Source organism: Ixodes scapularis, unplaced genomic scaffold (assembly GCF_016920785.2).
Source record: "Ixodes scapularis isolate PalLabHiFi unplaced genomic scaffold, ASM1692078v2 PGA_scaffold9__187_contigs__length_104089568, whole genome shotgun sequence".
NCBI classification, from domain to species: domain Eukaryota; kingdom Metazoa; phylum Arthropoda; class Arachnida; order Ixodida; family Ixodidae; genus Ixodes; species Ixodes scapularis.
The window spans coordinates 10,853,245-10,997,423 of NW_024609884.1; the positions used below are offsets into that span (position 1 = coordinate 10,853,245).

The following is a 144,179-nucleotide window of genomic DNA, read 5'->3' on the forward strand; positions in this document are numbered from 1 at the left end:
AAAAAAAAAAATGTTTTCAAGGTGACCCAATTTCTAAGCCAGTTCGTGCCGAACACACCAAGGCACAAAATTATATATTACCAGGCCTAGAAGGGAACCCAACAAAAACAGTTAACACACACACACGCACACACACATACGTACATACATACATATATATATAAGAGCACTGTAAGATCGCCGGGTTGAAAAAAACTATTTTTAGATTTCAAACAGACAAACCACCGAAACAACAGTAACAATGTTTTTTCGGTGGTTTCATGTTCATGAAAAATATGAAACACGAACTCATCATACAATTTCAGTTACAATTTCAAAAACATTTTACACTGGTTTCCTACGCGTTTCATGTCATTAGACACACTGCAAATCATTTCTGTTCCTGACCAGCCAACTGAACAATTGTTACATTCCTTAATCTGCGGCAGAAGTGGGCGGCGGAGAAAAGCTCACCGGAGAAACGCTCACCGCAGATAAGCTCACCGGAGAAAACCTCACCGCAAAACAAGCAGATGCGGAGAAAAGCTCACCGGCCTTTGAGCAAATACGGAGAAAAGCTCACCATTTTTTTTTTTTTAACTTAGCGGATTTTGCGTTAAACGTGGCAATTTAACACAATTCGCATCCGTCACTTCAAAAATGTGTACTCTTTTTTTTTTTTTGTAATATTCTTGAAGTTTTATGGGCAGATTTACTAATTCCTCAGAAATCAGTAATCACCCATTCTGTATATCAATGAAGCCGCAAGGTATAAAATGAGAACATCGTACACCGGTAAAAAAAGACATTTTATTGACAACTGACAGTGAGCCGTCGAGAGCTCTGTCAAATAAAGATGTTTGTTCTTTGCGAGCTAATATGAATAGCGATGTGTGAACCGTTTCAGCTCCAAATATTGTGTAGTACCTGATCGATAAGTAGTTGTTTCTTGATGTAAATAGTGTCAACTAGGCTGTTTTTTTTTGTTTTTTTTTTTCTGCTAATTTCACTAACAACACTTTAGTTGCGAGAACAGCTTCGTCCTGTCATGTTTGTTGTCTTCACTCCGTCGTCGTCATTTGAGCGCTTTTCATCATGTATAACCTTTACCAACTCGCCCTATTCGCTACCTTACAGAAGACTACTACTTATGGTCACGAGTAACAACGGTGCCAGCGTTAAGCTCTGAAGGTCGTGGGTGGCTCACCGCGTAGAAGGGCACTATCACACAAAGGGAACGAGAGGAAACACCAGCACGAACGGCTAGAAAACGTGCATGTCCGTAGAAGAAAGAAGCCTAAATATCCTATACTGACCGTTTTATCCTGTTTTCAAAGGTAACAAAAGCTTCAAAGAGAATTTCAGGCACCGCGTTGTTGCGCATGCACTTTCGGATTTTCGGCATTTACAGTTTTGCTTTTTAGGTTTTAGGCGGACATTACTAAGTTTTCAAACTTTTTCCTGTTCTTCAAGTTCATAAAGATTTCAGTTAGGCTTTCGTTACCTAGAAAACACTGGCCCGCAATTATTAATTTGGGAGCAATATATCCAACAAGCTTAACAAATAATACAAAAAAGGACATTTTTTTACAAAGATAACAAAGTTTAACGACAATAAATTGATATATTTTACGCATGATCCATCAGCCTCCATATGAAAAGAAGACAAAAAGAATCGGTGAGCTCTCCGCATACGCTCAATGGCCGGTGAGCTTTTCTCCGCGTCCGCCGGTTTTGCGGTGAGCTTTTCTCCGGTGAGCTTATCTCCGGTGAGCTTTTCTCCGGTGAGCTTTTCTCCGGGATTCAGCAGAAGTTGGGAGTAGTGCCTCTAGAAAATTTTCTTAAGAAACTCGGAAGAACTGATTGGCATCTTGACCGATAGTCATAGAAGGCATTGTTCGGTGATGTCCTTGGGCATCAAGGATTTGCAGGGTCGTCGAGATCAATCCGGAAAATTCACCATATTCAGGAAAACACACACACGCAAAGATAAAATGAATATTTACCGTTTTCTGCGCTTTGTTCGGCCTGCCGTAACGTCTTCCCGGCTGACATATCATCTGAACGTCTTGGCATTGCTGTAAACTTGCATCTTTTAGCCATACCACGCAATAATTTGCTTAGGTGACTTTCCGGCGCGAAGCGATTCAAGTATTGCTGCCCTTCGGTCGTATTCCCTGCTTATTTTTGAGCAAGTCGCGAATGGTTTAGCTTGCGATGGTCCGGCCGTCGAATCACGTAGCCGCAGAAGCGCAATACGACCGCTTAGCTTCACTCTATTGATGACGGACCAAATCTAGAAAAAGTCCGGATTTATCTCCGACGACCCTGTATACTATTCCCTCGAGAAGAAGAGGTTGATGAACGCGGTAAGGGAGGTTCTGGATGGAGTTCAATTGAGTTGAGTTTCAATCTGGATCGGGGGTGTCGGTGGATGGTTTTCTCACGTTAGTGGATCTGTATTCACAATGGGCGGTGGAGAAAAGCTCACCGGAGAAAAGCTCACCGCAAAACCGGCAGATGCGGTGAAAAGCTCACCGGCCTTTGAGCGGATGCGGAGAAAGGCTCACCGATCTTTTCAACTTAGCAGATTCTGCAATTGGCAATTGAACACAATTCGGATTCGGCACTTCATCAAAAATATGTCCTCTTTTTTGTAATATTACGTAATGTAATAATAAAATTTACAATCGACGGTTTTACAGTTGGAAGGTCAACAATATGTACAAAAAAAGGGGGTGCATTGGTTCTTCTGTCGCGCCAATTTTAGCTGAGATTTATCTTAAAGGGACACTGGCAGGGTATTTATGATCGCCAAGGTTTTTATTTGCACGTGACATATGAGAGCCCAACTACCCAAACAGAATTTGCGGCTCGAAATTCGTTTTCTTTCCGCTTGAAAACCGCCGATCGAGAACTGGCCGGTTTGAGCCGTGCTCACTCTCTTCTCCGTGGTCACGCGCCGTTTTCTGTGGTTTAGACACCACCACCAAAGATAATCAAAGACGTGGGTCATCAAAAGCACACACTCAATATTATAAATAAATAAAAAAAATATGATACCCATTTTTTCTGGCTTATAAAAAGCTGCAAATTACGTAGATTAAAGAAAGAAAAAAAAAGTTTCACAGAGAACCGGAAGCACTCTGTGCATTCTCTGCGTAATTCTCAACATGGGCGTCGTATCGCGGGAGTCGGGAGCTGGACGGCTGAACGAGGCGGACTAGGCGACGGCGGCGGACGACGGGCGTGGGGCCTCCACTTCTGAACTCTTCTCCGCGGTACCGGCGAATCTGTCTAGCTTCGAAAGAGAAATCTTGTACCGATCAAAACAATTCGGATAATGGAGTTAATGCACAGGTGCGAGCGAGCTGGACAAGAATGATGATGATAATCCTTGGAGAAGGGGAACAAGGGGGGACAAGGGACAAACACAAATCACCAAACACAGCTAGGTGACTGGTGCGACGCGGCCGAAAAGATCCGCCTGGTCCTGGCATCGGACCTGGAACTCTTGGTTAGCTCAGTTGATAGAGCGCTCCACTAAAAATGGAGAGCTCTCCATTTTTAGTGGAGCGCTCTACCAACTGAGCTAACCAAGAGTTTGGCGTCAGTAAAGCAAACAATGAAACGGCAAAGTCAAGCACTTCGTGTTTGACTTTGCCGTTTTCCATGCGATGTGCGTCGTGCGAATTTTTCATCTGCCTCGCACAACCGGCAAAACAAAAAAAAACCAGACAAAATAAGTTATAACCCGGTCGGGTGTAGCCACGTGACTTCCGCAACTCTCTCTTTCTCTACATTTCTTCCTCCACAGTCCAATTTCAATTTCAAGCAGTTGCACTTTTTTTATTTTAGAGCGCAGCTCTTAGGGGCCCGTTCCCGGCTTGAGCGCCGTCGCCGTCGCCGTCGCCGTCGGCGTAACCAAGGTCATCCCAAGGTCACGTGACCCCCAAGGTCACGTGACCCCTTCCAAGGTCATCTCAAGGTCACGTGACCCCACGTGACTCCCAAGGTCACGTGACCCCTCGAGGTCACGTGACTCCTCCCAAGGTCATCTCAAGGTCACGTGACCCCAAGACCCCTCGTGACCCTTTGAAGGTCACGTGACCCCCAAGTCACGTGACCCCTCTGAGGTCACGTGACCCCCGAGGTCACGTGGTCTCCTCCCCAAGGTCACGTGACCCCCAAGGTCACGTGACCCCTCCCAAGGTCATCTCAAGGTCACGTGACCCCAAGGTGACCCCCACGTGACCCCCAGGTCACGTGACCCCTCTGAGGTCACGTGACCCCCCGAGGTCACGTGACCCCCCTCCCCGAAGTCACGTGACACCCCCCCCCCCCCCCGAGGTCACGTGACCGCCCCCCCGGAGCATATTAAAGAATGAGGGGAGGAGGAGGGGTCTACCCTCCCCTCAGTACCCTTCACTCCTCCTCCTCAAGAGCTGCGCTCCCATTCGGCGTTACAGGGATTTGTAAACGGTTTTCACTTTTTTTTTCCTTCATTAAAAATATACGCGATGTTTTAACAAAATCTTGATTAAGTAGTCTTCTAACACCAAAATAAATCGCCTGGTAAAAAAAAAAAAAGAAATTGAGGGTGTCAGTGTCTTATTAACACCTTAGACAAAATAGTGACAAGTTGGATGTAATGTCGCCAAGTGTCGGGTTTGTAATAATGAGATATACACGTTTGATGATGGCTTATCGCAATCCCATGAAAAGTTGGTGAGATCGGCGGCCCCGGAATTGGGCAGTTCACTGAAAAAAAACAGGAGTGCTACAGTTCTGCGAGGTATGTATACGCTTACAGGCATAGGCGGAGAATTTTCGATTTCCCTCTCCCATCCCGTGCGGAGATGCTGCTTCCTAACAGCTTCACAAACGCGCAGGCGCTCAGGCATCGTCAGTTACTTTTTTTTTTTTTTCTTCACGTGAAAACAGGCAACACGTCATCATTGCTCTCAATTCATATATGACATTTTTGTCCAGAGACTATTTACAGGCAAACACGTCATCATTGCTCTCAATTCATATACGACATTTTTGTCCAGAGACTATTTATTTTCTATTAAATACAGCAAAGTAGCTCCAAATGCCATATTCAGAAAATGCAAGAGCAAACGAAACGTCACTGCAGGTCACCTTCGTGCAGATAATCAGTTCGCGAATTAACATTACGCAAGCATGACTCAATTAATTAAACACAATTTGATTTTATTAGCAGAATCAAGGGAAAATGTGCAAGTACACACAATTTCAGCATAAAACATGTGGCCACAGAAGTGTATTTTACGTGAAGGGGAGGGGGGGGAGTAAGAAAATGTAAAAAAAGAAAAAAAATTTAACAAGATTTTACTGTTTCTAGAAGGTTTATTATCGCTACCTAAACCGTGTGTCCATGCATTCATCTAAAACTCCTGTCACGAAGCAATGACATGTTGACCTAATCTGATCCAATAGTCGTAGATATTCGCGTCTCCAGCTCGTTGGTCGCCCTCTCGCGGCGGAAACGGGAAGCGCTCTATAGTGAGGGTCCCCCGATTTTCCTGTTCAGCGGGTACGGCGGAACTGCGCGCGATTATGGCTCGCGAAATGTCATTACCGAACGCAAACAACACTCTTCACTGTCCCAACGTAGTGCTGCAGCCGGTGTGGGATTGTACCTTACTAAAGAGTTTTAGTATTGCGTATAGAAGCAAACGAAAGCGCTGTGCGTTTGCGTTAGAGTTGCGTGCCCCACGTTGTGCGTGCGCCACGTCGTTATGCGCCAATCCAAGACCGCAATTTTCGGCTCCGCGCACGCACTAACGCAAACACAGAGCGCTCGCGTTCGCTCTGCTAAAACTCACAACTGTGTCACCTGCTTCCAACGCCCACGCAACGTGCTGCAGTGAGCAGACGTGCAAGCAGGTAGGCGTTCCTTCGAACTGGAAAGGCTGAGATTGGCAAAACGACGGCGCGTCAAAATGAAAGTAGCTAAATTCTATTAAAAAATAAATAAATAAATCAATAAAACTTTTTTTTTCTTTTTTTTTTGGGGGGGGGGGGGGGGGCATTTGGTCTGGAAGGATTTTTTGGCGGCGAGTTTGTAACACTTGCCGATTGTCAAAAGTCGCAACTTTGATAGCAAAATATTCCTTACCCACAATTAATGTAATTTTACATGGATTTTTCGCATTAGCCAGGATGTTTTGATTGATTTTACACTATTTTTATTTTATAACTTGGCAATTAAAAATGCTGCATTTGGCACCAGTGATTATAATCAGCACTCTTTTGATTGTCATACTTGTGCCAGCGTTTGAAATTAGATCATAAGCGACAAATTATATTAGAGTTTGAAAAATTGCTTATTAAAATATCTGAATTTTAATATTATTATGCCCCCAATTAACGCCACCATCACAAAAATACGCCGTTTAACCATGATAGTCTTTACAGAAAGGTATCATTTTTTTGTTTTTCTTTTTAGCATATGAAAACCTCTGACATCGTTATCAAGATAGACCAACAGTCAAACACTGGATGTAATATAAAGTCCTATGCGTCACGCGTTGCTATAAAAAACACACACTTCAGCTGTCTGACTCGGATTCCGCCTTTGGGTTGTTGTAGTGAGAACAGCGTTTATTAATTTATACGTTTTCTGGACATAATGTAAAAAAATGATTTATTCTGTTATTCATGTGCTGGGAATAATGTTATAGCAATTAATCACCTAAATACCCAAAACCCATTAAAAGGCCCGCAGTTCATTAAGTCACATGCCAATTATCTGAGCGAGAAAAGGTAGCGCACATTAATGATCAAATTAGCAATTGCCCCCCAAAAACTCTAATTGTATAAACAATTGTTCCAAGTTACCAAATGTGTAAGCGAAACACAACCACTGAACACCAATAAGTGCATATATATATATATATATATATATATATATATATATATATATATTGTGGATTAAATTGACTGACCCCGGGATTAAATTGTGTGGCGCTTGGATTAAATTGTATGGCGCTTGGATTGAACTGAGTGACCCCGGGATTAAATTGGTCGTCGCTTGGATTAAAATGAGCGGGAAAACCCGTAGTTGGCCAGGCAGGAGAGCGGCATGGTTTCGGTTTCGGTTGACACGTGGACGAGAGATTATACACAGAGCGTATCTCATGTTTTCTGGTCCAGAAAGCGCCATTTTTAGTCTCTAAACTAACCTAAATGGCCAGACCTCGAAGCTTTCGCACAAGCACGAGACGTATAGCTTGTCTTAACGCATGCTTGTTGTATTTTTGTACTCGAACCTTTTTGTTAGCGTTTCGAGGTATGTCAACGAGCCAGTGCTGGGAATCTCGACGCTGCGAAGCTCGGGGATCTTGCTTGTGTACGAGTCAACAAGCTGTAACAACCAATAAGTATGCATACATCGAGCTCGCACCTTTACATTAGTGTTGCTGGTCAGGTAAGATTGTTTGTTTTGTGCGTCCATAGACAAAAGTTAACTTTTTTGCAATTACTGGTTTTCTTTATACGGCTAAGTATGCGAGGTAAAACTCGGAGGTGCCATTGAAAAGCTCAAATCGAACATACTTCTCGTCTCTTATCTGTACTGACCCGCAGCACTCCACGAAGCGAAGTCCCCACCCGCTTGCATTCCACTAATATTCAACATCGCGTATGGTCATAAAGTTATCCTGCCCAATCATATAGGCACATTCTCACATACAAACCGTTTTAAGAAATTAAAAGTCGAGCACTTGTGTGAAGAATGTCGCACCGTTCGTTCCAAGAAGTCCGCCGGACGGGCGTGAACGTTCTCTATGCGGTGCACCAAACGACCGAAATTATTCAAAGCGCATTTGACGGTTGCTAATGGCCATAATATTTGTTATGTGTTTGCTTTCTTCCTGCCTGAGTATGCCGAGATAATTTCAGGCACATCGTTCAGACCCAGATCTTGGGCCTCAGTAAAAGCTCGTCCAAAAAAGCTTAGCGAGGAATAGGGGACGCTTGTTAGGTCCTCCGTCATAGCTAGCCGATCTCAGTGTTTGCAAAAACATAATCTCCTATCAGCATAAAATTTGAGTGGGGGATATATGATTACACGAGGAAGACATGAGAGTAACTTTTGTGCAGTATTGAGGACGAATTTTTTGCGTTTTCTTAAAAATTAATGCGTCAACGCTGGGCTCAATTTTGATACTCCTGTGAGGATGCGGCTTGCTTCTCGCCCAATGAAGTAACAAGAAGCGGAAGTTTGGCAAACAGAATACGTATAAGGCTCAAGGTGACCAAACTTCAGTTGTAGTTCACTGGTACTAGACGGAATTATTTGAATTAAGCTCAAATGATGCACTCGTGTGGTGAGGTGGCTAAGCCACGTCTAATTACTACGTTTGCATACGCACGCACAATATCCGGTGTTTCGGGAACCAAGGGAAGTGCCCCGGTCTTCCTTTTTGTATCGCTCGAGAATTAGTGTATTGTACATTCGTGAGAAGTCAGATAATCGAAAACGCAAGCAGCGCATTCTGTCACGGCGTGATGGCATCAAAAAACACAATGGACGCAGTTTAGATGGATATATGCGCTTAAACAACAGCTGCTTACCCGAAAAATTCACCAGAAAAAAGTGAAAGCCGTTTACAACTCCCTGTAACACCGAATTAGAGCGCAGCTCTTGAGGAGGAGGAGGGAAGGGTACTGGGGGGTGAAGTGACCTGGGGGGGGGGGGTCACGTGACCTTGGGGGGGGTCACGTGTCCTTGGGGGGCCACGTGACGATGACGATGATGTCATCAGTGACGTCACTGGATGACGATGCGGACTCCGATCACGTCATCAGCGATGATGACGATGACGATGCGGATGTCGGTGACATCATCAGTGACGTCACTGATGACGTCATCCGTGATGATGAGGATGCGGATGCCGGTGACGTCATCAGTGACGTCACTGATGACGTCATCAGTTATGATGACGATGTGGATGCCGCTGAAGTCATCAGTGACGTCACTGATGACGTCATCAGTGATGATGACGATGCGGATGCCGGTGACGTCATCGGGGAGGTCACGTGACCTCAGCGTGGGGTCACGTGACCCTGGGGTGGGGTCACGTGACCCTGGGGGTGGTCACGTGATCTCGGGGGGTGTCACGTGACCTCGGGAATCACGTGACTTTGGGTGTCACGTGACCCTGGGGGAGGGGTCACGTGACCTTGGGGGTCACGTGACCTTGGGGGGGCCGCGTGACCTTGGGGGGCCGCGTGACCTTGAGGTGACCTTGGTTACGCCGACGCCGACGGCGACGCCGACGCCGCTCAAGCCGGGAACGGGCCCCTAAGAGCTGCGCTCTAATAAAGCTGCTCAATGGAAACCGAAACTGAGTGGCCAACTAGTTCCCAGAGTGCACTCCGTGGTATTTCGCCGCAATGGGGCACTTGGATTTTGGAATAAGCCTGAATCACCTAAGACGCGGCAGTTATGAGTTTTCAAAGGGCAGTTATGTGGGTGCTGCGCCAGTTGCGCCAAACTGTGCCAAGTGGCTAACCCTGCTACATCTTGCTACATTTTTACAAAATATGGGAAATCTGCGCCAAGCCTGCTCCAAAAAACCAATTTCGGTCGCCTTTCAAAACCGCAACTAAACTGAGTACCGTAATTCAACATGCGTGTGTTATGTGGCGCAAGCAGCCGCCCGACACAAAGTACCCTGCATAAATCATTCATCCGGTCTTGCATGGTTTTCCCGCCGTCTCTCGTTTCGCGCTCTTTTGTCTTGTGGGTCTCGTCTCGCGTCTTTTTTTTTTTAAATATTTTCAAGTATAGACGCGGGTGTGTGCGGACGGTTCGATGCTAGCATGCCAGGTACCAGCCATGCCGTCATGCTGTGTAACAAAACCACGTTTTTGTGTGGCGGGAGTTATATTGTGAGCTGAAGGCACTCGCTCCTGAAAGCAATGGCCATGGGAAAACTAATTGGCTCCTGCCTTCCAGTCACTGTCTTGGCTGCTCCAAAAGCCACTTTTGCTGCTCCAAAACACTGTTTTGGTTGCTCCAAAGGCCACATTGGCTGCTCCAAAACACTGTTTTGGCTGCCCCGAAAGGTGCTCCAAAATGGTTCAGCCCATTCACATCACTGAAAGGGTTATCGCAAACAGAGGGCCCTCATACTGTCTGACTTGCAGCTTTTTTGCGTACAGATCTGGTAGATGTGGTGTACTCCCCGAACCTTACACTGCCATGAGATGGCACAGTTTTGGCGTTTTTTTTGTGCTATTCCTGCAGCTACTAACCGAACTCCCGGTCGACATTTTGAATCCTCTATCACTACCCTGCCTGAGGAAGGTATCCCAGCCGCTTTGGTTACTGACTAAATTTTATTTGAGTGACCGGGAATAGATCACTGTTTGGGCAACCGAGTGGCCAGCATTGTCTTGGTTGCACGGTACCTCGCATGCCATTATAAGCGTGAAGACAACATCGACGCGTTTTCACATGTTACTCCAAAAGGGCATTGGCTGGCCATACATTTTACTGCTTAGGTTAGTCACCTAAATTATCACTTTCCACCACACTGTATACGATGAGGAACTGAGGAAGAGATGAGAGTGCTCGAGCTCTGATTGTAAGGATTAGTGGGTAAACGTAAAGGCTAGCTGCCTTTGCCTCTCTGTCTCCTTCTCATCAGAGCGAACACCGTTTTGTGACGGAGCTTTATTCAAGTAAGTTTAGAAATATTCCTGTTCTCCCAAAACGTTTTGGTTGTACTGACCAAGGGCCCTAATCTGGACATTTGGCAAAAAAGTCGGCGAGAAATCGCCAAGGTCAAGTGCGGCGTTGGCCAATCACGGCCGCCAGATTTCTCGCCGTCTTTTTTGCCAGATGTTCAGATTAGGGCTCCAGGAATAGGTGGCAAATCATTGACAACTTGGAGCATGGGCAAAAAAAAACAAAAAAACACTAGGTTTTTGCCTTTACAATTTTTTCACCGCAGTGGTCAGTGTTTCCTCGAGGTGAGCAGCTCACAGAATTCTAATTCTCTGATCTTCGAACGCACTGGTTCAGAGTGAAAAAAAGAAAGACCGACGAACACAAGTGTCAAATTCTTGCAAGGAATCGTCACTCGTGTAGTCTTTGTCTGTTCTAGCCTCGAGAGGTTAGTCACGCGAAAGACGACAAAACAGAAGTCGAAAAGCGGGTCAAAGTTTTTGGCTCAGAATGTCGCAAAATAAAAGAAAGAGTGCAATCGACGCACCACAGTCGCATGGGAGTTCGCTTCTAGAGAGCAGTACGCTCGTGTTATGGTTTACCAATTAAAGCGGTTCAGTGGCTGTAACTATAGCCAGCCGGCGCAACAACCAGGCGGCGCCAGCAGTGTGAGAGCCCACGGTTATACCATAGAGTAATATAGTAAACGTAAAGCGAGGACACAGGAGCCGATTCGCGGCCCAGATAGTGCGTTTAATACCCTCCGCTACGTGGCGCTTTTCTGCAATTTGGTTAAAATTAATTAAAACTCTTTCTGTGAAAAGTATTTATCCTTTAAATGGCAATGCTTTAAAATTGTTTAAAGTACCTGAAATGACTAAATAGTTTAGATTGAATACGTCACAAAACCACGTGATGAATGGCGCCTGCCGTGGCCTGCCTGCTTGCACGCCGTCGCCTCTGCTCGTTCCTGCGTCGTTCGTCTGTGCCGTGCGTGCCGTCCATCTGTGCTTTCTGCTGCATCATGTTCGGTCGACTTTGCATCAATCAAGGTGACGCATGACCGCCCGCGTGCTCGCATGCTCGGCGTGAATTCGTGGAGCCGATCGGTTCGAGCTTCTCGCGCTGTTGTTTCTGCCAGGCTGTCTGGCTGCACTTGAACGTGTGTGCATGTTGATTTCGATGAGATTGTTTTAAAAAAGAATATAACTTACGACCCGGCACACGACATTGTCCATGGGTTCACAGATGACGGTGTTGAACGACCCTCTAACATTGCAGATAGAGCCTTGGTTGTTATGCTGTCTGAAATTTCCAGGAGGTGCGTTTAGCCCCTTGCATACACTGTTGTGCACACTTCAACAACGTCTTCTGCTTAACGCAGTCTCCTCATTTCTCTCATTCAGGAGCTTAAAGGGGCGGTGCATCGATATTCAATTGGAATGTTTTTCACTTTACACGAGCTTGCTGGCACTAGTGGGACTCAAGGATACTCGCACGCAACGCCACTGACCAACAAACTCCTTTGTTGCGCTGTAACTCCGAGGACAAAACCGAGTGTTTTCATTCAATCTCTCCTTCGAAAACCCTGATGACGTAGCTGGGCGGTAGCAGTACCGCCCAGTGACGATATTTGAATACGGCTCATAGATTGGACCCGAGAATGGCGTGGACACTCGATTTGGGCTCGTGATAATCAATAGCTCGAGAAACATTCGGGTAGTGTCCTGTGTCCAATCGCTGCAATGACAACAGCCGAACCATAACAATGTCTGGAACTCAGCGCGTGTCCTGTGCCATGCCAATTCCAGCGCATGGCTATGATCAACATTGGCGGCATATAATCGGCTCCAGATCACGGGGCCGCTTGTTCTGGCTGCGAGTTGAGGGAGTAAACTCTGCTCGTTTTTCTTTATTTTTTTTCTGAAACTTCGATTGCGTGTGGTGAAAACGAACGGGTATTTCACAGATCATTAATGTCAGGGATTCGTCCTAAGCGGTATTTTAGTAAAAGACAAATATCAGTGCATCGCCTTTTTAGGACTGTTGGCTTCACAGTAAAGGCTGTGGTCTGTGGTTAGGGAGCTTCAAACGTAAGCTTGGTGTGTGTGATGATAAGCCATTTTTTGAAGTTGACAACGAACACGCTTACTTTGTCTTTAATGTTCCGCACCTTCCCAAAACAACCAAGAGCAATCTCCGAGCCTACAAACTTTGCATTGGAAATGAGGTCATTGAGTGGGTCTTCTATTGTTGAACTTTATTGTTCTATCCATGAGATGAGCTTGCAATTGGCTCCGAAACTGACTGAGAGACACATTTTTTCAAGAACCTTTTAGAGCGCAGCTCTTAGGGGCCCGTTTCCGGCTTGAGCGGCGTCGTCGTCGCCGTCGGCGTAACCGCGCGGTGCATCATGGGAAATGTCCCATAATGCACCGCGCGAGCCCCCCACCGGGGTCACGTGACCCCCCGAGGTCACGTGACCCCGGTGGGGGGCTCGCGCGGTGCATTATGGGACATTTCCCATGATGCACCGGGGTCACGTGACCCCCCGATGTCACGTGACTCCCCTGAGGTCACGTGACCCCCGAGGTCACGTGACCCCCTCCTCGAGGTCACGTGACCCCCGCCGATGTCGCGTGACCCCCCGATTACGTCATCGTCACTGATGACGTCACCGGCATCCACATCGTCATCATCACTGATGACGTCATCATCAATGATGACGTCACCGGCATCCACATCGTCATCGTCATCATCACTGATGACGTCACCGGCATCCCCATCGTCATCATCACTGATGACGTCACCGGCATCCGCATCGTCATCATCACTGATGACGTTACCGACATCCGCATCGTCATCATCACTGATGACGTCATCAGCGACGTCACTGATGACGTCACCGACATTCGCATCGTCATCATCACTGGTGAAGTCATCAGTGACGTCACTAATGACGTCATCGGTACCCGCATCGCCATCGTCACTGATGACGTCATCAGTGACGTCAGTGATGACATCATTGGCATTGGGGGTCACGTGACCCCCCCTGGTTAGTTTAACCCCCCCCCCCCGGTGCCCTTCCCTCCTCCTCCTCAAGAGCTGCGCTCTAATTCGGCGTTACAGGGAGTTGTAAGCGGCTTTCACTTTTTTTGTAACATGGAAGAAAATTGTGTCGCACAGGTACTGAGTGCCTCACTCTTTCTTGCAATCATATCCGTTGTTTATGCCAAGGATCTTCCTGAGGCGGTCATGGCTACAGCCTATTTCTGTGATAGGATGTGCTTACTTTTTGATTGTCTAAATAATAAAAAAATTCAAGAAGACAGAGCAGAAGTTGCGTCATGCTATTGTGAAGGGAGAATCTGAAATACTTGATTTTCTCCACCAGTAACTCGGATGGATTTCAGCATGGCAGTTCCAAAGTAGGAGACAGCCATAAGCCATCATTGGGTGGCAAGTTACTATAAAAAGTGTCCTCAAGCTCTCGGATGAGCTTTCAAGCAGCCATGACTTTAAGTTCTTACTTACACGACGCCTGCCGCAAGGCACACTTGAGAACGTTTTTGGAGCTATATACGGCAAATGCTGGGCTGCTACACAAACCCAAATGTGTATCAGTTCACCTAAGGACTAAAACACCTCCGGATAAAGAAACTGTTCAAACTGTCGGACAATGAAAACGTAGAGGACGACAAGGCTGGGACCTTATAAAGGAGTTGCAAATATCTTCGCACCATGAAAGTTTAATTTCAGACATTGTGGAATGTCTTCCAATTAATAACTTCCCGCCACTAGAGGATATTTCTGAGCTGGCATCAGACATCAGGTCTAACATAATTGATGACTCGTCCACTTTTTTATTACGTTTGGGGCTATTTGATCAAGCTTTTGCTCTAACAGACAACCTACAGCTGTGGCTGTTTACAGCTGCTATCGGATGAGTCTAATAACTTGACCAGGCCTCACCAGTACTGTCTTGTTCCTAAAGCATACCACGTGCCTGAAAAATTCTTCGGGAACTTAGTAGTACCATCGCAAGCTGCCTTTCATTTCATTCAGCAACTAGAAAATCACTTTCTTCCCATTATAGAGAGTGTGACACATGTTCGAGGAGTGTGTGCCGCCTTGTATAGAACACTTTGAGGTCTGGGTGGTTTTAGCCTTCGCCCAGAGGAGTACCACAAAAAGTTTTAAAAATTGTTTTGCAGAATACGCTTGTGTTGACATGTTTGATTTCTTAACCGGAATTTGGACAAAGTTCGGTTGCACTCTTCAGTGGCTAGTAAGCAACGAGACAGGTTTAACTGTTAATAGTGTATTAACAGAGGCGGTTGCCAAACCAAAAACAAAAAGTGCTTATTAAGTGGGCGGTGCAGCCTGCTCTCCAAACATTTGTTTCCCCTTTTTCCAGCGAATGTGTATCACGGCTCCCTAACAAAAATATTTGTCCACTTTCTACAAAATTTCGATAGAAAATAGTGTATAGAGGCTAAAAATATTTGAAAGAAAATGTATCCACTTTTGTATCCACTGTCCATAGTTTTTTAGCCGCTTTTTTCTGGAGCCATATTTCTTTTCTGAACAAATTCGGGGAATGTTTAGGGACGTTGAATCTTGTCAGATTTCGAATAGAGTTCTCATTGTTTGGTAATGGCTCGCCCGCAGTGAGTTTGAGGCTATGCAAATTGGTGTTTTTTTTATATTTGCCGGAAATCGGGAATTTGTACTATCCGGTGTGTGCTTCGCACTGTTATTATACTCTTATCACTGGTAATGATAGCGATGTCTTATTTATTTTTGCACTAACTTCCCGTACCCGAGTCGGCGTGAAAGTGAATGTATCATACAGCATGTTGTCCGTGGAAAGGTTTTGTTAACTTGGTTCCGCTAAGAATCTATTACGAAGTGTACGATATGCCGAAGTCCTTCATATTCATTTATTTTTGTGAGTATCGATCTCTTTTGTATAAAACATACAGAGTTTCTGAAGTAAATGATGTATACATGAATGTGGTCCAATAAAATGTGTTCGAACCACTTACTGTTGTTGACCCCCAAATGCTCCACCAGCCAGGAGTCAATGCGGCGATTGTGTAACTTCAATGCTTTACAATGGAAAAAGAACAAGAAATATATATACTTCTGCTTTGTGAAGTAAGTTGAAATATTGTTTGACAGATTTTGCATGGAAACTATCGTAATAAATAAACCAAAGGTGCGTCAGTATAAAAAAAAAAAAAAAAAAGAACAACAGCGGCTTCGGGAGTCAAGGAGCTCCCGAGAGCCGAGCGAGGCGAGGAGGAGAGAGAAGGGTACCGGAGAACCGGAGCAGAAACGCCCAAACCGAAACCGAAACTAACTTGACCGGAAACGGAATCAGATTATACTTAATACCGCGCGCTAGGAGCACTACCTGTCACTAGTCTATCTGGGCCGCTGGGGCCAATGGCAGCGTCCGCTCTTTACCTTGTGTATATTACTCTATGGTTATACCCTGTCCCGTTGTAACTTGGCAAAGGGGGAACGATAACCGCCACATTGCGTGCCGACGGCTTCGAGCGTATACGAGCCCAACGCACGCATATTGGAGCATGACACAGCGAAAAGCCAGATACTCGTTCGGAGTAAAAACGCACTCCGGTGATACGTAATAATAGTCACGCTCCGACTGGCTCAACAGGGCGTATAGCTTCCGCCGTACTGGCACGTTACGCGATCGCGGCTTCCTGGCCTTCCCAGCATTTCTTGCTTCAGACACTAGGCGAAGCGGCACCACCAGAGCTCACGTTTGAACGATGCAGCCGCCACTGCCCGGCTTACCCAATGTTTCTCGCTTCAGTTGCTAGATGGCACCAAACCAAACAGCATTGCAGGTTGCCCTATACCCCGTTTCGCACGCAGCACGAGCGCAGCTGACACTGTGAACCGATCAGGCCAATCGAGAAGCACCAAAAATGCACCGTCGTGGTATTTTTTTTAGGTACGCTATTATCGCAGGATCACGGCGCATTCACTGTGCATAAATTGTTCGGTCAAACGCACAAAGACGACGAGTCGTGATGACGCTCTTTCGGCATCGCTTCCCCGTCGCTGTCGGATTGCGTAGCGTCGGCTGCACTCGGACTTGGGTCTCTAAACTCGTCAAACGCAGAGTTGGTTCCGAAGTTGACGGAGCGCACCAATCGGAATATCACGACGATGACTTCGCACTTTTTTCGCCGACGCCCAATCGGCGCACTCCGCAAACTTTCGGCTGCAACTTTGTGTTTGCCGAGTTTAGGGCCCTTGGTGGTAAAACGGCCAGTAGGGACCATACAGGAATCGAATGGAGACTGCAGAAATAAAAGGGCCCGATCGTTCAGAAGGAAATCAGACCGCCGATTGGGTGGTTTGATTATCCAGTGGTTGGCAGTGATTCGTCGTTACACCTCAACGCCTTTCCAGCGAGCGCCGCTTGTCTCTTGTCGAAGATTTTACTTTGAGAGGGGTGTATCCGTCGGATGGGCCAGAAGCAGCGACCCCGAGTAAATACTGGACTTGTGCCCGTTACTTGAAAAAATGTAATGGATTACAATTACCGAGCCTCAAATGTAATGGATTACCATTACAAATGACTTTCGCTGGAAAGTGACGGATTACTTTACTCGTTACGCTACAAATTACTTTCGCGTTACTTTTATCGTGCACTTATCGAGAAAACAATAAAAACAATTTTTGTACCTCCACAAATGTTCGGAACATTACTTACCTTTGCTTTTTCGCCAGCATTATGGTAGTTCTCGTAAAAATAAAATATAGCATTTAAGATAAAGAATGTGGGTGCACCCAGTGTTGGACAAAATACTCAATAAAAGTATTTAAGTTATTAAATACCTGCTTCATAAAGTATTTAAAGTACTACTCAAGTTACTTTCACTGTAAAGTATCTTGAGTAGAGTCCAAATACTTAGACATGTAATTCAATTACTTTTGAAGATACTTCCGCACTGCGTAACTTGTATCGACGTCAGTGACAAAGACAATTATACAGCTGCGCAAATCTGGATTACCGGAATGGTTTATTAGCACGCAACGTAAAAAGAGCATCATTGTCACGAATGACAAATGATGAGGCGGCGAATATCTGAAGAAACTAAACGTTGAATGGGGCAAACTTCTGCCCAAAAACAAAATAACGAAAGGCTAGCGTGGCAGGCATCGATGTCGGCGAAACAGCAGGATCGATTTGTTAGAATCATCTAAGAATCACCCAGACTAAATCATTTCAAAGCACACAAAAGATTAGGTGACCTCAGACAATCAATAATTGGCTGGTATGACATTGCAGCTTTTAATGTAGGAATTTAACTTAGCCAATTCATAGAAACTGGTCCGTTAGGAAGCGCAGCCCTCAATTGCACTGTGCAGTGGTTTAATTTATACGACATATATTTTAAATCAATAAATCAACATTGAAAAATTAAATAAAGAAACCATTAATAAAAAATAAACCCATAATCAAATAAAAATATCTTTAATAATATAAATGATTACTAAATTTAATAAACAAGTCATAACTTAACAAACACTTCCTTAAATAAATAAATAAATATTTTGACTTGCTACTTTTATTTAAACAAATGACATTTAACATAAATAAATATATGAACAAAAAATATTGGTTCCACAGGCTGGTGAACTGGTTCGTACAAACTGTTATGGATCAAAACAGTTTGAAGTAAGCAATTAACTGGTCCCAGTTGAACCCTACTTGATCCCCAACTGGGAATGGTGAGACCATTGATCCCCACCAGTTGGCACCTCAGCTGGTCCCAGTTAGCTCAGTTTTGTTCCCCAACTGGGAATAGCCAGACCAGTTGACTCCCAACTGGGAGTGGTTACAACCAGTTGCCAGTTGGCCCCTTAGCTGGTTCTGGCGCGCTTTCTGAGTCAGAACCGGTCAGAACCATGCGGTTTGGTTTGGACGGTGCCAGCTTCAGGCGAGCGCGTCTTCATTCCTTTGCTTTCGTGATGCCGTTTCGTGTGGAAGCTGGGATTGCTGAGCTAATGAACCTTTGGTAAGGTAGTATGCCAGCAATGAAAGAACCGTCAACATGACTCGGCTGACTGCTTTCGCGGCTGCGTGTGAGCAGTACTTGAGTATTAAGATGAAGCGAAGGGCCATCCGTACGCTGTTGAGGTCTAGAAAGACGCTCGGCAAGTACGCCACCACTGTGCGACAGATGTACGCTCCGACGGCCGGGACTTCTTCGAGTCCTTCTGTATGTCAAGAACCAGGTAAGTTATGCTAGCTTTTATTTGGTATGTTTAGTATATTTTTCATCATATGTACCACCGCATAAATATTGCCGCGCGCCAAGTAGGCACCGCGGCCGTAGCACAACGGTTATCGCGCTTACCTCCCACGCGAAGGGCCAGGGTTCGATTCCTGGCCGCAGCTACGCATTTTTGTTTACACTGTAATGTGATGTTCTAGTGAATTCGAGAACCGTCTAGCTGATTCGAGGTTAGAATGTTCTCCGCGTCGAACCTTCTACATCGAACGCTCCAGAAGCCAACGCGTGTACAAAAGCGGCTCCGCCTGGCAAGCAGGATTCAGTCTCGCCCCAGCGTTCGACTCTGCTGCCACACCGACTTCGACGCCCGCGACGCTCTATTATTATCTTTTGTACTCTTTTATTTTTGGCACAAGTTCGCCACATTAAACGTTTATTTCTTCTTGTTTATTTGTTATTTTTGGTCACTACCCGTGACACTTTGGTGGAGGTGCGGGGTACCGCATGCCCGTGCAGCGTTCCCCTCCAAGGGACCGCAGTGCAAGTCCGATTCCCGGCTCGGTGAGAAGACCACTCACCGCAGAACCTGAAATTCGGACCAGCCGCCGCACCAAAGGAGAGGATCCTGAGTACGGTTTGCTCCTGGACAAGCCCAAGCCGCAGAAGACGACGATGGCCAACCAGTCGCAAGCCCCCGCCGCTTCTCCCGTCGTCTACATGCCCGTCGCACCGCGGACAGCTGCCCCCTTCCACGGTGAACCCTACGAAGACGTCGAAGACTGGATTGACCAGTATGAACGCGTTGCCCGCCATAATGGCTGGACCGACGAGCAACGCCTGCACAACGTCTTCTTCTCGCTTGAGGGAACCGCCAAGCACTGGTACGAGAACCATGAGTCCTCTTTGACGTCGTGGGACATCTTCAAGACCGACCTGAAGACTACGTTCGTCAACCACCACCGCCGAGAGAGAGCCGAGGACCTACTGCGAACCAGGATCCAGGGCCCCAATGAAAGCGTCACGAGCTTTGTGGAAGACGTGCTCCGCCTGAGCTCCCGCGCCGATCCCCAGGCCACCGAGGGAAAGAAGTTGCGCATTTTGATGCGGGGCGTGAAGGACGACATCTTCGGAGGCCTCGTCCGCAACCCGCCGGCAACCGTCGACGCCTTCGTCAGCGAGGCGACAAACATCGAGCGCGCCCTCCAAGCGCGCGCTTCTCACTACCAGCGGCAGCCAAGCGTCACTGCAACCGCGCTGCTTAGCGGTGAAAACGTGCCTGGTACGGACATCCGCGAAATTATCCGGGAGGAACTGCGAAGGTTGCTGCCAACCACCAGCCGTCCGCCAACCATTTCCATCGCCGAGGCTGTCCGAGAAGAAGTGCATCGCGCGCTCCAACCAGACGTTCCCGTCACCAGGGTGGCACCGGAGGAACCGACGTTGAGCTACGCCGCCATGCCCCGACGACCGCCGCAAGCCTCCCGCCAAGCCACGGCGCCACCCCGAAGAGACGCCCCAACGCCGCAGTACCCCCGACGGCAGGAAGATCAGGCGCACGTTCCCCCAGAGCGACCTGCGCCGAGGAAGACAGACGTCTGGAGGACGGCCGACCGACGCCCGCTGTGTTACCACTGCGGGGAAGCTGACCATGTGTACCGCCGATGCCCATACCGACGACTCGGGCTGCGCGGATTCCACCCAAGCGACCCGCGCCCCCGGTATGGTGAACGCCCTCGGGAGATCGACGAGTACCTGCGACGACACCAGTCCCCCGAGCCTGCGTCACGCCGAGAGTTCCGGTCGCCGTCACCGCGACGTCCAGCTTCGCCGATGCACCGACCCCGACGTGAAAGCCTGTCACCCCTCGCTCCTCGCCGGGGAAACTAGGCGCGGCAACCCCTGGAGGTGGAGTTGCCGAAGACGACCGACGCCAAGATCCTCCACGAACGTCAGAGGGCCGCCACTCAAACGCTACCAGAAATCGAAACGACGCCCCTGCAACGGTGTCCAATAACCTAAACGTCGTCATCGACGGCCACGACGCATCAGCGCTCGTGGACACCGGAGCAGACTACTCAGTCTTGAGTGGGAGGCTCTCCCGCCGCCTTCGAAAAGTCACCACGCCGTGGGATGGACCACAAATACGAACCGCCGGAGGGCACCTCATCACACCAGTCGGGAGATGCACTGCTCGCGTCGAGATCCACGGTGAGACGTGCCCTGTTAAGTTCGTCGTTCTGCAAGACTGTTCACGAGACGTTATCCTCGGAATGGACTTTCTCTGCGAGTATGGCGCCGTTATCGACCTCGGGGCAAACCAGCTGACACTGCGAAAGCCTGTTTTACCGTCGGTGGAGACCAAAACGACGTCAACCGCGATCCGAGTTATCGCCGACCATGTGAACTTACCGCCGCGGTCGAGTGTTTTCGTCCCCGTCATAACCGACGCAGCCATGCACGGTGAAGCTCTTCTGGAAGGCAACGTCCAACTGCTCCTTGAGAAAGGAATTGGCGTCGCACGAGGCGTAACGGATCTCCAAGAAGGACGTACAACTGTTCTTGTAACGAACTTCCGAGAGGAGCCGCAGCACCTAACGAAGGGTACCACTGTGGGCCACATTGAGGAGCTTCAGGCGCCAGTCGTGGTCACCGCAATCTCCGTAGAAACCTCGTCGTCACAGCAGAACAGCACGCCGCCGCCACTCGACATCGACCCCGAGCTCCCAGCTACGAAGCGCCGGCAACTGATTGATCTCCTTGCCGAATACAGCGACTGTTTTGCCACGACATCGAAGATTCGCCAAACACCAATGGCGAAACATCGCATTGTTACCGACGACGACGCACTTCCTGTCCACCAGTCGCCGTATCGAGTCTCCTTAAAGGAAAGGAAAGTGATTCAAGATCAAGTCCAGGAGATGCTCGACGACGACATAATTCAACCCTCAAGAAGCCCATGGGCGTCCCCAGTCGTCCTTGTAAAGAAGAAGGACGGAACCCTGCGGTTCTGCGTGGACTATCGTCGACTGAACGCTGTGACGAAGAAGGACGTCTATCCGCTCCCCCGCATTGACGATACGTTAGACCGACTGCGCCACTCCAGATATTTTTCGTCGATGGATCTGAAGAGTGGCTACTGGCAGATTGAAGTCGACGAACGCGACCGGGAGAAAACTGCCTTCGTCACTCCCGACGGACTGTACGAATTCAAAGTGATGCCGTTCGGGCTTTGTACTGCGCCAGCCACCTTCCAGCGTGTGATGGACACCGTGCTGGCAGGTCTGAAATGGCAGAGCTGCCTCGTCTACCTCGACGACGTCGTGGTATTTTCACGAGATTTCGACGAGCACCTGAAACGACTTCGAGCCGTGCTTCAAGCCATCAAGACTGCCGGCCTGTCACTCAAGCCAACAAAGTGCCGATTCGCCTATGGTGAACTTAAGTTCCTTGGCCACGTCGTGAGCAACAAAGGTGTTCTCCCTGACCCTGAGAAGACCCGCGCCGTGGCTGCATTTACGCCGCCGTCTGACAAGAAGGCCGTGAGAAGATTCCTCGGACTTTGTGCCTACTACAGACGATTTGTTCGGGACTTCGCCAAGCTGGCCGCACCGCTGACGCACCTCACGAAGGACGCCGTAAAGTTCGAATGGACAGACGAACACCAGCAGTCATTCGATGAGCTGAAACGAAGACTCCAGACGCCCCCGATTCTTGGCCATTTCGATCAGTTCGCTGACACAGAGATCCACACGGACGCCAGTAACACCGGACTTGGCGCAGTGCTAGTTCAAAGGCAGGACGGGGCAGAGCGAGTCATCGCATACGCGAGTCGGACGCTGTCTAAGGCGGAGAGGAACTACTCTACAACTGAAAAGGAGTGCCTTGCTGTCGTCTGGGCAATAACAAAGTTTCGCCCATATCTGTATGGAAGTCCTTTTCGCGTGGTCACGGACCACCACTCGCTCTGCTGGCTCGCGAATCTGAAAGACCCCTCCGGACGCCTCGCCCGGTGGAGCCTACGACTGCAGGAGTTCGACATGACCGTTGTGTACAAGTCCGGCCGGAAGCATCATGACGCCGACTGCCTGTCAAGAGCTCCTGTCGAGGCCGGTCCTGCCTGTATCGAAGACGACGACGATGAGTGTTTCCTCGGTGCTTTGGACGTCAGCGACATGGCAGCACTCCAACGAGACGACCCTGAACTGCGAGCATTCATCGATCACTTAGAGGGACAAGCGAGTTCGGTTCCCCGTGCTTTCTTAAGAATCCTGCATACATTTTCCATGCGGCGAGGGGTGCTGTACAAGGAGAACTTCGTCAACAACAACACAGCATGGCTGTTGGTTGTTCCTGCCAGCCTTCGAGACGAAATATTCCAAGGATGCCATGACGACCCAACGGCTGGACACCTTGGCTACAGCAGGACGCTCGCCAGGATTCGAGAAAAGTACTACTGGCCGAGGCTACCGAAGACCGTTCACCTATACATTCGATCATGCCACGAGTGTCAGCGACGCAAGAAACAGCCAACGAAGCCGTCAGGACTTCTGCATCCGATTTCTCCCCCGTCTATGCCGTTCCAGCAGATCGGAATGGATTTACTTGGCCCTTTCCCATCGTCAACGTCGGGAAACCGCTGGATTATCGTCGCCACCGATTATCTCACACGGTACGCCGAGACGAAAGCAATTCCAGCAGGCACGGCTGTTGAAGTCGCCAAGTTTTTCATTGAGTCCATTGTCCTCCGGCACGGCGCCCCTGAAGTCCTCATCACAGACCGTGGATCTTCGTTCATGGCCCAGCTGACGCAAGAGATCCTTCGTCTCAGTGGCACCGGCCATCGTCGAACCACTGCATACCACCCACAGACCAACGGGCTGACCGAGCGACTCAACAAGACGATCGCCGATATGATCTCTATGTACGTCGACGTAGAACACAAGACGTGGGACGAGGTGTTGCCCTACGTCACGTTCGCCTACAATACGGCGGTTCAGGAGACCACTGGATTCACCCCTTTCCAGCTGGTACACGGTCGGAAGGTCACGACCATGCTGCCCCATGAGCCATCTGTAAATGAGTGCGACGACGCCCAGGCGGTTGCTCAACACGCCGAAGAAGCCCGCCAGCTCGCCCGAATCATGATTCAAGACCAGCAACGCGTCCACGCGGGCCGCTACAACCTTCGTCGCAAGGACGTTCACTTCCAGCCCGGAGACAGGGTGTGGGTGTGGACGCCCATCCGTCGCCGCGGCCTCAGTGAGAAACTGCTGAAACGGTACTTTGGACCATACAAGGTACTTCGTCGCCTCGGCGAGCTGAACTACGAGGTGATGCCTGACGGAACAAGAACATCATCACGCCGCCCACCACGACCTGAAGTCGTCCACGTCGTGCGCCTGAAGCCTTACTACGCTCGATAGGACTGTGGATCTTATGTGTTTCAAATGACTCTTTAGTTTGCCGTTCTCTTTATGGGCTTTGTTTTGTGTTGCATCGAGGCGATGCACTTTTTAAGGGGGGGAGTAATGCCGCGCGCCAAGTAGGCACCGCGGCCGTAACACAACGGTTATCGCGCTTACCTCCCACGCGAAGGGCCAGGGTTCGATTCCTGGCCGCAGCTACGCATTTTTGTTTACACTGTAATGTGATGTTCTAGTGAATTCGAGAACCGTCTAGCTGATTCGAGGTTAGAATGTTCTCCGCGTCGAACCTTCTACATCGAACGCTCCAGAAGCCAACGCGTGTACAAAAGCGGCTCCGCCTGGCAAGCAGGATTCAGTCTCGCCCCAGCGTTCGACTCTGCTGCCACGCCGACTTCGACGCCCGCGACGCTCTATTATTATCTTTTGTACTCTTTTATTTTTGGCACAAGTTCGCCACATTAAACGTTTATTTCTTCTTGTTTATTTGTTATTTTTGGTCACTACCCGTGACAATATAAACGTGAAGCGTGCACCATCTCAGTGAATTAAGGTACTGTACTTTCGCGAGAGGGCAAATTCACAAGGTTTAGTCTTGTAATACTAACGTCTAAACGCTTGGCTGACTACATGAAGGTACTTTGCTTCCCCCTGCCCCCGCTCTCGCGATCGCGTGCGAGACAAGAACAAGAGCTGTCTTTGCCTTTAGCGGTGTGTACTACCATAGGTACCATCACGTGGGTTTAAAGGCTGCTTGCACGTGAACACCGCAGGTATACTCGCTGCACTAGCTGTCTGGCATGCTTTGTACAGGTGAATAATCACAATCAGGGATCACTACTTTTGTCACATCTAATGCAAACGACTGAATTTTCGTGAATTGGTCCCAGAAGCTTTTGCCCGATGGTACGGGTCGCTTTGAGAAATTCGTCAAATATCGAGCTATTGCAAATAGTCCTTTATAGTATTTGTGCAGGTGCAAGCCTTTTCCGTGCATGTAACGATGTGTAAGAATCAGTAATTTCTTTTTTGCACTTTTTTTCTAGTGCTGTAAGTCAACAGTTCATGTGTGTATAAATGCTTTCCTGAGTCCCATCTGTTCAATAGTGCATGTAGCCAGTTGTGTTTGTGTATTTTCAAGGTTTGAGCATCTCCTGTCTCCCGTTGCTCCACTGCTGACCAAGGAGACTACGAGCGCCGACAACACTATCTCTGCAGGAGAAAGGCTATGCAGTCTGCAACGGTAAAGCATTCTTCGCCATATTCCACCTAAATCACAAATTTCAAGGATCTTTATTCAGAAGCCAAGCTTTGTCATGCCATTTTTCCCGTTAACTGCATATAGCATCCTCAGAAGCAATAAAACTGTGTATGGAGCGTACGGTCCTTACAGCACACGGAGAGATATATCCACATGCTCTGTGAAATTATAGCTTACACTTGCGAAGCTGGCAAAGCCAGCCAGGGTTGTAAGTATGTTCCATTGTTAACCCCGAGTGAGGTGCACCATAGCCTCCTCTATACGGAGAAAGCCTGGCACATCGACGACGGAGCCATGGGGCGCGCCGCCGCAGGAAAAAGGAGAGGAGGATCGCGCCGAACGGTGACCAATATGGTAGCGCAGAGCAGAAAGGACAAAGATAGTCTGCGAGCGCTTGGGTCATGAGCGGCCGCTCCCCGAACCGCGCTTGTTTTTGTGTTTTCGTCACCGTCGTTTTCGTACTCCGGGAGAAACGGGCGCGGCGATTCGAAAGGGCGCGGGCAACAATCAATGCACCATGCCGGTGGCGTCAGCAGAGCTGTCGGCGTGCCAGCGGAGTGCGTCGTCGTCGGACCATCGTATCGTGCCGCGAAAGAAACACAGTTTTGACTAAACGAAACCGACGGCCGCGATCGTCGGTTTCGCGTTCAAGGACCGTTGCGGATATGCGGGCGCAGGGAGAAACGGGACAGGGTGGACGTTGAGTTTCTCCTCTCCACGATAGCGACAAGAAAAGAGAGTGAGAAAAAAAAGTGTTTCTGCGTTTGGCCGCTCGCTCTTGCGTGGCGCTAGCAGGCAAGGTTTTCTCCGCTCCCCGTTTCTCCGCCCCTCCTTTCCCATTTACGGCGGCCGTCTTTTCTCGCGACGCGCCAGGCTTTCTCCGTATAGAGGAGGCTATGGGTGCACATACTTTCTGCAACAACACCAGTGTGGGTTCCGGATCCCACCCCGACACAGTTTGAGGAGGTCCACGTTGTGCTAACTATTCTGTCCCCCCTTTTTCACTAACAGGCGTTTGCTTGGAGTGCATGTTTCAATTGTCAGACATTCAACCTACTTTTACTGCGTGATAACTTTCGTGCATGCATTGTATGCAGCATCTGTTGCTTGCTGCCCATGATGTTCTCTTTCCACTGCATAACACCAGCTGGCCGGGGCACTCTGCTCCTTGGTTTGGCTCGTTGCTGAAAGCGTTAGGGGTGTTCCTCGCTCACAGCTGTCTTGAGTCACATGGCATGCTTGCTTTTCTAACCTCATGTCGTGGTTGTGGGTCTGAGGGTGCTTGCAGGTAAGTTAGGTATGATGTTTGTTCTGCACGTGTGCAAAGACGTTGCGAGCTTCCTTGTGAGCGTCGTGTTTACAGTTTCAGATCAGTTTTTTTTTTCTTTGTGCTCATTCCTTATCTTGCCGAGGCACTGTGCTGTTCGGAGATTCGTGTGCTGCAGCGCGACAGGGATCTTGCTTGATCACAGCTGTATCGGGCCCGAGTGTTTGCCCTAAAATGCATGCGCTCATGTTCCCTGACAATGTCTAGGCACTTCAGTTGCAGTCGTTTCTTGGTAGCAGCATGGGTTTAGTCAGCTTGGGTTACTCTTGCCGAGTAACCGAGTAAGAGAACTGAGCACTTTGTCGACTGCTCAGTTCCGTATTGTGTGTCTAATGCTTGCTTTTCTTTGTGTGTATTTTGCAGGTACGGGCCTGGGGCTCTTGGCAGAGCCTGACTGCTAGAGAATGTGTCTCCTGCTTGGTGGGTAGTGTCGTGAGTGGCATTGCGAGCGACCGCCGACTGCAGCGCCGCGACGCGCCTACGCACGGAGTACTCTCGCTCCGGGGGGCCAGCGGACGGGGAGAACGGCGCAACCATGCGAGGACACGGCTGTATGTCGCTGACCACTCGTATTGCCTTTAACCCGCAATAAACCGTTCTTGTTATACCCGAACGACGGCTACTACAGATAGGGGTTGTTTATCACAATGGAGATCCATCTTTATCGAGCATTATGGGTGTACACACTGTGGCCAAGAATTTGTTGCCTTGACTAAAAAGTTAGCAGTGCGAGAACTGTTTGCCGCACAACAAATGAACCGGAACTCCATTTTGTTAGACTTTGTGCTTGCACCCGCAAACGAACAGGCATGCAGGTTCTGCTACAAGTCTTGCCGCGACGTCATTGTGATCCCCGCTTGCAAAAGCAAAACTTTGTGCCCCCCCCCCCCCCTCTTCCCTCTTCCCCCCCCCCCCCCCCCCCCCCCCCAAGACCAGCACGGAGTAAAGACCTTTCCATACAGTTACTTTCTCGTTTGTTTACTTTCCCTTGACTTTTCGGTGCATGTAATGATGGAATGCCATATCATTTCGGCTAGAAAGACTGCAGACTGCACACAAACTTGTCCCGGGGCAGCCGACATGCTGCTCTATTCGGTATAAAATAGGTTGACGCGTGATTAAAATGAGTGAAGTGTGTTTCTATGTTTAAATTGTAGGCACATTTTATATTTCAATGGCATATTGGGCTGAAACATTGCGCTTTCAACGTAATAAATGTTAAAGTTTGTACCTCTCTAACTTCTGTGTTTTGTGTCTTATAGGGATACTTCAACGAAATTTGAAATATTCCCGTCGTGTTCAAAAATAGGTTGAATATGATCCACAATATCCGTAAATGACAATCGCACGTTTGTATTTTGATCCTGGTGGCTGTATTTTTCGTTATAAACGGCCCACTCTGGCAAGCGCTCGGACAAGGCCCAGCCTAGAGCACGTGACATCCAACGCAATCGTGACGTAGGTCGTCTCAAGACGAGCAAAGCTACGGCGAGGCTGACGTTGAGAGGATGGCCTAGTCGTTCCAGCCACCGAAGCGGCTGCTTTTGTACGAATTTTGAGTGATGGGTTAATCTTCTATAATCTTCTAGGGGAACAATAGCGACTTCTGCGACACACAAAAGGGATTCTTGGGAAGAGGGGAGTTCCTCCTTCCCCCCTTCTCTCGTCGTGGCCGGAGACGAGACAACCTCCGTCACTAGCTGTCATGGTTCCTAGACGAGCATTACAAACGAGGCGTTAGCGACATCCACCAGGTGCTCTTTGCTAATCGGTTAATTCGTTTTAAAATTCCTTTTCGAGACTTTTTTAACAAGATATTGGTATGTTCCATGTGATACTGCTCTTTTGAACACATATAGACCAAAAAATGAGCGCCGAAATTTCGTTGTAGTATCCCTTTAAAGGACACATGCGAAGGAAAAAAACATTTTTTTTTAAACAGCTTAGATGGAAAAAGGATATTACAAAACAATTTTACAACCAAGAAAAAAATTTTAGAACTATATTAACGGCGCTATACGAATTTGTAGTTGGCGCCGGCGGGCGCCGCGGAAAAGTGGCCCTTGACGGGCCCCACGGGCCCATATTTGTCACGTGGTGCTGGCGCTCTTTCGGAAGCTTGCTATGGCCTCTAAAAGTAACTTATTAATCTTTGTTTGAAGTACAACAAAAAACTAAGATGAATAAGTAACTTTTAGAGCCCAAAGGAAACTCCCGAAAAAGCGCAAGCAGACGTGATAGACCTGTGCGCCAGTCAGACGACGGCGGCGGCGCCCCGAAGCAGACGAACTTGTGCGGCGGCGGCGACGGCGGCGTGGAGAAACGCGTTGAAGCGGCGTTCGCACAACACTCAGCGTGCGGCGGCGACGCAGCGCGGCGGCGCGCGGGCCTACCACGTGACCAGCGGCGGCTCCCGCGAGCGCCAACTACAAATTCATATAGCGCCGTAAATATAGCTCTAAATTTTTTTTTTCTTCGTTGTAAAATCGTTTTATGAAATCCTTGTTCCATCTAAACTGTCTAAAAAAAAAAAAAAAATTTTTTTTCTTTGCATGTGAGACTCCTAAAAAGTTTGTAGCATCCCCACATAAAAGATGTTATAATTTCTGTGGTTCCACCAGTTCGACCACTATACAGATTATTGTGCAAAGCGAGTGCACAGTAAAAGTGATGTTATGTAGACCTTGGCATATTCCAGGTAATTTGGACACTTTTCTTCAATGGTTTCAACTATAAAGTTTCCGAGACACGGGAGGCAGCTTCCATGAGTGGGCATCTCGAAAACAAATGTGGTTGGCCTTTAAAAAGGCTGTTTGAGAAGGTTTTGCCAGTGCTGGTCAGAGTGGTTGACTACGAATAAGTAACATTACCATCACAGAGGACGTGCGACACAAGGCTTGCAGAACAATGTACAGCAACGGGGCTGCCCTGTACTGTCCAGCAGTCTTTGTGTATCACATCCTCTATGCTCATATTGTTACAAACCTTTCCCAGTCACTCTATCGGGCAGGTCCGGCGCCAGAAGAATTGCGTCGTTGGCGGGCAGTTGATGGGGTTGATGGCATCAAATATGATGCCATTTGATGGCATGCTGGCTGCAGGAAGAGAAGAGAGGGTGTGGGATGTCACTCAAAAGCAAATGTGTTCCTTTATAGACCAACACGCGTCCCTGACATGCAGCTGCGGCGGCGTTTTCGACAGCACTGTGCATGCGCAGACACTTCACCCGAATTCTGTTTCTGCGCACGCGCTGTGCTCACATCTAGAGCACTATATAGCTCCTTCGGAGCAGAGTAGCGCAATCTAGAACGCCGCCTCTCGGCGACTAGTGGCGAACACCCGGAGGTTCCAACTGCGGTCAGAAATGCATGGAGAACGTGAGAAAATCGTTATTTCTTCAGTATTGTGGGGATGTACGGAATGGCAATCATTTTTGACATAATAATGGAACATTTTAGAATAATTTGCGCTAAGTTTCGTGCCCCGCAAGGACGTGACTTTTTTTTAAAAATTGCCTGAGCGGCATCATGCAGCAGACGACACGGCGACGTCACACCATTCACGTGACCCGCTCCGGCCAACCCGAAAAGCCCATCTCCGCTGAGAGCAAAAATCGTCTGCTTCAAACGCCATGGCTTTGGAAATTGCCTTCTCAAAATTTGTACACGCATCCGATATTATTAAAACTTTGATAAAATGTTTAGTGCTTTACTACCTTCACGACACACTAGTTTTGAAAAGTGTGAACTCGCCGTTCATTTTTTAATCAGCCGTGTTGTGTCGATCTCCATGTATTCTCCCATAGGGCTGGCCGCCTCCTGGAACCCTGAGTACCACGTGACTCGCGCCGAGCTGCTCTGTCGGCCATGTTGTCGGCAAAACACGGGGTTCAAAGGATTGCGCTACTCTGCTCCGTAGGAGCTATATAGTGCTCTACTCACATCTGGCGTGGGCAAATGCGGGCTTGTTTGTAAACAGCGTGTCGGTCAATAAGTAGGGTTCCATATTTTCAGTTTGTAGTTTTTCGAAAATTCAGGTCTTGGCTTACTTAGCTTTTTATCTGTCCCAGAAATAGATCCATGATTTGTCCTTAGCAGAAATTAGCAAAATAATTACTCTTTTCTTTAAGGGGGGACATGGGCTTTAAAATTTTTCGAAAAAATTTATTTTTCAATTTTGAGGTTTTCGGTTTTAGAAACTAATTATACACCCTTACACTAAATTTCATAACCATGTGCCAAATAGTTACATTGATATAAAATATTTTCAACAGATTGTGAGGCAGTAACAAAGTAAGGGAGTTCAATGTTTGAATGCATTTTTCTCAGTTCCGCTTTTTGCTGCAAATTTTATACGAAGGAATCTTTTGTTCGAAGTAAAATTATTCTGATACCACAATCAAGATGTTTCTGAACTGAAATTAACTGGGGAATCGGGTTATTCACTTTATATTGTTTTAAGTTAAAGTCCTCATTGAGAAAAAGCTATGTTTTCAAAAATTGACATAGGACAGATATGAATCTCATATTTTGAGGTAAACACTCTTCCTGAAATATTTATATTTAAGTTATAAAAACTAGATAGCCCGAAGTTCCACATCCTCCACTTTATATTCAAGCAGTTAAAATGATGCTTAGTACCTTCATTTGCGTATTATAGATTTCTTAACGAAGAATGACACATCTTATGCAGTTATGTAAAGTTGTCCTAGAGAGCTGAAAGTTTGCACAGTACACCTACATCTGAAGCTAAATCTCCCCTGCAAATTTCTTTCCGATCGCTTGAGTAGCTCAGAAGTTCAACCTCTAGCCAGTGTCCCCCTTAACTGGTAAATATTTTAAAAGGGAAGCGAGATCTTTTCTTGGAAAGTCAGAGCCTGTATTAAGTAGTCTTGCGAAAAAAAAAAAAAAAAAAAAAAAATGTCACCCAGTGGTTTTATGTTTTGGCCATGTATAACCTTCATAATCGGAGTTCATTGAAGAAATACAATCTGACAGATCTTTACCGGCTAGTCACTTTTAGATTTTTTTTTTCGAATTTGTCTGAAAACACGTAATCCTTCTTTAACCAGTAGGCACACTTTGTCATTACTAATGCACTCAATGTGCTGACTACGATTTCATTACTGAACCAAATCGTTTGCTTACACAAGCATACAAAAGAAACCACAGGTTGCCTAGCATGGTGTACACCAAGTAAACAATCTAATCTCGAAGACTGCGTAAATGTTGTGGCTCCCTGAAATCCGAAATACACTATGTGCAATTTTTATTAAGGTGAAAATCTTATATGTCTCATCGTTCAGTCTTTGAGAAAAAAAACGTCGACAATCTGAAAGGTACCAAAACATTTACGTACCGCCACGGGCGGAGGGGTACTGCGTTGAACTACTGACGAAAGGTTGCTGGTTCGACGCCAGCCGAGGGACGTGGGCTAAAAGTCTTTTTGGAGGAATATTAATATTTGCAGATGTCACGTAAACGTTTTGGTACCTTTCGTATTGTCGACGTGATTTTTTCTCATGGACTGAACGATGAGACATGTAAGGTTTTCGCCTTAATAAAGATTGCCCATAGTGTATTTCGGAATTCAGGGAGCCACAATGTTTATGCAGTCTTCAAGATTAGATTGTTTACTTGGTGTACAGTTGGGGCACCGCCGCATCCGTAAATCATGTGCCTGTCTTTAATGCATCGGCGCTTGGGCTTTCGCCTTCAAGTCGTCTTGGGTATAACAAGAGAGACCCCGTGTTTTTTTGTTTTTTTTAGCTAAATGCAGTTTGGCACAGCTTCCCATGGTTATTGGTAGCGGATGAAGGTCAGGCACAACCACTTGCAACTTGTGGTCTCTTGTCCTGCAGTGACTGCACGATTGTGCAGTGGCTGCACGAGTGGATCTGTGGTAGATCCAGGCAGTGTCTGACACCAATCCACTGGGCTCCGAGCTTTTTCCTGACCTGATGAGCTTGCTCATCTTGCGGACCCCAAGGATACGGTGGATGTGATACCCATCTGCCGCAAAGTATTCCCTCTGTGGGGCCTTTTCTCGATTCAGGAAGAAGGGCTGCATGAAACAAACATGAGAAATTATCCCATTAGAAATATGCAAAGTTGGTAAGGTGTAAATACCCTTTTCAATCATGTATGTATAATCCTATCTGAAACAGAACAAACATACAACAGCTAATTCCCTACTAGTATCGTGAACACCTGGGGTACCCGAAAAATTACGGGCCAGCAATTGGCCACTCGCAGAACATAAAGCACTCCTATGTGGGGATGCTGTGAACCTCCCAAAGTTTGAGCTTAAAGGGTATAAAAATTTTCAAAGCTTGCTGAGTTTCGAATTTGCAAAGTTTGTAATTTATTAACTCTGCCTAAGTTCGAAACAAAAAGTTTGCTGCTCTCGAACACTGCCTTCGCGGCACCTCTACTACTATGGCGCCGAAAGCTGCAATAGGAAAACTGCCGAGTGCATCCTCCGGTGTCACTGTTTTACCACATGCATGTTAGTGCCATAAAGGAGGCAACTAGATGGCTTCTTCGACAAACTGTCTCCCCTATGTATCCCGTTAGGACTTGCCATAATGATATAGCATTTTTGCTATACCATTAGGTCGGCAGGGCAATAGGAGGCATCACTCCTCTCCGGTAGCCTGGAAAGAGGCTACCATTTAGAAGCAAACGATACTGACTGTTGCCACATTTCTTTTATATCGCAAGCTTGGTCTGTATGCGTCATTGCATACGAACAGGAAAGCGGACTGCCCACACAGGCCGTACACTGTTTATGTGCTCATAATCGAGGGCGAGTTAAGAACAACTTTAGATGGTTGGGAGTTTCTGTGGGGCGACAGCGCAGGCAGAGCTCAACTCTTGTTAATTTTTTTTCACCGACAGAAACTTGAGGAAATTGAATGACACTCCGATGTGGCTCATGGATGGAACATTTAAGACTCTGTTGCTGCTCTTCCGACAGTTAAGAAAATTCACGGTAATCTTTATGGCCAGGTGTTCCCATTTGTTTACTGCCCCGTGACTCGACGAATCCAGATGGCGTGCGAGGCGCTGTTCGAAGAAGTACTGAACTTCGCTGCAGATCTTGGACTTCCACTGAATCTGAAAACCAGGAGTACAGATTTCGAATTGATGGCAATCAAACTGTATTGGGTCATTGCTCCCATTGTCAGATGTGCACGGTTCCTGTTCCACTTCTGCCAATCAGTATGGAGGAGTGCAGCACCTAGAACTGGTAGTGCTTTCCAAAACTTATGTAGATCGCTTTGCCATCAAGGTGACGCAGCTTGCAGCCCTTTCGTTCTTGCCCACCAAAGAAGTATGAGATGCCTATGCGTCCTTGAAACCACTCTTCCCGCAAGAAGCTTCCTACCTGCTGCGATGGTGAGAGGACAACTACCAGTTTGGAAAATCACGCCGCAGTGTTCGCCGTGCCTTGATTAGGAATAATCTGTGGCACTGTTCCAGATTTCCTTTTTATTGTTCACAGATATGTTATGTTATAAATCGAGACACAACGGTTCCTCGCATTTCGGCATTTTGACTTTTTGTCTTTGCATTCCTATATCAGGCGCGCCTGACGTAGAATAATTTCAGCATTGCGATAATTCGGAATTTGTGGCATTTGGAATGCTTCCTGTAAAAGGAGCTCACACTCTTGCACATACTTTCATCCACTTTCTTGTGTGGAACTTGATCCTTATATTGGCCCATCGATGTGCCACAAGACATGACATTTCATAACAAGAATAATATCTATTTAGACTGCAGACACCACAAAAAGACGAGTGGACCCTACCCAACTCTACCGGATTTCGGATAAAATGCACAACTTACATGCGGGTTGATGAGGACGACGTCAGCCATCTGTCGCACGTCTCTCGCCAGCAGGCGGTTCAGCAGTAGTCTGCAGCCCTTGGCTTCCCAGTCTACCCAGCACCTTGGCAGCAACTTGAACACCAAAGTGCTGTAAAATACACAAAAAGAAACAAAGAAAAGCAAACATTAGACACACAATACGGAACTGAGCAGTCGACAGAGTGCTTAGTTCTCTTACTCGGTTACTCGGCAAGAGTAACCCAAGCTGACTAAACCCATGCTGCTACCAAGAAACGGCTGCAACTGAAGTGCCTAGACATTGTCAGGGAACATGAGCACATGCATTTCAAGGCAAACACTCAGGCCCAATACAGCCGTGATCAGTGAAGATCCATATCGCGCTGCAGCACACGAATCTCTGAATAGCACAGTGCCTCAGCCAGATGAGGATCTGGAGGGCAGTCTGAAAACCTCAGGTTAGCAGCGGCTGCTCTCAGGACCTGCTCCATTGGTGTGTTTCCACCATCCACGAACCTCTTTCGCTTTACTGGCCGAACACCAGCAGGCCGAGGCACATGTCGGGGTGCAGCAGGGGGCTCGGTCACTTCCTCCAGATCCGCAGGGGTTGGCCTTTGTGGGTGCGCACTCTTTGCTCCACGCTGTGCAGCCAAGAAAGCAGCCAAGACCTCAAAGGGTGATATTGGGTCCTGGAAATGCATTTGCCACTGTCAATCCCAGGCGAAAATTTTCAACTGGGACCAGTTGGTCCCAGTTGCAACTGGTTTATGGAACAATTCCCAGCTGCAACTGGTCCCTGTTGGAGTCGTCAAACTGGGACCAGTTGGTCCCAGTTGCAACTGGTTTATGGAACAATTCCCAGGTGCAACTGGTCCCAGTTGGAGTCGTCCAACTGGGACCAGTTGGTCCCAGTTGCAACTGGTTTATGGAACAATTCCCAGTTGCAACTGGTCCCAGCTGGAATTGGTCCCAGTTACAACTGGTCCCAGTTGGAGTTGGTACCAACTCCAGCAACAATGAAACACGGCACAAAATGGAAGGTTGACAAGACTTTATTGTCAAAAACTTGAGAATGAAACTAAATAGGTTCGGTGACGTACACGCTCCGGGTTTAGCCACTTGCTTGCGACGGTTGAATCGCTTTTTCAGAGGTGGTATTCATGAGATGAAGGAAGATCGGCCGCTGGCATCTGTTAGTGAAGACGTCCTCAGCTTCTCTTCCCATCGCGTGAAGAAAGGTGCTCACCCGTGATCCTGCGTTGCGCAGGTGAAGTCCTGATAAGATGCGGTAGCGCTCCCACCTTGCAATCTCTGTCACAACAGTCGAACATTTTCGAGGTAGACCTCCCGCCATTTTCGCCATTGTGCTCTCCGCGGCGTGTTCTCTTCCGTCCGGTCTTTCCTGGGTGCCCTCCGATCGCTGAACTGCATCTTTCCATCCTCGAAGTTCACCGCCGCCACCGTGGTGTGTGTACAGTTAGGTCCAAAGAAGCGCAGCTGTAGTTTTGACATTTTCATAACGACGCCAACTTGGGCGATGGCGACCCTTCTCTACTGCGTCCGTCCGACTCCGGCGTCAGCATAGGCAGCGCCATCTGTTGACAGCGCGTACCACTAATCCGCACCCGCGTGCCACGGCGGCCGGCTAGCTCTGATTAGTCAAAAGATAAATTTTAAAAGAAAAAAAAATACTGTAGGTATTTAAATAAATGTTTTAATATATTTTAATAATGCACTAAATGTTCATTTAGGTGAACACATTTTGTCACTAATTATATTTTCCAATTAAAAAATTATTTAGTTAATTAAAATTTTTATATTATTTTTATAAATATATAAATGTACCCCAGTAATTAAAAATTCCCTATTTGTATAAATCTAAAAACGTTAGTGTTTTTAGTTTTCTTCATTAGCAAAGGTCAATACAACCCCAACTTGTCCAAATTGTTGCCCAGTGTGAACTGGGAACGGGAAAGGCATTTGAAGTCCGACTGGGAATCGCTCCAACCAGTTACTTTCCTAGCTGGTTCCAGTGCACTCCATTCCCAACTTGGAGTCAAACCAGTTGACTCCCAACTGGGAATGGTTCAAACCAGTTGACTCCCAACTGGGAATGGTTCAAACCAGTTGACCCCTCAGCTGGCCCCAGTTGGACTCCTATTGGTCCCAGTTGATTCCCAGTTGGGACCAGTTAGTCCCAGTTGATTCCCAGTTGGGACCAGTTAGTCCCAGTTGATTCCCAGTTGGGACCAGTTAGTCCCAGTTGAAACCAGTTGAGGTGCCAACTGGTCCCAGTTAGAAATTTTCGCCTGGGATATAAGCTAAGCAGTCTAGATCAGGGCTCGGCAACCCTTTGAAGCAGCTGGCCGAGGAGACGCGAAGTGAATGTGGGGTTGGGCCAGACGGGAAACAGGTGTGTGTGTGTGTGTCTGTGGGGGTATGATGACACATGCTTAAAAGTATCTGCAATTATGAAGAAAAGGCTATTTAAGCCTAAATGCTTTAGCACTGCGCTGATTTTTGAAACTTAGCCTACAGAACACTTGAGCCCCTTCTCAATACACATTTTATATTTCAATATTGCTCGTCAAGATGCAAGCATGCAAGTTTAATGTACTGATTAAAAGTCACGCAGAGGTGTAGAGCTCTTTATCTGTCATTGTCATTTGCAAAAGCATGTGTGATTATGTGTGCTTCATCCTCGAAAACATCCAATTACACACCGAGCATCAGTGTACTCCTTAGATTTGAAAACCTTAACATAGGAAGCCAATGTGAAAATGAACTGAACGAGTTCTCTTACTCATCGTCAAAAAACACCGCGAACAAGTCCTCCAACTCATAATCAACTTGAAGATATGAGCAAGCCCCACTGGATAAATATCTTGAACTTGCCAGAAGTCGGTCTGATCTTATTTCTGAAAGATACAGATGTTGTTCGAATCCTCCTCCCTCAAATAACGCAATACTCCAAGTTTGAAGAGTTTTTGTTACCGGTGTCTTTGCAACAAGAAAATTCAGTGATTAGACTCATCACAACCCGTTTCAACATAACTTTGCTAAACAGTTACATCAATGGCCCGGCCAGCCAATGACTGTCAGAGCAAGGCATGCGACAGCATACTGTCCGAGGTTGCAATCATCTTGCGGAGGGCTGTCACATACCTTGCTCTGTTGCTCTCATTGTCTCACAAGGGATGCAGTTCTTACCATTTTCAAAGTTATGCTGAAATGAAGTATACTGCACTGTCGGAATAGTTAAGTTAAAGCTCTAAAGCTTTTCCATCTGCGAGATTCCCAGGTTCGAGTTCAAAGTGAAACATCAACCAGTAATATTAGACTGAACCAAAATCGGAAAGCTATATATGATGGCTTTCCTTCTACAAAAAACACGAACCAAAAAATCTTCTGTTCGGCCCAGCGATTGCACATGCACACTGTGCCGGGGCCGACCCCTCATTTAGGTGGTTAGCCAGTGCGCCCAGTATTTAAGAGATAAGGGTTATTAAAAAAAGCAGCAATTGGGGGGGGGGGGGGGGAGAAGGTGGTGCTGTTGACAGCTGTAACGCCAAAGGAAGTGCCACAAGGTGAAAGCACTGTATAGAGGAACACAAGAAAACAAAAAGAAATAGCTTTTGTAAGCTACAGCTCATGCTCATTAGTCTGAAAGACCGGAAAGAAAGTCAAGACGGGCATACTTGCGCAGGTTACGACGAAATCCTACGACAGCTCCGAACCTGTCTTACGCACTTCTTACGATCAAATCAGCATGGCCGACAGCGTCGCTGAGTTGTTGGTCGCGACGACCAACGGACGTTTATTTTTATACGTGTGCTTCTCACGCGTCCCAACTTCAAGCAGCTAGAAAAAAGTAAAAAGTACTTGAAACAGACCACGACGAACAAGAACGCTGGATCCACAAACACCCGGGAAAAGCTCCAACGGCCCCGATTCCACTGACCACAAGCGAGCTCGGTAGATAGGCCTAGCAGGCACTCCGACTCGGCGCAGTGGTGCTCAGAGTCCTTGGCCATGACCGTCTGCCCACGACCGGCTGGCGTGCTGAATGGAATATGCCCACGCGACCCTTGTGAACCCTTCTCGTATTATACAGGGTGATTCAAGGAGACGCCAGGCTCTTTAAATCGACCGCAAAATTCGATTTCTTAACCTATCACGCTACAGCTTTGTGCAGCGTTGCCCACAGATGGTGCATTTTTTTTTTGGTAAAATTTGCAAAGAGCGAACTTACCCGAGGAAAAAGTAAAGAAAGAAAAAGGCTTAGCTCCTATAAAAATGCAGCGACACCACCGGTCCTCAAGCAACACGGCGCCGTTTCGCACGGGAGACAAGAGATGGTGCAACGAACGAGCATACGGTAAAGCCCCTTGATAAAGGTGTTTTCACAAGTACCGCCAACCATTGTTGTGGAAATGCGCAAGACACGTGCCACGAGCGGGTGCTCCGCCGCCATTCGCTTCCAAGGGCCGCTCATTTCAGTGCTGCGCCGCCATTTGCTTCCAAGGGCCGCTCGAGACCTGGGCCACGCGCGCTCGCGCATTTGGTGCTACTTGCAAAGACAAACGAAAACATATCGAGGGGCTTTAGCATATGGCGCCGAGAGCCGGCGTTTTTAGCAGACAATCTTTTCGACTAAAAAGCGGCGCGCGTTCCGCAGGCGGCGACAGTCGCAGGAACAAAAACAGGCGCGGTAACAACAAGGAAGTGCAGTTCCTTGTCTGCTAAAGACGCCGGCTCTCAGCGTCGTATGCTTGTTCGTTGGCGGCAGTTGGCGTCGCAACCGCTTGCGCCATCTCTTGTCTCCCGTGCGAAACGGCGCCGTGTAGTTTGAAGACTGGTGGCTCTGCTGTGTTTCCATAGGAGCTAAGCCTTTTTCTTTCTTTCTTTACATTTTCCTCAGGTAAGTTTGCTCTTTGCAAATTTTACAAAAAAAAATGCACCATCTGTGGGCAACACTGTACAAAGTCGTAGCGTGATAAAACCAAATTTTGCGGTAGATTTAGAGCCTGGCGTCTCCTTGAATCACCCTGTAGTTTGATCGCTGACAGGTAATCTCTTCCCTGTGTCATCTTGTTTTCCGAGGCAGCGGTGACGAACGCTGTCATCAAAAAGGGACTTTCATCGATTCTATCTTGGTTTTGTGTGATATAGAGCTCAAATAAACGCCGTATGGATTACCTTCGCAACAGTATGTACACTTTGTTATTATTATGCCATTTTTATTATGACACGACTGCACCTCACTGTCGATCGTAGTTCATGAATCGCAATGCCGGTTCAACCTTTCTTTGCCAGGTGTCACGTCAGCATCGAGTTGCAATCGTAAAGGATCGGTCCCGAAGCGCTTATCAATTCGCGGTCCAGCAGCGCGAATCCAGCACATCGATCAAACGCGCGCGTCCGCTCCGAGTGTGAACAGGTATTACGTGGCTCTTGCTGACACTCGTAGTTCAAATGTATCTTTTTTAACGTCGGCTCGCCCCGGCATCTCCGAGGCTGCGAAAAACGCCGCGGAAATTTGTTTCCATCTACGTCGCTTTGCAAACGACTGACATGGGCCGTCTTTTACCAACGATGACAGTTGTGTTGACTTCGTAGCGATCAAGTTCGTAGCAGTCAACGGAAGCGGTAGCCGCCTCACTGGCTCCGAGGCGAGAGCGCCGGCCTACGGATCCCCGTGTGGCGGGTTCGAATCCCGGCCAAGGTGCCCGCAATCTGATGGAGGCTTATTGCGGAGAAGGCGCCGTGTAACCGAGCTTTCGGTTGCATATCAAAAGATTCCCAAGTGGTCGAAATTAATCCTCAGTCTTCCGCTGGGGCGTGCCAGATGCCCGTCGTTGGTTTGGCACGTAAAACTCCCAAATTTAACTTTTAACGGAGGCGGTTACGCATCGCGGCCTCGGCATTCGGGTGATTCGGGCATGTTTAAATCGTGTTAGCATCGACATATCACCACTGCAAGGACACGAACCGCAGACAAGCGGTGGCAGAAAGGCCGCTTGTGTTTGTTATTAAAAATCCACTTCTTCTAAGCGTTGTGGAAGATGATGGGGGGGGGGGGAGGGGAGGGAAGGGAGGGAGGGAGGAAGGGAGGGAGGGAGGGAGGAAGGAAGGAAGGAAGGAAGGAAGGAAGGAAGGAAGGAAGGAAGGAAGGAAGGAGGAGGAGGAGGAGGAGGAGAGGGCCAATAGTGGTTGCGCACCGGGCACTTGGTCACTCGCTCATTAAAAATCTACGTTCTCCTAACGGCTCGAACCATGCCGAGCTCCCCGACTGGTTGTTCGTGCTGCCGAAGACGCCGTCGCGATAGCAACAGCATCGGTAAGTTCTAGTTTTTCGTACGAGAACGTCGCTTTCCTCCTCTCACTTAAAATGCGTTTGTGAATACCGATTTCTCCTCTTCTTACGATGTTCTTAACTTACAAACTTCTTAGCTAAGTTGTCATAAACTAAGAAGCTCTTCGTGAATCTGGCCTCAGTTTCACTTTCAATTGATGAGGAAGGTTTCTATGGGGACATGTTTTGGAACGTCCTCGACGAGCTGGATGAGTGCAATCTAACGCGGCTGGGTTGTGATCAGCCCACGTTCACGTGCCAAGTGTTGTATTTTTTCATTGTAACGCGGATGCATTTTTACGCGAGGGATGCCAACCGTCGCCTTCAAATTCTCGCCAGCAAAAAAGCTCGTAGCTATTATGAAACAGTGTTCAACAATTGCATTGTGTGTGCCGCGTGCGTCTTTGTGCCTCGCACTAAGTGCTTTTCGAGCAGGCGAATAAATGAAGTTTCTTTGCTTTGCTTATTTTTCGTTTTCAGTAACGAGTGTACGCATTCAGTAACGAGTGTACGCAAAGAGCGATACTTTCCGGGCAGCTTCGCCGCTGCTGCTTTCTCCTGTTCATTCCGCTCATTTATAGCCTCTCCCCAACGTCTGAAGAGGTCTCTAATGACTGTAAAAATCAGAGGCGCATTGCATGACACAATTTCAAGGCAAAGAATGCCATAATTTAAGTCAAACCCTCGAGATTGTGGAAAAGACCAAGGAAAACACAACACACAGAGTGTCACCGAGTTGAGACTGTGTGTTGTGTTGTCCTTCGTCTTTTCCCCAGACTCGGGGGTTTGTCTAAAATTATGTTAAACCTTCACCAGCTCGTTTGCGCCCTAACATTTTCGTCAATAATTCCATTTTCTGCACAAACCGCCAGCGCGTCGCGCTACGAAGCGCAGGGCACCGGGTGGCTCTGGGCTGTCGCCTCTCACGTTTGTTTGGATCGAAAGAGCGCGTTTCTTCGGCAGGGAAGCGCAATGGCGTTTTTTTAACCCCATCCTACTCATCTGTTATTGTGCCATCGTCGAAATAAGGCGCGTTCTCGAATCGCCCATAAATATAGCCACTTCGCTGGCAGCCGGTTCCTCTAGTGACGAATCGACGAATCTGTCACGCGCCTACTGCAGTACCCGGACACTGCCATAGACCCAATGGAGTCGATTTCTGGGAAAACTGGGCGCTCAGCAGCGCTTCCGTGGTCGGAGGCGCTCATTACTGCAACGAATCGGAGCTTCATTGCTCTATTAATAGATTGCGAAACTAAAATAAGCAGCGATAATTATGTACATAAAATGAAGCGCGCACGTTTTAATAATTACTTTTGACGCCGTCGAGCTAGCTGGAGCGGCTTCCTAGCCGTTTGCGTAGACGAAGCCGCTCAAAATCCAACATGGCGCAGTCCTTCCGCCGTGCCCTGCCGCTGCTCCCTACCGTGGTACCGCCGGTACCGCGGTAGGTTTTGTTTGGAAATTTACGGTTCGCGCGTGCCATATCACGTGTTATGGCAAAGAATTGTAAGTTCTGCTTGCCTACCTTGTGTCCAGCAGTTGATAGCCCGTTACTTGTCGTCGGCGTCTTCCAGGGAATCGAAACAGATGCAGCATTTTTCGCACTCGTTGACGCATTTATTCAGTCATTTGCATGACAAGGAAAAACAATTTACACTCACTTTATACAAGCGTTGCTATGCGGAAAAAAAATTAATAATGAGCGCAGTATCTACGTTAGCAAGACGTGCTACAGTGAAAATACAATGTGCGACACTGTAAGCGCGAACATGACATAGCTTTTTCACTTTGAAAGGCTACTGGCGCGCACCAACAATTACTGCCTTAGTTCACCAAGTGACTGCTTATAGTTTCGTAAACCTCAGACGCAACTATGGCGCGAGAATATCGGTCTTCGCGATTGAAAAACAATAGTCATGTCTCGCTAACATGGTCGATCGTTTCGGTCACGCCGCTATAAATGTCATATTTTCGGGGACTGATATGTGTCCCCATACAATTCTATCTCGTCACGTTAAATAAAGAAACCCGAAGTACGTCAACTAGCTTGGGAGCGAAATGGATAAATACATGTTTTTTTATCTTTTTATTGTGGTCTCTGTAAAGACAAACGCAAAAAAAAAAGGGGGGGGGGAATATATTAGTGAGGCAAAAAAGAATGACGAGGGTAGAACGTTGGGCGAGTTGGTGATTCATAATGATTAGAAAGCGCGACAGGACAACGGACGCAGAAGGAGACACAGCACTGTGTCTGTGTCTCCTTCTGTGTCCGTTGTCCTGTCGTGCTTTTTAATCATCATAATCATTTTCAAAAAAGAATAGTAAAGCTCTTCGGTTACGGAATTCACCCAGAGCTGCACTATTGTCAGAAATGAAAATGGTGACTCAATGGTTACAATTTTCAGGGGTCTCCAGCCTGAATCACTTGCAGTTCTTTTCCTTTCCCAGTTGCAGATGACAAAAATAAACAACATACCACCTTCATTGTTTATTCTTTGTGATCTTGGCAGTGATTCAAGATTATGGATGACCAACATTATGGAGAATTGTTTTTGGAAAATCGAGATGTCCATATTAAAGAGAAAATACTGTAACAGCAAACAGAAACGTCTGTTTCCGTGACATGAAAACACAATTTTCATAATTTCTGATATGTGTTACATAGAAGCAAACCCAGTGTGAAGTAAATATGCAGCCTTGCCGGAGAATTGTATGCAAACAGCCCTAATGGTAAGGCAGGCACGTAGCCAGGGGGGAGGCCCATGGGGCCTGCCCCTGCCCCCCCCCCCCTGAAATATTCCATTTTGCTAGGACCTCCTCTCCCCCTCCCCCTCATACAGCATTTTGTCATGAGCGCCCCCCCCCCCCTCACCCCCAAACAAAATCCTGGCTACGTTCCTGCAGTGAGGTATGTCTAAGAAGATATTTAAATGGTTATAGGTTGTGGAATCTCAAATACCAACCTGAATGTATATTACGATAAAACATCAATTCTTCAACCTGTGTAATAAGACAATAATGCAAAATTTTAGTGGGTTGTCTTTTTACGAATGTTTCCAATGTAGTACCTGTTACGTCATACTTGATTTTCTGTGTATAACCCCCCACTGTAATGCTGAAAGGCGCTGTGGGTATCAAATAAATAAATAAATAAATCTTAAAGAGTGAAACTCTCCAAATACGTAGTTTGACTTCTAGCTGCCAAAGGTCCTGGAATCACTGGTTCGAAGCAACAGATATTTCCCCCCTCGCCCTCCCACCCTAAAAAGAAAACTGCCCAGAGGTTGTTGGCCACCAGCAGGCTAACAACATTGCTTAACTTACAGACCTGAACCAAAATCTTTAGATACTTAATAATGTGTAGACCTAGCTCTCTGTAGACCACTTTGGTATTTCTGATTTCTCTTGGCCTCTTGATGAGCTTCCGATACCTGTCGCTTGCACCGTCAAGTTGAACCACGAGTTGAACCAGGTTTTCTTGGTGTGGCCACCGAGATCCTATGATGCCCATGGGATGGACCAGCCACTTCATTGCTCTTTCTCATTTTTGCTGTATGTGTGTTCTCTATCCTCCCAGGATCTGCACAGGACAATGTAAGAACACATTAGTTTGTCTCGTCACAACACATACACTTGCAGAAGAGAAACAGGGCTATGAAATATTGCAGAGGGCTGCTCCTACTATCCTTTTGTTTTTGTTGTAATCCTCTTTGCCCCAGCCACTCTTGTTTTACATTGCAGTTGATCGTAGATTAGACTGCATAGATCACTACGGCGGAACCTAGCATGCTGATGGTTACATATTCAGCTTAATAGGTTGGCCAACAATCAAATGCACTTCACAAAAAAGTTACCACGGGCATACCTTTTGTCTATTGGAGTTCCCTGTCCCTGAGGCTTGTTGGAGTGATTTTCATGCCTTGAGAATCTGTATGAATACACAAAAAAAAAAACAAAAAACAACAACAACATAATGCAAATGATGTTATTTTATGTGCAACAAACGAAAAAAAAAAATTCCTAACGCGAGTTTTCATTGTTTTGAGGGGAGTGCGTTGGGAGGTGTAAAAACTTTCGAAAGAATTACGCATGGAAGGACGGATAGCACATCTCGCGATCAAGCTCTCCTGTCTGCATTCCGCCCTTCTATGCGTAAATCTTTCAAGATATTAAAAGTGTGTTTAAAGATTAAATTATTTTACTATCCAGCTTTCTATTTATTTCTGAAAGAAATAAAACGTGGCGAAACTAGTCGCAGGGCTGTAAAAGAATCTACACGAGATACATTAATAAAAACGGGCAGATATTATAAGATGTGAACTCCGAAATATTATAAAACTGGGAGAAGAATATTTATATAGAGACTACAATTCACTCGACGGGGATCGACACTGCTGTGAACGAAATCGACGAGAAGTAGAGGAGGTGATATTTCGCCAACAGTCTACAGATCATAAAATATTTGCAGGACGGTCTTCATCCACAAAACCGTGCTAAGAACGCTCGCCGAAATGGGTGCATCGCAATGAAATCACGGTGACGTTTTGTAAATTTAAAAAAAATGAAACCATATATTAAATTACCTAAAAGAATACAAAACCCTCAAATGGTGCAATTTGTGGCTGGAAGATCAGCTTAGGAAAAGTTTCAATTGGGGTGAAAACTTTCAAACTCACCGTCGTCAGTTGGGATCCGAACGAACGTGTGCTTCTTGTCCCCGACGCTGCTTGGGCACACTTTGCGTAACCGCACAAATGAGGTGGTTCAAAGACACGAAAAGCTTTCCACTTGCCCGAAAGTGCGAGGCTCGCGCAATGCGATGATCGAGGCGCCGAAGCTTGACGCTCCGAAGGCGAGCGAAAACGCGAAAGCACCGAGCATGACCGAGCAGACCCACGGACGCCTCCACAACGGTCCACCGGTTTCAGAACGCGCAGAGCGCAAGCGCGCATGCGCACAGGCAGCGGTTTCGTTTTAGAAGCGCAAAAAACAAAAAAAAACAAAAATTCGAGAGTGTAATGTTGACATGAACTTTTAAAAAAATATATTATATTTTTAGGAATGCTTAATTTGTATTTAGTAAAATAATATGCAGTCATAACTAAAGTTGAATGAGGTTTGATTCCTTATTGTTTTGTTTAGTTTTTAGTAATGAGCGCCTCCGACCACGCGAGCGCTGCTGTACACCTCTATGGTGGCGCCATCCGTGTTCGGGCCGCGCAACTCGCTCTGTGTCAACGAGATCCCGCGAGGCCTGCGAGGAGAGAGGTACGCAGGACAAAAGTCACTGGGGCTGTGTTCCAAATCTTACCCAAATGGATCCGAGTTACTCCGGCAGATTGTATCACGTGACAGCACAGATTGAAAAACACTGGATGCGGGTAGGTTTTAGAACGCCAAGGGTACAAAACCCTTACCCTGGAGTAAGATCGAGTAAATTTTGGAACACGGCCTGGATCGGTGACTTTACGCAGGACTCCAGGGTCAGGGTGGTCAGGGTGTTGTACATACCTCGGCGTTCTAAAACGTCTAAAACCTACCCGCGTCCATGGTTTTTCAATATATGTGCTGTCACGTGATATGACCCGTCGGAGTAACTCGGATTCATTTGGGCAAAATTTTGAATACAGCCCTTGCGTGCCTTCGATTAATATGCATGCGGGTACCCAGACGGCTTTAAAAAAACTAGGGAGCCTACATACTCGCCGACTCGTATGTAAGCCGTGTAGGCTCCCTAGAAAAAACTCTTGCGTAGCGCCGCGGAGTCATAGCGTGACGAAACGTTGCGGCCGCGGCCTGTACTACAAGGTGCTCGCTGGCACACTCTTCTGTGGGCAGGGCGGGACTACAGTAGGTCGTGTACTTCAGTAACTCTGGCCGAGTTCCAAAATTTACTCGATCTTACTCCAGGGTAAGGGTTTTGTGTACCTTGGCTACTGTACCTTGGCGTTTCAAAACCTACCCGCATCCAGCGCTTTTCCATCTGTGATGTCACGTGACACGACCCGCCGGAGTGACTCGGATTCATTTGGGTAAGATTTGGAACACAGCCTCTATGAGCTACGTAACGTACCACGTGACATATACTTAACATATTCTTTAGCACCGCCCATCCACTAGCTTTGTGAAAAAAGTGTCTCTCCCGCGCTTCATTTCCGCCTAACCATTGTTTGGCTTTGCTGTGCCGTCAATGTAGGAATATAGAAGCGTACTTGACTCTGACGTTAGTCAACCTATTTTGAAGCATTGAGCAGAGAGTCCGAACTTTGTCGCCTGAAGTAGCACGTCGTTCCAAGTGACGACAACATGTCGGTCGCGTTCGCGCAGCAACAGAAAGGTCGACATAATCCCAGCCCGGCTCAGATACAAAAGGTGCGTACACGATGAACCTACGCAGTCCGGTCTTGTTTTCTGCAAAATGCTCTTTTGTCGAATGAGCGAGTTGTGTCTACTGGCACACGATGTAGGATAGGTTGCATAAGTGCCGAGTGGGACCGTGCGCCGGTACGCGGACAGACCGCTTTGTCTGAAGCGGACGCATTTAGGCAACGCATGCACTTTGGTCGTGGTGGTTGTCTCAAATTTATTGCAAGCTATTCCTTCGTTACACTGTTCGTGCTGCGTAACAACTAAAATGACACCGAAAAAAACTTCCCAAAAAGCGCCTCCTAGCACTAGATGTGATCGGTGTCACCCGCCAAGCCGAAGTAGCTGGCGGAAGCGACGTGCCGATGACCGTCGATTGGCGATGACCGTCGGCAACGGTGCGGCTGTTACATATCTTTTTCCCTCCTTGATACAGATGCTGGACGAAAACAGCCAGTTGATTCAAGCCATAGTTGACTACCAAAATAAGGGCAAGGCCTCCGAATGTCTCCAGTGAGTATTAGTACGGTTCGCTCCTTTAGAAGATTTTGGTGAACTTCGGGATGACGGTGGCGCAGGTCACTTGGAATTTCCAGTCGCTCCACAGAACACTCGGCAGCCCAGTTTATGGTGAACATCACATCTGCTATTCCTCCGTTTATTTTTAGTTTGCATGTGCTCACATTCTGGGGGGCACATGCTCTGTGGCATAGAAATCCTTTTGGGCACTTCAATGACATGGAACTGTCTGTGCAATGACCGGGTTTTTATTTATTTTCGTATAGGCTGCGGCTAGCGTTCCATCCAAAGTGAAAGATAGTCGCCGCTAGTGTTCTGTCTGGACGGAATTCTAGCAGACTTGTTATAGTTCCGCCCAGGCCGAAGTACAACCACCACTAATGGCTTGTTCACACGATGCATCTTTTCAACGTGCCACAGTTTAGCGAAACCAAGATTTTGCGAAATTGGCCTCTTCACACGTGGAGTTTGACGCGCGAAACCTGTGACGTATTGACTCACGAGAATTTCGCCAAACCTTGTCATCTGCACCAAGAATACCGAGCGTTTCTCATCAAAATGATATGAAGTATGCACAGTGTGAAGAGACAGTCAGTTTTATTAATACCACTCAATGAACTTCGTCAGATTCGGCTCACTGGGTTTACTAGTCCTGCCAAACCCGGGAAAGACCGCGAACGTCAAAGAACAGGCAGATGATCTCGAAGCATTTCGGACATTTTTGCATTGCTAATAAAGAAAGTTATTCCCAGTCACCAGGTTTATATCCGGTGCTTGCACTTGTCGCGACTATTGATGAATCTGTACCGTGCCACCAACCCGTACTGTAAGTGCTGTTCACACACCTGCAACCGAGTAGGACCAAGACTCGTCGCCCGTAGGCACTGCTTCTCCGCTTGTCGCTTGCCATGTTTGTTTATTTTCTTTCGGCTTTGGCTCAGATACGGAATCGGCTGAAAATCGGACTCCAAAAGCTCGCTCCTCCTCGAAGGCCAGAGACGTCATAGCCAAGTCGAGCGGCCATTGGCAGCGCCCGCGTTTCTCTTTCGGGCGATTGACAGGCCTCGGTTAGGTTTCAGCGAAAAATTGCTCCACGAGCGATGAAGTCGCGCCACATTTTTTGGAGGCTCGCCACTTTTTCGGTCGCGTTCAGACGGGGAATCTGTTTCCTGAAACCTAGTTTGGCGACACAAGATTTGCCAACAAGATGCATCGTGTGAAGAGACCTTAAGGCCCGCTTCAGACGGGGCAACTTTTGCAGCAATTTTGAGGTTGCTGGCGGGTTGTTCCCTAGCTTTCCCTAGATCGACGCAAATTGCTGAGATCGGGTCTGGCTCGAACAAGCGAGCAACTCGGAGCAATTCGAAGACGGTTGAAGCGGCTGCAGCTAATCAGAGACGTGATATTTTCACGTGACACCCCTGTGGTGGTGATGATGACAGCTAAAGACTTAGTTCTGGTTTGGAATGGATCGGTTTCGAAATAAACAGTTTCAGAAAAATGAGTTAGTATTCTCAACGCCGTTCAAAGATATAAGAACGCGTTTTTAGCGTGTAGCTGGGCGTCTAAATAGTGAAAGAAGAATCAAATTTAATGATGATGATGGCAAGTCGGAGCAATTTGGTTGCTGCGTGTGAACGCGGGCGATCGGTGTTGCTGGTGTTGCGACGTCAAGTTGCTGGGTGAAATTGCTCCGTCTGAAGCGGGCCTAAGGCCACCTTCAGACGGGGCAATTTCGCCAAGCAACTTGACGTCTCAACACCAGCAACACGGGCTGCCCGCGTTCACTTGCAGCAACCAATTGCTGCAATTTGCCATCATCATAAAATTTTATTTTTCTTGAACTATTTAGACACATAGTTACACACTATAAATATGTTTTTATTCATTTAAATGTTGAGAATACTAGTGCATCTTTCTAAAACGGTTTATTTCCGAAAACAATAAATTTCAGACCAGAACCAAGTCTTTAGTTGTCATCATCACCGGCACTGGGGCATCACATGAAAATATTGCATCCCTGATTGGTTGCTGCCGCTTCAAACGTCTTTGAGTTGCTCCTAGTTGCTCGCTTGTATTGAGCCGGACCCAATCTCAGCATTTAGTGTTGATCTAGGGAAAGCTAGGGAAGAACCCGCCAGCAACACCAAAATTGTTGAGAAAGGTGCCCTGTTCGAAGCAGGCCTAAGGTTCCATCCAAAGGGAATGATATTCGTCACGAGAGATCGCTCCAAACAAAAAGTGGTTGAGGTGCTGAGTTCTGCCCTGCTAATGTACAGATAAAAAAAAAAAAAAAAAGAATGAGTGGCTGTTGTAAAGTGTGGTATCACCTTCAGGTGCTGGTTTTTAGACATTTGCTTTTACAGCCATAATGGATTTTATAACCTCACTAGAAATTTTAAAAGAAAAAATTGTAACCTGATGTTATGCAAATCTCAAACCAGTATTCATGCAAATTGGTCACCGGATGTCTCAGTCGCTCCTGCACTTATCTACTTTCAGTTTTCTGCTCAGTGTACTCTGCACTGTTTGATTTACAATTGCAGTTCATGGTAAAGAATGAACTGGTGCAGGTAGATTCAGGAAACTAGGGTTCAAGTTCCTGCGTGGAGCAGTTGTGGTAAGGAAGGGCATGCATAACTTCCGGAACTGACAGTGCCATTGTGCTCGACTCGCCTAAAGGCCAAGCTACAGAACAGTCTTGCCGTGAAGCAAACTGGTTTCCAGTTTCCTTCTTTTCATTCCCTCTCGCAATCTACTCACCCCACAGGAGGGGCTCTTTGAGCTACTCCCTGCAGAAAAGAGGAGTGTCTCCCTCACTGATGGAAAGGAAGAATTGAGGGAGAGTTTCCTTCTTTCTGGCCTGAACCATATCGAGCAGGGGTCTCAAACTCGTTTGATTATGGGGGCCATATAGGGTGACCACCCGTCCCGCGACTCGCGGGACTGTCCCACATTGAGGGCTCGTGTCCCGCGTCCCGCGAGAAATTTCCACATCTTCAAAATGTCCCGCATCTTGCACTGTCGTAAAATTCACTTTGCAACTCATGGTGCTGCCGAACAACGGGACACGGGGAAGCGCGGAGGTCGCAGGTAATCTTGTGAATCGAAATGGTATGCCATTTCCTACCCAAGCATTGCGGGAAGCGACCGTCGCTCTTGCAGGAGATCCGACATGCAGGCACCATTGTGCCTCTCCCCTTGGTGGCAAAATACTGTATTGTGAGAAAACTTGCTCACCAAAAGTTTAAATATAAAATATCGTAATTATTTTCAAATCGCTGTGTCAATATGAAAGGGTTAAGAGGAAGTCAGTCACAAAGGTCGAAAAAGAACATAGGGAAATGTTAAGAATTTGTGTAGGACCATGTTGATAAAAGTAAGCATTACATGAAACAATCACCCAAAAAAGATTTACTGTTTCATATTTTCATTTGATGCATTGAGTTCTGATTAGTCAATTTTTATGTTTTCTACTTCATTCATTTTCATTTCATTTATTTCATTTCATTTATTATGTCTCTCAGGGCCTGAAGGCATTACAGAGAGGAGTGGGGCACAGTAAGTAGAACAAAGCAAATAACAATGAAAAGGCAAAAACTACACAAAATAACTACTAAACATCGTTTAACAGGTTTGTGATGGCAATGTACATGGAATACACAAACTTAATACTAAACATCATGTAACAGGTTAGTAATGGCAATCTTAAATTTATCTGAGGCAGTAATTGTGACAATGACTGCAGGAAGGCGGTTCCAGTCAATCGAGGTTTGAGGCAAAAAAGAGGCATTAAAGGTAGATGTGCTGCAATGAGGGATCCCAACTTCAACACATTTAATGACTGATTTGGCATAAAACAAATATATTACTGGGAGTAAAAATTGTTTGAGCTTAATTGCTGCAGTACAATTAGCAGGTGTAAAAACAGCACAGGATAATAAATGTGTCAACAGAGCCTCAGGTCGTTGTGTGCGTGTTAAAAAATTTCCTATACTACCCCCCCCCCCACCCCCCACCCTCCCCTGTTGGCCCTCAACCTTTGAGGGGGGGGGGGGGCCTATCTGGGGACTATATTTTAAAATGTTTTGGGAAAAAAACACAGCAGTGGTGTTTCATATAGCAAAGCAGCCGACTCTCCCAGCGACACATCAAAGGTTTTCTAGAGGAGGAACCTCGTGCTCTCTGTTTTTTGTAAACTCGCCGTCTTGCCAGTGACCTTTGATTTGGTTATTCGACTACTTTGGGCCCACACCTGATGTGATGACATGATTTGAAACGCCAATGTGCTGGCATCTTTCAATAGAACAAGAGCAAGCACACTCTTGTCGTCGTGTTGCACTATTTAGTAGGCTCAAAAGATCGCTAATATTTCATTACATATTGGAACAATAGTGGACGGCGACAGGAACTAGCACAGTGGAACGCTGACTGGAGCGGTAAAAATCCCACGTGGGGTGCGATAAGCCTTTGAAGAGAAGGGGGGGGGGGGGGTTCAGTAATGTTGATAAGCTGCCAATCTGCAGTGAATGTCGCACATCACTGTGTGTCGGGCTGGTGGTTTTTGCTGATGCATCGTCTTGGCTATCCGTACGCCACTTCTGGATCTATTTTTATTTTGTTTGAGACCACAAGGAAAATGTTTTTTATTTTTCTGCCAGTAGACCATTCCGCAAATATGTGGCACCTCCCATCATCTTTTTAACGCACTACTGCAATCCAATGTACGGCATGTTAAGGAGTAGCCATAGATAGGAGGGGTTCATGTTCGTTCAGCACTTTGCGATTTCAGAATGCATAGAAAGTCGAACGATGAGAGAACAAGGTACGCATTGGCTTTGTGATGTGTTCGCTCTGTTTTCTTTGTGTGTTCTGAACTTGCGGTCGTAAAAGAAGCAGGGAAAGCCAAGTGATAAGAAAACAGAGTATGCATTGGCTTTGTAATTGTTCGCTCTCTCTGAACTTGCGGTGGTAAGAGAAGGAATTGAGCTACTTCCAGGGTGTAAGGAGCGTAAGAGTCAGCCCGAGCAAACATCGAAACGGCCTCTCAATTCCCCATGCTGCACGGTGCAATGTGGGGTTGATGAGAGGCCTTGTGGGAGTTTCCAGTAAGGTCTGTTGACTTTCTGTTTGAATTGCTTCCTTTTTATTTCGATTCCTTTTTCTATGAACGAAGCCCAAAACTATGAGTCGTCTTGCACTGACCCTATGGCCCTGAGCCTGGCACTCAGTCTGATGTGTGAAGTAAACTGTGGATGGGCGACTCATCAGTACCATTAACCAACCTCTGCACGAAATTGCCGCGGGTTCGTTTCAACCTCGCTCCCAAGCACTTGTCATGCCAGGAGTACCCCATCTGGGATTCTTACTGCTCTGGGATTCTTGCTGTGCCCTGTAGAACCTTTTTTTTTCTTTTTTAAATTTTAAGCATGGAAGATGATTTGAGTTAGAACATCAAAATAAAGATTCATACTCTTCTGTGGATGTGGGCCATCTTTGTCAGAATCGAACAATGGTTTCGAGGACTGGCAACGTGTTAGTTTGGACGAATCAGGTGTGGTTGAGGAAAGCCAGGGTGACTGGCGTACACACAGTGTGGTGATTTCATCAAGGAAAATCCATCAGTAGCCTAAAACAATGTTTTTTCTTTTGCAAAAAAGATAAAGGAGCTTAATGCAGCATTTGGCGTTAAGAAGCTCTTTGTGTCTTTGCGAAAAATTGCAGCTTGTAAAGACAAAAAAAAAACAGATTTATGCTGTCTTTTGAGCAGGCTGGACTGATCCTTCAGCTCTTTTTATAAAAAATAAAGTTTTTTTCGTTTGGAGGAAAAATATTCACCTGTTTCTCCGGTCAGGCATAAGCATAACCACTTCATTCATTATAAATGGCTGGTTGGGTTTGCAGTGGATTTTTTTTTTTGTGTTATTCTGCAGTAGCACTGCTATGACAGTGTCGATGCTTTGCATATGCCCCATTTCAGGTACCAACAAATCCTGCACAGGAATCTAGTCTACTTGGCGTCTGTGGCAGATGCAGGTCCTGTGGTTCAAGCGTCCCTTGTAAGTAGCTTCGCTAGTGATGACGCTTCACAAACAACACTTCCCATCCTTGAGGGTCTGTCACGTGGCCTGCGAGAGCTTGGCGCTTGTGAGGGCAGATTGACCTTAAAGGCAGCGGCTGTCGCGAGTGACAAGTTTTCACTAGCCGTGTAACAGACCCTCGGCTTATCTCGGACAGGCAGATGCCCTACAGAGCTTTCTTTGTCTACAGAGTTCCCAGGAGGAAAGATGGCCACCCGGATACAAAAAATCTGACACAAAACATCCAGTAGTAAGCATCCCTTGCTGATATGGATTACAGAAAGCAAGGAGGCATTTAAACTCTTGGGTCGCTGTCAGTCTTGTGTCCTGCTTAAAGCTGGTGGTGGGTTGTGGCTGCATTTGCTAGGTTGACAGTTGGCTGCACAATGTGCTGTTTTAAACAATCAATGGTGAGGCTGCTTGTTAAGTGCTGTTGCTGTCTTCGTAGCTTGATGGGGTTGGTGCCGATGCATTGCCTATTAGTAAATACATGATTTCAAACCTAAACTCTGGTCTTCTTTTGACCAAGAAGGTACGCATTTTGTAAGGGTTTGAAGGGTTTCACACTGGGGAAAATCGTTTTGTTGCAGGGCCCATTTTCTTAAATATGCAATAGCCAAACTGGCCAAAGATATGAACAAATGACTTTTATGCCTAGTTCATAAACGGGGTTGAATGTTTTTTTATTTTTATAGCAATGAAAAAGCTACTGTCAAGTTCTGAAAGAATGTCTACCCAAAATGAAGAGATAAATGGTGCAAAAAAGGGGGTGGGCTATCTTTGGGGACGCCACAGCAAAACTTTATCAAAAACCGGCTACAAACCACATGATGCGGGAAAGGATACCGCAGGTTGCGGACGCAGCAGATTTGCGTTTTACGGTGCTAAGGACCTGCGGAAATCCGCCGAGAACTTGCATTTCACGGCAACGAATACTGCAAATTGCGGATGCAGCAGATGCAAGTTTCATGGTGCAATAAACACGCGAGAACCTGCTACGAACTTGGCTGTCACAGGTACCAATATCGCGCGCGCAGATCGTGGACAAAAAGGCAGGAATCGACTACAAACTCTTAAATACTGCAGATTGCGAATGCAGCAGAATCATATGTTACGATGCGATATACACGCGGGACCAACTTGCGTGGAATCGAGGTTGCTCATGCAGATCGCGGACAAAAACGCGGGAATCCGCTAAAAACTATGTCACGGGAACGGATACCACAGACTGCGGACGCGGCAGATTCGCATTTCACAGTGCAACATACACGTCGGAACAACTCGGATGTTACAGGAACCAATATCGCGTGCGTAGATCGCGCACAAAATTGCAAGAACCCGCAATAAACTCGCTTGTCAGACGTGCCGGTACAGCAAATTGCGCGGTTGATGCGATTCTTGTCGGACGTTGCGTGATGTCCGAGGGGAATCGGGGGGGGGGGGGGGGGGGGGGGCGATGTTTCGGAATTTTTATGTTGCAGATATTCGGCCAGAAAAACGGGATGGGCAATCTCTCGGGGGCGGTTGTTCTCTCAGAACTTTACGGTAGGATTCTTTGTTTTAATAAGAGAAACTGGGTTTTATTTCAAACTAATAGACCCTTTCTGGAATTCAGTGCCATCTGGTTACTCAAATGGCAGTTTAAGTTTGACCATACTAATGGCGGCAATGAATCTGTGATCTGCAGTGTTTTATGGGGCACAGTCACTTTCACTAGTCAACGGTAAATGAGAATAGGTGCTTCACTGTGCAGTTCTTTTTCCATCTCTATCAGTGTCGATGGCGAAAATATGCAACGAGTCAGAACGAAGCGCCAACCCACATAGACGCCTTGAAAAGATATATCAAGGGGCTTTGAAGGCGAGTTTGTGCTATTAACATTTTGACTGGGCTCGAGTTAGAAATGAACGCTTACGCAGCTCTTGCATCCAATTCCTGCTTCACGACGCGCTAACGTGTAGAATGTATAGGCCTCGAATCATCTGGTTAGGAGCATCTTCAACTTCTTTCTTCACGAGTAAACAGAAGGCCTCCATTAGTATAGCACATGTGCCATTTTTCAGATGATGATGGTGATCAAAGGGGCCAGACTGAATTCCGTAAAGGGTCTATTGAATCTCTTATTGTAAACTGACAGGACTAAAAGCTTTTCTAGACTAAACTTTGTTTTCATTTCAAGTAAACACTAAAGGACACATATTGCTTTTGCAGAATAATAATGATAATCATAATCAGTATTATCACTACAGTCAAACCCGTTTATAACGAACAGCAGGAAATGCTACGATCAGTTCAATATAGCAAGTAGTTCGATATAGCAAAAGCCATGTACAACGAACTTCCACGATGCGTTCGTTGTAAGGCGAGAGCTTCTCTTTCTTTCTCATCTCTTCACCTCCGCCTTGTAACAATGCGCTGTAAAGATTCTCTTTTTTTTTGCATGTCTGCAGAATTTGTTTTTTTAGCTTATCTCCCCTCCTGAATCGCCTCTCTCCGTGAGCAAACGCTTCGGGATGAAAAGCTTTTTTTTTTTTGTGCGTGTGTGCAGAGTGTATTTTTTAGCTTTCTCCTCTTCTGAATCGCTTCGCTTCGTTCAATTTTGTTTGAAACTTGAGCTTTTGAAATTTTCTTTCTTTCCTACTTTTTTTTGGGGGGGGAGGGGGAGGGGGAGGGGGAGGGGGAGGGACAAGCTAGAAAAGGATTGTTTGCGCGTTTTCGGAATCCTCCCCGGGGGGGAAAAGTTTGATATAGCCAATACGTTGTTCTTTATAAAAAGTACTTTTTACATTCATTTTTAATTAAATTTTCCGTGAGTTCGATATCGACAATAATTTGCTGTACGTGGGTTCGTTCTAAACGGGTTTCGCTGCATTAAGGGGGCACTAAAGTGCTTTTTGAAATCCTCATTTTATGGTCATATCTCCATCTATGAGCTCTAAGCATCCTAAATGCCCGAAATTATATTCATGCGGTGCCAATTTACATATTAAGTGATCAAAGTTCCTGACACTTACCATTGACGTAGAACGACAGATGGCACTACCGAACCTTGCTGAATATGGTCGGACGGACAGCGCTTCTCAGCCATTCGCGAGCATTAGGTTCTCGCGGGGACGACCGTCGTTCGACCAGATTCAGCAAGGTTCGGTAGTGCCATCTGTCGTTCTGCTTCAATGGTAAGTGTCGGAAACTTTGATCACTTTTTGATACGTAAATCGGCCGCGCATGAATGTATTTTCAGGTTTTTTAGGATGCTTAGAGGTCTTAGATTGAGTTATGACAATAAAACCAGGTCCTGAAAGATCACTTTAGTGGTTTTTAAGTTGTCCGTTTTCTGAAGGGGCCTCTTGTCCACTTCTAATCTTTCAGGGCAGTACACGAACTGGAATATTGGCTTTTCTGCATACATTGCATGGCACCAACCCCACAATCAGCCTTGAGACGGACTTGATTCTGTCCAAGCATTTGTGTATCTGAAGTGGCTTAAACTACTTGTACCTTGGTTTGTTTCTGCTGCTACATGCCTGAAATAAATAGTAGACACAGCTTCACCTTCTGCATCTGTATACAATCTAAGCCCGTTCTAACAGACCTTGATTTTGACCAAGATTTTGGTCTGTTGTAAAAGGAGCATGTTGTATGCAGATATGAAGTTGAGTTAATGGTGCATAGAGGGAAACCAACCAAACTTCACAAATCGGTATGTTATATCTAAATGTCTGTTGTAACCAGGTCTGTTATAATGAGCTTAGACTGTAACACAGTAAGCTACCTGGCCTTTTGAGCTTGAATAGAGTTGAGTTGCCTACTGGCTGGGCAAAACCGTGTTTGACCTAAAATGCTTAGCCCTGTATATGCCAGGCAGCATATACCAAATGAGCAGAACATAATTTTGCTAATTCAATTAGAAATATACTACTGGAAGCGCATCTTTTGTTGTCGTGATGAAGTTGTACATAGTCATGTTTCCTACGCTCTTTCATTGGCTACATCTTGCTCAACCGTGAACGCCACGCCACTTGTAATGTGTTGCGGAGCTGGGCGCGAGTGTTGTAGTTGCAGCTTTCGAACTGAAGTTGTTGCTCCGATTATATAGGCAGCCGGCAGCTTTGTAGTGGCACCAGGGGTTTGTAGGGAATTCCCGTATGTTTACCGCTTTGTTAAACGCGAATCTGCTGTGTCCGCGATTTGCGGTATCAGTTCCCATGTCGCATTCGTAGCGAATGCCCGTGATTTTATAATTAATTTTTTATACAGTTCTGCTCTCTCATCCCCAAAGATAGCCCACCTCATGTTTTCACAATTTATCTCATCGTTTTAGGGGATTTTCCTATGGATTTTTATGGTACGTATATACTAAATAAGATTTAAAAAAAAACATAAGCTCCTTGACTAAATGTCCTAATTAAAATTTCCCCCCCCCCCCCCCAAAAAAAAAAAAAAAGTGTAAGAAAACATGTTTAGTTAGTGGCGTTGGAACAGCGGAGAGGTAGGGGCAGACATTTTTTTCCTAATGGGGGCACGTCCACACGACTCTTCCCTCCCCCCTCTCCACCGCTGCTTTCCGTCGCCCCTTCACCTGCCAAACACTTCCGACCCTCATGTCCCTTAACATTTATTTAAACGCTAAAAACCTTGCAGCAAAGCCAACTTTTGAAACTACCCTTTTGCAGAGGTGCATGTATCTATGCTTAAGCAGTTCTACAGGAAATGCAACCAAAAAAGGGAGAACTATGATTATGCCCACGAAAAATTAACATTATTGGGAACAATAGAAAAAAAATAAGGAAGAAATAAAAAATACCCCTTTTTAATATAGTATTTAATAAGAAAAATGTATTATGAATCCTAACATGCAAGGCTCCAAATATGTCACGCAATCTTTGGCATTTTTATTCGTGGCATGAAATTTGCCAAAGCAGTTTAGTTTAAAGGAAAAAAAAATAGGCCATGCGTCATACATTTACAAGAAAAATTACTGAGTTCATCTTACCTATCTTTAACAACTGACAGAACCGGGTACAAAAATCAAGCAGCCTAAACATAGCATTTCAACTTGCTCCACTTCGGAATGTTTGTGGAGAGGAATAATTTTTCTAAAAAAATATAAAAAGTGTGGTTTTCGTTGTGGAAATGGTGCTATAGTATATAATTGTTTTTAGGCAAATCTGACATGTGTGGTCAATTTATAATGAAACCACCCCATAATAAAGCTATAATCACTGACAGGATGAGAACAGAAGGGAGGAGCTTTTATACACCTTTTCAAGAAACGCTCGACCCCAGGGGCAGCTAACCGTTTTAGAGCCCAGTCACTGGGTTTGAGGCTAGACTCTCACCGGCGTCCCTGCTAACCCTAATCGAGTGGACTGTGATTTCGATCGGCGCGGCCTGCGTAGGCGCAGTTTCAAACAGTGCTTACGGCTAAATTCTCGTCTTTTCCCGCTGTATTTTGTATTTCATGGTGCATGTATTTTCCCGAGGTCGCTGAGAAAACATTGTACCACATTTAAAAAAAAAAAAAAAAAGAAAAGCTGTAAAAAACCTATAATCTATTTTTGTTGGGTGCGCGCGCGCGACAGAACAAATGCGACTGGGTTGTGTAGTTCTAGTTTTTTTTGTGTTTTCTTTCACGATAAGTTTTGACGGCACCACACGATTCGCCGCATGTCAAATGACGAAGCACTTAGCTATCAAAAATAAATTGCAACAGAAGAGAGCCGAAAGGCATGCATTTTTCGCGCTCACAAATAACGTGTTTACCGATGGACAGGACACGGATATACAATTTGGAAAGTGTTAACATTCGAACAATATATTGTACGTACCACACAATGCAGCGTTATCTGAAAAGAATTTATTTGAGTAAGATCTCAAATAACACAGTCACAGTCGACGACAGTCACATCTTGACGATCGGACGGAATCCAAGATGACTTCGTTTTGGGGCACGTTTTGGGGAGAGCTTCCTTTTTTCACAACAGCACCAAGGCAAAAGAATGAACGTGACTGACCCATTTCCCACCCCAACCCGGACAAGTATTTTCGGAGATGCCTGAGGTTTCGACGCGGATTATCTCTGGGAGGGGGGAGAATAATGTTCGGAAAATCGCGTCGAGGGTCGTTCGACGTCCTTCACCTTTTTCGTTTCCCATGAATGTCCAGCAGAAAAGCTTGAATGGCAGGCACTTACGAGCCTTATTTCCCATAATGGAAGGTAACACAGAAAGGGTAGGCAGCACGCATACAAAAAATTAAGTGGAAACTTCCAAGAGGGGCAAGAAAACGTCTAATGCAAAACCGCGAAAAAGTAGGTAGAGAACCGTGCTGAGCGGGTCTTCACAGTCCAAGAAAGTGGCAGAAAATTTCTAGCTGATAGAGGGCGCTAGAGTCGCACCAGCCGCATCAGCAACATGGCGGCTGTCTAGGAGCGTTTTTTGGAAAGGTGTATACCAACTCGTGTTTACAAACAAACCGGAGCACCCCTAGCGGACGCCATTGGCGCCGCGCATGCGCGGTGGACGGTGGGCAAGAAGCCGTCGCCTATAAACAAACCATTGAATTGCGTTGTTGTCGGCGTCGGTGTGAGTCCCCGTGCTCTTTTTCGCATTGGAATTGTTGATTCTACGTCCTCCTAACAATGTCTGACTACTTGAGCGGCTTCAGCAAAATTAACGAGGCTCGTTACACCGCAAAACTTTGCGTGAATAATGTGACGTGTGGCGATTCATTTCATGTGGACGCCGCAGAATGGGCGCCAAAACCTGACTCCCACGATGAGATTCATCTCGCTATTTTCAGTCGCGACGTCGCTCGGGCTGCAAAAGCGTGGACCGTAGCTGAGATGGTGGACGTCGATACTGAAAACCACAAGTAGAATCGGGCATTAAAAGTCGGTGACGTTCACTGGTAACAAAGATCAACATCTTATTGTATCTACTGTTTACACTTAGCCTACTTACCCCAACCAACCTTCAAAAGTGTTTTGAGGCCTGCACTTACTTCTTATCGCAATTACCAGGTCAACGTTTGGTTTATGGGCTGCTGTCGTTTGAACGAGCTGACGACAAAAAGCAGACAAGTTTGAAAGAGCAGACGACAGTTCGAACAGATGCGCAATGGAGTGCGGGCAAGAAGCACCGTGTCCCGCGTCAACAAACCATTGGAATGTCACATTGTCGGCATCTGTGTAAGGTGCATACTATTTTTTGCGTTGTACCTAATTGTCGATTCTACGTCCTCATAGCAATGTCTTACCACTTTAATCGCCTGAGCAAAATTATCAAGGTTCGTTACACTGCTAAACTTCGCGCAAATAATTTGACGTGCGGCGATTCGTTCCCATGAACGCTGCAGAATGGACTCCAAAACCATAATGAGATTCTTCTAGCTATTTTCGGTCGCAACGTTGCTCGTGCTGCAAAAGTGTAGAAGGTAGCGGCGACGATCGATGTCGATACTGAAAATCGGAAGCGGGAACAGACCAAGCGTAACAAGTCGGGGAAGGCCACTGGTACCAATGATCAACATCTTGTATCTACTGTTTACACCGAGCCAACTTAAGTCTTTTTAGGCCTGCAATTATTTCTTATTGCAATCACCGGGTCAAAGTTTGGTCTACGGGCCGCTTTTGTTTGAATGAACAGACGACAAAAAGCAGACAAATTCGAAAGAGCAGATGAAAGTTCGAATGATCAGGCGGCCGTGTGAATTTGAACACTCTGAACCCGCGGGTGGTCCAGACAAATTGGCGGTTTTCTCTCGTTCATGTTGGAACACAACAACTATACCTCTGGCGAGCACAAAGTGTTGCCCGCAGAAGCAATCGTAGTTCGACAGCGTTTGGTTTGCCCCTTTTTTCACGGCTACTATCCACTTTCTCGGACGAACGGAGGGTGCAGAAACACATGAAAACTGATCTTCAAACCTTTCCAGACTTTCTTGGTACAGCCCCGTCGCAGCATTTTGACGAGAAGGCAGGTTTTTTGTCTGGTTTCTTCCAAAAGAATGCAGGAATGCATGTCTCGCACCGCGTCTTCTGCCCACCACCCCAGACTGGAAGTGCGCCCGACGTGCCACCACCGCGGCGTGACATAGGAGAGTTGAGTTCGTGTATAGGCCCTGCCGTTCGCTTGATGATTAGCTTTCTGCCTTTTCACATTCCGCATGTGGCACCACTTGTTCTGTAAATAGGTCCTGTTAAATCTACTACAACATTAAACTTACGAACATTGTAAAACCAAATTAATTAAGAATTTCGGTACACTGCTTTCATGTAGTTTTCGAATGCGATCGCTGTAGCACGCCACTACCGCTTGCTCATCGCAACGACGTGAACAATGAATAGTGGTGAAACATGTTCCTGTCCTTTATGTTGTATGTGTCTTATAAAAGCAACCACAATATATATACATTAATTTAGTGGTCTGATTGCCTGCCCTGCACTTTTTAACATTTCAAGTGAAAGTAACATGGGGGCCAACTCTACTGGTAGAAGGCTTCTGTCATTGAAATGGGGTGTGGCCAGGCACATTGAATGGAGCAAGTGGAACATCAGTTATGTTTCTGCCGTTTTTTTTTTTTTTTTTTGTAGGAGATTATGTACTTGTATTGATTGTGGAGTGCAACAACCTAGCTTGAAAGGCAGCGTTAGTGTGTGCACCTGGGTAGGCCCTGCCATTCTTTCCTTGTCAGTGACCGTAGTGCGATGCATAGTTAGAGCAGCGCAGATGCCATTGCTGGGATTCTTGGCCACCCCATCATCTCAAGAACGAAGTTAATTAGATTAGCCCAAGTCGAGTCAATTTAATTTCTCTCTATCTCAGTTCGCTAGGGCTACAACGAAGCAATGCAGGCTATTATTGTGACCCTGGCTATTGGTGAGTCGTAGCAATTTGCTTATCTCCTTTTAAACCTGAAGAGCTGCCTGTTCGAATAATTTTTTTTAAACTCTGGCCACGTTTTCTGGGGCTTGTTACAGCCACTCTGCATCGCTCCCCCACATGAAAGTGCCTTTGAAATTGTCAGTTAGGGACAGAAGTCGTTATAGTTGTGCAAAGGGGCTTGGTACGACCGGACGTATGCTGGGCTCTGTCGGACACGTCTACGGCTGTTGACTCAGAACCTTGGTCTCGGCAGCCACCTCCGCAACCGTGTGGTCCCGGGTCTGGAGGAGCACCGTCGGACGGGAGCCCGAACCCTGCCTCTGGGATGATGCCCGGCCAGCAGGGCTATGGAGGAGGCATGCCCCAGCCGGGTCAGCAGTCGGCCGCAGGTAACCCAAGACTGTTCCCCCCTGCAAGTGCCTTCGTGCCCTGAGCCCTTGGGGGAGGGGAGGCGCCTGCCGGGTGGGCTTTGCCATGGACTCTCTCCCAAGCATCCATCCGCGCGCACTCTTGGCAGTGTGCCGGGCAGTCAATGCGCCCCTTGGCTGGACAGCGGCCGGACAGTCGGGTAGTTTGGGACTGGAGTACCTGGGCGGCATTCGTGCCGTGGCCACTTTCGGAGGTTTTCTCTTTTGGAGGTCGGCAACGTGAACTCAATGCTGTACCCTACCTTCCGACAAGCTGCCGGGAGATTTGTCGTTGGCTTCGTGGCTGGGATGGGAGACTACGTGCTATCAGTGTTTAAATTTTTTTTTTTGCCGTTCTAAGAATCTATGGAGGCTACCAGCTTTGCATGCCGAGAGTTATCTTGAGAGCTTGTACTTGTCTCTTCGTCTAAATAGTTTGTTATCCATTAGATTGGTGTTCTTATTATTATAGAGTCACTCGGTTTAGCACATCATTGAATCGGCGAGCAATCAAATAATGCTGTAGTGAACCGTGCATTTCTAACTCAACCATAAAATGTGCCGCTTTTTTTTTTTTTAATATAGATAAATGGATGCTGCATCCTAGAAATAATTTACATATTTCTAGTCAAATTAGTCAACTAATTTTGGAGGTAGTTTTAGGAAAGGTAGGTTCGATGAAGTTTTTAGTTGTTTTATATTTTTATAACATTACTAGTTTTATAAACATGTTCTGACTATTTGGAATGTGGTCATAGCTCTATGAATTTATTGTGAGCTTGAGTACTGAAGGAAACACACTCCTCCATTATTGTTTTTATGACTCGTTTGTTTGTAGCAAGTTTTGTTTTCATGGTCTTGTGACCGTTCACTGCTTTTATTTCTTTAGATCAAATCTTTTAGGATTGCTGTTTATGAAGCAGCATTAGCACCTCTTAATAATTTTTATGTATGAAATAGGAAATTACTTCTAAACACAGAACTTATTGGAGTGAATCCGTTGATGAGGTATGTTTTGTATATAACAGTTTCTCTGAGCAAAAGCAATAGGCTTTACAGTATCTCTGCTAACTTCTGTTTCAGCACTTTATTCAATGTTCATTGTCTTCAAGAATGTCTGTGGGGCCTCATTTTTGTGATGTATTTTGAATTCCTGTGACTTTCATCAAAGATAGCTTGACTTAATCTTCAGGTGTCTGGACTTCATGGTTTTCAATACAAATAGTTTTGTTTCATGCACCTTAATTCATCGGCTGCATTTTACGAGTCTTTTCGTTTTTGTAGCGATTTCCAAGATCTCCCAGTATCAAAATGCTTGACACTTTTCTGCTGTTAGATCTGTTAGGTCTGTCACATCAATGTTAATATAGTACTCATTCTCATTTGAACCCGAGTATAAAATTTTGTTGATTGTATCTAGATTTTTGTCTGGCAATTTCGGAATGCTTTATGGCCCTGTCTGCCCTGGTGGTTGCTCTGATGCCCTTGATTCCTCTGTGGCAATGGGCACTTCCAAAGATTCATTCCAGATTTTACATTCTAGATCAAATTTTGACGATTTTAAGAGGTTTAAGCTTTTTGTTAGGGGTCCCAAATGGTCCTGGTCAAATTTCTTTGACCAAGATCAAGGCTATGTTTGCTTTGAAGGGGCACTAAACTGCTTTTTTAGATCTTCATATAATGGTCATAACTCAGTCTACGAGCTCTAAGCATCCTAAAAAACGAGAAATTACATTCATGCGCAGCTGATTCGCACATTAAAAAATTGATCAAAGTTCCCGACACTTACTGTTGACGCAGAACGACAGATGGTGCTACTGAACCTTGCTGAATATGGTTGAACGACGCTCGTCCACGTGGGAACTCGTTGCTCGTGAGTGGCTGACAAGTGTCGTCAGTGGTTCGACCATATTCGGATGGATGGATGGATGAATACGGCTGAGCCTTTTGGATCGGGCGGTAGCTTACGCCACCTAGCCATTTTGTTTTACCATTTAAGCTTAGAATATTTAAATGTGAAATCTATATTCACTCCGCAGTGCAAAGAAAGTGAGGCTATGAAACCCCCTTGCCATCAGTGAATAAGAAAATGCCTAGTTTTCTCTCGATTTCTGCCACCATTCACTTAATCTTTGCTTGGTAATCTCTACAGTCTTGAAATCCACTCTCCCTTCGCTGTCTCTAAAACCCAATGACTTTATTAAATCTATGTTGTCTTCGGTAGGCATAGGGTGCCCTTTACAGTAGAGTATCAAGTGCTCAGCCGTCTCGTCCTCTCCACAAGCAGTGCACACTGTATCAATTTCCTGGTACTTCACTTTGTATGTTCTGGTTCGCAGAACACCCGTCCTCGCCTCAAACAGCAATGAGCTTCCCCTAGAATTGTCATAAATGCTTTCTTTGGCAATTGTTATTCAGCAAGGTTATTCAGCAAGGCAAATGTTATTCAGCAAGGTTCGGTAGCGCCATCTGTTGTTTTGCGCCAGCGGTAAGTGTCAGGAACTTCGATCACTTTTTTAATACGCAGATCGGCAGCGCGTGAATGTAATTTCAAGCTTTTTAGGATGCTTAAAGCTCATAGAATGAATTATGACAACAAAAAACAAGGATCTCAAAAAGCACTTTAGTGCCCCTTTAAGAATGCCGAAACACCTTTTCACTGACTTAGATTGCTTTGAGCTCTTGTGCAGTGCGACATGTTAGTGTAAACATTTTATCATTTTCTTTTTGCAAATGCTTGTCCAAAGCATTACTGCTAACCTTTAACCTGTTAGCCTACATATACACAATATCAATTTGCACAATTTAGTAGGCTGGACACTAGCTTATATTAAGGTATGGAAGTCCCCTTGCAAACAGCATTGCACTGGGTGTTCTAGCCGCGATACCACGTTACTTCACTTCACTGCTCCATGGCTTGCTTGTCAAACTATAACTTGTCTTTAAGATCTGTATAAGCAATGCCTCACTACCTGCAACCTTGTTTAGCTTTTCAATGACATGGTATCAACACTGATATCTGAGAGATGGTTCAACCTTATAGTTATTCTGGATTGTTATTCTGCTCATAGGATATGTCAGAAATCCTTGAACAAACAAAGGATACAAGTACTAAAGCTAAACATTACTTTTTGTAAAAGTTATTTTAATTTATGTACCCGAGCACTTAAAGGGGTACTCCTCCGATTTTTTGAGCTACCTCAACTAACTATATTTTCCGACTCCCCGGCCTTTACCCTTTCTGGTATGCTATTTAGAATCCCGAAATTCATAATAGTTATTGCGAAATCGGCAAATGAAAATGATGCAAAAACCAACATTCAAATATACGCGCGCTTTTCAGGGCCGTGACGTCAGTGGCAGGCAGGCTTGCCAGTCGAGCAAGCAGCCAAAATATAGAATATGCCAATCATTTGTTCCGTGCTGGAGCGCGGGTACTGCAGCGAGCTTCCCAGGCATTCATTTGACACCATGAAACTGCTTCGAATCAGTTTAAAACAAAATCTACAGCCCAAAGAGTGAACCCCTGCCTTCCACTGACGTCACTTTTTCATTGTTGCCAGTAGAGATTTCGAGCTTGAAAAGCACGGTGAGGACAAAAACTGTAAATTCAATAACTTTGCGAAAAAACAATATTTTGACCTAATATTCGGGATACTATTTTCGCGATGTTTGTTGGTTAGTTTAGCAAAATTTCAAGCAAATCGGAGACAATAAAAAAATCGGTGGAGTAGCCCTTTAACGCTGCTAGGGTCAGTAGACAGAATAACCTAAAAAAACAAAACAAAAAAAAAAACACTTTAGAAAAGCATTCAAAACGTTAGGACAAATAAAAACACCTTATGTTTCACACATTTTTTTTCATGTTATGGATCAGTGCCATCTAGCCCAGCTTTCAACCCTTTTTGCAGTTTGTGAGCGTTTACTATGACAGTGACAAAACAGATAAAATACACTGTTATAGACAATTTATGTTATGGGACATTGTAATGACCAATAACCTTTTGCAGGTGTAGGAAAAAGTAAATTCCAAACTTGTCAGCCATCTCAGGGTAATAGAGCTCTTGGATATTGCCCTGGCTTTGGCCGATTGTTTTGTGTTTGGTTTCAACAGCGGTGAACATCACATGATGTTAGTTACAACTAGGTGATTCCTTTCTTCTGCATTAATATGCTTGCCCTGGCCTGTGCCTTTTAAGCAGTGTGTCTTCATATTCATGGCACCTTTTTCATGAAATGATTGGACCACAAAGGAGCATGCTGCATTTGTAGGTACATTTAACACTAAAAGAGATTAGCACAAATGAGCGATTGCCGGGCTAATGAAAGGGCGGCACGTGGTGTTGTAGCCGCACCAACACAGCAGGAACGAGATTGCCTGGAGGGTGCCATCCGTGTATTAGAGGAGAGGTGGACAGACAGCAGTCGTTCTCAAAGCGTTCCTTCGTAATGCTGCTGCCCCGCCTCAGGCTTTCGCCATCCAAGTGTGACTGTGCACATGGGGCCTCTTTTCGCTTGCTCGTTGAGAGCAGTGATATATTTTTATTCACTGTTTTACTGTCGTCGGTGGTTTTTAAGACATTGAGCTGGCAAGCCCCATAAATGACAATATCAAAGATGGGAATGGCCTACCACACTTGGTATATTTGTGACAACGCAGTGCTGGGCGTGGCGTTTTAACCATTCTGGCCATTGATCACGTGTGCTGATCTCTTTTAGTGCCACTGGAACATATGCTGCACGTGCTCGCCCTGTGTGTAGGAAGAATTTAAAGACTAAAATTAAAAATGAAGTCACGAAAGCACATTCAAAATGACGTTTGTTTTTGCTTTCAGAAATTCCTGTAGATGTCGTCATGTGCAGCATGTGTAACTACAAACCCAGTGTGCTTGTTGGTGTTGTAATCATTTTGTAGAATGTCTGACTTTTGCACTGTACCTCGCTATAATAACTATAGATAGGATATACTCCACCTACAGGCTGTGAATGAAGTTGAACCATGCAATCAACCATTGCAGCATGCATAAACAAATGCCCAGAAACAAATGTTATTGAAATTTTTTATACTAGGTGTGGTGTTTTCGTTTGTATTTTTTTTCTTCACAGTTGAGGGTGTTCTTTATGGCACTTTTGTTTTAACAGGCTTAAACTTTTAGGGTCTCTTGAACACTGAATCTACCGCTCGTAAAACATGTCTTTAGTTTAAGTTGCTTGTGACGTATGTCGCAATTGGAATTTTCACTCTCTAGGTTTGGGTGATGTGCGGCATAGTAAGCACGCTCTTCTTTTACCGTTTTTGACTTGCTGTACTTCAGCTGTTAATCTTTGTACTAGAACGTGGAATGGGCAGCAAAAGGAGTCAGGTTCACTCTTTCTTAAAGGGCAACTCCACTCGCTCTTTGTTATTCAGAAAACACTGCAGTCCTCTTTAGTATCATGTAGCATACTAGAATATATTAACGGCAATGCATTTTGCACGAGCAGAAGACAACAAGAGGGGGTGGCCATCTCTTGTTCTGTAACCATGGTCTTCATCTGACTTTTATCAATTGACTCCCTCTCATAAAATATCTGGTCTTAATTGTATTTTCCTTGCGTCTATTACTTCGGTAAAGTTTTTAATTTGAGTATTCGCTTCAGAACACTGAGTTAACTACGCCCATCATTATTGTTTGCATACTTTTAATGTTTAAAGTTGTCATTTACTGCGAGAACTATATGTGGTTGGTTTGGTTATCCTAATTTCTTCAGAGTGCAGGCCATTAAGAACTGGGAAAGAAAAACTAAGCAAAGTTTCAGCTTCATGATGGGCTAAAGTTGCCATAGTTTTATGTATATGCTTTCTACGGAGTTACATGCAAATAGATTACGGAGCTTCTAAAAGTTGGCCGTCGGCCAGATACGCAGGCAGAGGAGTGGCCCCAGTCAGCTCGAATGAAAAGTGGTACAGAGGTCAGCTCTCTTGAGAGTTGTGCAGAGTTTAAAGGAGCTGTGCAACGATTTTAACGTTGAAGGAATTGGCATTTTCTGCTTTTGATATTGTTCACTGTGTCACAAATGGCAGAAAACACACCTCTTTTCATCGCAATGTTGCGATTCCGCCGCGTAATAGCGAGGCAAAACTTGGAATATTTCCCGACCTGCAGCCACGAGCGGCGGCCATGAGAAACAAGCGGCGTGACGTCACTTGGGTCGTTGTAAGAAAGATTGCAAGTTGTGCGAATACCTGCTCGATAAAAGGTAACTCTTTTTACAAATCTTGTCGTTCCAACATATATATAAATGCGTCAACACCCTGGTATCATCGACAAAACTTTTATTATACGGAGTTTTAGTGGCGCCATCTATCCTAGGTCCACAAAACCGCGAACAGCCGCCAGAAGCCGGAGGGGGAGGGGGACAGCGCCACACTGGCAAGGACGGGTGGTCACGCGGTCGGCAGCGGATGAGTTCTCGCTGCTCGCTGATGGCTCTAAAGAGAGAACTTTTCCGGAACTCCGCGCCTACTCTAGTGACGTCACTGTGCACGTGACCCGGAAGACGATGCACGAGTTGAGAGGCGGCAAAAACCTGGATCTTTTTCATTTTTTTAAGTAAAAACTAGGGTATCCAGGCAAAATCTGTTTTCTGTAGTTCACTGCAGAAGTGTCAGGCATCAACTTCCACAATTATTTAAGCAAAGCCCTGAAATTGTTGCACAGCTCCTTTAACGGTAAATGAAAATGCAAAGGTGATTGAAGTTTGAGGGCCCTTCCGGGAAAGCCGTCAACCCTGGTTCCGAGTTGAACAAATGAGTAGAGTTGTAGCAACGGGTTATATTTTAGCTCTCTGCGGGTGAGTGCAGTCTGCCCCCTAGTTTTAGTGGAAACAAAGGAACTACCCTAAATATGTTTTAGTTTTGAAGACTAACATGCAAAATATTTTTCAGTGGGTCTGAAAATAATTTTTCTTTCTCTCTTTGTGTCAAATGGGAAAGGCAAGAAACTTTCTTTGTGTGACTTGAGACAGCAAGGTAATGCGTAATGGACTCTGATGCAACAAGTCAGTGTGTTCTTTGATGTGGCAACCGTGCGAGGGAGGAATGGTGGAAGCCTGAAGGAAAAATTGCAGGCTGGGTATTTAACTTTTATTGTTACGCTATATTATGAATCACTCTCCTTTTCTCATTATATTTATTTTTAATTATCACAAAATTTTCTTTTAATTGACCTTGAGGAGATAACTGCTTTGTGTATGTTTCATACATTCTTATAATATGGTGGATTATGTTTAATTTCTTTCTGCCACTTGTTCTTCAATAGTCTATGGACAGCACTTGCTACTATAGTTGTAAATTTTCACTTACTCTAACGGATAGCTGAATTTGAAATGTGCACCAATTCTCTTTGAACTTTGTTGTTGCCTTGAAATGTTTAGTGGAAATTCTCTGTGTAATGAAAAGCTGTGATTGCAGCCATATGTTTTCAAGAGCGGCATTGTATTTCTCACGTAGTGTTTCTTCTGTTCCCATTTTCTTTTTACCTTGCCTTTGATTCTCTTCTGTCTGAAAGTATTCATGCATGATGGTTTGGATTTTACCTGTGCATCTGACTGTTCAGTGTATGCTTCTGTAGCATTTCTTTTGTGCAATTAGCACGCTTGGTTTCATGTTCGAGTGACATCTAATTAAGCATTTGGGTCATTGCCATAGCCACAAATATACTAACACATGCTTTCATAACCCCCTCTTATGCTAAAATGAGCGTGTTGTATCCTTCTGGTTGTTTTCGAAGCTCAACTTGCCTTTGCCATATAAATTATTTAGTCCAAGTATGGCGGTTTGTGCACGTGTTCAACTTGAAACCTGAAGGGCTTCTCCAGTGTACATTTGTCATAATAGATAAATTTCACCTATGTTGGCTTATGTACCTCATCAACCTCTACATTGACATTTCATGGCATAATTCAATTAATTGTGCCTATTGGATGATACAAACATGCAAGTACTAGCTTCATTTGATAGCTAAAATTTGAAGGGTCATTTTGTTATTTAATGTTTGAAAGCGTGTGCGTTACTTGCCAAATTTGTCTGCAATGCTCTTAAATCACAAGTTTGTTTTATCTGACCAAAAGATTTGAACTGGTTCCTGCTGAGTGCAGGTGCATACAGGCAGAACTAGGTGCGGCAAGTTCTGGTATAACTGATATGCCGCTTTCTGATTTGCATGAAACCATTTCAACAAGTTTAGAGGATGGAGTGCACAGAATTGGCAGTTTTGCAGAAGTCACGATACCTAGCACTTCGCAGTGCCATTTAAACAGCCATCCAGTTGGTTTTTGCTTGAAAAAGGGGTATAAACTAAATTCGAGCAAATTTTACATTGGAGCATCCCTGCAGTAGATTACCATTTTTTTGGCTCATTAATTTGTGAGAATGCAATGTGGAATTGAAAGTTCGGCATTGGAGCAGGAGGTTTGCTAGATAACCTCTTGAGCATGAAAAGTGACAGTTGCATGAAATATGACACCAGCTAATTTTGCCTTCACGAGCATGATGTATACTTAGCATGTGCAGCATGAATATGGTTTTATATGATCACCAGCCAGTGTTAAACTTTAAATAAAAATGTTTTTGTTTGAAATGAAAATGTCTTGGTTTTGGCTTACTGCGGGGAAAGTAGAACACTGCCAGTGTGTGGATGGGTGTTTTTTTGGTCCATGGGAAGGGTAAGTTCCATGCTTTCCAGCATGGAAGACTGCTGAGGGAATTGTTCAATTTGATTAACCTTGCACCACAGTGGCCATTATTGCCGATTTGGTTATTGCATAACATGTTTTTTTTAATTGTGGCTTGGGGGCTGGATTCTGAGGTAAGTTTGACTGTAGGCTTCAGTCAAGCTTTGGATTATGTTTTCAAGCACCTGGTATCGTCGTCTGTGTAAAAAAGTTGAGGTTTATGTGCCGGTTATTGCTGATTTTGGGGTTTCTTTCCTTCGAGAGACTTCTACCTCTGAACATTGGGACCAGTCATCTGTAATCATGTCACCAGGAATAAAACTTGCAGCTGGCCAGTTTGCCTTCTTTTTTTTTCTTTTTAATGTAACGTGGCTTCCCTGTTTTCGGACTGGACAGCGACTACACGCATTGCCACCACTGTTTTGCACTATTTCAAGGGGACCAATTACACGTGCCTTGTGTGGTTTCTCCAAGGTGGTCCAGTATCCGGCCAGCAACAGCCAATGGGAGGTCATGGAATGTCGGGGTACGCCTCTCCCCAAGGAAGAGGGGGCGGGCCCCCACCACCACCCTCTGCTATGATTGGTCAGCAGCAGCCAATGGCATCGCAGATGCAGCAACAGCCTCATCATCAGGCAGTAAGCACAGAACTTTTGAGGCTTTGCTGTGGAAACTTGGTATGTTCTAGGTCCATATGTACCCGAGTTTCTTTAAGGTCCTTTACTTTTTGTAACAAAGACATGTTTTTTTTTCTAATTTACTCTGTTTGTTTATTAATTGCAGGCATTCTGTTTGCGTGCTTCTGTTTATTGCAGTCGATGCAGCATCCTCAAGCCAATCAGCAGCATTCAGCAATGAGTCAGCATGCTCAGCAGTCAGCAGCCCAGCATATCCAGCAGCAACAGCAGCAGCCACATTCAGCACAGCAGATGCAGGCTGGAATGGCTCCCAGCCACCAGCAGGGGCAGGGCCATCAGCTGTCTCAGCACTCCGCTGCTCAACAGGGTAGCACTCAGCAGGTTAGTGCAATCTTGAATTTCTAACTCATATTTAAAAAAGAGAAAAAAAGAGAATTCTTGGGGTAATGGGATGGAGTCTGTTGGATAAGGTAACTATGAATTTAATGAGTTTAAAAGCACCATTAACCTTGCAGAGACTAGCTCTAATCAGTCATTGGATCTCCTATGTCTTTGATATTGTAAGTGGCCTGAGCTATCAGTTGAAGAATTTTCAGTGTTCTCTGCTTTAACTCTAAATGCTATTCCACTTTCGGCAAGTTTTGGTATGACTTCACCTTTGTTTTGGAGAGGGGTCTTTTCAGGGGACCAAGGAACAATTTTTAACACGGAATCTATTATATGGCTGGCACCTAACCATATTCATTCCCCAAGCGAGGACAGAAGTGGATAAGCCGTCTGCCAGCTGAACGCTGATGCGGCGCTCGTCTTCTCACCGATTGGACACCACTGCTAGCCGATTGTCTCCTCGATTGCATCCGTGTTATTCCCAGCGGGGTGAAAACATCACGTGTTCAGGCATATAGCGGCTCTCCGCTCCGTAAAACAAGCACGCTCCAGGCTTCCCCAGAGAAAGAGCCCACGAGAGGGGGACATAAAAGCAGTAAAAAAGAAGGTGCTATGTTAGACGTGTTCACTTTGCCACAACGGGTTGAGGTGGTTAGACTATTTGGCTCTTTTTTGCCGCGAGCTGGTATCGGGGCTCTGCTCGGTGCTGTCGCGTTCCAATTGTTCTGTTTTCCGCACGCTCCGTCTAATGCGTCCCACGTTCCAAGAGGCTCTGAGAACATTGCGTTTACACTGTCACCACAGAAGGTGGCACCCACAAGTAAAACATCCATGAAGCTATCACATGCCTACTGTGTATGATGCAGGGCTGCTTCGTGCTATCCAGTCTCCACGTGTGTACACACTAAGGCCTTGTTCACACAGCCGTCTTCCCCCATCCCGGCGTGGTGCCGGACAGCGTATCCATTGGGGGAGAGGTACTTTCGGATCGGTTTGGGCCTCAAATTTCTTTGCCGGAGCCGAAATATGCCGTAGGACGATGTTCTACGTCTCCGGCGCTGACAGCTGCCGAGGTATGCCGGTGTCCCCTCCCAACGTGGGACGACCAATCCCAAAAGAGGAAACTTTAGCTCAGTCTGGCAGATTTTCAAAGGTTGGGTTCGTCGTTGGGGCACAGTACGGTCGCAGGAGCGGGGATTAACCATACTGTGCCCCAACGACGAAGTCAATGAAGCTCTTTTCAGTAAGGAGTGGGACGACGCGTGCAGTTTTGTTGTTTACGGCTCTTGAACAACAGTCATACATAAAATTAGATTTACTGCTGAACTGCTGCTCGAAATGGTGAGACCAGGTCGGTTCCTTTACGATAGAGGTAAATGCCATTTTAAGGAAGAACAAACAAAGAAAATATGGCGGTCGGCCATCCGGGAAGAAATGTGTCATAACGAGTGAAGGATGCAAAATGTGTTGGCAATTGGTCCTGTCTTTTTCGTTTCTAGAACTAAAGATAAGTAACTTTTTTTTAAAACATGAAAGATTGTTATCGCCAACCCATATGCAAGCTCCCAGAAACAAAGGAGTTGCGACAGCACCGATCAATGCCTATTGTCTGCTACATTTGGTGATCAGCGCTGCTACAAAGTAGTTACAGGGAGGGAGTTGCAAGATTGGTGGTAGAGATTGAGGGAAGTATGAAATTGTGCATGAAATTAATGGATTATACTGGTTACGCAGACTAACGGGGTACAAAAGTTTGTTGCAGAGCTTTGAAGAGAGGTACAGAAAGGTTTCTAGGCTAGGTGGCACAAACTACCGCTTAATATAGAGGGTACAGCCACCAGCATCTGTCCATCCATCCATGTAGCCACTGCCGGCAGCGGGTTCGCCTTTTTGAAGGCACAGTGGGGGACGGCGGGTATATCACTAAGCAAAGTGTTACCCCCCCCCCCCGGTTCCCTGGTTCAATCCCCACCCCTGCCCGTTTCAATCTGTATGAGCATTGTACCGGCGTGCGGTCGTGTATCACTACTGTGTGGTGCACATTAGAGACCCCAGTCTAGCAGTGATATTTCAGTGGCTGAATTTCTCGTCACCAGCGTAAACCAGTGTTGCCACATCTCGGAGGCAGACTGTCCTTGCGCTGTATAAACACGAACATCAAATTTGGTTTTTAGTTGGGAGCTGCAACATGCATTGCTATGTTGGTCTGATTAGTTTGAGGTCGTAGTGTTCGCTGTTTGCCAAATTCTGGTGAAATGAAGTATTGCAGATTCCTTTTTTGTGTCCTACTAAAAGCCCACTTTTCATTTTACTTTTGAACAAATTAAAAAAAGTCAACTTTTTTCGAGTGATTCAGAAGTAATCTGTAGATAATGCAACTTTTTTGACAGGCAGGCGTATCCTTTGGTTCCTGCAACTTTTCTAGCTTTTAAGTGAGCTGAAAACTGTGTAGCAAAACTGCTTAGAATTGTTCTGATTGGCAAAAAAAGAAACAATAATAATAATAATAATCTTTATTAGCACTAGAAGCAGACTGTGTCCTGGGGGGCGTGCGAGGCGAGAGCAGATAGGCGAAAGCCCGTACGCGTGAGCGTCTGCTGGCCAACCCCCCAGGAAACAAACAATAAAAACAGAAAACAAGCAATCAGAGAAACAACAATCAAGCAACCAAAAAAAAAAACAATCACAAATTAAAAAAAAAAAATCCAAGCAATAAATGCTATTAGAGCCCAGGGTGCCACATAGAACAAGAATACTTTATTGTCTTCATCTACTACTAATTGGTAGTCCTTGCCAGTTGTGCACTGGGGAGTAGGTGGCAGGAAGTTCTACCCCACAAGAATAACAGTGTAAGATTGTATGGCATGATGCTCCAAAGCCCATCCAAAATATGAGGGGCTAAAAAGAATCTGCTTTTTGGGTTGTCTTATTTTGACCAAGATGTCCCTTTTTTAGTTTGCCTGTTCTACTACACTATTTTCTGAAGATGGCAATGCAGTTTCCCCTCAGGCAGTAGAATCTTTTTATGAACAAATCCCATGCATCTGCCTGTCTGCAGAGCGCTCAGAAGCCAATAATCGTGAGAAACTGGCGGAGTGCAGTGACTGGCAAGGCACTGACAACAATGGGGCTCGAAAATGCTATCTGTGAACGCCATTATTGGTGTCGGTGTAGTCCATATTTTGCATCATTGATGCTTCATCATTTGTTGGCGTCCGTATATTCATGGAACTAATAGGCACGGACTTCGTTCATGAAAATATTTTACTTGCTATGGGAAAACTTGAGGCTAATCTACTTTTTTGTCTTCTCTACAATCTAGATGCAGACTGGCCAGCAGCACCCTGGTCAGCACCCGGGCCAGCACCCTGGTCAGCACTCGGGTCAGCATTCGAGCTCGCACCCTGCTCAGCATCCCGGTCAGCACCCAAACCAACATCCCGGTCAGCATCCCGGTCAACATCCCGGTCAGCATCCTGGGCCCCATCCGGGACCCCATGCGGGACCCCACGCAGGCCCTCATCCAGGCCAACATCCGGGGCAGCACCCTAGCCAACACCAAGGCCAGCACCTAAGTCAGCATCCTGGCCAACATCCCGGTCAACTTCCCAGCCAACATCCTAGCCAGCATCCTAGCCAACACCCTAACCAACACCCTGGCCAGCACCCGGTCCAACATGCAAGCCAGCATCCAAGTCAGCATCCGAGTCAACACCCAGGTCCACATCCAAGTCAACATCCGGGGCAGCATCCAGGCCAGCACTCAGGTCAACATCAGAGTCAACATCCGGCCCAGCATCCGGGTCAGCAGCACTCGAGTCAGCATGCAAACCAGCATCCTGGTCAGCATCCGGCTCAACATCCGACCCCGCATCCGACCCAGCACACGGCTCAGCACTCGTCCCAGCATGTGGCTCAGCATTCCGCTCAGCAGTCAGCCCAACACTCTGCTCAGCACTCTGCTCAACATGCTGTTCAACAGCAGCAACAGCTTCAGCAACAGCAGCCACAGCAGCAGCAGCAACAACCCCAACAGCAGCAGCAGCCGCAGCAGCCTCAGCATTCGTCCCCACCTCCGGTGGCTTCGCCTCCTGGGGGACCTGGGACACCTCAACAGGGGCCCTCACCGCCGTCTCAGCTGCAGCAGCATCATCCGCCATACGGCAGCCAAGGTGAGACGCCTCGTCCAAAGTTTCCTTCTGGCATGGCCCCAGTACTGCCTCTCTTTCCGGCACCTGGTTTCAACCATATTTATAAGTTCCTGGAATTCCGATTCACTATGTTTATGCCCGAGTCTCACTAGAGCGACAAACTGAAACAACCGATACCGACAAGCCTCAAACACGTGCAGCATGCACTCGAAGTTATCTTTGGCAGGATTGCAATCACTCATGCTTACTTCATGTGCACCGAGAGACTGCAAGCCTGCCAAAGGTGCTACCATCGCGTGCATGCTGCTCATATTTGAGGCTTCTCAGTGTCGTTTGTTTCTGTCTGTCGCTCTAGTAGGACATTAGTAGGTATGCGGCGTACGCTTCTCGACTCCTTCATCAAAGCAATTAAGTGCTACCTCTAGTTCATGTGACCAGGCCTTATGCTAGAGGCAGTGTTGGGAAGTACTTTAAGTACATTGTACTTAAAGTGCTACTTCAAGTGGGTTTAGGAAACTCATACTTTACTTGAAGTTCATTATTGTAAAAACCCGAGACGAGTATGTACTTGTACTTAAAGGATTTTTCTCATACTTTCCGAGGAAAGTACAACTCCCCATTTCAAAGTGCATTCCCCAAATTTATTTAGGTGAAATTAACCCTTTAACCACCAAGTTATTTTTAAAAAAAATGTACAAACTTTACCAAATTTTATTTCCACATATTCTTTCTTGCGTCGTTCTGATATTGCAAATACATTACTTGATTGGTTTCTGATTAATATTAACACAAAACTTTTAAAAGAAAAAGTTGATTTTTATGGAAGCTTTCCCTCAGTGCATGTAAAAGTAATAGAATAACACGTGCTGAACTGTGCAGTATTCATTTGAACTTACGCACCGTAACAAAAGATCAAGTGCCTAGACGTTTCTCCATACTAGCGCTAACAAATGCCTCTCAACTTGCGGTTTGCCAACGATTCCTTGCAAAATTATTAGCGCAAGGAACACTATCATCTCTTCGCGGTCCACCGGTTTCCATGAAGAACCCCGCGCTGCAAAATGCGGGACCGCGTAGCGGTTTGCCTCTTTCACAATGAGGTCGACAAGGTCCCAATAAAAAAAACAAAAAAACCTTGAACCAGCCGAGAATGTCTTTTTCGTCAGTGGGTTGCTGCAGAATCCCAGGCACTACACAAAAGGGGAAACCTCGGAGGCGCAGGTGGCGGGTTTTCAGTGTTTACGCGATTTACGCTTTGCCACACTCGAACACTACCCAGCGCGTCGTCTTCGTCACTGTAATCGTCGTCCAAGTTCGTTTCGAATTCAAAATTTATGTCAGACTCACTTTCAGAGACAAATTCGATGTCTTGTTGTTCGAACCGTTCGAACTGCCGCAAGAGAGAGCCCGTTTCCGTGGGCCGTCACCGGCATCACTCAAGGGTGCTGCCATTTCTGATCACTGTTACAAGGCTAGATACACAATGGATGGATGGATGGATGGACGAACCTGTCTCGTGTTTGGCAGTGAAAACAAACCCTCATTTTGGCTGGACGAGTGTGGCTCGTCATTGGCGATATTGGTACAACCTTCCATGACGAGTGCAGCTCGGGCCGGGTGATTAGAGGGTTAAGCTCTTCAAAGGACCATGCGCTTGCATTCTTGGCTTTCCCAGTACTACACAGCTTCTGAGGTTGATTATAAAAATTTACCAACCTCTAAAAAAAAAATTGAGGACATTTAAGCATTTTTTATGAGTTGTGAATGCGAAAGCATGAATGTCGTTCTTCCGCTTCCTTGGTTAGTCTGTGGTGTACTGGCGTGGATGGCGACGTTTCGCTACTGCCGGGGTTGCGGCCGACGGCCGAGCATGTGCTCTCGTGAAGTGGCCGCGCCAGGCTGAGCTCGGCCGTGCAACCTCTCCATAGTCTGCCCGTTCGGGCTCTGCTGGCTCTGCGGCCAGCCGCTCTTTCTTACCGGAGGCCAGGCTGCTGCGCCGCCATGGAGGGGGCTTCTCTGTGGGATGGTTTTCCTTAGAACTACGCCGCACGGCAGCCAATGCCTCGTTCCTTGAAACTATGATGCGCGCCAGCCATTGGGGTCCTATCCATCAAATTGCTGCTACAGACGACAACAGGCTTCGCTCCATTGGGACAGGGGAGTTTAGGTGCCGTTTAGCACGGCTTTAAAAGCTGATAACACCGGTTCGCTTTATGGGACAGTTAATGCTTTCGCGTTAAAAATAGCATATCATGTGAAAACGCACTGTCGTCTTTCAAGACATCATCCCATCATTTCTTTGAGTGAAGTAATGATGGCTATAAGACTGATACAATTGTGTTAAATAGTTTGTTGGCGAGAATAAAGCAACTACTCTGACCACTTGACTTTATCCGATGTTCGCCATTTCAGAAAATAACTGCTGCACCCCCATATTACCCTGTGAGCAATGCATACCAGTTAAAAAGAAAAAAAAAAAAGAAAAGATTACTATGTAGGGGAATGGAAGGTTGAATTAAAAGTACTTGTACTTTACTTTGAAAGTACACTATGTTTATAATACTTCACTTGAAGTACATTACCTCTCATTTACTTTGTACTTTACTTCAAGTACTTTTTTTATGTATTTTACCCAACACTGGTTAGAGCTCGGGGAATTGGTTGTTGAGAAGTCTTAAAGGCCAACAAGCAGCCAGAAAGGAGGAAACTCTTTGGACTCCTCCTTTCCATTCGAGAAAGGGGGAGACCCTCCTCCTTCCTGTGGAAAGAAGCTCGGAGAACCCCTCTCGTGGGGTGAGGACAGGAGAGTGTGAGAGGAATGGAGAAAAGGAAACTGGGATCTGGTTTTCTGCCCGGCAAGACTATTCTGTAGGTCAGCCTTTAAAGGGGTGATGAAACTAAATTCTAGTGCTAATTTTATTGTCTAAATGTCAACTATATTCTGACAACACCACAGAGACACCAATATTTGGTTCGAAAAGACGCCAAAACTTTCATTTAAAATGAATAAACCGATTACCAGATTGCACCTGGTTGATGTTCCCAGAGCTACTCCGAATGTCGCTGCGTCCACTTTCTCATAAAAGCAGTGACACTTTGTGGAAGTATGGTGGCAAGCTGCACTCGTGCACTCTTTGTCGAACTTGGCTGAACCGAATTTTCCTTCACACCCGTACCTATTCATCTCTTGTGGGTAGAGGGGATGAGACTGAGGAGGGGAGGAGGGCAAGGAAGTTTAAAGCGCAGGGAAGTAACTTTTTCGTCTCTGCTACATTGCCCAACCAGATCTCAGGCACCTCGAACGGCTAGGTTGTAATGCATTGACACCACCAAGTGGCGAAGCTTATAACCACGCCAGCCTCCCATGACGCATTGCACTCTCCAATGGCTACTCTTCGAGCGCTCGCTAGAATCAATTGTTAGGAATGTAGAAACGAAAAATATAGCCATCTGTTCCAAATACAAACGTGCGATTGTCATTAGCAGATATGGTTGATCATCTTCAACCTATTTCTGAACGTGAGAGGTATATTTCAATTTTCATTTCAGTATCTCTTTAACGTGCTGTAGCTCGGAGTATTTAAAGCAGTAGCTTATAAAAGGAGGTGGTGGAAAAGCGTTTGTAATACGATGGTAGATTGAAAAGTTTCCGGAATGAAAATGAAAACAATATAGTAGTATACTGTCGACGGCTTATTTTTCGCGGGCTCAATATTTCGCGATTTAGGTCAAAGCTGAAGTTTTAGAATAATTTGCAGGTTCTAATTTTCCCGACATGGTGGCGTCTCAATATAGATTCCAATGTGTTTACATTTTACCCGAATTGTTTGCGGGACCCATTTTTCGCGATTTGTAGGCGATCCGCGAAATAAAAATTGGGTCCTCTCGAAAAATGAAGTCGTTTACAGTATCTTATTTGGTTTTACTTTATTTTTCGCCTTAATTCCCCCGAAGCTCGACACACTTGGTCCAGCGTTTCTCCAGCTTTTCGATTCCCTCCCGGAAGCGAGTTTCTTTGAGGTCCCCAAAACAACAGTTCACAGCCTCTATCGCCTCTTCATTCGACAGGAATTTCTTTCTAGCCAGGAAGGTCTTGAGCTTCGGGAATAGGTGCAAGTCTGAGGTAGCCAAATCGGGTGAATACGGTGGATGCAGAAGGATTTTGAGCTTCAGTTCTGTCAGTTTTTGCTGAGCGACTGCACTTGAATGGCCGGGAGCATTGTCGTGGTGAAACAACACCTGTTTCTTGACCGTTCCCATGCGTTTTTCTTGAATTACTTGTTTCAGCTTGTCCAGAAGTGTTATGTAGTATTGATCAGTAACAGTTTTTCCATTTTCAAGGTAATTAATGAGCAAAATTGTCATACCAAAAAACTGATGCCATCACCTTGTCTGCCGACTGAAAGGTCTTTGCCATCTTCTGAGCCGATTCACCGGGCCCAGTGCATCGTTTCGGTTTACTTTTTGTTTCTGGCATGTAATGGGTAGACCCAGTTTTCATACGTAGTCACAAATCGTTGCTTGAAATCCGTTGGATTTGCCTGAAACACTTGCAAACTGTCGGCTGACATTTGGGCTCTAATGCGTTTTTGCTCCGGATTGAGCAAGTGCGGCACCAATTTTGCAGAAGGTTTCTTTAATCCCAATTTTTGTGTTAAATATGAACAACTCGTCCAGAAGAGATTCTCACTGCTTCCTCAATTTCACACACTTTTATTAGGCGTTCTTCCAAAACCAAGTGATGCATTTCATCCGCAATTTCTGGTGTGGTAGCTGATTTTGGACATCTTGAATGGGGTTCATCACTTGTGTCCATGCGACCACGCTTGAATTTGGAAACCTAAAAACTCTCAGTGAAAAACGAAGGTGATGATACCCCAAGAAACAGCATTCAACCTGGATTTCACACGGTCGCAGTTTTTTCCTTCAAATAAAAAATATTTGATGATCGCTTGTATTTCGTTTTTATCCATCATTGAAAATGTTAATGGTTTCTCGACTAGGGAATGCTTGTCAAAGCTACACTTTTTGAGATATCAGTCTGACATTTGTTGGATGGATGAATGGATAGTAATGGCTATACCCTTTGTAACGGGCGGCAGCTTGCGCCACCTAGCCCAACATTTCGTCATCCCTTCTTTTTTAAAATTTGTATAAATTTTGTTCTAACACAACTTTCCCCCTCGTCCCTCCCCCCTTTAAAGTGTTCCCATTGCTTATTTTTATCTTTATTTTCACCCCTCCCTAGATTTTTTCCACCAATCTTACAACCTCCTCTTAGTAGTTACGGCAATTCTTTCCCTATCCATTCGTCCATCAATGTCTGCAAATCCCAGTGCCCCCTCCAAATCTGTAGTCATCCCCCCCAGGGGGTGGGACAAAACCCCGTTCTATAGTTTCCCTTTATCAGTTGCATACGTCGCATAGTGTCTATTTCCTGAGATTTAGCCCTATATGTTTTCTTTCTTGGCGCCCTAGTTCTAGCTTCGAACAGCAGTGAGCTCCTCAGTGAATTATCATACAACTGTTCCTTCTTTATTTCTTGTTTTTGTGCCCTGTATATTGCTAAAGCTGATTTCCCCTGCATTCTCTCTTCCCATAATTTCCTCATTTCCTTTATTCCCTTTTCTTCTGATATGCTCAGATCGGCCCCATCTCGTTGAATGTAATATTTAGATCTCAGCTTGCGGGTTTGGTTTGTCCACTTAGTGTTGAGACTTTTCATATATAGATGCTTGTAAACTTTCCCTGCCCACCATGTTTCCTCAATTTCAGCTAGTCTTTGTTCAAATTTTACTTTACTGATTGCTTCTCTACTCTTGAAAGATGCCCAACCCATATCCCCCTGTACTCCCTCATTTGGTGTATTTCCATGTGCCCCCAATGCCAACCTACCCACACTCCTTTGCTGCATCCCTAAACCTGCCTGGATTTCTGACCTCATACACAATACTGCATTCCCAAATGACAGCCCTGGCACCATGACTCCCTTCCATACACCCCTAACGACTTCATACCTACTATAGTTCCAGTTCCCTGTGTTTCATAATAGCTGAATCTCGTTTCCCCTCTTTATTACAATATCTTTGTGTTCTTTTAAATACTTTCTTCCCTCATTTAACTATACTCCCAGATATTTGTACTTTTCTATGTGTTCTATCACTGTGTCCTGTATCTCCAGGGGTTCCCCCTTCTCATCATTGAAAACTGTTAACCCGACTTGTCCCTACTGAAGTTTAGGCCTAAACTGTCCCCTTCCCAGCTGCAAATCCTAATTAGTTCCTGTATTGTCTTACGACTTTCTGATACGGGTAGAATGTCTCCTGCATATATTAACCCTGGCTATACTTGATTTACTTTATGTCCTTCCTCCATTTAAGTCAGGTCAAAACCTAGGTTGCACTGCTCCTAATCTTTTTTCCATCTCACTGAGGTATATATCCTAAAGAACAGGGGAGACAATGGCACGGACCGAATGTAAACCCGGAGGTTTCCAACACGGAAAGACACAGAACCCGTTGTTAACTCGGGTTCTGTGTCGCGGCGGCGGTTCGACTTCCCCATAGAGTACAACATCAATAAGCAGTGCTATTTCAGCATGACATATTTCCTCTTTGGTGTGTGGTGTTATGCCTGCCCTTTTAGTGTTGTGATGCAAAATCTGTCTGTGTCCTCTTAGGCTCGCTGAATCCTCCGAACCGGTCCAGCCCCACTCCAAATCAGAGTTCTACCTCAGCCGCGAGCGCGACTACTCAGAGCTACGGGCAGCATGCTCCACATGGGCAACAAGGTACATTGGGGGACAGTTTCATTTGGACTGTTGTATGCGAGCTTCGTGAAGTCTCTCTAGAGCCATCAGCCATGAGACGGAGCAAGTGATTCTTGAATTTTCCTCCAACTTGTTAGAGGAAAAAGTTTAAGTCTTGCTGTGGCAGGCAATAGTTGGCATCGTCAGTGGGAACTGTTAAAGGTACCCGAAAGCTTCATATTATTACATTCTTTTTAAAGCAATGTTTCGCTTTTATTTCAGTTTTAGAAATGCCTCTTCCATTTAGGGTCTGTGGGCTGAGCGTTATACATGTTTGTCTGGAAACTAATTGTGAGAGTTTGCCATTTTTGTTTTGGAGGTAGCTTTCTTTTTCATGTGGACGTTGGCACTTCAGCTTTCTTGCAAAAGGGGTAATCATTTTATACTAGCACGCTAAACCTAACTCTGTGCAACATGTTTTTTGTTTTTTTTTCTAGACAAAAAGGACTAGGGACTGTAACCGTAACTGCAACCCAAATCGAAAACCGTTTAGGGAGCTAAATTTTTTCAGTAATCATAACCGAAATCAAGCTGATAACTAAGTTTGACATGGACCATAGCCGGAACCGGTACAAATTAACCTGTAATCAGTATATTAAATCGGTTCGGCATTTTATTTTTACAATTAACACATTGAAATTTTGAAGTGGGATCTTAAAGGGGCACTGACACATCAAAATCATATTTTTTTTTATTATCCGAAACGATTGAAAACGATGCCGGGACATTACCCTCAAAATTTGAAATTTGGGAATTCAGTATTTGTGAAGTAAAAAAACAATTTCCAAATGCCGAATTCGAAGTTCCCGCGCGATCGGCGCCGGTGCCTTGACGTCAAAAATCGCGGAGACCTGAGAGTCGACTTTCTTTCACCACCCCCTGCTGTTGCCATGGCGACCCAAAGCGAGGAGGAAAGGAGTGAGCGGCGGCGTTATTACGGCGGACCGGTTTTGAGCGGTGTCGCCTGTTTTCCGTTGGAGGATACAAATCCAGGAGACGGCACCACAACGAACTCCCGATTTTTGGTATTTCAAAAAGAAGGGCCGTAGTGCGTTCGCAATTGCGTTAAAAAACATGTTTTACGATTGCCGTTATTAAATGTTATAGAGATGTCGCCTACAAAGCTTCTAAATTTCCTGATTTTTGACGTCACCGATCAAAAGAAGCGAGGAGGCGAGAGGCGGGAAAATCAAACGCCAAAAATAAAAAGGCGCGCGCGCGCGTGGGAAAATTTTTTTTCGCGATGCGGTTTTTTTTGCGTGTCTATGACTGCAACTTGCATCGTTTTAGACAATAAGAATAAATACGACCTTTGGGGTGTCAGTGCCCCTTTAAAGGAGCTATGCAACGATTTTAACGTTGAAAGAATTGGCATCTTCTGCTTTTGATATTGTTCACCTTGTCATAAATGATAGAAAACACACCTCCTTTCATCGAAATATTGCGATTCCTCCGCGTAATAGCGAGGCAAAAATTAGAATATTCCCCGACCAGCCGCTGCGAGCGGCGGCCATGAGAAACACGCGGCGTGACGTCAAAGGGGAATCTTGTAGAAAGATAGCAAGTTGTGTGAATACCTGCTCGATAAAAGGTTAACTTTTCTATAAATCTTGTCGTTCCAACATATATATAAATGCGTCAAAAACCTGGTATCATCGACAAAACTTTTATTATACGGAGTTTTAGTGGCGCCATCTATCCTAGGTCCACAAAACCGTCGGCCCTCTCTGCTACCGCAAACAGCCGCCAGAAGCCAAAGGGGGAGGGGGACAGGGCCGGACGGGCTATGGCCGGACCCGGATGAGACTCTCCTCCTTTCACCATATTGTTCGCGTGGCACCCGCCAACACGTGGTCACGCGGTCGCGGGCGGATGAGTTCTCGCTGCTCACTGATGACTCTAAAGAGAGAACTTTTCCGGAACCCCGCGCCTACCCCCTCAACATCACTGCGCACGTGACCCGGAAGACGATGTACGAGTTGAGAGGCGGCAAAAACCTGGATCTTTTTTATTTTTGTAAATAAAAGCTAGGGTATCCAGGCAAAATCTGTTTTCTGTAGTTCACTTCAGAAGTGTCAGGCATCAACTTCCACAATAATTTAAGCAAAGCCCTGAAATTGTTGCACAGCTCCTTTAAATTGCCATGGGCAATTTGTGGGCGCATGCGGCGTCAGCGAGTGGGGCTCCCCGTTATAAACGTCGCGGGTTAATCTTAACTGCCAGGTTAATAGGCGATCCACCTTCAGTGGACATGCAATTGACACAATACTTCCAATGGATTCAGTTCTCTTCCACACCTGTTTTGTTTAGTCTTCTTCAGAGGAAAAGTTGTAAGTTATGGTAAATTCCACTGATAGTTTCGGATCGGTTTCCAAAATCCACGAGGGAGTAAAACAAACGCTTTGTGGAACTCACTCCAGGTTGTTGAGCGGAAGATAGTCGCATTTTTGGAGTGACCCGCCAGAGATGGCCTGTCATTCAAAACGGCCTTGCTTGAACTTGCCTGTGCTCGACCTTGATGAGCTGAATGAAATTCTGACGATCAATCATTGCTGTCGCTATGCACCAGCTGAAGAATTACCCGACACAAGTCGAGCGCATTATCCGAATCACTGAGTTGCGCGTTCACCACCTTCCCATACATTTCGGCTGACCCAGTACGGTGGGGCACGCACAGTGATTGGCAGTGGTGGAGCTTGGATTGTTGCTAAGACATTTTTCATTTCATTTCATTCATTTCATTTATTTTTTCCTCAGGGCCCGAGGGCCCTGAGGATACAGAGGTTGCAAACTCACACTTACACAGTTGTTGCCTGGTCTGTTTTTGCTGTATTGCACAAGAAAACAGCGGCGGCATGCTGTGTACAAAGGCAAAGGACGAACATGCCTAACCTTGCGTCTGCTTCCTTCTGCGGATTCTCTGTCCTACTCTTTCTCGTTCTTCCTGTCAGGATTGCAGATGTCAGTAATTATGATTTGCCATGCTCAAGACCCGCTTCTGCACCCCCTGAACCACACAAGGTGGTAGCATACAAGACGCGATGCACACACTGCCCGTCGCCACCTCGAGTAAACAGCCGACCGACCGGACAGGCTGGGCCCGTGGCGTGTTGCGCACGGTGCGCCGCTGTCGATTTCTGGAGAGATCTGCCAATGTTGACGGAGCAGGCGCAGCGTGGTCGGAAGTGCTCCATGGAGCTGGCGCTGCTACAAATTTGCGAGCAGAAAATGACCAATTTGAGCCAGATCTGCCAGCGGAAGATGCACGCTCCAAATCTGTAAGCAGAAACATAAAGAATGAAGGATAGAAATAAATTAACTCTTTCAGGTTTGTGACCAATAAAACCTGACATTCAGGACTGACAAGGAAACAGCGCACCCTCAAAACAAGCACTCTAAGCTTTCATGCACACAAAAAAGAGCCACTTACACAGCGCTGACTGACAACTCTACGTTATATTTACAATTTTCGTTTTCGTCTTTCTTTGGGACTAGGGTTTCTATGGCATAGAATTGCCCTTTCCTTCTTCCTTCTTTTTCCTGTGTTTTTGTAATAGGAAGCTAAACCATAAAATTATTGTATGGCTAAGTACTCTAATTCTTTGTTGGATAACATTATGGAAGGAGTGCTGACACATCTCTCCTTTTGCCTGGCAATGTTCTCCGCTTCCATGATTTCTCTTGTCAGCTTGTCATAGTTCCTGCCTAACACTGGGCATTTCTCCAGCTGCGCTGTGCAGCCACAGTCTCGGCAGTGTATTCCTAGGTGTCTGGAGTTTTTGTTGGTGATAGTGCAGTTGTGCTCACGAAGGCGATCGTTGACGCACCGTCCGGTCTGTCCTATGTATTCTCGTCCACAGGATAGAGGGAAGGAGTAGACCACCTTTTCGGTGCACTGTATGAAGTTGTTTTTATGTTTCTTTGTGCACTTGACTGTGGTTCTTGTGGGTGTGTTTACTCTCTTGCACAGGCTATGAAGTTTGTTAGGGGCTGAGAAGACGATGTCCAGGTTAACTCGACTAGTTAAGAGCGAGCCTGACATTCAGGCTCGCTCTTAACAAAAAGGAAAAAAAAAAGACGTTTACAACTTCCTGGTAATGCCGATTTAGAGCGCAGCTCTTGAGGAGGAGGAGGAGGAGGAGGAGGAGGGGAGGTGTACTTGTCACCTGGTGTACTTGTCACAAATTCTGGCAAGTGTCCCGCTGTACCCAAAGTGCACCGCCATTGGGTCGTCGTTGCATCCTTGGAAGACTTCTCCTTGAAGGCTGTGATAACCAACAGCCATGCTGTGTTGTTGTCGCCCTCCTTGTACAGTGCCTCTAGTTGAATGGCAAAGGTAGGCAGAATTCGTACGGACGTGCGAGAACCGTACTCTCTTGTCCCTTTAGGTAGGTGCTCGATGAGTGCTCGCAGTTCAGGGTCGTCTCGTTGACCTCCAGAGTGCTAAGGAAACACTCGTCATCATCGTCGTACCATGGCCTCGACGGACCTGCCTGCATCGAATGACGCCGATTGCCCTTGACAGGCAATTGGCATCATTGTGCTTTCGGCTGGACTTGTATATCACGGTCATGTCAACCTCCTGCAGTTGTAGGCTCCACCGGGCAAGGCGTCTGGAGGTTTCCTTTAGATTTGCGAGCCAGCAGAGAGAGTGGTGGTCTGTGACAACACGGAAAGGACTCCCTTGAAATACAGGTCTAACTTAGTTATTGCCCAGATGACAGCAGGGCACTCCTTTTCAGTCGTAGGGTGGTTTCTCTCTACCTTAAGGACGATTCAGACACCTGTGCGAGTTCTATTGAGTGCGGCTGCAACGGCTTGCGACGTTAATCCTTTTACGGGTTGCTATGGCGACGGGATTTTAAAGGGGTCATGAAACGCTTCTCCAACTTTTTCCTGTTTATCTTTCCTCCTCAACTCATAAATCACACATTCTACCAAGCAGTTCAAGAAGACTGAAAGGGGGGAGCCCCCTATTGCTCGGACTCTCGTTTGTGTACCTAGACACAGCCATTCTCCCCCTAGAAGATTAGCCCGTCGCTCAAAATTCAGACAAAAGTTGCTTTCCCCATCCCTTTCACCCCGAAGCTGACAGTGCTGTGGAAGCTACGTGCTCGTTCGTCCAGCCACACTTCTACCACATGATCACGCTCTCACGCGCATACCCATGCGCAGAGAATGAGGTCAGGTGATGAAAGGGAGGCGGCTGATTGGTACGGCAAGCGCTTAGCTTCCACCACAATGTCAGCTTAGGGGTGAAGGGAATAAGTGAGGTCCGGTGTCGTGTGACGTGCGTTTGGACCCGGTGACGCGTTTCGGGGACCGCGGATGTATCGCAGTGAAAAGGCAGAGAGCTTACGAAGGGAAGGAGGTATGAAATAGTCTGCTGTGGTTTCAAATTTTCGTACCAAAAGTCGGGCTTTTGACTTTCTACCTTTTTTCTTTTGGCCCACTAAACGATGTGCTATTAGTAAAAAATAACCAATCTAAATTGATTTATCCCAGCCCGAAATTTGTTTCATGGGCCCTTTAAGCTGCTTACAACCACCCCGTTGCCATAGCAATCCATAAAAAGATTAACGTCGCAAGCCGTTACAATTGCGCTCGGTTGGACCCGTGCAAGTGTGGGAAACAGCCTTTAGACAGCGTTAGACTTGGGTAGGCGATCACTTGCTCAGCGTCCTCCTGCCTTTGGACCAGTATCACGCCAAGTCCGGTGTTACTGGCATCCGTGTCAATCTGTTTCAGCAAACTGGTCGAAATGGCCAAGAATCGGGGACATCTGGAGTCTTTGCTTGAGCTCGTCAAATAACTGCTGGTGTTCTTCTGTCCACTCAATCTTTACAACATCCTTTGTGAGGTGTGTCGGCGGTGCGGACAGCTTTGCGAAGTCTCGAACAAACTGCCTGTAGTAGGCACAGAGTCTGATGAATCTCCTTATGGCCTTCTTGTAAGATCGTGGCGTAAATGCTGTTACGGCGTGCGTCTTCTCGGGGTCAGGGCGAACACCTTCGTTGCTCATGACATGGCCCAGGAACTTTAGTTCATCGTAGGCAGACCGACACTTTCTATGCTTAAGTGACAGGCCGGTGGTCTTCATGACATCAAGCACGGCTCAAAGTCGTCTCGGGTGTTCGTCAAAATTCCGTGAAAATACGACATCGTCGAGGTAGACGAGGCAGCTCTGCCATTCCAGCCCTGCCAGCTCAGTCTCCATAACATGCTGGAAGGTGACTGGTGCTGTATAAAGTCCGAATGGCGTCACTTTGAACTTGTACAGTCCGTCAGACATGATGAATGCAATTTTCTAGCAGTCGCGTTTGTTGACTTCAATCTGCTAGTAGCCATTCTTTAGGTCCATCGGCGAAAAATATTGGGATTGGCACAGCCAGTCTAACTTATCGTCGATGTGGGGGAGCGGATAGATGGCCTTCTTAGTCACAGCGTTCAACCGATGGTAGTCCACGCAGAACCTCAGGGTTTCATCCTTCTTTACAAGGACGACTGGGGACGTCCACGGACTAGTTGAAAGATGTTGTCATCGAGCATTTCCTGGACTTGGTCTTGAATCACCTTCAAGAAGACTCGGTACCGCGACTGTTGGACAGGGTGCAAATCGTCGTCAGTAACGATGCGGTGCTTCGCTACCGTTGTTTGTCGCACCCTTGACATTGTGATGAAACACTTGTCAAACTCGCTCATAAAGTCCAGCAGCCGTCCTCCTTCAGTAGCCGGACGCTTTGGGTCGATGTGAAGTTCAGAGGACGGTGTTCTCTCGTGCTGGGATGAAGTCTCCTTTTCCGAAAGTGCAACGATTGTGGCTGAGTTCCGGAGTTCCTTGATCTGGCCCATGGCGATACCTTTCGTTGAATGTTGCGGCTGTTGTGGGAAATTTGTAACCAGGACCATGGCATGCCCGTCTTGAAGTTCTGTTACTCCTCTTACGACACCGATTCCTCTTTCTAGAAGCAACTGGACATTTCCCTCGAGCAGAACTTCTTTGCAGGTAGCTTCATTGGTTTCAACGAGTACGAAAACAATCGACTGCAGTGGTAAGATGTGGTTGCGAGGTTTGCGAGGACTTCGACCACGGATGACGTCGCGTTGGGCGCTTTCGGTGGTGGGGCAGGTTTTTGTAGCGTCGGCCGGTTTGCTCCCAGACTCATGACGGTGCCATACTCGCGTAAAAAGTCCATTCCAAGGATAATGTCCCTAGCACAGTCTTGCAAAACAATAAACTTCACGGGGCAGATCTCACCATGGATCTCAACTCGTGCAGTGCACATTCCAATCGGCGTTATTAGGTGGCCTCCTGCGGTTCGCATTTGCGGGCCATCCCACAGCATCGTCACTTTCCAAAGACTGCGTGAAAGCCTCCCACTCAAGGCTGAGTAGTCTGCTTCGGTGTCCACGAGTGCCTATGCATCGTGGCCGTCGATGGTCACGTTGAGGCTGTTGGGCATCGTTGCAGAAGTGTCGCTCCGATGCCTGACGTCGGTCAAGTGGGAGCTCTCCGGCGTTCTTGGAGGCTTTTTACGTTGTTTTGGTCTACGACAACTCCACATCCAGGGGTTGCTGTGCTTGGGTTTCCCAGCGAGGCAAGGGCGACAGGCTCTCCCGACGGGAACAACGAGGGGGTGATTCTTGACTTGGCGGGGACAGCAAGCCGGATCCCTTGGTCAGCTGCTGCACTGGGGACGGCGAACGACGGACTTGCTCCTGGAACTCTTGTGGTCGTTCTCCGTACCTCGGGCATGGGTCATTTGGTGCAAACCTGCAAAGCCAGAGTTACTTGTAGGGGCATTGACAGTACTCGTGGTTGGCTTCCCCGTAGTGGTAGCATACCGGGCGTTCATCAGCCATTCGCCACACTTTGGTCTTCCTTGGTGCAGCTTGTTCTGGGCGGACGTGCACCCGATCTTTCTGGTGTCGGGGACACTGCGGCGCTGGAGGTTCACGTCGTGGGCACACCATGTACAGACGCCGGGCTGGTGGTGGTGGTTGTCGGACCATTGCGGCGTGGCTTAGAGTGGGCTCCTCCGGTGCTGCTACGGTAACGGGAGCCTCAGACTGCAAGGCTCAATGAACCTCCTCTCGCACGACCTCGGCGAGTGAGAGTGAGGATCGACAGCGAGTAGCATCTTGCGGAGGGGAGCTCTTCCCAGATGATATCACAGACGATCTGCCGTATGCTGCCGACACATATTCAGGTCCAGTCGGGAACATGCGACGGTTGGAGCAGCAGACGTGCAGACGATTTGGTGGTAATGGCTTGCTCGGGCTAACAGTGCGCGCTCGATGTATGTGGCTTCGGTCACAAAACTGAGTCATCGGGGCATTGCGGACTAAGCCTCCGAAAACTTCACCCTTTACATTAAGCATGGGGACGCAAAGTTTTTTCTAATCGGCGGCCTCCGGATCGGCTCGGGCACTTAGGTGCAGGGCATCTTCCACAAAGCCAATGACGCTTTTGTTGCGGCCTTGCGTCCTTGCTCGAAGAAGGTCCTTCACTTGCTGCCGACGGTGATGGTTTATGAACGTCTGCTTCAATTCAGCGGTGCAGGAATCCTTTGAAGTAAAGGAAGCTTCATGGTTCTCAAACCAGCGCCTTGCAGTGGCTTCAAGCGAGAAGTAGAGGTTCTGAAGGCACCGGTCAGTCATCCATTCATTGTGGCGGGCCACACTTTCATAATGCTGCAGCCAGTCCTCTACATCCTCGTGGGCTTCGCCGTGGAAGGGCACCGGAGTGACGGGCGGGAGACGGCGGGTAGGGTAGTCATCGTCGCGGTCTTCTTTAGCTTCTGCGGCAGGGGACTGAATTCCGGGGGTTGGTCTTTGGTGCAGCGGCTTGCTCAGGCTTCGGCGTCTTTTGCGAGGGGTAGTCTTCCGGGTCTGAGCACCTCACTTGGCCGGTGCGTCTTCTGTGGGGTATGCATCATGGGCATAGAATGCTATACCCTGCACTCTACCAAAATATCACGAATGACGATGAGGCGACGAATGGACAGACAGAAACTAAATGCTTAATGTGGCAAACTTGTGCCGGAAAAAAAAAAAGAGAAAAGAGACAATGTTGCAGGCTTCGAGGGTAGCATACTAGCAGGATCGGGCGCTGGAGCGCGACTGACTGCACGATGCAGCACAGCTTTTCTTAAGGCTTCCCTAAAAGCCTAGAACATTTGACCTTAATTGTTCTGGAACTATACTTTTTGACCATGAACAAACTACATTATCCTGAAACATTATACAATCTTCTATTAACTTGGGGAAAGATAAAAATAAGAGGCATGGCAGGGATCAAACCCAAGCCACCTGCGTGGGAGCGAAGCACACTGCCGACTGAGCTACGCCGACTTGGCTACGCAGGCGGCAATATTGGCTAACAAGTTCCATAGCAAGGTTGGGCAGTACCACCAGACTTGTACACGTTACTGAAAAATAGTAAGGAATTACATTTACGATTACTCGAGGCTAAATTGTAATTTATTACAATTACAATTACCTTCCCATGAAAGTAACTGACCGTTACCCCAAAAAGTAATCCGTTACTTTCGTGGCGTTACTTTTAACAATATTATCCTCAAGCAAGAAACAAAGTGAAGAGGGTTATTCGAGTGCTTATTGTTGCCACCTGTTCCATTTAATGACCTTGAGTATTTTGAGCAACAGCTGGCTCTCGAAAGTCTCGTCAGACATTTTGCGTTATTTTTTACTCAATATATCGACTGCTACGCTGAACACCATTTGAGCTGAGGCATTGGATGGGAGTGCCATATTGTGCCTCACGAATGCTTCATGCTCTGCATTGAGCTTTTTCAGCGAAGCAAGGGAAGCACTATTTACTTAGAATGTAGAGCAAAATTTCGTCGTTGCAGCCGTTTCCTGCTATTCGAAAGATTTAGTAGATCCTTCCAATACCTCTGATACCCGCGATAACGGTACCCGATAACGATATGATTGATACGCAAAGACGGCGGTGAAGTATCGGATATCGTTATCGGAGTGATGGGACCAATTTACTAAAATTCTCCATTGTCTAAATCGCGAAGCTGTAGAAGTCATCAATAGCAAAACATAGTTGTAACAGTAAGGTGATAATTAAATAATAAATAAGGTTTGGCTCGATATTCTTCTTCCTTTGGTTCTGAACGGTTCGAGCCTCACTTGAGACGTTGGTGGATAAAAAAAGTTTCCAGTATATAAATATAAGTAATAAACGAAAAAAAGGAAACTCATAACAACAATTAATTAGAACGTCGGTTAACACAAGGAAATGTAAACGCACGTTTTCCGTGTGTACCTTTCTTGGTGCCGTTCAAAAACGCATGGAGCACGGACCGACTGAATTTTACTCCGGTGTTCTCCAGATAGACGTCCGCTGATACCACGGGCAGCAAACGGTAGAGTACTAGAGCACTAAGTAAGCCGCGCTATGGCCCCACTCATGAGTTTCACTCTCTCATCAAGCCAAAATATCAAGTCGACGTCAGCCACCATTATGTTTTATTTGTAAAAATATCTGCTTGAGATAAGATGCGTACTGCTGCGGCAAAGCAGGAAGAAGAAAGGAAGACTATTACCATTTTCTTAGTGCTCGCAAAAAGCTGACTCACAAAAAGGGTAGGGTAGACGGAGCGTTGTCTCATGTTGGGACATTATGAAAATGGTCCTAGTCGCTATAACCGAGAAGGACATTGTTAATTCTTTTAAGTGCACTTACCGCCTCAAGCTTCTCGAAGACGTGCACAATCACTTGCCATCCTCCTCTCCCCGTCTTCGATCGCAAAGAAAAAACAAAGGGAGTAAAAAAAAAATCGGAAATAACTTGCCCCCCCCCCCCCCCCCCTTTTTTTTTGTAGAATTGTTTATTTGGATTTTTTGACATTGATGTTAGGGTCTAAAAAAAAGATAGATTCAGGGGCTTGGTGTTGCAAAAAAAGGCTTTGCGGAACTGAAAGTGCCAAGCCTCGCTTTGCGCTGGTCGATTCGCGTGACAGTGCCACTGCGCTCAACTTTCCAAAAATGAAAAAAAAAAAAAAAACTTTATTTAGAATGGGGGGAGGGGGGGGGGGGGGGGGTTGGTTCTGACAAAAAAAAAATGTAACGGATTACAAGGAATCCGTTACGTAAAAAACGTAACGGAATTACTTTAAAATTACTCTAGAAAATATGTAATTAATCTGTTACTAAATTACTGATAAATGTAAGGGATTACAAGTAATTTCGTTACTTGTAACGGATTACGTACAAGTCTGAGTACTACAATACAAATGTATCGCAATAGCATTTTAAAATTTGCATTTCTATATTCTCATAAAATTTAATTGTATTTTGTATTTCTATATTAAAATGTATTTTTGGATGTATTTCTACTATGGGGGGGCTATCGTATCAGGGGCCCATGCATATTGTTACAATTTTCAAGGAATCGTTGCTCTCCAAAACAAAATTCAGGTTGAACCGGTTTCCTTTCTTTTCTTGATTTAGAGGTGGAGGGTGCTATAAAGGGTATGCTGAGGCTCTGCTATTGTGCAGACCAAGGTTGATTCGGGATGTTTTGTCTCAAACCGTACTGCCCTACCCCCCCCCCCCCCTCCCCCTCCCCTCTCTTCAAGTAGAAAACATTTTTCCCTGACTTCAGATAGTTGACTATTCTTGTAGATTTCAGAAGTTGGTGCTACGGGCTTGTCCAACCAACAGATGAGAGAACACCAGTTTATTCCATCATCACATTGTAGGATTACTGCTGAAAGGCGTTTGGGTTGGACGAGAGCATGGTGACGTTTTGGGGCTTTTGGGGAGGACACGAAACTGATCTAGAGGTTCATGAGAATTTTTCTCAAAAGGATGATAGATGCTGAAAGAAAACTGCTCTCCGTCTCTGATAGAAAGACGGAAACTTTAGCTTTCGTTTTCAACATATTTTTTCTTTTAAGGAAAAAAAAGAAAACTTTTAAGGAATGATTAATTGATAACCTAAATCCAAAAACCAAAGCTGCAAATAACTCAAACCAAACTGATTTCATAAATGTAACTGTTACCAAACCGTTTTTAATATCGGTTCGATACCCTGGTTTTAGCAGAATCAAAAAATTTAGAAATTCAACTATGTAGCCACCATTCCGAGATTGTGAAGAGAGAAATTGATCACCTTTTGCTCGGTAGCATTTTCAAGATGTGCTAGCCTCCCTGTGAAGCAAGCCGAATGGTTATTGCATTTTGACACTGGAATGAAGATTTTCTTTACTTGTCACCTTTTGTTCGGTAGCATTTTCAAGATGTGCTAGCCTCCCCGTGAAGCAAGCCCAACGGGTATTGCATTTTGAGACTGGAATGGAGATTTTCTCTTCTGGGTCACGCAGGAAATGCAATGCCATCGCAGCAAGCGTCCCAGCAGCAGCAGTCTCCTTCGCCAGCCATGTACGGGCCGCCGCCGTCCCAGCCGGGTAGTGCTGGGCCACAGCACTCTCCATACTCCCCGCACGTGCCACCGTCTCCGCAGCAAGCCCCGCAAGCATCGCAGACCCCACCGCAGCGGCCGCCATCGCAGCCGTCCCCGGCCACGACACCTCACCCCAGCACCCCACATCCATACTCGAGCCCGGCTCCCCTGGCCGCCGGAGGTTCCCACAAAATGGCCGCCCAGCCTGTGTCTGGGAGCTACCAGCAGCAGCAGCCCGCGTCGATGGCCTACCAGACGGCCGGTTCCCCCGGCTTCGCATCCCAGGCGGCGCCGTCTGCCAACCCCGTTGCAAGCCCGTCTGCTTACCCCGCCACCACGACACCGTCGGTGCCGCCCTCGAACCAAGGCTATTCGCAGTGCAGCACAGCCCAAGGTTATCCGCAGGGCTATGGCATGCCCTATGGCTACCCTCCGGGCGCGGCGGGAGGTTACCCAGGCGCGCAGGGTGCCTACATGAGTCCGTATCCTCAGAGCACGGCTGGTGCCAGCGGACCTGTGCGCTATCCCGGCGGCTACCCCGCCTATGGGCACTACCGGGCCCCGCAGGCGCCCATGAGTGGGCAGCAGGCAGCGGCTTACGGGGCCTACGAGCAGCAAGGCTACCCTCCCGGCGCGTACAGCCAAGGGCAGTGAGTAGAGGTTTCTCGCAGTTCAGGGAAGGCTGTCTTTGTTGGGAACTGCGGTCTCCAAAACATCTAGATTCTCGATCTGGGCTCTGTTAGTGTAGGTGCTGGTACGCGTTGTGTGATTGGATGCTGAATCTCATGATTTGGCCAGGATAGCTGTGACGACTTTCCGGTTCGCTGCGTTTCATCGCATGCTCGCTAGTGTTTCGATTGTTCGTACATCAACTCTCGGGGATTTCACTCTCGCTTCTTGCCTCTTAGTGGAAAGGATTGAAAGGAGCTTGGGCGATGAGGTTTTTGCAAGTTTTTTTTGCTTACGGCGAGCTGTGGACATTGAGATTTGGTGGCAGCTGCGATTCGCCTGACGCGGCAGCTGTGGTGTGACCAAGTATTGAGTTGTCGGCTGTGTTGTGCACAAGGTGTTGCTTAGGTCGTTAATGTAACATCCTTCTGTGGCTCGTACAATATAGTGCTTGTTTATCTTTCCTATAGCATATGTTTTGTTGCTTTATGCTTTCGTCCAGTCTTGAGTTGTTCCTTAGCACTCGTGCTCTAGTGCTTCCCTTGGCAGCTTGATTCTGTCAACCTTGCTTTGAGGCCCTTTTTCGGTTAGCCTTGCCTTTAGACTTGATGTCTTACATTCCAGACAGATCAGGCTTGCAGGGCTTTCTCCCTTTGGGCTTTGACCTTTATACACAGTCTGAGATCTTGAGTTCCATTCAAGCTAGAGGGCAAGTAGTTACTTTTTGCAGCGACGCAGTACTTGCCAGTTACCATTTGAAACTGGTTAATTCTATAATGCTTAGTTTGGTGGCAGTAAGGAGGCATTAAGGCTCTGTTGGTAGCAGTTGGTTATACATAGTTGCAAATGACAGTATTTTTGGTTCTAACATAGTTTTACTCATGACATTTCTGAGTTGGCTAAAGATGAGCAACTTTGGCACCAGCCAAATGGAAACTTGTGTGCATAGGCTCTCAGGATCTTGTCAGGAGTAGAGATCTATAGCAACCATCACTAAATCTGTTGAAGCACAGTATTGTATGGCACAAAACACCCAAATTTAGTGTGGCATTGCATTTCGTGCTGAGAGCTCAAGATTTAACATTAACTTTGTAGATTACAGCATCATTCAAGCAAAAAAAAAATATATATATTTTGATTTCTTGTTCTAAAATAAATTTTTTTGCACATGCCTAGTGTTTGACAACTGCTCAATATATACTGTGTTGAAAGCATTTTTAGGCTGTAAATTCACACTCTAAAATTACGGCTGGGTGTAGAGAACTGAAATTTTTGTTGAAAGCATCTTTTGATTGTCAGCTTTTTGTGGTGAGGTTTCTAACACTTTCCTGTCTCAAAGGGCTGGTTGTCTGTTAAGAGCACATGGGGTTCGTTCAACAGTGAGAGTTACGCTTCGAAATCTCACCTGGTGAACGTGACCACTCAAATACATACACGTTTGAGGAAACGATGAGAAGCTAATTTTTTTTTGGATTTTTTGATGACATGCCATGATGAAAGGTTTCAATCGACCCATATTGGCAGTCGGTGGTTGCTCTTTTTAATGTTTCAAACCTTGGTAAAGTTAATTTACCAATATTTGTTGAGTATAGTTATTTACTTTGGCAGGTGCTTGTTATTATTTAGATGTTTTAGTGAAGCCTTGTCAGACTATGTTTGTTTATGCCCAATGCTGTGACACATAATAATGCACATCCCTGGAGCTGGTGTCCTAGGTGAGATGTGTCCTTGTGTGTAATGAATGTCTAGTTATGTTTGGAAAAAAATAGCCAATTACCATATTTGGCTGGTGAATGTTGTAATAATGTTGGCATTCTAGGATGCTCCATCATCGCTTTTTCCTTTTCATGGCAAACAATTTTCTATAGTGCAAGTGCTTTGTTGTGGAATTTTCGTCCATTTGTCTCGTACTGCACAAAGCTGTGGCAAACCCATTTTTTGTGCTCTGCTCACTCTTTTCTTATTCTTACATGCCATTCCTTGCATGTCGGAGTCAAGGCACATATTTATAGTGATGAGATTGTTCCCTGTCGTCTACAGCGTTCTCAGCATGCAGTAATACTCACATTTTGTAAACGGGGCGGATGGAGAACTTCCAGCATTGAATGTTTGGGTTGGGTGGAGAATGTCTACTTCTTATCGCACACATGTAGACCTGCATGCATAAATGCTGTGGCAGCCTGCTATTACTTTACAGATTTGTGTGATGTGCCAGTGTGCATTCTAGCTTTTGCAGACTGGTAGCAGGATTTCTATCTTTATACCCGTATTTTTATTTTATACTCCAGCACATAACCCAGTTATTTTGTTTATTTGCACAATACCCATAATTTCGTGAATCCACTGACTACTAACGGGGACGGAGCAGTGTAGTGGGGCTTATTAACAAAAAAGGTAGCAGAAATGTTTTGGACAAGATGCGGATTCTTCAGCTTGTCTTCAAAATTGCAGGTCTTTTTTAATGGAACTCGTAACAATATCTGCTACATTACATTCTTCATTTCATTGGAATGTGAGCATTTTCATTGGGCAGGTACAAACGGGTGTGTAGTCAGTCTTGTTAATTTTTTTTCAGGATGGTGTGATGTAGCTGGAAATGAAGGAGTACACTGGCTATTCAGAATGTAGTGATCTCTTGCTCACTCGTGTTTTTAGATTGACCTCTTTTTTTCGTTTGGTTTAGCCTTGTTGCGAATTTATTGCGCATAATACCTCCTCTGTCAAGTGCTTTGTTTACAAGGACCTTCTTACTTAAATGCATCATCTTTGCATAATGGACGTGTAAACCACATAGTTCAGAGCCTGCTCATTGCCAATTTGTAAGATTGCATCTAGAATGTGACTGTGAATAAAAGCTGCTAATTGGGGGAAAGAAACGTCCCAATGCCAAAGGAACTTTTTTAAAACTTTATTTGCAGTTGTGTGGAACACCTCCAAACTAACAGCCTTGTCAGCATCATGTTTTTTTGTTCTGACAATTTGGTGCTTATACAAGAGTTCTGGTAATGTGGTATGAGATGTTTGTAAATATGGACGGCATTCAGAAACTTTGTTGGTGCCTAGATAGACAATTCGACATTGTAAACGTGTCATATTCAAATTCTGTGCGACATGGTGGGTTAGGTATACAGTTTTGTATTACCTGTCTGGTCTAAATGCTCTGGTTCTTTTTAGATTATTATTCAAACAAAGCAATAAGAATCCTGTAGGTATTTTTCATTTTAGGATGTCACCCATACTTATTCTTGCAACCTAGCCTTTTTCAGAAAGCCTCTTGGATGGCATTCATTGTGTAAGCCTAGAACCTCTTGCCCATTCATTCCAATGTTGTGCTCAATCTGACTGTATGAATGTTTTGAGGTCCCGTTTAGTAATAAATCATCTGTGCATTTCATAATGTGACTGACTTTGCATATGTGTTCATAGGGCGACACTTCACACATTATTTGTGCCAACCTGGTATTTCTATACTTCTACACTTGCCATCGTTACAACCAGCTTACAGGTTACCATAATATCCCGAGGATAGCCCACCTAAAAGAAAGATCAAATTGTGTGAAAGTGAGGAGTGGGATAACTTACTGTGTGCAATCAGGAAAATTTTTTAAGTATGCTACTTTTATATTCTGTGACCTGCGAACCTTGTTTTCACATTGGGGGGCATGGAAAATAAAAAAAAAAACTGTCCTTCCCAGTTTGAAACGTTCACTTATCTCCTGCTGTGGCAGAGTAACATGAGTTCTGCTGAGGTTACCATGAGCCAGAGCCCTGCAATTTGTAGAGGTGGGCAATCTTTCGGTGTTTTTGAAAGAATAGCAAATCATGCCAAAAATAGGGGGCAGATTACCTTTCGGGGGTGGTGCATCTCTCGAGATATTACGGTAGTTGGCTAAAACATGGTTGGAGGGATATTGTGGTGATGCCACATGTAGTAATTACAAAGGGGGACTGTTCAAGGAACTAGTCCACTTGGTTGTTCTTGATATCAGAAGTTCTGAACACTTCTAAGCTTCCCACAACAAAATGTGAAGACATCTGCCACATTTCGGGATGGTGTCTCGACTAAAGGAACATACATGGAAACCTGTTTCATTGCTGAGGTGCAACAAATGTTTCTCTTGTCTCGAGTCCTTCTTAAAAAAAGGTTGACTAACTGCAAATAGCTTACCGTAAACTCCCGAAAGATAGCCCACTTTAATATACAAATTAAGTGAAAATAAGGAGTGGGCTAGCTTTCGGTGTGCAATCGAGAAAAGTTTAAAAAATGCTATTTTTAGATCATGCGTCTCAGTCAAGCCTTTTATCGCGGCGAGGCACAATGAAGCAAAGATGACTGTACTTCCCAGTCGTCAATGTTTTCTTATATCCCGCACAGCTAACTAGACGCATTTACGCCAAGGTCATCATTGATTCGAGCACTACGATTACGAGGGGTGGGCTATCTTTCGGTGTTTAAATGAAGATAGCAAATGAAGTCAAAAATAGGGTTGGGTTACCGTTCGGGGGTGGGGAATCTCAGGATTTCACGGTATATTTTGCAATAAGTTAGTTTTTGCGAATTCGTTGATGGGATTTCTGCGCCTAATTGCTTTAATGGGCTCACCCTGCTACAGCCTGTGACAATTCACCAAAATTTGATGAATTTGCACGAGAGTTGTCGGAACTTCTCAGACCTGTGTCGCTCTAATTGCTCAAAGTTTAGGTAGCTTTGCAAGCTCTGGCAAGTGTGCTTCTTAATGGACTTTGGTGCACTGCGGAGAAGCAACCATATTGGGGGCACAACGATTCTGTGTGCTGTGCTACGCTGCAGTGCAGATGTGTTCTCGGAAGAAAACACCTTCAGAGTGTTGTACTTAAAGGGGTCATGAAACGCTTTTCCAACTTTTTCCTGTTTAGCTTTCCTCCTCAACTCATAAATCGCGCATTCCACCAAACAGTTCAAGAAGACGAAAAGAAGGGAGGCCCCCCTCGCTCGGAATCTGGATTGTGTACCCGGAAAGAGCCATTGTCCTCCTAGAAGATTAGCGCGTCGCTCAAAATTGAGACGAAAGTTGCTTTCCCCAACCCGTTCACCCCAAAGCTGACAGTGCTGTGGAAGCTACGTGCTCGTTGGGCCAGCCACACTTGCCGCGTGAGCGTTGCAAATGTGGCTGCAGAGAATGAGGTCAGGTGATGAAAGGGAGGCGGCTGATTGGTCCGGCAAGCGCTTAGCTTCCACCACAATGTCAGCTTAGGGGTGAAGGGAATAAGTGAGGTCCGGTTTCGTGTGACGTCAGTTTGGACCGGATGACGCGCTTTTGGGTCCGCGGATGTATCACAGTGAAAAGGCAGAGAGCTTACGAAGGGGAGGAGGTACCAAATAGTCCGCTGTGTTTTCAAATTTTCGCACTGCAAGCCAGGCTTTTGACTTCCTACCTTTTTTCTTTTGGTCCACTGAACGATGTGCTATTAGTAAAATCCCAATCTAAAATGATTTATCCCAACCCAAAAATCGTTTCATGGGCCCTTTAAAAGATAAACATATGGAATGTGATGCATGTTGATATGATGATGCAAGGTCGCGCAAAGTTGTCAAAATAAGACCACGGTTATTATGCACAACTGCAATGTTTTGAATAGCTGCGGACATCATTGGTTGGGTCATGATTGTTTCTTCAGGTTTTAGATTAAAAAAAAAAATATTTGAGTATACTGAGGGTTGATACACATCCGAGGATTACGAGACGGAATGTCCAATGAGCCTGAATGTCCAACGAGACGGAAGATCCAATAATGGATATTCAGGCACGTTGGACATTCAGGCTCTTTGGACATTCCGTCTCGGTTGGATCTTTCGTCTCCATGGGCATTCAGGCTCGTTGGACATTCCGTCTCGGTTGGATCTTTCGTCTCGTTGGACATTCAGGCACGTTGGACATTCCGTCCTGGTTGGATCTTTCGCCTCGTTGGACATTCAGGCACGTTGGACATTCCGTCTCGCCGGTCACGTGCTGCAATAGTTTTCCTTCTTAAATGTACAAACTTCTGTGCATATTTAGTCCGCGTTCCTGCAGGCATTGCTGTATTTTCATCATACTAAAATGTCGTGCCACAAAAGCCGACGTTGACGGACCGACAAAGAAACTGAGCAGACACAAATAATATAATTTCATCTACAGGAAGGCTTGATGGTTAGTTAGCTGAGTGCCGATGCGCAGCTATGTACCAATCGGTTAAAGGTGTCGATTGCACGACGCCAAACGCTCCTTTGATATTAAGAGTTCGAATGTTTGGAATATTCTGATGACATTCGCCAGTCAGTTTGAAATATATGATAGGGATGCAATGTCCGGGAATTCTAGTGCATCGCAATTGGGGGACGTCTATGAAAGCCGCGCTTCAGATCCCAGGGACTTCTAGTTCAGTCCTCATCCCTGCCCATTTCGATTTCTATAGATGAGCTACATACGGAGACCCGCATTGTAAACACATGACCGCCCGCCAGCGCCACTGACTACGCGCAGAGTCAGTATTTATTTTTTTTAAAAGGAGCTTTAGAAGCTGTGGGTGCGAGGCATCAAGAGTTTGCACAAGCGTAATTTCCCCACTAATAAAAAATATAGATATCTTTTTTTTTAAATAAAATCTACATCTAACGCGTATATAAATGCAGGGGGGGTGACCCGACAATTTCTGAGTAAATGCAGAACAATTGTGTGGATTTGACAAATTTTTATTTTTGTTCGTTTATGTCTGGAACAGACAACTACTCACTGTATACTGCAGTCGTCAGTAGTTTACATACGTATGCATTCCCTGCAAATAGGTTTATATGTCAGTGAGTAGAGCGATAATACTAGTATCACGCAGTACGCAACTTTTTTTTTTTTTTTTTGCATGTGACATGCATAGTGGTTTTCAGGAGCCCATGTAATGTAACTAGCTTCTGGAAGCACTCCAAAGCTCGCCATTCTGTCGAGATAGTTCATGACGTCCTGGTAGGTGGGAGCTTGACTGCTGATAAAGGACGCGAACGCATCTGTCTCGGGGTGCAGCAGAAGGTTCACACCCGGATGTACTAATAGCCTACATCATGTGTGAATATAACAATAGATCGTTCCACGTGGCTTTCTATTCTTGTAGAAGAATCGTATTGCAGCACGAATCCGGTCACTTCGTCGAAATTCCATTGGTCTCTGGACAACTGGAAGAAGGACAATTCGTCGAATAGGGCAATTCACCCTAGGCCGATTCGCAGATTGAAGAATGGGGCGAAAGTGCCCGTTTGTCGAACTGTCAAAAAGAATTGATTAGGGTTGGGTGTGTAGATTGCCGGTTACAGTGGGGGTCAATAAGGAGACCTTCTTTTCAAAAAAAGAGAGGATGACAAATGCAGCTCTCAGAATTGGCAAGGGTCCGATAGCGAATCGTACCCGGGTTATTCAAAATGATAAAAGTCGGGTTCTTCATGAATATGTTCACTCGCAACTCTAGCATTATGGAATTTGGGAAGACCGAGCGAGGGGCTGACTTCCTGATACCGTGGTCATATGTGCACTTGTAATGTGCGCACATGAATAAATCACGGTCGCACTGTCGCAGCGGCATTATGACAGAGTTAGAACCAGTTGAAATCCGATCGCAGCCTTGGTATGCTACCTGGGCGCGCATCGGTGCGATTGCTGCATGTCACGTGACCAGAAAAGGGAGAAACGACGGAAGCCAATCCTAAAAAGTATTGATTATTAATGTTGCCTACTTGTTGCTTAATACATGGTTCACTGCGACAGCAATCGCTTTGGTGGCCGAAGCATGCGAAACTAATCGTCGCGATAAGCGTCAATGTGCCGAATCCTCCGGAAAATCACCGGACAAAAGCTCACCACTTGAGGACATTACCTGCACAAAGGCCTAATGAAAGGAACGTTGTATTCTATCACTAATTTTAATATGAGGATTGAATTTTTTGTTTCTGGGGACCGAGAAGTTCAATCAGAAATGTCTAAGACTTTCACGTTCGTTTTGCAAAAAAGAAAAAAACAAAAACTACAATTTAGTGTAATTACACATACTACACCGACTTCACAGAACAATATAGATAATACTAAAAATTCAATCAGGCGTTTTTCTCCCATGCGAGGGACATCATCTTTGTGGGACTAGGGACACGAATAAGAAAAATACAGCAACTCATAGAATAGGGAAAAACTGTGACTGAGGATAAGCACGATTCACGATTCATAGAACTCCCTAGGACCCTACATTTGTTTCCGCTCCAGAGGAACGACCCTTCTAAAATCAAACGCGTGACAGATTGTCAATGGTCAACGAGTTCGGTCTTCTATCTTGTAGTATGTGTGACCTTTTAAACGTCATTTTTTTAACTATAGAAATCATCTTTATATTTAGGTATATAAAACGAACAATAAATACATTGTTTTGGGGGGTTTTATGATGTGTGCAAAATACACGAGCGTAATTTTAATTTCATTTTGGGGACTTCACACAGGCAACGTCAGAGGGATAAGCTCAGCGGCACACCAAAAGAGCCGTGCATCAAAAATCCCGGTACTGAAAAGCCCGGCGCCGAAGCGAACACATACCGAAATGATCGCGTACCGATATCTCCGCACCGAAATATCAGGTTCCCCATTTCATCGAACGCATTTTTCACCGCCGTAACTATCAGTAATCCTACTATTCAACAAAGAAATGTCTTCTAAATTCTTTGCAAGGTTCATTCTATATCCGTTGGATATTCAGACTCGTTGGACATTCAGGCTCGTTGGACATTCCGTCTCGGTTGGATCTTTCGTCTCGTTGGACATTCAGGCACGTTGGACATTCCGTCTCGATTGGACCTTTCGTCTCGTTGGACATTCAGGCTCGATGGACATTCCGCCTCGATTGGATCTTTCGTCTCGTTGGACATTCAGGCTCGATGGACATTCCGTCTCGATTGGATCTTTCGTCTCGTTGTACATTCCGTCTCGCTTGTCACGTGACCGATTGGACATTCAGGCTCATTGGACATTCAGTCTCGTTGGACATTCAGGCCATAAGCGACATCCGAGTAGGTATAAAGACCTATCATTTTAGGTTTATTTTTATGTGAAATCCCTCGTTTTCACCTCTGTAGGGCTTTGACTCCTTGAAGTCACAGTCAATCGACAAATAGTTTAAATTAAAATTAGTCTAGCTTTGGCTATAGACGAATGCGGAGGGCAAGTTCGTCTGCTTCTCGCGCAGGGGGTAGCGGTGACGTCAGAACGCCGAGCCCTGATTGGCTGATCGCGCCCCCCTATCTGAGCGTCGTCTGCTCCTTTGCAACGTCGTCTGCTCGCTACGTCGTCTGCGTCTGTCTTACCTTTCCTGCGACTTTCGGAAGTGCAGAGGCCAGATTCACGAAACGATCTTACGCCAAAAATGTGCGTAAGACAAAACTTAAGAACAAATTCGTATTCACGGAACGAAATTTTCGTAAGTTTTGCGCAGGTTACGACGAAATTCTGCGACAGCTCCGAAGCTGTCTTACGCACTTCTTACGATCAAATCAGCATGGCCGACAGCGTCGCGGTCGCGACAACCCACGGACGTTTATTTTACGTGTGCTTCTGACGCGTCCCGACTTCAAGCAGCAAAAAAAAAAAAAAGTAAAAAGTACTTGAAACAGACCACGACGAACAAGAACGCTGGATCCACAAACACCCGGGAAAAGCTCCCACGGCCACGATCCCACCGAACGCGACCAAACGAGCTGGGCAGTTAGGCCTAGCAGGCACTCCGCGACTCGGCGACCGTCTGCCCACGACCGGCTGGCGTGCTGAGTGGAATATGCCCGCGCGACCCTTGTGAACCCTTCCCATATTATACTTTGATCGCTGACCTCAATTTTAGATTAAGGGGTCAATTTCTTCCTCTTGTTATCTCCATGTTTCCCGAGGCAACGGTGACTCTCGCCAATGAAAAAGCGGTGAATCTCCGACAGACGCAGCAAAGGTAAAGCAGCCATCGCTTTGACCGCTTTGACTAGCAGACGTAAAGCAGACGACGTTAACTGCGCCAACCCGCCGACGCCGTTAAAGGGACCATGAAATGACTTTTTTACTTTTTCCAGATAACTTTTACATTAAACCGTCAATGTTCACTGAATGCCGAACAGGCATCCGTTTTCGTCTCGGTTTATTAACTTCTACACAAAAAATTAATGAAATATCGACTTTTTCTTGACCGCGAAACAAGCCGTGACGTACGCTGCTTCCGGAACCGGAAGTTCTCTCGGCAGTTGGAGATGGGAGCGTTAGCGGCGACGAGTTGGGGTGTGCCGGTAGGTTTTACTGCGCCGATGTCCCCGACGTATTTTCTGAATCGGCGCCTCTCATCGCCGCATCGCAGCTGAGCGAAATTCAATGAGATACGTTGCGCTACAGCCTACAGCGACAGCATGGGACTAGTCCCATACGCCGTTATGCCTGTTGGGAAGTGCAGCGAGTCTTCCGGTGAAGACTCCAGAAGTTAACCCAACTGTCATTGTTGGTAAAAGGCGGCCAGTGTCAGTCGTTTGCAAAGCGACGTAGATGGAAACAAATTGCCGCGGCGTTTTTCGCGGTCTCGTGGATGCAGGAGCGAGCCGACGTTAAAAAAGATACGTTTGAACTACGAGTGTCAGCAAGAGCCACGTAAATACCTGTTCACACTCGGAGCGGACGCGCGCGTTTGATGGAAGTGCTGTATTCGCGCTGTTGGTAAGCGCTTCGGGACCGATCTTTTACGATTGCAACTCGATACTGACGCGACACTCGTCAAAGAAAGGTTGGACCGGTATTGCGCGTATACCTCCCACGAACTGTTACAGCTCGACAGTGACGTGCAGTCTGTCAGAATAAAAATGGCATACCAATAACAAAGTGTACATACCGTGTTACGAAGGTAATCCATACAGCGTTTATTTCAGCTCTATATCACACAAAACAAGAAGAGAGAATTGACGAGGGTCCCTTTTCGACGAGTGTTCGTCAACCCTGCCTCGGAAAACAAGGGGAAGAGATTGACCTCACCTCTTAACCTAAAATTGAGGTCAGCGATCAAACTATAATACGGGAAGGGTCCACAAGGGTAGCGCGGGCATATTCCATTCAGCACGCCAGCCGGTCGTAGGCAGACAGACGGTCTTGCGACGAAGCAACGCTGCGCCGAGTCGGAGTGCCTGCTAGGCCTATATCCTGAGAGCTTCGTAGGAGCGGGATTCGCGGCTGTTGTCGCTCTTCTCGGGTGTTTGTGGATCCAGCGTTCTTGTTCGTCGTGGTCTGTTTTAAGTACATTTTTTTTCTTGCTGCTTGAAGTCGGCACGCGCGAGATGAAGACGTAGAAAAATAAACGTTCAGTCAGTCAGAGTTCCGAGAGGAAGGAAACCAAAGGAAATCACCGTTCTGAACTCGGCCCTGCCCTACTGCGCACGCGCAGTGGTTGCTTCGTTTACCACACGATAGATGGCGCTTGGCTCTCAGCATTATCAAATTTGGCAATTTTCGCCACACATCTCTAATTATGCTACAAAATGTGGATCTGAATATTATTTAACAAAACTTTTAGGAAACATTCGCCGGCTATTTATTGTTTACGATCGCGGTGCTGGTGAGGTAGGCTCTTACCCAATAGGCGACCTGCATTTGGCTGACGTGCTCCATTTCCGCGGATGCATCGTAGTGAACAGGCGAAGGAAGGAAGGCGCAAAAGAGTCCAGTTTTCTTTTAAAAGTTCTATAGCAAATAATTTTTTTTGGCTCCCTATTTTTGTGTTTTTGTGTTTCTTTTCGCACCATTTAAGACGTGCGGTGGATGAAATTCGATTTTAAAATCATTTCATGGTCCCTTTAAAGAGGAGGTGTCTCGCCGCACACGAATGGAGGGGAAAAGTATTTGGGAGGGAACTTGCCTCGGTTCTAAGCAAAAAAACCTCGGCGCCCCGGGACACCTCGCCAGTGAGTCCTTTGACTTCCCTCCTTGGTGCGCGTCTGCTAGTTCTTAAGGCCCGTTCACACTCTTGCAACCGAGTGCGACCGAGAGAGACCAAACCGGTTTTTAAGCCTCTTGCGATCTCTTAGGACCAGCTCCGCTCAGTGCATCCGGTCCCAAGAAGTCTTTCTCGGTCGTACTCGGTTGCAAGAGTGTGAACGCGCCTTTAGACAAACACAACGTACCGCTCGAGTTATTTCGTCTGCCCTCTCTTAAAGGCGAGGTCGAGTTCGCTCCGAAAGTCGCAGGAAAGGTAAGACAGACGCAGACGATGTTGCGAGCAGACGACGTTGCAAAGGAGCAGACGACGCTGAGATAGGGGGTTGCGATCAGCCAATCAGGGTTCGGCGTTCTGACGTCACCGCTACTTCCTTTCTTATGCGCAGAAGACGAAAATGAGCCCACTTGCGAGGCGTATAGGTGCGTCCTCATGCAAACGGTCATTGTGTGCCTTAACGATAAAAGTTTTGTTTGAAATGAAATAAAAATCTATTTTTGCAACTTTCGGAATTAAAAAAAAAAAAAAAAAATGCAGCTGCTGCTAGAAGACAAAATCATTCATATTAAAAAAAAAATTTCTATGTCTGCTGTTTTTAAGCAAAGCAGAACCACTAGTTGAGTGTTTGTGAAAAAGGGGAGGCGGGGGCTTCGTCAAGTAGCGACATGCTGCTTTTTTCTCCTGCCTTCCCCTCTCAGATGGAGAGGAAATAAAATTGATTGATTGTTTGTGAAAATTAAATTGCTAGGAAGCTATGAGTAAGTTGCACAACTGTGACAGCAAAGAAGGCACTTTCACCTACGTCACATGATGACGTCGAACACCGGTGTCTACCATGCTGGTGGTTGACTCGACGGCCCTTCGCAGCGAGAGCAATGGTAAACTGCGCCGCGCTCGGGCTGTAGCAATTACCCCGTATCCCGATGATCGTCCGATCGTTTCGTCGGCATGCCCCGCGAGACAGAGTAGCCGTCAAGTTAGAGAAAGTACGAGCGGCAGGAAAGGGATGCGGCCACGGATTATCGAGTTTGCGGGACGCATTTCATAGCGGCGAACGACGGCACTTTTCTACCGTTGTTTACGTTCGCGCATGCCTTTGCATCGGCTTTTGCTAGTTCGTGGTGTATATGACCTTTGGTCTTCGTCGCATAACGCCGTTTTTACGCTTCGAGCGCACCTTCGGGGCTCTCGGCCGAATCCGGGCGAGTGTCGCGCCGCGAGCCCGGCCTGACGGCGATCGGTCGGCGGCGGCCCCTGTGTGCAAGCTCGCCGAGCCGCCGCCGCCGGGTCATCGGTGCGTGCCGTCCGCGATACAATAGAGAGTTTTAGTAGATCGTTTTGGCTCTCCCGCTACGCTATACGCTAGAGCGACGACGCTACTGCGTATGCGCGCTGCTAGCGGAAACATTGCGGAGCTGCGGAGGCTAGCGGAGGCGCGCTAGCGGGCCAAAATAGCGAGGGGCGTAGCGCGGCGTGCTAGCGTGGCTCTCGCGAGAACGAGTCTTGGCGAGATAAGGGAGACCCAGCGAAGGACGCTATTCAAGATGGCCGCCACGCCGCGTCTACTTGGTCTGTGCGTTTCGCGCAGACATGTACAAATTACTGAAAAAATGTAGTTAAGTTAAGTTACTGAGTATCGACGCCAAAAGTAATTGGAGTAGAGTAGAAATTACGCATTTGTAATAGTAATTGAGTAAACTACTAACTACTGTAAAAAGTAGCGAGTTACTTCGAAGTTACTTTCGAAGTTACTTTTTTATATTTTTGTGGTAGCAAAATGAACAGCAGTTTTGATCCGTGAAAAACCCTGCGAGCCTAAAATAAATGCTGTCACTTTATGGCTTGCGTTTTCACGAAAATAGTTTATCCGCTTGCAGAAGCAATTGACTTTCAAAGGTTTTGATAGAAGATTTTTCGCCTTTCCCTCCTAAAGATGTCCCCAGCAATGCTATAAAGATATTCCACCGAGGCGCTGGATGGAACGGCAGCGTTGAATTTGAGAAACAGGCTGTGCGGGGTCGGGTAAGCATGTGAGGTCTTCTGTAACAAACTTTCTCCTTTTTTCTTTTTTCTTCGACAATTTGAGATTGTTATGACTGGCCCCTCTTTATTCCCACGACGTTTGGGAAGTACGCTGAACGAATACGTGCACCTGACCGTCAAGGGTTCAAGTCTCGCGCCGCGACAATGAGATCATCCGGACGACTGCGCGTCTCGTTGCAGTGCTAGTGCGACGATACTGAGAAAACAAAAGGATTGTTTTGGTTTAACAGAAGATAAAACGAAGTATACTTTACCGCTGACGCCGGGTCCAACAGGGCGGATGCTGCCCTCCCAAGGGTGACTCGCAATTTTCGCCGGCGACTACGGTATCCTGGCGAGCCTGACACGCTTGACAAACAAATCATTTTAAACAAAGAGGAGGTCTCTCTGGCGTGGAAGGTCGGAAGGACGCGAAGAATTACGTGAACAAGCATCGTCGCTCGTACAATTGCAGCTGGAAGCGAGCACCTGCTCCCATGAACGGATTATCCGTGTCTGCGTTTGTCCGCGGGGGAGTCCGGCTTTGAAAAGGCGTATGCGCTGACGACGAGGCGACCATGGGAAGAGGCGCCTAGCTGCGAGGTCATTCCAGTGGCGCCTCTCCAGGAACCGCCAAACCGCTGGAGTCAGAATTCACTAAAGGCAGACATGAAAACAACAACCCTCGGAGTGTCCCCGTCTTTCACGGTTGCAGCTGGAGGTGGGGCGCCGGCGTGCATTACCGGATTAGGTCAATACCCGACCAAGGCTTGTTAAGCATCTCTGCCTGCGTTCGTGCGGGCCGGTGTTTGTTATGTATTGGCTGCTCGTCGCCACCTTGGCCCAAGGACGCCTGTGATGCAGTTTCTACGTCTGCCGAGTATAAGTGCATGGGAACGGAATGGGAGGGGGCCCTTGTTCGGGAATGCCCACTTCATCTGCCGGTGTCTTATTCATTTCTGCGCTCAAACTTTCGTGATGAAAAAAAAAAAAAAAATAGGATTAGATTTCAAAAGTAGTTAGTAATTTGAGTAGAAGTTACCTGAAAAACGTAGTTAAATTAAACTACTAATTACCCAAATAAAGTTGTAATTAAAAGTTACTAAGTTACTCGGAAAAGTAGTTAAACTACAGTAGTTTGAGTAGAGTAGTTGAACTACGTCCAAGTCTGGTTTCGCGATCGTGGTTCTAAGGGGTGGATTATACCTTGCACTGCGAGAAGTACCCGCGACAAAGCCGTTCCACGACTGCAACAGGTAGCGATTCATGGCGGATATACTAAACGCGGCCACGGAAAGGAGAAAAAAAAAAAAAAAAAAACTTCACAGTTTTTGGTGCTGTGAGCGAAAGGTGCAGCCCCCTGCTCGGCCGCTTTGTCGTGAAGACAAAACCGACTAAGGAAGCGGAGCGAGCAGGCGGATATGAGGGATTTCTGTGGCGCTTCATTTTCGGTGAACAACGACGCAACAGATTAGCTACAGTGGTTGTCCTTTATTTTTGAAGATTTTTCTCGGTGGCTTTGCCATTTGACTCATATCGGATTGGCTTGGACAGCTTGGCCGACAGTTGTATTCAATCCCAAACATAATAGTCACCTACTTACAAAAGAAGCAACGATTAGCACGTTATTCAATAAAAAAAACAATATTTTATTAAGATAACGACGTTAAAGGGGTCATGAAACGCTTTTCCAACTTTTTCCTGTTTCGCTTTCCTTCTCAACTCATAAATCGCGCATTCCACCAAACAGTTCAAGAAGACGAAAAGGGGAAGTCCCCTCTTGCTCGCACTCTCGTTTGTGTAATCCCGGACACATCCATTCTCCCCCTAGAAGATTAGCCCGTCGCTCAAAATTCAGACAAAAGTTGCTTTCCCCACCCCGTTCATTCCGAAGCTGACAGTGCTGTTGAAGCTACGTGCTCGTTGGGCCAGCCACACTTGCCACGAGAGCGTGGCAAATGTGGCTGCAGAGAATGAAGTCAGGTGATGAAAGGGAGGCGGCTGATTGGTCCGGCAAGCGCGTAGCTTCCACCACAATGTCAGGTTAGGGGTGAAGGGAATAAGTGAGGTCCGGTTGCGTGTGACGTCAGTTTGGACCCGATAACGCGCTTTTGGGACCGCGGATGTATCACAGTGAAAAGGCAGAGAGGTTGCGAAGGGGAGGAGGTACGAAATAGTCCGCTCTGTTTTCAAATTTTCGCACTGAAAGTCAGGCTTTTGACTTTCTACCTTTTTTCTTTTGGTCCACTGAACGATGTGCTATTAGTAAAATCCCAATCTAAAATGATTTATCCCAACCCAAAAATCGTTTCATGGGCCCTTTAATAAAAACAATTGCGAAGGATTCCTTTACAAATCTGTTTTACGCGAGCCCTAGTGTCCGAAAGAGCCGCTAGTGGCGTTGCGTTAGCTCTCGTAACGTTGTAATCCGTAGCGGGTTGCGAACGTTCTACTAAAACTTAAAATGGTAGTTCCGCTACGCTACATATAGCGGAGGTCGTAGCGGGTAGCGGATAGCACAGCGGGAGCAAAGCCTTCTTATGGCGGGAGTGACTGAACGATCTACTAAAACACTCTAATAACCTTTGCAAGGAGCGAAAATATGCAGGCGAGCCGAAAAGGAAACATCATAATATAAACCCTGAGAAAATGAGTTTCTTGTCTCAGGGTTAAGATTATGACGGTAACATTGCGTTGTTTACCAGTATTTCGCAAAATCGTAACATTTTTTCTACAAGCGACTCCCAGAGCCGCTCGTCAAATTATGAAGGGCGCAATTAAGCTTTTTCTTTTTTTTTTTGGCGACACGGCATCCCTTCGCGTCAAAACTTCGTCGGCGGCATTTCGAAACTTTCTGCTCGTAGCGCAATCGCACCAATGCCAAAACATTCCGCACGTACTGGATAAACGTCATCATCGTAAGCTCAGCACGTTTTTCTAAGTTCACGGTACCTTTGTTGAAAATATGGTGCATGTTAGCGCATGTCCGGGCCGTTAGTAGCATCCTACGCCTTGGTAAGCGCATCCGCGCGGTGTGAAGTCAACCACCAGTATGGTGCAAGGCCCCGTCCTCCCCTAGATGTTCCTTAGCGTGACGTCACTTGCAAGGCATGTGTTGACTTCTTTTTAAACATGTTATTCACAGTAGATTGAATGTGAACTAAATCCACAATTTTGATCTAAAGGTGCTCCAAAATGAGCCAATCGCATCACTGCAATTTAATGAATTAAAAACGCCCTAAAAAAACCCACCCACTTCTGGCTATGTGTGGTTTAGTGGGTGTCTGGAAGAAAGGACTGGGGACAACAAGCCAGGGTTGCCTGCCTGTTGATCAAGACTTTTCACCACCTCTGTCGCACTACGGTGCCTCGGTGGCTGTCGAAATCGTAGTGTCCACGGTTCAGCCGCGATTTCGACCATGGAACGAAATGTTCCATGGTTCACTGTTCCGTCAAGCGCTACGTCATGAATGGGTTCTGTGTTTTTGGGGTTTATTTTTCTTCAAATTCGGGTGTGTTTTTTTCGGGGTTAATTTTTTTTTTCGTACTGAATGTTTATTTTCAGTGCCAGGTAAGAAATCGGGGATAATGTTATAAAACAACTTCATCAATGTGTAACATTTGTCCTCTTTTCTTCCGGTCCATTGAAGTAAGTTCAATGGACAGCTATTACGACCGTGACCCATATACCGTACTTGAAAAACGTCATCCCGGTCAAGTCAAGGGACGGTCAAGTAAAGGGACGTGGTTCCCAAAGAAAGAAGCAAGCTCAAGAACAGGTAACACAAAATGTGTTCAAATTATGAAAAAAATAAAAAATAATAAATAAGCCGCACATAATTTTTTTTTTTAACCCGGGAATGTTTTCCCCGATTTTGAGAAAACCACTAAGGGGATTATCGGGGTTTATCGGTATTTACTGAAAACACGAAACCCTATAGCCTTGCGGCAGTCGAAGTACTGCCGGAAGGCAACGCTACGCAATCCTTGCGGCAGTTCTTCGACTGCCGCAAGGATAGCGTAGCGTTGCCACGAGATAAGACACGCGTCACCCCCCAAAACTACGTGCAAATTTACAAAGAAAATTGCTGAAATCGCTGCGCAGATTGTCGTCGAAAGGCGATTTACACATTGTACTGCGTAAACATAAAAAAAAAGCCGCTTAGACAGTGTTACGGAAATATGAATCTTTTTTTTTTTGTCGACGTCCATGAAGTCTTTTTCATATTAATTTGACATTACTTTCACAACTCACATAATTTCCTGATCTCTGTACTTCCTGCGGACAGGCCTCCCGCGACCGACCAACGACTTGTTGTAGCATTAGACTGCATTACTGCAATTCAAATATTTCTCTTTTACTGTTGGGGGGATATTGGTAATTGTATTTGTCGTCCAGAAGCTAAGATATATCGCATTCGTTCGTACTTGAAATGTGCATGGTTGTGTGCCGCCCCCTTTGTTGGTGTGAAATCGCAGGACGAATAGGGTGACCACCCGTCCCACGACTCGCGGGACTGTCCCGCATTGGGGGCTCGTGTCCCGCGTCCCGCGAGAAATTTTAAAACCTTCAAAATGTCCCGCGTTTCACATTGTCGTAAAATTCACTCCGCAACTCATGGTGCTGCTGAACAACGGGGCAGGGGGAAGCGTGGAGGTCGCTGGTAATCGTGTGAATCGAAATGGTACGCCATTTTCTATCGAAGCATTGCGGGAAGTGACCGTCTTTCTTGCAGGAAAACAGACGCGCATGCGCCGTTGTGCGCGTGCCATTGTGCGCGTTCGCGTGCGCAAAATATAGTAAGAAAAATGGCTCGCCAAAAGTTTAAATATAAAATATTGTAATTATTTTCAAATTGCTGTGTCAATGCAAAAGAATTGCAGCCGATTTTTTTTTTCTTCTTTTCTTTTTTTCTTTTTTGGGTGAAGACAGCCACAGTTGCACAGGTCGGAAAATAACATAATGTTAAAATTTTGTCAAGGACCATGTTGATAAAGGTAAGCGTTGAGAGGAAACAATAACCCCAAAAAAGATTTACTGTTTCTTATTTCTATTTGATGCATTGAGTTCTGCTACAGTCGATATTTATGTTTTCAACTTCGACACATTTAATAACATGTTTGGCATTCAAAATATATATATAACTGGGAATGGCAATTATTTTAGCATGATTGCTGCACTACAATTAGCAGGTGTGAAAACAGTAGAGGATAATAAATGTGTTAACATAGTCTCGGATCGTTGTGTGCATGCTGAAAAATTTCCTTCATTTCCCCCTCTTCCCTTTCGTCCTGTGTGTCCCGCATTTCGCTAACAGGAAGGTGGTCACCCTAAGGACGAACATGAAATTGCATAGGGTTTGCTCAGAAGCGTTATCGCATTTAGAGGTGTTTACATTCGACATTCCCTAAGCTCCTCGTTCCTGCTCTACGGGTGAACCGTAGCCGAATGGTAAATACAGCTTGTGCCCGGAAGTGTAAAACGGGAAAATAAATTCTAAAGAGCACAAGTGTAATGCGTCTCGCTCCGCCTACACTTCATGACGTTTTAGTAATGAGCTTCACTAAAGAAATCATCCCTCTCGCGCGTGCATGGAGCTCGGCGTTGGTCAGTCCACGCGACCATTTAAATGAAACGCAACTCATGCATTCGTCTAACGATCGTGGTTCGGTCTTTGAAAGCCAATCGCCTTGTCGGCTGTAAGCTGAACTCTTAAAGAGCTCTTCAGATAGTGGCATCTGACACCCAGCGGGAGCTTCAGAACAACCTGATAGCCTCGTCGTTGGCTTTTATCGGGAGGCATTTGGGGGCGCTGGCTCTTCTCTTTCTCTGTCAAATCTGTCGAGAAAATGACGTGACTGTCGTACGTTAGCTACGTTTTTTCTTTTGTTGCTCAACGTTTGGTTACCTTCGCTGTGACAGACCCTCTGCTGGGACTGCGACCGAAGTTCCGTGAGACGTGATTATAGACACACAGAAGGGATCAGGTGTACTGTTCAGCTTCCCTCAGCGCAACATACGAGCTGCCACGAACTAAACAAAGCAAAATCATACAAACGAAGCGAAAGGCAGTACAGGTGTTTAGAGAAGATTACAATGAGGAAGTCTTTGTTGCAGCAAAAACCAAATGGAAGATTTGCATCATAGGCGCGTGAAGGTTTTGGATCCGTTTCACCTTACGTTGGACCGCAGCAGACGCTGCCATCAGAGCCAATCCAATTCTGAGAGAACATCCCTTGAGGTCACGCGCCGAGCGTCGCTGTGCCCAGCCGGAAGGCCACGCGGCTCTCGATTGGCTCCGAATGCTCGTAGCATCCGTTGCGGTCCACTTATTAATGTGAATGGCGGCGAGATTCGTAAGTTTTATTTCTGCCGGCAGGAAGGGATTTGAATGCGAACTGCGGCTTACAATCTCGGCCCGCGATATTTCGCGCAATCTCTTTCGTCCGAACATGCAGTCTCTGCTATGAAACACGGGCCATGTTTCGGTGGAAGCTTATCGATTCGACAGGAGGAACGGATTTCCCTTAGGCGAGCATTCGGGTGGTATCGTTGCCCGAATGCTCGCCCGAGCCAGCCAAAGACCTGCGACCCGTACAAGTCTTTGGCTGGCTCGACAACACTCGCAATAACCGAGCTGTGTGGACCGCACATTGATACGGTGCACTAGGCGGCAAGCCCGTTTGCTCTAAAAAGTGGCGGAGGAAGTGCATATTCGCAAGTGCAACGAGCCCAGAGAACGTGACTTCGTAAGGTACGAGGATGCGAGATCAATAGATGGCGGCTGCAAAGAAGCGTTAGTAGATGGCGTTGTGTTTCCAGGTTCCTCTCAAGCAACGAAATACCCGCCCTTTTTGAAATGGCGCGTGGGACAAAGCAACATTTCCCAGCTAATAAAGCCGTAAATGGCGCGTGGGACAAAGCAACATTTCCTAGCTAACAAAACCGTAATGTTGAACGTTCGGCGTAACCCAAGGAAGACCAACAGTCACGAGTCAGCTATCGGCTGACGCTCAATGAGTGAGAAGACGTCAAAAGCTGACGCAGTGGTCGTGTTTGAAACCGCAGGACGGAGTCCAACGGACACATAAACGTACTTCTGAGCTTATGTTACTTGATATTTAAGTGCATGTCCGCACGACATATGCAAGCTTTCCTTTCTTCAGAAAGCCAACCTTTGCACCAGGCTGAACGTACTTTGAGCAGTGACAGTTATAAACACGCGAAATTTTGCGCTAGGCCTCTCAGCACATCGAAAATAGTTCGCTTTGGTAAAACTCCTAGGGTGAAATAATCGTAAGCTTTTGGTTCTCATGAAGCAATTTACTTCTTTTTTTTTTAATTGGGATTTCTCTGCTTTGAAGCAAAAGGCTTGCATATGAAAACGTTAATATATTATACATTACATAATTGTGTGCTAAGCAGAGGTCGGCATTTTAGGCCGCCCTCACTCACCCTCACCCTCACAGCTACACTCACCTTCAGCCCCTCCCTGACCCTCATCCTCACAGTCACACTCACCTTCAGCCCTTCACTCACCCTCACTGAACCTCACGGCCCTCACGCTCTCACCGCCCTCACGGCCCTCACGCACTCATACCCCTCACACCCCTCACGCACTCACCGCCCTCACGCCACTCACCGCCCTCACGCCCCTCACTCACTCAAGGCCCTCACACCCCTCACGCACTCAACGCCCTCACGGCCCTCACGCACTCATAGCCCTCACGCCCCTCACGCACTCATGGCCCTCACGCCACTCAGGCCCGCTTCAGATCGAGCAATTTCGCCCAGAAACTTGACGTCGCAACAGCAGCAACACGAGCCGCCCGCATTCACACGCAGCAACCAATAGCTGCAATTTGCCGTCATCATCATGAAACTTTATTTTTCTTGCACTATTTAGACACACAATTACGCGTTATAAACGTGTTTTTATGTATTTAAATATCGTTGAGAATACTAATGCATCTTTCTGAAACAGTTTATTTCCAAAAACGATAAAGTTCAAACCAGAACCAAGTCCTTTGTTGTCATCATCACCGGCACGAGGTATCACGTGAAAATATCGCGTCCCTGATTTGATGCAGCCGCTTTAAACGTCTTCGAATTGCTCCGAGTTGCTCGCTTGTTTCGAGCCGGAAACGATCTCAGCGATTCGTGTCGATTTGGGGCACGGTGATCTAGGGAAGCTAGGCAACAACTCACCAGCAACACCAACATTGCTGAGAAAGTTGCTCCGTATGAAGGGGGCATCACGCACTTACCGCCCTCACGCCCCTCACGCACTCATGGCCCTCACGCCACTCACACACTCAGTGCCCTCACGGCCCTCACACCTCTCACGCACTCACCAACCTCACGCGCCCTCATACCCCTCACGCACTCATGGCCCTCACGCCACTCACCGCCCTCACGCACCTCACGGCCCTCACGCACTCACGGTCCTCACAGCCCTCACAGCCCACACGGCCCTCACTCAACCTCACACTCATGAATTTTTCTGATTCAGAAACTCACTCATCCTCACCTCACATGTGAAGATGAGGGTGAGTGAGTGATGGCCCTCATGAGTGAGGTTTGCCGAGGTATGGTGCTAAGTCGAGGCCAACGAACATACACTATATGACTAAGTGCCAACTAATAATTACAAAATAGGTGGAAAAAATGTCGACGACCCAGCTTTGGATCTTATATATAGCTACAAATATATAATAGTCTTGAAACGTACTGTGGCATATGTCGTCACCATATATGATGTCTGATTTTTATTGAAAATTTAAGACCATATGGCATATACCAACAACTCTTCAGTCAACAAACAAACAAACAGTGCCTTTCTGAGAAAATTTAAGTTGACGTTTGTACCTTTAGTGTTTCTTATCGAAGATATAGTTGCTTTTCACTAATATTACTTTAACTTACAATCATGATATTGCACTTGATGGATAGGCATGGGCGTCAGCAGAACTTTTTTCAGAGGTGTGCACACTTATACCCCTCCCCCGAGAATGGGGATGTTGGCTATTTTCAGCACGTTTCATCGTTACTCTTTACCTGCTTTCACGGCTGCGCCCTGGATTTGGGGATACAAACCACTGATCTCTATGACAATTGCTAAATCGCGCTTCCCGCTTTCGCGAGTGAAGCCAGCGGACGGCCATCTTGCATGTAAAAAAATCGCGTTTTTAGAGCGTTGCGGGGGCTGGCGGAAGCGTGCTGAAGATGCATTTTCTACTCGTTTGTCATCATGCGCCGAAGAAGTTCTTTAAAATCCACTGTAAGCCGTGAGACTGGCCGTTGAGAACACGTCGAAATTTTTACGGAAGCGCAGTGCCGCACAAAAAAGGCACAACGGGTCGACAGCAAGTTTCGCCGGTCTCGCGGAGTAATCAAAACTTCCTTGGCACTTTATTATTATTTTTTTTGCCGTTTAAATTTGCCATTTTCTCAATAGTCATTTTTAATTTCCAGATACTAGATAGCATATTTGGAACAGTTAATTTATGGTTTTCAGAAAATGTAATTTGTTTGGGTAGCTAAAAAACCGCCGTAGTACCCTTTAACTGGTGTGGGTGCAGCTCCTCCCCCCCCTCTTGCATCCCTCTCGAAATTCCAGGGGGGGGAGGAACTGCCCCTCCCCCCTTGCACCCCTCTGCGGACGCCCATGTGGATAGGTATATGTTTAAGGTTTCATTGCTAGCACGTAGCCAGGATTGTGATTCAGTTGGTAGGGGGGGGGGGGGGGGGCGCCCATGACAAAATTCTTTATGAGGAGGAGGGGGAGGGGAGACCCCTCCCCTGGGACACGTGCCTGCATTGAACATGCAAAATATAAAATAACATTGAATGCAGTACAAGTTATCATCCAAACAAGATATTTTTAAAGAAATATTTAAGATAAGAGACATTTTTATCGCCATCTCGATCAAAACAGGGTGACTATACGTCCCGTTTTGGCAGGGATAGTCTCAATTTAAAGGTGCATTTCTGCCGTCCCGTCATTTTTTTCTTAGTCAAGCCTCACGTCCCGTTTTCGTGGGAACGTGCGTGCATGGTTTCGAAATGAGTGCTAACCGAGTGGGAAAACTCTAAAGTAATACATAATACATTTTATAAAAAAAATAACAAAGCATAAAAATGTTACCTCCCATAGTGTAAATTTAGAGCTCCTTCCTGTGGCTCTATCTGCCAATACGTTTTGTTCGCACAGACGTCCTGTTCGGGTCACTTTTATATATTACTATATTTGGCATGCTCCGGTGTTGTTTAAAAATTAAGAAAGGTGCCTTTGTACTCAACTACACGAAGAACTTCGGTGAACTATATAGTAGCAGAACTTATTTCTGCCCTGCCCATCTTCCCTTCTCGCCTGATGTCCCGTTTTCTACGCCGTAGAATCTCGTCACCCTAAATGAAAGACCATGTACGAAGTTTCCTTGTTGTGCAAAAGGTAACTGAGCCTGGCTACACACCTGGCGAAACACTAAAAATTTAAAGTGCAATAAACTACTATCACTATCACTATATGCGCAAGCTCTCATGATCGCCCCCATACATGTTGTTAACATGTATGGGGGCGACATGAACAACATTAACATGAAATACATGTTGTTAACAAAAAACGCTCCGCGTTTTTTTATTATTAACATGCATTCTATTTGGTCGCATGGCCCCACATACAAGCAGAATGCTGCTTTTGTGGGCCAGCTCTTTATTTTGTATGATTTAATCTAAAATAAAACAACAACAACAACAACAGCAACAACTGAATATTTAAATCTGTCTTCGGTCCTTTTGGGGGCGAAACTCGAGAACTAAAAACTTGCCACAAATACCGTTTTCAGTTTCGTTCTATTCAATAATTTGCCCAGCATATACTTTCTTTAAAAAAAAAAAATGTTTTGAATAATTAATATATAGTGTTTCACGTAAGAAAGACAAAAATTCCTATACTAAGTATATTCCAGGTAAAAATATAATTTTATTTTCTCGGAACCGCATTACTCGTGGTAGTGAACGTCAGAAAATACAAGATACTTTATGATTAGTTCGCTAATTAATTGAACATGACTAATTAACTTTTTAATGAGTGAAAATAGATATAAGGTCCCAATTAGAAACTTGCTGAGCGCCATCGAAAACCACTAAATCAGTAATTTTCAGAAAAACATTCAGCGCGTGAGAAGCGTAGTAGTGCACTAAAGTAATTACTCGTGGAGCAGGAACAAGGCTAGCGGTTGCGGTAAGGCACCCGCGCGATTTTTTTTCTCTTATGAGAGCCCCAGCCTTGTATTTGCTCCACGAGTGGTAACTTTAGCGCACTACCACGCTTCTCACGCGTTCAAAGTATTTCTGAAAATTGATTTAGTAGTTTTCGATGACGCTCAGCAAGTTTCTTATTGGAACCACATGTCTATTTTACTAATTAAAAAGTTATTTAGTCATTTTTAATTAATTCGCGAATTAAGTAGTAAGCATCGCGCATTTTCTGGCGTCCGCCACCACGAGTAATGCGGTCCCGAGAAAATTATATTTCAACTTGAATACACTCATTTTAGGACTTTTTGTCACTCTTACGTGAAACAATATATATATATATATATATTAGAGTGTCCGAAATAACCAGGCTCGATCTAAAATGGGCTGTAAAAATCGGCCTCTGTACGTAGCAATCTGAACTTTTCGTTGAAAGTGTATTTCACAGCTCGGCTTTATCTTGTAAAAGTACAAAGCGTAGCTCCCTTTCTGTAAAAAATAAGGCAAAAAAAAAAAACAACTTACCAGGGCCAACGGCGGATGGTTACGCAGACGACCGAGCGGGGCGCGTTTGGCTCACGTATTGATAGATGGCGCGACCTCCCTATCGAGACTGTTCATGACAACCGTGATCTATTAAAATGAACATACTATTTCTGTAATGTACCTTTGGTTTAAAAATAAATTCAAACAATTCAAACAAAACTTGAAGTAAAAAAAAAAAAAAGGCGGTTGCATAACGACGGCATTTCTGCTGCCGACGGATTTCGTCTGCGTGTCGTCCGCTTTCTTTTGCTGGTCGGCTACACGTTCCGACGTAAATTCCGACGCTGCTCCCGACGCCATCTACCAATACGTGCGCCAAACGCCCCCCCCCCCCCCCCCCCCCCCAAACTAGCAGTGGCAAAACGCGGATGATTAGATTATCATCGCGTTCCGCCACTGCTAGCTTTGCGCCTGATGCTTGAGTGATAATTTTGGTGCGCCCCGAGTTTCCGACGAGCTTCAAGTCGTTCTAAAATTGACTGATATAGTGGTTTTCGATTGTGCTCAGCATGCTCCTAATTGAAACCATACGATTTTTACTAATTAAAAAGTTAATTAAGGAAGTTTAGTTAATTATCCGACTTATCACAAAGATTAGCCACCCACATAATGTCCCCCTGGTTGTATAACTCACCTGCACAAACGGTATTAGCGCACCTTTTACGAATGTTTTGTAAGAAATCTGTTCGAATTAAATATATATATATATTTATACATATATATATATTCTTTTTTTTTTCTTTGCACGATTTTATTATTTATAGCCGATTCACACGACGGACTAAATCGCGATTTTCTTCCGCGGAGCGTGTACCACGTGACCGGCACTTCACCGATTTCCGCGATCCGCGCATCGTCCGCGGACGCGCGGACTGATAAAGTCGAGCGCCTTTTCACTCGCGGATTTTCGGCGGGACATTCACTTGAAAAGCGTTTAGTCTGGCAATGGTACAATGTATTCTTTTTTTTTTTTTTTGCTTTTGGACGATTAAAACAAAAATGGCGCATCGCTGTGTTTTGGGCGTTCGCTGGTCCAGTTTTGTCGCGTGATTCTTGGTTCTACGCCTGAAAGAGACTTCAAAAACTTTGTCCACTGACGCGACGCAGGTTCCGCTATTCCTCCGGGTCCATGTCAAGAAGCTCCCGTACAAAACTCGTCTAGCACGCCACGATAATAGGGAGTTTTCGTAGACCGCGTTTCCCTCTCCGCTAAGCCCTCCGCAACGAAGAAGCCGCTACTGCGCCTGCGCGCCCATTGCCTTGACTGTAGAGTTCCGGGTATCCTAGCGGGTTGCGGAGTGCGTTGCGGGACGGCGAAAACCATCTACGAAAAGTCCCTAATTCTTGCACGTCCAATCAGGCTTTCACCGAGCAAGACCTTTCTTGTGGCTGTGGTGTACTTCAGTGCTGTTAACTTAGCGAGAAAGTTACTAAATTTAGCGTGTTTTCAGTCGTCCCAACGACTTTTCTGTCGTTTTAGTCATAAAAACTTTCTTAGACCCTTTTTTTTTTTTTTACAGTTAGGTTATTTGCCGTTACTAAAGCTACTTAGAAGCCTCTCCAGCGGCTTTCAGGTGATTGCTCTGGATGTCACTCATTTTTTTTTCTTCATCCTGCTGAGGGTGAGGGTGATGCGAGGTAGCGGTCACGCGGTAGGAGAAGCTTCTCCCACTAGCGTGATGCGCCCGTTTCAAATCCCTCCGCAGTCGAAAGAAGAGTTCATTGGAATCGCTCCTTGTTTCGCTTCAATGGATAGATATTGGCCACAGAGTGGTGCCAACTTTTCTTCGAATCCCACTTTTTAAGAAAGCGACCTTTGTATTCATTGGGGGGGGGAACCGAGCCCCTGAAAGCAGCCTTTGTATCCATCGGAGGGGGAAGCTAATCCCCGAAAGTCTTATTTGTTTCCATCGAAGGGAAAAAACTCTAATCTCCCTCTCGTGGCTTCCACAGTGCTGAGTCAAAGTCGAAAGATAAAGCAAATATGTACAAAAAGGCAAGACTCTCCTCGCGCGTTGGCCGCGACGTCACGGAAACGATGGGACGCTATTGGATGCGGAGGTGGCGGCGGGATATATGATTCCCTTTGAGGGGCATTTGCCGCTACCTTCTTGACCTGTAACTTACTATAGCAGGTGTTTGTAAAATCCTTTGTGAACGTCGTGGAAAAAAAAAAAAAAAGACTGCGTGCATTGATGTGACTCGTGAGCAGCTTTATTCGATAAGTTATGGAACAAAGCTGCTCGCGACGGCTAAACTCTGGGATAACCTCAGTGGGGCCATCGACGATAACACCCCTGAGGATGAAGATGTATACAAAACGGGTGGCTACATGTCTTCCGCTGTTTTGTTCCTGGATCAGGATCTTCTCGCTAACGCCTGACAGAACTTCGGAAAAAACAGTTCATGGACAGCAAAAGCGCAGCAGGCTTGCGCATGCACCGGAACAAGTGCACGAAGATCATCGTGAACCTGTTATCTCTGCACGTCGTACAGCTCTTGGTGGCTGACATTGGGGACTCGAAATACCGCCGAGGGTACAGATGTTTCGACTACCAAGTTGCTGGGTGTAGTGGTGTGGTGCTTTAGTGCTGCACAGAAGAGCATCGTGACAACATTCCTGGCGCTAATCGAATTGGACGATGGTACGGCCGTGGCAATCGTCAAGGCGTCGAAAAGCTTTCTCACGCGCATGGGACTTGACACGAAGAGTCTCCTCAGCATTGGAGTTGACAACGCTTCGGTGAACACGGGCGTCAACAACGGTGTTTTCGAGACAATGAAGCATGAGTGGCAATTCCCAACTTGATAATGATAAGATATATGTGCCATTCGTTGCAATTGGCACTTTCCGACGCTGTTCAGGGAACGCTTCCGAGGAACGTGAATGACAAAACCACGCACACGTGGTTTTGTCATTCACCCAAGCGCAAGGCCGCTTACATACAGTCAGCTTTACAAGAGCCTCTGCGACGGAGAAGACCCAGCGATTCCAAGGGTGTGCGATACGAGATAGATTTCTTGGGAGCCGTCGGTTGTCAGAGTCCTGGATCAACGGGATCCGTTACTAAAACATTTTGAACAGGCCAGATCCATGGAAGGATGTTATACCGCAGAGCTCCTGTTTCAGATGTTCTCTGATCCGCTGAATAAGCTTTACCTCCTGTACCTTCGGCCAATTCTGCGAGAGGTTCAGCCCGCCAACAAGGCCTATACGAGAGAAACGACGCGGATCCCGCAAGGCTTCTTGAAGATCTCACACTCCTGATAATGACGGTATGCAACAAAGTGCTCATTCCAACGGCGAACGTCGACCCACTGTGCCAGCCCATCGATGGTCACCTAGATACCAAGTCGTACTTGGGATACGAGTTCGAGAAACTAGTGAACACGCTGCCAGCTGGTCTTGAAGTCGACTTGGTACGCCAGCGCTATCAACTGAGCTCCGGCTGCGCCTGCCATTGAACTGCAAGACATTGAAGGCCATGGCACGGCTGTCTGTGGGAGGGTGCCTGCGAGTGCTCAAGGAACCTATCGTGGAGCTGGCGAAACTTTTTGGTGTACAACAAAACAAGATATATCTCGTGGACACCCAGTGGAAGACGTTGGTGAGCTGGGCGAGTACCACTGACACCATTGCGTTTTGGTCTGAGGTCCTTGCGTACCGCGATGCAGCTGGCTCGAACCCGTTTCACGAGCTCGCGCAGCTAGCAATCGATGTGCTCTCCTTGCCACACTCAAACGCAGAGGTGGAAAGAGCGTTTAGCTAACTGAGCGTCGTAAAAACAAAGCGGAGGAATTCTCTCAGCACTGCCAGTACAAACGCCGTCTTGAGCGTTCGTAGCTGACTTCGCCGTCTTGGGAAGTGCTGCTATACTTGTGACCTTCCCGACGTGGTGACAAGAAAAGTTGGAACCATGCAAGCGTACTTCTCAGCAGTCACGTCTGGAAGCGGTGCATGTGGGCTAAGCAATGGCGAGTCTGCAGACGAGGAAGCGTAGTGAGATGGAACTGTTGCTCAATTTCTTGCGTATGATATACTTCAGTGACTTGAATGAAATGTAGTGTCCAATAAAATGATTTCAGGTTTTATTGTTGACTAACATTATTGTGTTCATATATTAAATAACACGTTAGATATCACCTGTAAAAACGGTAGGTTGTTGCTGAAAGCAAAGTAACCAAGTAAAGTCAGTAGCCCCCTTGGTAAGGCACCATAGGTAAAATTCACGCACCCCATGCGTTTCACTGCTTCGCGAACGTATGGAAATATTTTCATATTCCGATTGTTCACTTCACTCACCACTGGAGAAAGTAATTTAAAATAATGTTTAAACAACAAAACCCTTTTCGTGTCTTATCCAGTCGAAAAATTAAAAAAATTAAAGTATTCCAAAAAAGTCGTCATCATCATCATCACTTAAAGTAGCTGTGCAACGATTTTAACGTTGAAAGAATTGGCATCTTCTACTTTTGACATTGTTTATCTTGATACAAAGGACAGAAAACACACCTCCTTCCTTCAAAATGTTGCGATTCCGCCCCGTAATCGCGAGGCAAAAAATAGACTATTTCCCGACGTGCAGCAGCGAGCGGCGGCCATGAGAACCACGCGGCATGACGTCAATGGGGGACTTATAAAAAGATAGGAAGTTGTGCGAATGCCTGCTCAATAAAAGGTTAATTTTTTTTTTAAATAAATTTTGTCGTTCCAACATAAATATAAATGCGTCAAAAACCTGGTATCATCGTCAAAACTTTTATTATGCGGAGTTTTAGTGGCGTCATCTATCCTAGGTCCACAAACCCCATGTCTATCTGCTACCGCCGCTACCGCGAACAGCCGCCAAAAGCCGGAGGGGGTGGCCGGACCCGGATGAGACTTTCCTCCTTTCACCATATTGTTCGCGCTGCGCTAGCACGTGGTCACGCGGTCGCGACCGGATGAGTTCTCGTTGCTCACTGATGGCTCTAGAGAGAGAGCTTCACCGGAACCCCGCGCAAACCCCCCTTGACGTCACAGCACACGTGACTCGGAAGATGGTGAGGAGTTGAGAGGTGCCGAAAACCCCAGTCTTTGTCCATTTTAAAAATAAAAACTAGGACATGCAGACAAAAGTGTTTTTTTATTTTCTTTACTTCAGTAAGGTCGAGACACCGACTCCCAAATTATTTAAGCAAAGCACTGAAATTGTTGCACAGCTCCTTTAAAGCACCCATGAAACGAATTTTGGGCTGGGATAAATCAATTTAGATTGGGATTTTACTAATAGCACATCGTTCAGTGGGCCAAAAGAAAAGAGGTAGAAAGTCAAAAGCCTGACTTTCGGTACAAAAATTTGAAAACACAGCGGACTATTTCGTACCTCCTTCCCTTCGTAAGCTCCCTGCCTTTTTACTGTGATACATCCGCAATACCCAAAGCGCGTCACCGGGTCCAAACGCATGTCACACGACACCGGACCTCACTTATTCCCTTCACCCCTAAGCTGACATTGTGGTGGAAGCTACGCGTTTGCCGGACCAATCAGCCGCCTCCCTTTCATCACCTGACCTTATTCTCTGCGCGTGTTTATGCGCGAGAGAGCGTGATCATGTGGCAAAAGTGTGGCTGACCCAACGAGCACGTAGCGTCCAGCTAGCTCGCACCTTTGCATTTAATTGCATTATAATCCGCAGCACTGTCAGTTTCGGGGTGAACGGGGTGGGGAAAGCAGCTTTTGTCTGAATTGTCAGCGACGGGGCCATCTTCTAGGGGGAGAACGGCTGTGTCCGGGTACACGAACGAGAGTCCGAGTAATAGGGGACTCCCCCCTTTTCGTCTTGAACTGTTTGGTACAATGCGCGATTTATGAGTTGAGGAGGAAAGCTAAACAGGAAAATTGACGACTTTTAGGCTGCGTCGTGGCTACTTCGCCCCCCCCCCCCCCCCCCCCACACACACACACACAAAGGAAAAGAAAAAGAAAACAGCACTGGTGTACTTGAGTGTCATGCACGAGCGCGCAGTACGTGAAGGCATCTCCAAACGCCCCTCCGCGATCCCAGAGCTTCGGCGAACCCTTCAGGACCATGCCTGTGTAGCTGTTAGTAAAGCTAGTGGCGCTTGGGGCGAAGCCTATCACGGCGTTTTGTCTCAATCTGTACGTAAAAGCGGTGTACGAATCTTTATCGCGGTAGCAAACGACGATTTCTCTCTTGGACGACGGTGCCACGGTGCGATGTTGGAGTTTCGCAGCGCTGTGGGGTGGCGAACAGGTTCGGTCCGTCTTCGGCTGGCGTCTGTTCGTCGTCTCCCTCATGTGGATGCGCTTGAGAGACGGATGAACCACGGACATGTCGTCACGTGATCAATCCGTCCAAGGATCAGACCGTCGTGTGAATCGGCCATTAGTAGGCGTTAACTTGAAGATAGCAGCGAAACCAGTCCACAGTAATGCCCCTGAATAAAAAAGGTAGCGACATCGTCTCCCTTTTCCTCTGACGCGCACACCTTTTATCTTTATGTTTTGCTTTTTTACACCCGCGCGTCGACGGTAGCGCCTGCTGGTTTGGTCCAAGATAGCAAACGGCCTTCCTATACTTGAGTCAGAGCGCAGTCAAAGGCTGAAAGACACGCAAATACGTACACACAGGCTAAAAGCGCACCGTCACAGTCTAACAGCATCGAAGGATGCGCTCAAAGACAGACGATGAAAGCCGTGACGTTGCATAGTCGGCGTTATTTAATTGGCGACATGAGCTCATAGCATGCACTGCACTCTAACAGCATAGGCATTCCTTCTCCCTCCTCCTACGACGCGCACACCTCTTATCTTCATGGTTTGCTTTTTTACACCCGCGGGTCGACGGTAGCGCCGCTTGGTTTGGCCCAAGATAGCAGGCGGCGTTCTTCAAAGGATGTCGCTACTTTTCCGTATAAAGGGGCTTTAGTTCACAGAGGCACGCGAGAAGACTTGTATCGCTGCTTATTCAGCATTTTCTCTACACTCAGTGACTGAGAACCAGCTGTACCATCGCACAAATTAATACCGTGCTTTTAGATCTGATTAGCGGGAAGCCTGACGCCGTCTAAAAGGCCCCCTCGCAGCAGCGCCGTAGTGCATCTTGCGCTCAAATCGACGACGGCGATGTCACTTGGTATTTCACACGCGCAGTTACACAACCCCTCACAGGATTCAGAATTCTTAGCTCTGTCACGACCTATCGCCCTTTCACAAGGCGGCGAATGAAAATCTAGGTGACTGAAATCCTGATTTAAACCCCGATTTAAGTCACACTGGCTTTACTAGGCTAACTTAAATCAAACCATTCCCTGAACATACCCTGTAATACCGAAAATATATTTACATTTTCCGTTCGACTATCACTGGATTCGTTCCATTTGCATTCGAAATCAAAGAAATATCAAGCAAAGAATGATTTAAACCAGACTGATCCACAGGCTGAACATGATGCTCTTGTCAGCAACTCGGAGCGTTGAGATTTCTACCTTCGGCTTTATTCGTCAGCCATGGGGTGTCCTATTACGAGCGAAATGCAGTGAGCAAGGAAAAAAGAACAGGAAAATTACGCGCGTGTACACGCGTGCACACGCGTGTACACGTGCACACTGACAGGGAGAGAGAAAGAAAGACTCTGACAGAGGCAAACAGACAAACGTTCTATGTTGATCTACATACCGTATACGTCCAAAATCCGTCTTGCATCGGATAGTAAAAGTTTTTTATTACACGATCTTGCCGCCTTCTTTACTGGACCGTATTACCTCTTTGTGCAGTTAAAAAAAAAAAAAGAAAAAAAAAAGGCAAGGCCATTACCAAGAGATTACTCGTGAACTGTGCTCGAGTTCAGGCTGTTGTGTAGCCTAGAGACTTGATATTTTCCTGGAGCAGGCCACAGAGGCAATGGCCTGAGTGGTCATTGCTTTTGCGGCCACCGTGGTCCGAAGCCGACAGAAAGCAATTCGCCCGTGAGCTTTGAAGAGAAGAGATGAAAAATGGTTGGAAGCTGCTTCCCCCGAAAGTTCCCATATATTAAAACCCAAAAGTGGCTGATGATTTACTGATGCTTTATAGCAAATAAAATGGTTTAACAACAACAACATTAAAACCGTTTTTGCTTCAGAAAATCCTATGACAATTAAATTGTACCTTACTACATAATTATATTTACAATTAATATAAGTTTTCAGGCTGTTTTCAGTGATTGGACCCATTGAAAAATCAATCTGCCATGTTTAAAGACGCGTCTAAGGACAAACACTGTTTATAAATGGAGTTATTTGAATCATATCAATGTGACTTTATACACTTTTTTATTATATTTTTTTTTTACCACCATGTTGTAGCACAACCGAGGCGATGGACAATCGGGCCATTCGAACATTCGGTGTGCACCGCGTGACTGCCCCTCATAATGACTAGCGTCTGTGTATTTATATGCTTGTTTTTATTTTCGTACGTGTTCATGCGCATCATTCCGGGCATTCTAATTTTCGGTGTTGATTTTTTTTCTTAAATTTACTTGATGTGTCTTCTTCCTTTACTTTTTTAGGTCGTCGGTACACGGTTTCTTTTCGAGTCAAAGTAATATTTAGCGTCCCACATTTATTGGTGTTTTGTCAAGACTCGCGAAGGCCGAGAACAAGGGAATCTCGGTATGAACAGCTCGCCTCCGCAATGCCCCTGCCACCTCCCAGAGCTCAAATGTGCCACTTTCTTGAGATGGGATGAAAAGTTCGAATGGATCACGTCTTGTGTTCGTTTCACCGCGTATCTATTCTCTTCATCCGTCATGTTTCACATTTCGCATGTCCCCAGTTTCCAGAATTTGTGCCGGTGTGGTGGCCCTCATTTCCCTTTTTTTTTTTTATTCGTCACGTCAAGTTTTCGCAAGGGCGCTCGGCTCCACCAAACTTTTCCCTATTTTGTTTTCTTCTCGCGTTTCGTTTGTTTTCCCCCCAGGGGCATTGGAACGACCTTTACTTTTTTCTTCTTTCTTTTGCAGACGTCGTTCTTCTGTGTTTTTCGCGGTCGATGTTTTCTCCCCGTTTCCTCTGACCGCTTTTCCATTTTCTTTTTGGATTCTCACTTCCCCGTTGTTTTCGCCCCGTCCTCGAATTCCTCAGAGCTTGTTTGTTTTCGTTTGTATGGTCGTTGGTTTCGCGTTTCTCGGTTCCCGATCGCTCTGGCCGCCTCCGCTGGCTGGCTTGCTTGTTTGCGGAACTGGCGGCGAGGACGTCTCCTGGAGCGCAATCTTGAGGAGCGACCGTGCCGCAATCGGCCGGCCTGCCCTATCCATCCTCATTTACTCCCTTAATGCAATTACACCTCTCCCTGCTTCCTCGCGGCCTCCCCTGGCTGCTCCGAGTGACAGCCCGCGCGGCCCGCGAAACATGAGTCCCCCTTCCCGCAGAAATACATGGCGCTGTCATTACGGCGGAGACAATGCACGTTTCTTTGGCTCGGGTTATTCTGTCGGGCGCGGAGGACGCCGCCTCATATACCCGAGTGGCTTGGCGGCGACACAAAATCGGGTTGGGGGGGGGGGGGGGGGGCGACACTATAGGCTCGCGTTATAGGGAGGTTGTTAGGAGAACGGCTGGGCCCGGGGTGGACGCGAGGGTGCTTCGAGATGGGGCGATTCTCCTGTTCGTTTCCTTGGCGCCGCAGTGGAGCCCGGTAGCGGCCGTTCTCTCCTTGGTGTGAATGCGGGAGGACGATATAATTGTGACTTTACGAGGGATCTGCCTGCGGTTGTGTTGACCGGGTCCGGGCATAGCCACTGCTCAAGAAGGCCAAGGCGTGCCTCAACATGTGCACGTGATTGGTACCCCCTTAGGGGTGGTGCACGATAGACCCCAATCTCAAAAACCCTGCGTCAAATGCCCCCCGCCATAAGCCCCGTTTCTTTTTCCCCAGTTTCGAAATCCCCATTCTCAAAAGACCGTAACACGAAAGCCGCCAATCTCAAAACCCCGCGTCAAATGCCCCTTGTGTCAACAGCCCATGTCTTCTATGCGTCAACGCACACTGGGCAAAGGACAGCGGCTTGTTCGTTGAACGAGCCGTTTTCGCTAGTTTTTTTTTTTTGCTCGTTATATGAACGAAAACTAGGCTAGGGGCAGCGGTTCGTTGGTAGAAACACCACTTGTACCGTTACAATTCGCAGCTAGGGCAACCTATTTATTTACAAAGTTTGCTTACAACAGGTGTATGGTTACAGGGACACTTAGATTCCACAAAAACGTTGAACCTTCTGAAGAAAGCCATCCAGGTTGAGGGCACCGTCCCACAGTCGTTCCTCCAGATCTTTGATGCTCTCGTCCTTGTCGTTCCACCTCTTGAGTCGTTTCCTCGACTGACCACCGTTGGACAGCTGGAGCAGGGACAGTCGACTGGTAAAAAGCTTAGAAATTCCAGATATGATCACCACGCGAACATTTAGAAGAACTAAAGCATAGCTGTATTCTGAAGGATACGTTCTCCCTCTGTCAGGACTGTTACGCTGCAGTTGAAGGCACGATACTTTTGACAGCGCCAGTGGTTCTGTTCTTATTATGGCGGTGTAAAACATACTTGTACCCGTCTAGATAAAGCGCATCCTTGCCCTTCTGCGTCCGAAGTACCTCCATGGTAGCCGACGGTCTGAGACACTTGCTAACGAAACGTGCCCTTAAATAGGTAATCGGAAATAAACAGCGCGCAAAAATACAGACAAGGACAAAGGGACGAAGCTAACGACGAAAGCACTGACTCACTACTAAACATTTATTCAAAAAACACCCAACGAAGTAAACCGCACTATTACTTCAGCGCGTGCCAAGATAAACAATTTCTTTTTTGCCCAGATAAAACGATGCTTGGCTGACACATGCACCTTGCTCCTTTTTTTATTATGGCTTACGCTTCCAATAATTCCCTGCTGGTTTTCTCTGTGCCCCTCCCGATGAGGGTGATGTTGCTGAATTTGGGCTGACATTTACGAGCAGCACAACGTAGAGGCAAGTGGCTTCAGCGGGATCTTGTATACCACACAAGCCACACAATGTGAACGTCAAACCGCCATCATCGGGGGAAGGGGGGGGGGGGGGGGGGGGCACAGATAAAACCACCGGAGAATTATTGGAAGCGTATGCAATAACCACTACCACGGGGGCAAATAGAACGGGGTCATTGCATGCGGGGAGTTCGGCTTGTGGGGCAAATCGAACGGGGTCATTGAGTGCGGGGTCTTTGAAACCCGGGGCATTTGACACGGGGCTTTTGTGACGGGGATTCTGCACCCAAGACGATCGTGCTACACCCCCTTCTTAGCAGCTTATGCCGCAATCTGATTGGCTGCGGCACGATAATGAGATGCAAAACGCTCGCCCTGCGTTTGGTAAGCTGTCTGCGGCTATGCGGAGAGCAAGCTCGTCTGCTTCTTGCGTAGGGGTTGCGGTGACGTCAGAACGACGCCGAGTTCTGATTGGCTTTGATTGGAAGGATAGTGGATAGTCCTAAATGTTTGATGCATTGTGGTCTACCCACTATTTTTTTTTTTCAATCAGCCAATAAGAGCTCGGCGTTCCGACGTCATCGCAGCCCCTGCACAGGAAGCAGACGAACTTGCGCTCCGCGTAGACCGTTTTTATGTTACGATAGCTACGTTAAAAAAAAAAAAAAAAGAAAAAAAAAAGCGCTGGATCACGGCGTTTTCGCTGTTGCGGGATTGGTTTTGTCGGCGATACTAGACGCACAAAGACGACAAGCGCCGTGACGATGGACTTTTGGCGCCGCTTGATTGGATCCCCGAGGATTGTAGCGTCGGCTGCGCTCAGACTATGAAATTGAGCAGAGCGAGAAAAAGTTCTTCCAGAACCAGGCGAATGCGATGATACCTTCTCTTTTTTTCGAGTCTCCGCCGACTAGAAGAAACAAACAACACAAACAACTCTATCGCGAAACCCGTAATTGAATTTACGAAAGTGTATACAGCTAAGCAGACAGCGCCTCGATACTGCGGTGAACGCTGAAGCAGATTCCTTCTAATCTGGAGTCCCCGCGAGCGACTTTGTTACGCGAGGAATATCTGGCTCGTTGCCGGCAAATTCCCCGTCAGCCCGTTTGCTAGAAGACCACCCGATGTCGGTGCATAAGCCGCGGAGATCCAGCGGGGAGTGCGCAAATTAAGCGCTCCTTCACGTCGCTCCGCCAGGGTAATGAGGTCACGTGATTTGGAATCCGTCGCGCTTCTGATCACGAGGAGCAAAACGCTGAGAGGGATTCCAGGCGGAACCGGGCCGGGCGGCCTTTTCTCATCGCCCCTTGTGTTAGGAAAGCACCGACGCTGAAATGAAGATTCATGCTTCAACTGACTGGCTTTTCAAAAATTTAAGCGAGGCGTTTCGGCGGTCCTTAATTAAAACAAACGGTGCGGTTTGTGCGGCTGCGAGCGAGTTCCACGTATTTTGGACGCGCGGTGCACACGCTGCACCGCTTCGGGGGTGGGTTCTTGCGATAGATTTTTGACGCTGCATGCGACTCCTGCCGCATTTTCTGCCGGCGATCAGCCCCTCGGGTGATTAGAGCGAGTTTCCGAAAACGCGGAATACAAAGAGAAAAAAAAATATATATATAAAAAAAGAGAAAGAGGAAACAGCAACACAGAGAAGATGGTAAACGAGTGTGTAGTGCCCGTGTAGAAAGATGGCATACTCAAGCTTGCCTTATTTTTTTTTTTTCGTAACACAGTTCGCTTTTTGTTTATTTTCAAGATGGGCCACGTATTTCCCTCTATTCGCGTCTCCCGGCAGGTATGTTTCGGTCCTCACTCGACAGCCTTAAGGTTCGTTCACACTCTTACAACCGAGTACGAGTGAAAGAGACCTGACCGGTTTTTAAGCCTCTTGCGACCTCTTAGGACCAGCTCCGCTGCCGCGCATCCGGTCCTAAGAAGTTGCAAACGGCTTAAAAACCGGTCTGGTCTCTCTCGGTCTTACTCAGTCGCAAGAGTGTGAACGGTGCTTTATGGTGTGGCCGCTACCCAGGTAGCACACGATATTCGTAACTCGGACGGTGTGCATTTCATTCTCGTCTCTCTTTGTCACATTTTCGCAGCCAGGCCGCTGAACGTTTCGATGCACATTTCGATGAACCTAACTTCCCGGTAAAAAAAAAAAAAAAAAAAAAAAAAAAAGAAGTTGTATTTTTGCCGTTTGGTGCCGTGGACTTCTATGACATTGCAAATAGGATATCTTTCTTTTTTTTTTTTTAAGGGGTGTGTGTGTGTAAACACGGGATGTTTTGTCCAACGATTCGTCAGATTCCCCAGTGTGCGCCGTAAATATATTATAATTTTTACCTCAACATTGTAAAAACATTGGCCCATTATTGGTGCATGTAGGCAAAACTGGGTCACCAACGTTTTTGGATATTCAGGCACTATTTGTTCTAATATTTTCGGCCAAATTGGTCCACTTTCGCAACTTGACGCAAGTTACACAAATCTTTGTATGGTGGTATCTTCGTGCAACGAAGGTGGCCCCTGCCTTGTGGCACGAGTCGAGTGCGAGAGGTACAGTCAAGTCAGGGGCCACGGCACTGCGTCAAGAAGGGAACTTTCATGCATATTCTCGCTCCAAGTACACTACGTCTGAAGATCTTCGCTGCCGACATTGGAGCTGCCTCGTTATGCCCGGACTGCAGCGCTCTCAAGCCTGCTTTTCACGGACCTGCATTGACGGATTCACGTCTGCAGCCGCGGGACCTAGCCGGATTTCATCATGTCAAAGGCAAACATCCAACTAGATTACCTCAGTTGTGAACTCCCACAGAGGAAAGTACCCCGCCCCCCCCCCCCCCCCCCCCCCCCCTTCCCTTCAGTCTGCCTCCCGTCGTTTGAAGCGCCACCTACATTGTCGTTTCAAAGCTGCGTGTTCCATACAGCCATCTATACTTGGTTTCAGCATAGGTCCAAGCGTGGCCGTTGTTATGAGCCGAAGGTCCAATCAAAGAGCGCGAGAAGCGCAACGTCGCGGCGTTCTCCGACGTACACTTCACGTTTTCCACTTTTGCCCGCCTTCTCCTTTTCTGTATCCTCTCCAACTTTTACCTTGCCCCAACTTGGCTCCGCTCGCAGCTCAGGAGACGGGAGCGCAAACAGGATTATCTTCCCTTCAGAAAACCGAGGTTGTACGTCGGCTTTTAATAGGACGACCCAGCGGAGGAGCACGCACAGAAAAACGGCGAACGCCATGACGGTTCGCTTTTTTCGCCGTTAGATTGGCCCTTGGGCTCATTACATCGGCCCCGCTTGGACCTAAGGTGAAACAAAGTATAGACACTGTGCATCGAAACGTATGCGTTTTCCCATAGAATACAGTGGAGTTAGCGTAGCAGCCGTACGGCGCGTCGAACGACGGGAGGCGAGCTGTGGGCGCAGAAGGACGCTGCTTGCTAGTGCAAGCAGCGTCTATGAGCAGTTCCGTAACTGAGATAGTCTAACAACGCTGTCAACAACTAAGGGCGTTTAAATATCGCAGGACCCGGCATGGCGTCATGCTCAGCGACACCGGAAAATGAACTAAATACCAGACTGCCTTCCGCACCGACGCGCTCTTGTCCAAGCTCCCATCGTCTGCTCGCCGCTCGGTCGGCTACGTTAGGCTAAAGGCTGGTAACTGGTTCACACACTTGCGCGAGTCCGACTGCGATCGACTGCAATGGCTTGCGACGTTACTCCTTTTACGGGTTGCTACGGCTACGGGGTTTTAAGCCGCTTACAACCGCCCCGTTACAACGGCTTGCGTTTACACTTGAGGATTTGCGGGCGGATCCGCGCAAGCGGAAAGTGGATTTTGGAGCCGGGTTGACTGGATGGCGAAATCGACTTGTCGCTGGTGGAAAATCTGGATATGGGTCCCGGACTGGTCCAGAATTTCCGCCAGCCACGTGTCGATTTCGCCACCCGGTTCCAAAATCCACTTTCCGCCTGCGCGGATCCGCCCGCAAATCCTCAAGTGTAAACGAGCCATAACGAATCATGGAGTGTGAAAAATGTCACGCTGCTTAACAAACCTAAATGTCAGGTGATGAATTTTACTCGCAATCTCTCTCACAATTTTCACACACCTTACGTACTACACGGACACCTCTAATTGTATCTCCATCTTACAAGTATCTTGGTGTCCACTATACATGCAACCTTTAACGGGCCGTTGAAATTGAAAATATGTAAGATGGGAGAGAGTTTAATAATGAGGGAAATTGAAAGTCGACTGGCTATGAAAACGACCTGAGCGCCAACTGCCCCCGAGCTCGAGCTTCTTGCACGATCTCCCCAGAATACTCAGTTGGGAAACTGCCACAGGAGCCTGCTTTGAAATGTGGCTCCGATCTGTACTCGAGAACCAAACTAAACGCGACCGCAACGCCGTCATTTCTCCCGCAGCGGTCACTCCGGGAACTGCACGACTTCACGCATTGGTTCAGGTCGAGTCGCGCAAGGGCCGGTGGCGCCATCTTGCAGGGCCCTCTCGCAGTAGCTATATAAATCAACTTTTATGTTTTGACTCGTCGGTAAAGAGTGGTGCTGTTATCGTATTAAGTTATGTCTCGGTGGACTCCACCGGTCCAGGTTTCAAGGGTGAGTTTCCCAACTGAGTGTTTTATAGTAACGTTGTCGCAGCCTAACGTGTCCTCGACCTCTTTTTTCTAACAATACCAACACCAAGACTGCAGACGCGTCCAGAACTCTTGGCTATATAAATAAAACGCAATAAAAAAACTTTCCTCCTTTCCGCTCTGGTGAAGAAGGAAGACCAGTGGAGCTGTACAATGGAAAGTAATGGCCGGCCGCAAGTCGGCAAGCCAGAATGGAAAGGCTGCTGCCATCTATGAGCGACGGCGGTAACCAGATACGTGGCTTGCCGCCGTCGCTCATAGATGGTGGTAGGTGTATAAAGTTCGGTGTCTTCATTTTTTTTTTTTTTTTGCGGGGGCACGATTCTGGGGCAGCTAGCCCTTAAAGGGGCCCTGCAATGACTTTTTGACTGGTTTTTAATTTGCACTGAACCTGAGCGTACTCAACGTAGTAACTTAATACAACTTTTCTTTTCTTAAATTTCGCTTTATTTTAAAAGTTATAGGCAAATTAGAATTACAAAAGCAAGCAAAAAATAACCTCCTTCATGACGTCGTAGGTCCTGCCTTGAGTGACCTTGAACTAGAGGAGGAGTAGTGAGCTCATCGAGCGCACACGGCTGCCGCACTCCGTGTCGACGGCTCGAGAGGGCGCCACTAAAGCACGTGTTGGATAGGCTGTATGAAGCGGGCGGCCAGGGCAGCTCGTATTGCATTTGCAGCGCGACTAAACACTAATTCGGCATAACATTTCATTGGCCACAAACGACAGCAAACACGGGGTAAAAATCAGTTCAGAACGGGAGCCACTTCGCGCTGACGCACCGCCAAATGGCCAAAACGCCAACAGGGCCCGCGCCGAAGGCCTTCGGAACGCTCGGAACCGGTCGGATTCTTGAGCCGGTATACGACCACAGCGCCGCCGCGTACATCCGGGACCTTTCTACGCTCCTCGTTTGTCGTAGCCTCATCCCACTAGCCTTTTCTAGTATGCGCCGTTTTTTTCCGCCGCTTGGTGGCGGGTATGTCGACGGGTCATTTCTCCTTTCCGTACTTTCTAAACTGCATTTGTTTCTTTTCTTATCTAAACTAGTGAACAAAAACTACTTTCATACATAATTGAAACGGTTCGCGACACTTATATTTTGTATCTCGACTAAAGAAAAAGCTCTTAACGGCTTTGACCAGTGGCAGCCCAGGACCAAAGACGTCACATTTTGCGCGCTTTCGGTACCGCGGGTCGCCCTCGTCGGTGGAGGAGGTTTCCGCGTCGTCCGATTAAAATATGACGCACTGATATTTAGTTACTCTCTCCGTGCCCGTTGGCTTGCCCCAACCCCAAGAGACGTAGAAACCGCAAAAAAGGTAGACGCTAAAATATGATTGCAGGGGCCCCTTTAAAGGGGGTGGTGGGGGGGGGGGGGGGGGGGGGGGGGAGGGGGGTGCAACGATTTCCGGACTTCGGTCAAATATTTGTGGAAGTTGCCCTCTGACACTTCTGAAGTGAAGAACAGAAAACTGATTTCACTATAGTGTCCTTGTTGTTGAGTAAAAAAAAAAAAAAGATAAATATTTGCATTTCTGGCATTCCCCTCAACTGTCTCCCAGTCTTCAGGGTCACACCTGGTCGCACTCTATAGTGATGTAATTCGGGGGTGCCGCCTAGGTTCCCGTGTGCTCTCTTGAAGGACGCTTCCTCTCCCTCTCTCTGCTGACATTAGCGGGCGTTATGCTGCATCTTAGAGCCGAGCGAGGACACGTAAGCTTTTCACCGTAGTTCTTTCGGTTGCCACTCGTGGTTGCAGCTGGGGGAAAATGCTCGACTTTTACTTTGCAATTATGCAGCGGAATCGCGACATTTTTTAATGAAGGAGATGTTTTCTCTATCCCCCGGGACACAATAAACTACGTAAAAATGACGAGATGCAAAGTATTTTAATCTTAAAATCGTTGCACCCCACCCCCCCCCCCCCCCCCCCTTTAACAGGTCCGCTGTAAGATAGCTCCTACTCACCCCGGCAAACTTGCTTAGTGAACATACCTGGTGTTCTTTTTTTTTTCATCAAATATAAAAAAAGAGGCCGTGAAAGCTACTCAAATGCACTCTACGCAAGTGAGTTATATGATCAGGCGGACGTTATGTTCAAGAGAACATGCAACTAATACATAACTAACTCACGAAAATTAACAAATTACTTTTTTTACTGAGTCGTTTTATTGCTCATGTCTATATTGAAGAAATGGAGGCAATAAATGTTGAAGCCCAGCCCAGTGGTTTTTAAAATCCTGGTTCGAGCACGCAGTTCGAGTTATTGATTGTCAAATTTTGTCTGCCTTTCCTTTCGGCGGACGCGACGCCCCGCCGAAAGGACAACTCTCGTTTGACGCCAAAGGTTCACGCGTGTGTTAATGACGAAATTCTCGTCACTTTTGTGCCACAGCGCGTCGAAGCATTCACTTTTAGTTGACTGGTTCACGTTCAGGTTGTTTTTTTAACCTGACTCGCAGCCATGATTAAAACGTTTTTCAGTGATATCGCGCAGCAAAGCAAAGCAACTTATCCCGGCCGATAAGGTGACGTATCGCTTTAGTTGGCCAGCCACAGAACACCGACTGCAATCAACTCCGGCCACTGATCAGTGTCTCCGGCGTGCTGTGATGCACAATAGTGACGCAAAATTCGTCATTAACACGTGACTCTCCGGCGTCAAACGAGGATTTTCCTTCCTGCGGACATGGAGCATCTGATTTCGGTCACGACAGCTTTTCAGAACAAGTTTCCACAATGAATAACTCAAACTGCGTGCTCGATCCAGGATTTTAAAAACTGGGCTGGCCTTCAACATTGATTGTTTCTACTTCTTCAATAGAAATATGTGCCCTAAAACGTCTAATCAAAAAAAGTAATTAGTGGATTTTTGTGAATTACTCATTTATTAGTTGCATTCTCTCTTGAACATAATGTCCGCCTGGCCGTACAACTCATTTATTATAATCATAGAGATTATAATGTGGCGGATGACACAGCTATATACTCGACGAGTTAGACATCAGCTTTGAACCGTTTGAGGCACTCGGTTACTAACAGGCAGTAAGTGTGAATGATATGTGGCTGAGGTTAAAAGCAATAGTAAATAAATGTATTACACAATATGTTCCTTTGAAGGTAAAAAGAAAAAAGAATACAAAATTCATGGATAACAAGGGAAGCCATTCAGCTAAAAAAGAAAACTGAAAAGACGCAGGGAAAGACTCCGTCGGGAGCGTAGTGAAGCTTGAATACATGAAATAGGAACACTGAGCGCCGAAATGAAAAATCGGATAAAAGAGTCAAAACACAAGTACTTCAATGTCACAATGCAAAAATTCCTCAGACAATCACCCTATAAGGTTTGGAGGTATTTAACAAAGAAACAAAAAAAAAAAAAAAGTGTCTCCAAGATATGCTCAGGGCAGGGAGTTATTTTTGACAAGCAAGATGTTGCAGAGGAGTTTAATAATTTTTTTTTACCTGCGTATTCACAAAAGATGACGAGGAACCTGTACAGTTCGTGTTACCTAGGGACTGTACAGATATGGATGACTTAACACTTTCGGAGGAAGGAATTCTAGCTTTATTACTGAATCTAAAAACGTCTAAGTCGATGGGCCCAGATGGTATCCCAAATGCCTTTCTAAAGGGGTGCGCAGAATGGACGGCCAAACACCTTTTGATTATTTTCGAAAAATCACTGTCAACGGGAGCCCTTCCAGACGACAGGAAAATTAGCAAAATAATTCCTATACCGAAAGGTGGCGAAACCACAATTGTTTCCAACTATAGACCCATTGCCTTAACATCAACACCCTGTAAATTTTTAGAACATAGTTTCCAAACGTGTCCGACAATATCTTTCTTGCAACAGGCTTCTAGTTCTAAGCGACTACCAACATGGTTTTGGGGAGGGTTTATTGACAGTGACCCAGCTTGTAGAAACGGGGCACTATCTTTATGAAGTGGTAGATAATAAGGGACAAGTACAGATATAATCTTTTCGGACTCCAAGAAAGCATTCAATAAAGCCAGTCATAAAAAACACAAAAAACACTACTAATTAAATTGAAATCGAACTTGGGAGATAATGGCGTCGTTAATTGGATCAAGGCATTTCTTACCGATCGTAAGCAGTTTGTATGTATTGAAGAAAAAATGTCTGCAATAAGCCACGTTGAGTCGGGAGTGCCACAGGGTTCGGTGCTTGGGTCGTTGTTGTTTTTGATGTGAATTAACGACCTCATAATTGATTCACCCATTCAAGCCAGATTACTTGCAGGATGACCGCATTATTTACATTGAAGTCAAATCTGTTGCAGACCAACTTGGATTAATTGAATATTTGTCTAAAATAACTGATTGGTGTACATTATGGCAAATGTCCCCCGAACACGCAAAAAACCGTATGCATGACCATTACTAACAAGAGACAGCCTTTGGGGTTCAGCTACACAATTCAGGGGGTTACCTTATCAAATGTCACGGATTATAAGTACTTAGGAGTAACTATAACTTCAGACCTTAAATGGCCAAAGCACATAAAGAATGTTTGTTGGTAAAGCAAACAAACGACTAGGGTTCATCCGGCGCACGCTCAAACTTGCGTCACAGGAAACTAAGCTGATGGCATAGAAGATGTTATTGCGCGCTATCTTAGAATACGCGTTCGACGTTTGGGATCCGCATGTAAAACAAATCGCAGTTAAATCCAGAAAGTGTTCAGCGACGGGCATTGCGTTCTGTTTACTCGCGGTACCGAAGACAGGAATCTGAGTCCCCTCTTTACGGTGAAGCCAATTTACCGTTGCTCCAACTTCGCAGGAAACAGAAAAGGCCAACTCTTTTTACAGCGTTATAAACAGCTTACTACTGATCGACAAGAATCGATATATCAGTGAAGATAAGACGCGAATAACGAGGGACAAGCACGGAAGGCACGTGAAAGAAAAAAGGCTTGTTAAGGGTTGTCTGAGATGTTCATTTTTCTTGCAGACTGCACGAGATTGGAACCAGTTACCGGAAAACATTGTAGGTGCATGTAGCCGGGGGAAGTTCGCATCTCTTATTTCAACATTTGACATGTGCACTGTGCCACAGGTTGAGCTTGTTGTATTCTATTGTGGATATTGCACATAGTTTCATGTATGCATTGCGTTTGTTCCGGTGCAGGGTAGCGCGAACGCGCACGGGCATTTCGGTGCACGGACTTTTCGGTGTACGGACTTTTCGGTGCGCGGAATTTTTGGTGCATGGACTTTTCGGTGTGAGACTTTGCGGTGTGCGGACATTTCGGTGCACGGACTTTTCGGTGCACGGACATTTCGGTGCATGGCCAATCAAAATCACGAGTCTTTTTTAGTTTTCTCTAAACGTAAGAAGCACTATTTTAGCTGGAAATTTATTTTTTTCGCGCTTTGTAATATTTTAGACTTGGACATCCATTTA

At 46.3% G+C, this 144,179-nt stretch overlaps 1 protein-coding gene across 4 annotated transcripts; it reads left to right on the top strand.

Annotated features, from left to right (window-relative positions):
- The first annotated feature begins 47,266 nt into the window (after positions 1 to 47,266).
- LOC115317958 (glutenin, high molecular weight subunit DX5) lies at positions 47,267 to 100,657 on the top strand. 4 transcript variants are annotated; one of them, XM_040213817.3, is made up of 10 exons: positions 47,278 to 47,560; positions 47,991 to 48,067; positions 54,054 to 54,132; positions 54,344 to 54,403; positions 63,292 to 63,427; positions 72,635 to 72,798; positions 72,976 to 73,179; positions 76,508 to 77,357; positions 84,016 to 84,126; positions 96,507 to 100,657. In XM_040213817.3, the coding sequence occupies exons 1-10, from the start codon at positions 47,495 to 47,497 to the stop codon at positions 97,238 to 97,240; spliced, it is 2,481 nt and encodes an 826-aa protein (XP_040069751.1). In that variant the 5' UTR covers positions 47,278 to 47,494; the 3' UTR covers positions 97,241 to 100,657. The 4 variants fall into 4 exon arrangements, with proteins under 4 accessions (XP_040358127.1, XP_040069751.1, XP_040069753.1 ...); XM_040213819.3 differs by lacking the exon at positions 84,016 to 84,126; XM_040213818.3 differs by lacking the exon at positions 54,344 to 54,403 and having other exon boundaries at positions 47,281 to 47,560.
- The last annotated feature ends 43,522 nt before the right edge of the window (positions 100,658 to 144,179 follow it).

What these genes read in the sequence shown, in the direction of transcription:
- LOC115317958 (XM_040213817.3), top strand. Translation starts at nt 47,495, where the DNA reads ATGTCGGTCGCGTTCGCGCAGCAACAGAAAGGTCGACATAATCCCAGC. An exon ending in AACAGCCTCATCATCAGGCA is followed by an intron (nt 72,799 to 72,975) that starts GTAAGCACAGAA and finishes TGTTTATTGCAG; the next exon opens with TCGATGCAGCATCCTCAAGC. An exon ending in AACAGGGTAGCACTCAGCAG is followed by an intron (nt 73,180 to 76,507) that starts GTTAGTGCAATC and finishes TCTACAATCTAG; the next exon opens with ATGCAGACTGGCCAGCAGCA.